The sequence below is a fragment of the Panthera onca genome, chromosome E1 (genome assembly GCF_046562875.1).
Source record: "Panthera onca isolate mPanOnc1 chromosome E1, mPanOnc1 haplotype 2, whole genome shotgun sequence".
Taxonomy (NCBI): domain Eukaryota; kingdom Metazoa; phylum Chordata; class Mammalia; order Carnivora; family Felidae; genus Panthera; species Panthera onca.
In genome coordinates this window covers 59,912,099-60,039,731 of record NC_138352.1, presented here as the reverse complement: position 1 = coordinate 60,039,731, position 127,633 = coordinate 59,912,099, and the positions used below count along the sequence as shown (strand labels likewise).

Below are 127,633 nucleotides of genomic sequence, written 5' to 3'. Positions count from 1 at the left end.
ATCGTGACCTGAGCTGAAACTAAGAGTTGGATGCTTAACCAACCAAGCCACCCAGGTGCCCCGTGAACATTTCTATTGGAAAGCTCCAGCCTTGTCTGCGCTGAACCAGCGGAGGAGGGAACTGTGGGCACCCAGGGGGATGGGGAGGAACAGAGGGTCCAGACACTCTGGCAGACAGTACCAGTTCTCAGGAGCTCAGATCTGATGACCCCCCATCCTTGGCTCCAGAACCATGCATGAATACCTCCCATATTCAATCCATACCCCTTGATCCGGCATTCAAGGCCTTTCCTCATACGGTTTCAGACTTTGCTACTCTCTGTGCTTATCTCTAGGTTTTTGCTCACATTGTTCCCTCTGCCCAGAATATTCTTTCCTCCCCATCCCCCCAGATCTACCGTTCAAACTGCAGTCATCCTTCAAGGCCCAGCCCAGATGCTTCCTCCTCCATGAAGCCTTCCCTGATCCCCTTAACTGGAAATGACATCTCCCTCTTCTGAACTCCCACAGTCTTTGGTTCATACCTTTCTGAGGGCGCGTTTCATTGTCCCACCAGCAGTAGGCACTGACCCTTACTCCACCCAGCTTTCATTGCCCTTCTGATTGTAATAGCCCAATCTTCCCCCACCTTCGGTCATGTGATCCAGAAGAAGCTGACTGCACCCCAGGATCCAGAGAGGGATCTGGTCGAAGCATCACATCTTCTCTTCGGCTACTCCCACCCCCACCCCCACCCCCATCTCCAACCACTACAGAGATTCATTCAGGGTTGGGCCTGTGACCCAGAGTCAGTTAAATCAGGGCTTTCCTGGTATGACCAGGAGATGGGCCCATTCTTTGGGGTGAGACTGATAAGCACAGAATATATAGTCCCAGGAGTACGAGCTTCAAGAGCAAAGCTAAAACAAAGAAAAGCAAAGCCAGGCAGATGGCATACAAGGATTGGGATTCAGCCAAGCCTGAAGCTGGAATTTTTTCAGACGTGGGGACGAAATATTCCTTTTTTGAGATTGGTTCACTGTGGATAAGTCAAGCATCGACTTAAAGTAGCAGTTAACTTCGGGGACCAACAAAAGGAGAAAAGAAAAGCTCTCAGCCTTGATAAACGTCCTTAGAATTTTGCAGTCAGAAAATCTAAAGAGTCACTGTTAATTTTGGTATACACACATCGACACATCGTTTCAGAGAATAACGTTTTGAATCTGAGTTACTTTCGGAGGTGAGACACAACTTTTTCTCTCTAGACGTCCAGCTGCTTGTAACCGAGAATCCCTGACGGATATACTCCCCTGTGTTGTGTTTTTCTGTAGCTAATGTCCTACTTGAGCCTACAGAATGGAAGCTCTTAGAAAGCAGGGACCACAACCTCTTGCCTTTGTGCTCCCCCACCACCACGCACGCACAGGGCCAGCCTGTGTGTCTGGATCCGAGAACTGTGAACGCTCTCGCTGTCCTGGCCCAGGCAGGGGCCAGCCCAGGGTCCTGAGACTCTCACCTTCTCCCCAGGCCTGACCTGGCTATATATAGCCCTACCCTGGGCTTCCTGCTGGCCACACCCAGCCAGTGGCTCCAGAATCAGCAGAGGCCAGAAAGCTCTGATTTGCCCAGATTGCAAAAGCTCTGTGTCCACATGGATACATCTAAGACACAACGTGTGGCTCAGAGAGACTTCCAGGCACCCTGGCCAGCATCTGGACAGCAGCCAGTGGCATCGGGACCTCAGCTTCTGGAAGCCGTGTTGGGGGTGGAGACTGAGGGGCTGTGTCAAAAAACAAACGGCTTGGGAAACCAGCAACAGGGGGTGCCTGATCTCGGGAGAAGGAGGCACCAGAATAAGAGGCCGGACTCAGGGGGTCCCTACTGCGCAGGGGCTCAGGGAGACCTTCAGTATCCTCCCATCTGTTTCTGGCAACTTGGCTCGGGACAGTCGCCACAGTCCCATTCTTAGTCTGGGATTCTTGAAACAAAGTGTCCGAGGGACTCTATGTTGTCCATAGCCAACCGGGTGCAACAGGGATGCATTTGGTGTCCTGTTCTCGTGTTATCAGTCAAGAGAGGCCCTAGTAAGCTGCAGTAACAAATCAGCCTCCAAATCTCAGGGCTGTAACACAACAGAGGTGTGGGTCTCACTCACACAAAGCTCCTGCAGGTTGGACAGCTCCCCAGGTCAGCTGTCCTCTGCACAGTAGCCGGCTGATCCAGACGGCTTCCTTCTGGTGGCTCCTCCCTTTCCAGCCATGGCCTCTGTAGTCACCACTAATGGGAAAGAGCAAACCGGAAGGTCGGGTACCAGCACTTAAATGCTTTGGTCCAGAGATGACCTGTGTTCCTTCCATTCACAGCCCACCGATCAGAGTTAGTCACTCGGCCCCAACCCGACTGCAAGGAAGGCTGGGAAGTGTGGAGAAGCACATGGCTATCCAGTGAGTGTCGAGTGCCTCTGTCGCACCGGGTGTCCCAGGGAATAGGGACACAGAGGCACAGAGGGATTAGCAACTTTGAAGTTGGCTATCCCGGTTCGAACACAACCTCCTCCAATCATTGGCCATGTGACCTTGGGAATGTTCATTTCTCTGAGCCCTGCTTTTCTCATCTGCAAAACAGGGATAAAATGAAAGTCCCTACCTCATTAGGTGGTTGAGAAGATTAATCGGATAGTGCTCATAAAAAGTACTTAGCAATGCCTGACACATGGTAAGTGCTAACAAACGCACACTATTTAATGAGTCTCACTTTGCTTAGGAAAAGTCGAAGAGGCCGAACCTATGATCGAAAAATCTAGCCGAGACAGCGAGAATGCAAGAGACACCAGGCCCGCGGCTGGCCATGCCCTCTCAGCTGAGGCCAGAGAGCCCTGGTCTCCTTCCCTCCCCTCTAGAAGGGTCTGTAAGGACCCGCGGTGTGTGAGAATGCTGCCTGTCTCCCAAGGCACATGTATCCGACGCCTTGGTGTTAGTTGTGGGGAGAAAGCCTTGGTCCTCAGTTGAGAGAGTTCCAAACATTGTGAGCAGATGGGAAAAGGGGGATCTGCCCCCCAAACATTGCTCCTGCTCCTGTTTATGGCAAACAGGACACCCAGACAACGGAAGACCTCAGTGTGGGTATTAAGATCCCCGAAAAGCTTCTTGGAAGAGGCCAGATTTAAGCAAGTGTCTAGAAGGAGGGGGAACTGGGGAGGGAGCGGTGGCTGAGTGAGGTGGAAAGCAACTTCAGAGACAGAGGAAAACCAGGAGACGCCCAGGGTGGGGATGGGGTCTATCACCTCCAAACAGCCCTCTACAGTTTACAGGGCAAGCTCACAGGACTGGTTAAAATTCAGCAGGGCTCAGTGGCAGGGACGGCGAAATCCAAACCCTTCTTTCTAGTTAGTGTCACTTGTCGTTGGGAACCAGCTGCTGAGCCAGGGGGCACATTTTCCAGGCTCCCTGGCATCTAACTGTGGCCCCCTGACAGGTCCTTGCCAATGGAACACGAGCAAAGGTAAAGCACGTCGCCTCTGTACCAAGGCCTTTGCCGAGAGGTTATGCTTCCCACGGGGTTTCTTTCCCCTCCCACCGGATGAGCACGAGGATGATAGACCAATGGATGATAGATCTTCAAAATGCAAAAGGCCTGATCTCTAAATCACTGCATTGGACGGGAAAGCCGCCTGCAATCCAGGATCAGCTGCCGTGAACCGGTATGCAAGTGAGAAAGAAACACAACGCATCTGTGGGATTTATTGTTATAGCAACTAGCGTCGTCTTTTTTTTTTTTTAAGAACTTTTTTGAAGTTTGTTTATTTTGAGAGAGAGAGAGAAAGCATGCGTGGGGGGCAGGGCAGAGAGAGAGGGAGAGAGAGAATCCCAAGCAGGCTCCGCACTGTCAGCACAGAGCCCGACTCGAGGCTCGAACTCACAAAACTGTGAGATCATGACCCGAGCTGAAGTCACAAGCTTAACCAAGTGAGCCACTCAGGTGCCTGTAGTTAGCATTGTCCTCAAGCACGGTAGGTAGGTACACCTTTCCTTGAAGGGGCGTGGGGGGCATCGTGGGGAGTACAGAGGGGTGACGGCCCCCCTTTGCGTGCCCACTGCCCCCCACATTCCTTCTGCCTAGCAACGGGGCAGCCCCTGTGCCTTCCCCCCTCCCTCCCCTCGCACACCCTTCCTGATGGAATATGGACAGAATCCAGGATGGGTGGAGTCTTGGTTTGTCCTTTCCTGCTTCTTGAGAATCTTTCCTTAGAGCATGATGTGGAGGTTTTGGCCCTTGCAAGAGGCGTGGGCAGTTGGTTCCCTGGGTGGGGTGATGTGAAGGAATGGGGCCAGGGAACCCCCGGGGGGGGGGTGACAGTAGGTGGGGGGCGAGCTGAAGGCCAGCCCAGGAGCGTGGCTGTGATCTTCTGAACCGAGTAATCCCAGGTGTTTCTGCCTCCCTCTCCTCCCTGCAGGCTGGGTAAGGACCAGAGGCCATGGTGGCTTCTCATAGAGAGGGCAGAATGTGCTACTGAGGCCGGCTTATCTGTCCACAGGGGGCCGCGCTCCTCCCAGGCCAGGGTGATAGCCACCCCCCCACCCCTCTGCAGAGCTGGGTGGATAAGGCAGCTTAGCAGCTCGGAAGGTTGGGGAGGGAGGCACAGGAGCCCTTTCCTGAGGCCCCAGTTTTGGCACTGGCCTGCCCTTCCTCTCCTAGGAGGGCTGTTGAGGAAGGACTTCCCTTCTTAGGAACAGGACAGAGAAAGGAAGCCAGTCTTCCGCGCCGTGTTGTGTATCCGACCCACTCCCACACGCGCCTCGAGTTTCCCACCCTCTCAGATCCTCCGCAGTTGCCTGCAAACAAGTGACACCTCCCCCGGTCACTTCCCCACACCTAGGGCCTCCTGAAGGTCTGTCCCTCCCGTCGCTGTTCTGGCTTTCGGCTCTGTTGCCGACGCTAGAAAATGAAATTTGAAAAACTTTCCTTTACAACAGCATTAAACACACACACACACACACGCACACACACGAAATACTTTGGAGTAAGTTCCACAAAAGATGCCTAAGGCCTGTGCGCCGAGGACTACAAAATATTGCTGAAAGAAATTCGAAATTCAAGAAGACCTAGAGAAATGGAGACATCCGTTCATGGTTCATGGATTGGCAAGGGCTCACTGTTGAGTATCAATATTGGGATGTCTGTTCTCTTCAAAATGATCTTTAGAGGCAACCCAATTTCAAGCACAATTCCAGCAGATTCTTTTGTAGAGGTTGACATGTTGACCCGAAAACTTTTTCAAAAGTTTTTTAAATTTTTCAATTTTTTTTTTTTTTTTGAAAGAGAGAGCACAAGCAGAGGAGGGACAGAGAGACACAGAATCTGAAACAGGCTCCAGACTCTGAGCTGTCAGCACAGAACCCAATGCGGGGCCTGAACCCATGAACTGTGAAATCATGACCTGAGCCAAAGTCAGGCACTCAACTGACTGAGCCACCCAGGTGCCCCAGACCTGAAATTTTTTATGGAAACGCAAAGGACCTGTAATATTCAAAGCTTCTTGAAAAATAACGAAATGAAAGAGTTTACCTTACCTGACTTCCTGATTTAGTATAAGACTAGAGAAACTGAGGCATTGCAGCACGATCACGGTGACAAACAAATAGATCCATGGAATAGAAGATAGAACCCGGAAACAGGCCAACGCTTAAACAGTCATTTGATTTTGTTATACAATCACCAAAGCATTTCAATGGAAAGGGGAAGGTTTTTCTTTTCTCTCTCTCTTTTTTAAAATTTTTTAATGTTTGTTCATTTTTTAGAGAGACAGAGTGTGAGTGGAAGAGGGGCAGAGAGAGGGGGAGACACAGAATCCGAGGCAGGGTCCAGGCTCTGAGCTGTCAGCACGGACCCCAACGCAGGGCTGGAACTCATGAACTGCAAGATTATGACCTGAGCTGAAGTCGGCCACTTAACCAACTGAGCCACCCGGGCGCCCCGAAAGTTTTTTCAACAAATGATGCTAGAACTGGCTATCCACATGGAAAAAAAAAAGAAATTTCAACTCCTCCTTCACACCATTCACAAAAACTGATTTTAAATGAATGATCGACCTCAATCAGAAGCAGCTGAAATCATAAAACTTCTAGAAGAAAATGTAGGAGAATATCTTTGAGACTTAGCGGTAGACAAAGGCATCTTAAAATGGAACACAGAAAACTATTTTTAAAAGATTGAGAAATTATACTTCATCAAAATAAAAAATACACCATTAAGAAAATGACAGCAAGCCTCAGACTAGAAGAAAATATTTGCAAAATATATCTGACAGAGGACATGTACACAGAATATATAAGAACCCCTGCCACTCCCTGATAAAAAGATAGAGAACACAATTTTTAAAATAGACAAAAGATTTGAATAAAAACTTCACAAAGGGAACTATTCAGATGGCCAAGAAGCATAGGAAAAAATGCTTAACATCATTAGTCATTAGGAATATGCAGAATAAAACCACAACGGGACGCCGGCTATACACCTACCAGAATAGCTAAAATTAAAGACTGATAGCATCAAACGCTGGCAAGGATGTGGAACAATCAGAACTCTCGCACATCGCTAGAAGGAATGTAAAATCGCATAACTTCAGCCCTGGGGATAAAAATCTGGTAGTTTCTTAAAACAAAACCTATCCCAGCAATTCTACGTCTAGGTATTCACTTTTAAGAGAAAGGAAAACATATGTCCACACACACACAAAATATGCCCACAAGAATGTTCAGAGCTGGTTTCTTCTTCTTCTTCTTTTTTTTTTTTAAACGTTTATTCATTATTGAGAGGCAGAGAAGGAGCATGAGCAGGGGAGGGGCAGAGAGAGGGGAAGACACAGAATCTGAAGCAGGCTCCAGGCTCTGAGCTGTCCGCACAGAGCCCGACGCGGGGCTCGAACCCACGAACCGCGAGATCATGACCTGAGCTGAAGTTGGATGCTTAACCAACCGAGCCACCCAGGCGCCCCAGAGCTGCTTTATTCTTAATGGCTACAAACTAGAAACAAGTCTGATGGCTATAACAGAAGAATAAATAATTCTTCTGGTATAATCATATAATGGGATTTACTTAGCAATGAAAATAATTAACTACCTACACATATAGCACCGTGAACGATTCTCGCGTTGTGCTGAGAGACGGAAGCTAAACATACAAAAATACATATAATACAATTTGACTCATATGAAATCCTAGAATAGGTAAAGCTAATCTCTGGTGAAAATATTAGAATGATGGTTACCTGGGTAGGGGTAAGAAGAGACTAGGAGGAAACACGGGGAATTTTCTGGGATGATGATGATGTACTATATTTTGATAAGGGTTTGACTTCTATAAGTACAGGCATTTGTCAAAATTCACTCATACTTGCGATTCAGGTATAATTAAGATCTGTACAATTCTTGTATATAAATTTTACCTTAGGGGCCCCTGGGTGGCTCAGTCGGTTAAGCGTCTGACTTCAGCTCAGGTCATGGTCTCACGGTCTGTGAGTTCGAGCCCTGCGTCGGGCTCTGTGCTGACAGCGCAAAGCCTGGAACCTGCTTTGGATTCTGTGTCTCTGTCTCTCTCTCTTTCTGTGCCCCTCCCCTACTCTCTCTATCTCTCTCTCTGTCTCAAAAATAAATATACATAAAAAAATATTTTTAATAAATTTTATTTACCTAAAAAAGATAAACATATATTGAAGTCTACTTAATTGTATATATCCTGATTAAGTGTTTAGGGGTAAAATATACTGGTGTCTACAACTTTCTTTGAAATGATTCAAAACAATAAAAAGATGGAAAATTGGTGGATGAGTGGGTGGGTGGGTAGATGGATGGAGAGAGATGTATGGATACATGATTAAACCAATAGAGCAAAATGCTAACTGTAGAATCTAGTTGGCATATGAGTGCTCACATAAAATTCTTTCAAATTTTCTGTATGTTTGACATGTTTCTTAATAAAATGTTTTCTGAAGAAAGGCAAAACAAACAACTTGTTGATTGCTATAACTTCAGCACCTTGAACAGTGTCATAGTGTGCATTAGGTGCTCAATGAATGCTTGTAGGAAGGAAGGAAGGAAGGAAGGAAGGAAGGAAGGAAGGAAGGAAGGGAAGGAAGGAAGAGAAGGAAGGAAGGAAGGAAGGAAGGAAGGAAGGAAGGAAGAAAGGAAGGAAGAAAGAGGAAGGAAGGAAGGAAGGAAGGAAGGAAGGAAGGAACGAAGGAACGAAGGAACGAAGGAAGGAAGAGGGAGCGAGGAAGGGAGGGAGAAAGGAAGAGGGAGGGAGGAAGGGAGGGAGAAAGAAGGCAAGGAGACAACTGCAATTAGAAAATAGAAGCAATCTGGGGTGCCTGGTGGCTTAGTCAGTTAAGCATCCGACTCTTGATTTTGGCTCAGGTCATGATCTCACATTTTATGATATCAAGCCCCGCGTCGAGCTCTGTGCTGACAGTGGAGAACCTGCTTAGGATTCTCTCTCTCTCTGCCCCTCTCCCTCTTGCACGTGTTCTCTCTCTCTCTCTTTCTCTCTCTCTCTCAAAATAAACAAAAATAAACTTTAAAAAGAAATAGAAGCAATTCCTCAGGAGGACCCTCCCCTTCCCACCTCCCCACCTGTACCATGTTCTTTCTCCTTACCACAGTTGGAACAGTGTCCCTGCTCCTCTCCAAGACCATTTGTCCCACATGAGGCAGATGCCATCTCCTCTCGCCTTCTCAAGAACTGGGCTCCCAAGAAGTTCTGGCACCGGCAATTCCTCCTCTGAATCATTTCTTTTTTTAAATTTTTTAAAAAATGTTTTTATTTATTTTTGAGACAGAGAGAGACAGAGCACGAGCAGGGGAGGGGCAGAGAGAGAGGGAGACAGAGAATCCCAAGCAGGCTCCAGGCTCTAAGCTGTCAGCACAGAGCCCGATGCGGGGCTCGAACTCACGGACTGTGAGATCATGACCTGAGCTGAAGTCGGACACTTAACCGACTGAGCCACCCAGGCGCCCCCGAATCGGATCATTTCATTTGTCTCTACTATCTTCCATTTTTTCAATCTCCTCCTTGACCCCACACGCACGTCCAACTACTGGGCCATTTCTTTGTTCCAGTGGTTCTGCCGTTATGCTGTATTACATTTACTGATGTAACATATGTTAAACCATCGTCGCATGTCTAGGATAAATCCCACTTGATCATGATGTGTAATCCTTTGGATATGTTGCTGGGTTTAGTTTGCTAGTATTTTGTTGAGGATTTTTACACCTACAGTCATTATTTTTATTGGTCTCCAGTTTTCTCTGCGTGTACGGAATTTTGCTTGGTTTTGCTATCAGGGTAACGCTGGCCTCATAGAATGAATTGGGAAGTGTGTAGTTTCTTTCTGACTAGTCTTTTGCTCGAGCTTATCTCTGGATCTTTACAACACTCTGAGAAAAAACCAAGGCCGGGGAAGGTTTATCTGGGGTTCTCGGCCTAAGCATGCATCACAATTAGCTGGGAACTTGTTCAAAGCAGATTCCTGGGTCATGGCTCCAGAGATTCTGACTCAGAAAGTCTGCAGCAGGGCCGGGGATTCTCTATTTCCAACAAGCACCCCCAAGAGATTTTGGGACGAGTGCCCTCTCATTTCACTTTAAGGAACACTGACACAGCTGAGTAGCCCCAGGGGATGGGCTAGAAAAGTCATGTTTTTTCATACAGGAATCTCAGAGCCTTCTGGGTGTTCAACGTCTGAGGGGGAATCTAGAGCACGCGCTGTTTGCCAAACTTATTTGTCCACAAAAGCTTTTCGTTTCGGAGGAACACCGCATCGGATCGCTGTTCCTCAGAGCACTCTTTGGGAAACACTGCCCCCAGAATCGTTCAAATGTTTCTCTGAGCTCTCATGGGGGTTTGTGCTGAGCACTCTCCCCTCTGGCCTGCAGCTGGTCTGTCGGGGCCTCGATGAGGGTTAGATGAGTTGGGCATCTGCCTCAACAGCAATATCTCAGGAGGTACCAACAAACTCAGGAATCAAGATGTGTTATTATCTGGCAGCTAGGTCAACCAGCTAGCCCGTCAGGCAGCCAGTGGGATATGGGGTGGGAGGCGAGTAATAGCACAGCAGAGGTATAGTGACCACTGTGAGTGGGGCCAAGAGCCAGGGTCTGCCCAGGTGGGGTCCAGCCCTAGGGCAGCAGGATAGTCAAGCCAGACCTGTGGTCTGTCTCCCCCCTCCGTGGACTGTGAACCCCTCCAGAGTAGGGGCAGATCTTCCTCACCTCTGAATCCACAGTGCCTGGAACACAGAATTGTTCAACTCCTTCAAAGGAGAACACACGGATAATGCCAAGTTTACTTACCTCCCAGCCCCCACTTGCACGTCTAACCAGTATCAGGCACGAGGGGACTAAGCCAACACACATCTTGACATGATTGCGTGGATTTCACCTAGAAAGTTTCTCTAGGATCTGAGCAGTCTTCTGGCGATGCCTTGCTTTGGACGTGCTCCCAAAGCCGAATTGGGGGAAGGGAGCTGGGTGCCAGAGATTTTCTGGAAAAAGTCTGTCCTTTCCCGAATACCCTTCCTCTCCATTTGCAACAGAGCTTGACCTCAAATGTGCAAGTGCTACTATTCAAAAAAAGTTGGGCTCGGGCCTGATGGGGCTGGCACTAGATGTTTGTGATTTGTGTAATCATCGCGGCCTGATGGGGCTCTGTAGCTGGGAGGCTCTGAGCTTGGAAAAAAAAAAAAAAGTCTGAAAGCCAAAAGCAGTTGCCCGGGGACACTTCCCGGGCCCGCCCTTCAGGCTGGTTCCAGGACATTCCCCTACCTCAACCCTCCTCATTCCTGTGTCTAATTAGAAGGACTTTCTATGTCTCCTGTGTCTTCCTGAGAATTTCCATTTCTTTCTCCTAAGAACTATAAAATCTCGTCCATTCGTTGGCGACCACAGGAACAGGAACAGGATTCCATTAAAAAAAAAAATAGTGTAAAAATGTTATTACAGGGGCGCCTGGGTGACTCAGTCGGTTAAGCCACCAAATTTGGCTCAGGTCATGATCTTGCCGTCTGTGAGTTTGAGCCCCGCGTCGGGCTCTGGGCTGACAGCTCGGAGCCTGGAGCCTGCTTCAGATGCTGTGTCTCCCTCCCCTCAGCTCCTCCCCTGCCCACACTCTGTCTCTCTCAAAAAAATAAACGAAGATTAAAAAACAATTTTTTTAAAAGTTATTACAATAGCTCCACATCGATCTGCTAAGAGAGGAAACATTTGCACTCTTAGGCAACATCCAACTGAAGATAAGCCTCCAGCTGATTATAGAAGATTTTCTTCTATGCGATAAAAAGCTGATTCCCCCATGACCTCTGCTTGTCAACACCTCCCAAGCTACCTTAGAGTTGCTTCATAACCTCAAAATTACAGTGATGTCTTCTGGGAATTAGGCTTTATAATAACGCGATTGTGCTAAACAAATAAACTTCAGAAAGCAGGGCAAGCGAGGGGCCAGGGAATCTGCATGCAGGCTTCAGGATTGCGGGAAGGCTGGTTCTTAGGGACGGTGGAATTGGTCCTAGCTTTAGGATGTGGGCTCTCAAACAAATGTCATTTCACGGAGCGGGGAACTGAGATGTCAGGTGGGAGAGACAGCTGATTTGTCCATATTTACACAGTGGCAAAGCTTAGGACATAGGTCTCCAGACACCGGATCCTGTCTCCCTTTTCCTTCCCAATCCCAGGACCCAGCTCCTCTGCTCTCCTCCCCTCCCTGCCAGGAAGGCAGAGAAAAATCTGAGCCTGTGTAGGAAAGACATTCGGCCATTTCCTCTCCTCAATCAGTCATCTGCATTTTTTTTTATATGAAATTTATTGTCAGACTGGTTTCCATACAACGCCCGGTGCTCATCCCAACAGGTGCCTAGTCATCAGCATTTTGAAACCATTTATCTTTATTGTGCTGTGAAAGCCCCTGTGCCAGATGAATTTCAGGCCGGTGGGAAGGGAGCATCAGGAAGGCAGAGGACCCTAAAGTCATACCTGGGGCCAGGCCACAGTTCTCACCCTTGTCTACACAGTAGAATGACCTGGGGTCCTTTTAAAAGTCCTGAGGTCCAAAAATAAATAAATAAATAAATAAAAGTCCTGAGGTCCAGGCCACACCCCGGATCAATTACACTAGACTCTCCAAGACTGAATTCAGGCCTGGTGATTTTTTATTTTTATTTTTATTCCTATTAAACTCCCCTTTGAGTCCGACATACGGCCAAGTTTGGGAACCAAAGCGGTAAAACGATTGCAGATCAGATGATGCCAACGGAGGGGCAGAACAGCTGTGGTGCGATGATGGATGCCCACCCTCAATGGAGACAAGGCCGTGTGATCTGGTACAGGAGGTCCTGGGCCCTCACCTTTGCCCATCCCTGTCACCAGAGGGAATCGTCATCACAGCGGCCTGCGTTGGCCAAGGCGAGCTCTGCCCGGCCAGGCGTTCCACTGGGTGCTCTCTGTGCGTGGCCTCATTTCCCCCCGGCTGCCCAACAGGCCAGGTGCAATTCTTGTCTGCACTTTGAAGATGACAAAGCTGAGACTTGCTTAGATAGCACGGGAACGCGGGTCTGTGCGGCTCCTAAGCCTATCTTCCAGGAAGTATTTTTGAAGTCATTGTTGTATGGATTAATACTGTATGCTTAACTGTAACGATGGCTTTGACCGGTATCTCCTGGGTGCCTCTTGTGGGCTGGGGGTGGAGTGGGGAGTGAGGGTGAGGCCTGGCCCTCCAGGAGCTTACAACCTAGTGGGCCAGATGGACTCTATTTGAAGACTCTATTCTAACACTCGTGCATGGAAACGGGTCGTTTCCAGAGGCCGAGGCTGTGAAGGAGGCCAACAGGTGGCCCGAGTTGGGAGCAGGGGAGGGGCTGCTTTCACTGGGGGCCCAAGTGGCCGGAAGTGAGAAAGTGGGTCCTGAGAAAGATCCAGGCTGTTTCCAGCAGGCCGGGGGCAGGGGCCTCCCCCCTCTCCTGGGAGAGCCAGAGAAGGTCCCTGAGAGTTTCAGGGCAGAACAGTGACAGGACCGGCTTTGGGTCATTAAGAGACAACCCCCCGGTCAGTGGACTCACTCTGGGTCTCAGCACCTACCAGCTGGATGACCTGTCCTCTCCCATCCCCCCCCCCCCACCCCGCAAAGGAGGGGTGAGAACAGCAGGATCTCAGGCCACCAGCCCACAGAGCCCGTGGGTCACGGGCCGAGGAGCCCATTTGTTAGCCAGCCCCGGCTCCGATTCTCAGGAAATACCGAAATGCCGAGTGACCGGAGTGACCTAACTCAGCCAGAGAAGCTGGGAGGTTTTAATCAGAAACATAAGAGAAATGAAAACCTCACCCCAAACAATCTCTGCCAGCTGGAAATTCAGGCTCTCCTTCAAGGTCTTTAAAAATGAGTTCTCTGTACACAACACACTGGTCAGTTTTTGTACTTAACCAATATTCATGGCTGGGACTCCAGCCTGGGCCTAAATCTTCTTTACTGAAATCAAACATGAATACCAGCTGATTATCACCATTCTTCTGTTGGTGGTGTTATGTATATTTAAAGATAGTTGGGGCGCCTGGGTGGCTCAGTCGGTTAAGCGTCCGACTTCAGCGCAGGTCATAGTCTCACGGTTCGTGAGTTCGAACCCTGCATCGGTCTCTGTGCTGACAGCTCACAGCCTAGAGCCTGCTTCGGATTCTGTCTCCCTCTCTCTCTGCCCCTCCCCTGCTCACGCTCTGTCTCTCTCTCTCTCTCTGCCTCTCAAAAACAAATAAGCATTAAAAAAATGTTAAAGACAGTAAATTGTTTTCCAACAAAAAGTTAAAAATTAAAGATGACCCTGAGCTCTTATATAAAATAGCAGGTGTTCCCTTAAGCCACATCTGTCCCGGGTTCTGCACCCAGTAGGTGCCTTATCTATATTGCCAGTAAGGAAAACAGCGGGGTTCCTTTAGGGCAGGCCCTGGGCCAGACACTTCTCACAAGATTATCTCATAAGAGCATCCAGAGGCAGATGCTCTCATTCTCCCATTCTACAGAAGAGGAAACTGAGGTTCTGTTTCCAGGCTGAGCCAAGCATTCCCATCTGATCTCTAATCCCTGTGCTTTGAGGCCATAGGGTGGGGTGGCGGGGGGGTGGGGGTTGGGGGGGTGGGGTGGGGAATTGGTTTCTCCGGGACAGGAAAGTGCTAGGAGTTTCCCCCACAGGGCTGACCTAACCATTAGGTACAGGGCCCATGATACTTTTAGGGGCCCAGGAAAATGTTTCCATTTTAATTTCTTTTAAAACCACAAGATAGGCGTGCCTGGGTGGCTCAGGTGGTTAAGCATCCGACTTCCGGTTTTGGCTCGGGTCACGATCTCACAGTTCGTGGGTTCGAACCCCATATCGGGCTCTGCACTGACAGCATGGAGCCTGCTTGGGATTCTCTCTCTTTCCTTCTCTCTCTGTTCCACTCCCATCTCTCTCAAAACTAAATACACATTTAAAAAAATAATAAAACCAAACCACAAGATAAAATGAATAATCATGAAAACATAACCATGAATCCAGCCTGAATTACATTCTCTACACTAATACAGCCGTATAATATACTTTTTAATACTTTTTATAGAAGAAGGGCCCCATGAAGGCAAAAGTCATATGTGACCCTGGTGCCCCATAATTCTGTCCCCACAGGACAGAGGAAGGCCGAGAGCTCCTTCTCCTGGCCCCCCACCTCTCCACGTCCTCTTGGCCCCTGGGTAGCTCAGCAAGGCCCAGCCTGAGCCCAGCCTAGGCCACCCTGGCTTGGCCTGCAGAGCCCCTACCCCACACCCTGTCCTGTGACCTGCCCCCCCCAGACTCCCCCACTGTCCTCGCAGCCCAGGGCTGAGGAAGGGCGTGTTCTGATTCCTGGCAGAGCCCAGCTTCCTGTTTTTCTCCAAGTGGACGAGGTCAAGCTGCTGCTGGACAGGGACACGGAGACTAGTTATGGGCCAACAGATCCCAACCGCACTGATAGATTCAGAGGCTGAGGGAGGCAGGGGACAGCAAGGCAGGTCACACTGGGCTCCCGGACGTCCTCCTCCTCTTCCCAGAGGGCCCCCCTCTTCCTGACACCCCTGCAGACCCCCAGAGACCTCCACAAGGCTTCCTTGTCCTCTCTGACCTCCCTGGCTTCAATGTGCTCATCTGTGAAGCAGAGGAAGGTTCTGCAGAGCCTGCCCACCCACTGAGAGGATCCGAGTCAGGCTGACATGGGAGCAGATGGAGCTTTGTCAACTGCAAAGACCTCATCAGCCGTCAGCGAAGCAGGGCTGGTGAGGAGGGGCCGCAGTAACGGCATCCCTCCCTGCCCCGTGCGGGGGTCCGCCCCTAAGCAATTTCATCTTCGCCTTGACCCTGAGGATAGACCTGCGTTCCTATTTTGCGACTGAGGAAAGTGAAGCTAAATGCCTCGCCTCTGGTCCCGGGGGGAGGGAATGACCCATGGCAAGCTGTGCCCATACCACAGCCCCTCCGCGGCTGGTGTGGGCCGTGCCACCCCAGAGCCGGTGAATCCAGGTTCCCTCTGGCTGGTGGATTGCAGGGCCCTGACCAGGGTGAGGAGTTACTGGGTGGGGAAGACGAGAGGCTCTACTAGCCGGTGCCAGCAGATGCCAGACCCAGTCCCCGGGGGTTTATGTAAAGAGCCAGCCCCCAGCCTCCCGGCCTAACGTCCCTGCACCACCAACCGTTCAACACTATTCATTGCGCGCTGCCTACATGCCAAATGCATGCCTTCCTCAGGATGCCCTTTGGGGGCTTTTGCACCCTTCCCCACCCAAGGGGTGGAGCCACCTCTACCACCTCTGTCGTAGGCTTTGGGTGAGTTTCATAACCCGTCTTTGCCTCAGTCCCTTCCCCTGGAAAACAAGAATGGTAACAGTACCGACCTCGCAGGGTTACTGTTCAAATTAAGACATTGTGGGGTTCCTGGGTGGCTTAGTCGGTTGAGCGTCCGACTTCAGGTCAGGTCACGATCTCACAGTCTGTGAGTTCGAGCCCCGCGTCGGGCTCTGTGCTGACAGCTCAGAGCCTGGAGCCTGCTTCGGATTCTGTGTCTCCCTCTCTCTCTGCCCCTCCTCTGCTCATGCTCTGTCTCTGTCTCAAAAATAAATAAAAACATTTAAAAATTTTTTTAAAAAAGACATTAATGTGTCGGGGCGCCTGGGTGGCGCAGTCGGTTAAGCGTCCGACTTCAGCCAGGTCACGATCTCGCGGTCCGTGAGTTCGAGCCCCGCGTCAGGCTCTGGGCTGATGGCTCGGAGCCTGGAGCCTGTTTCCGATTCTGTGTCTCCCTCTCTCTCTGCCCCTCCCCCGTTCATGCTCTGTCTCTCTCTGTCCCAAAAATAAATAAAAAACGTTGAAAAAAAAAAAATTTAAAAAAGACATTAATGTGTCAATTCATGTTAAATGTCATCATCAGCGTTCTCTCACACTTTTGTCTTTTCAACCCCTCTCGCCTCACTAGGTCTCACTTGTTTCATCCACTTGCCCTGCCCCCTGTCCTCTCTGGTTTACCCCTTTACTTCATCCCTTCCAGGTCCTTTCCCGACATCGAGAGAGACACAGGAGACAGAGGCCAGGAGTACACAAGGCCTTGGCCAACATAGGGTCAATGTGGAGAACACAGCCACATGAGACAGCAGGGTTCCAAGCTGCCAAGGACCCTCTCTCCCGCTGAGCCCTCTTGGGTCCAAGAGGAAGGGTCCACGGGGTCCTTCATGAAGCTCATTGTCCGCCACCAGCTGAAGGTCCAAAATGCAGGACAAGAGGTAGCTGGGCCACGACGGAAGCTGGCTTTCCATCTGGGTGACTTTGAGCACGAACGAGAAATGGCAGAAGACACAGCCTGTCATCAAGGCAAAAGCAAGCCCAGGGTAGCCTGTCCATTTGCCGAAATACTTATGGGATGCAGAATAAAACAAGAGTTTGGGGCCTGATACATGGGTAGGAGCTCAAGAAATATTTGTGGAATGGATCAATGACTCCAAGTGGGAGTGGGGAACGGTGTGCTGGAGACAGGAGTCGAAGGGAGATGAGGCCCAGAAGGGGCACCAACAGCCACATGTACCGTGCTGAATGCAGACCAAGATGGCAGCTGACGGGGAAATACCAATGGCTAACCCCAAAGGAGCACTTTGCGTGCGCCCCAATAGTTCTGTTATCATTACCACTGTTTTACAGGGAAAGAAACTGAAGCATAGAGAAACGGAGAAGCTGGCCTGAGGTTACGTAAACTCAGGCACTCTGGCCTCAGAGGCCATGATGCTAACCACCGTGTCTCCTGTCTCTCAATTTATTCAGAAAAGGGAATATCCTCAACGTTCAGGTCATACGCTGATTTTTTTCAGATCATATGTCATGTTTTGGGCTTCCCTCAGGTTTTTTAAGTTCACGTGCTCTGCCTGAGGCTCCTTCAGTGGTCTGATTTTTCTCTTCACGTTGTCACCCGTCCTTCAGCAACATCTCGTTGTCAGCCGTCTTGGTTCAAAATCAAAACCATGTCCGCAGCTAGGAGAGAGGTGGTGGTTCGCACTAGGGCAGAGGTGGTGAAGGTGGAAAGGAACGGTCTGGGGCTCCGTTTGGAGGTAATGATGAGAGAACTTCCTGATAGTTTGGATGTGGGGGTGAGAGTAATAATTACCCTCACCTCACCGCAAATTAAATGATATGATGCACGTGCCGTGAGTGACGCAATGCATGTGAAATGATCTGATGCACGTAAGAGCCACCAGCTGTCCTCTAAAGCCGAGGAAACAGGCGACGGAAAGGAGGAGAGCGAGCGATGAAGAGCTTGCAGACTGAACAAGCCCTGAGCTTAATGCCACCCTGCATTGACACAAGGTTCCAGCTGAAACCCCCGACAGGTGCTCCTGCTGTGGGCGCCTCGTTTCTGGCTATTGCCTAGGCATCGTTGTCATCCGTGCCTCCGTGGCAGACGCTGTGAGGCACCATCCAAATCCCCAGTTATTGGGAAAGCCGCCAGAAGATGCCTTCAGCTGTCAGCCCTCCTTGGGGTCAGCCTCACCCAAGGTCACACCTCCTTCCAGAGGCAGCCAGTATGACTGATCAACACGACGGTGCACAAGGCAGGCCACCCACCCCAATTGGAGCTGCTGCTGAAGGGCCATCCCAGCTCTGAGCGCCCTGTGGGGTTGGCTGAAGCCTTCACTGAGACTGTGTCACATCTCGATTTCTTCTCCCTCTGCTCAGTCTTGCTTCCGTCCCTTCCCTTCCATAGGCATTGACCCCAAAGCACTTCTTTTTCTTTTATATAACAAATTTTTTAAGTTTTTTTCTTTTTCTTTATTTATTTTGAGAGAAAGAGAGAGAGAGAGAGAGAGAGAGCACGTGCACGCGCAAGTGGGGGAAGGGGGAGAGAGAGGGAGGGAGAGAGAGAGAGAATCCCAAGCAGGCTCCATGCAACAGAGCCTGACGCAGGGCTTGAACCCACAAACTGTGAGATCACAATCTGAGCCGAAACCAAGAGTTGGAAGCTCAACCGACTGAGCCACCCAGGCATCCCGACCCCAAAAGCACTTCCGATAAACTTTCTGCACTCGAATCCCCATCTCAGAATCTGCCTCCCGAAGAGTTCAACCTGCAACAATCACTTTTACTCTCAACAGTGTTCCAGCCGGGATATTAAATTATACAGTCACTCCAGCTCTATGAGACCTACCAGGTCCCAGCGCTTGTCACAGCTCATTGTAATTACTTATGTAGTGACGCTGGGCAGGCTTCCAGAGGCAGGCAATGTGTGGAACTCATTCATTCCCAATCATGCAGCCCTGGGCTTGTCACAGCAGGTGCTCAGTAAATATTTGTTGGATGGACGAATGAACCACATTATCTGAGCATTTAGAGACCAAGGCAGGTAGTGGGGGCTCCGGGGAGGAAGCTTCTCTGAATCTCCGAAAGAAAAGTAGCGGCAGGACGGGCGTACCCCACCCCACCCCCTATCCCAATCAACCGCCTTTGCTCTTAGCTCCTCCTCCCAATGACGTTCCACCCTGACTGTGGGTTTTCACGTTTGCGGCTTCATTCATTCATTAATTCATTCACTCCCTCCTTCATTCATTCGTGTGATACCTGCTGAGCCATCCCTACGTGTCTGGCTCAGTGCAGGATACTGGGGTCAGTACAAGCCAGCCCTCTATCCTCTAGAAGCTCACAAGTGAGAGGGAGGAACAGATGTGTGAATGACGATTCTGATACAGAATGCAATCGTACGCCCAGGCTACCCTTGATTTTTATTTTAGCAAGATTTCACTTGCACCAATGTTGGGTGGAGGAAGGAAGTGAATCCTTGGGTTTGTCTGCAACCTCAGGGATAGCTCTGATTCCAATTATACCTTTTCCTAAGAAGCCACACCCATACCCGGCCCTCACTGCTCCTCCCACGCCCTCCTCCTCCCCCTCCGACTGAAATCCATCAGTCCTGCCGCCCAGGCCAGGCTCACAGTGCCCTTCAAGATGACAAACGCCGACTCATAAAAATGGCCGTGGGGTCAGTTGTTCCTGCCTGGATAAGGGTTAGGGTTTGCTTTTTTAAAAAAATATCTTTATTTATTTTTGAGACAGAGCATGGGCAGGGGAGGGGCAGAGAGAGAGGGAGACAGAGAATCAGAATCCCAAGCAGGCTCCAGGTGGTCAGGGCTCGAACTCACCAGCCGTGAGATCATGAGCTGAGCTGAAGTCAGACGCTTAACCGACTGAGCCACCCAGGTGCCCCCACTTTCTGGAAGAAAGCAAGCCTTCTAGAGAGAACAGCCTGTTTGGTTGCCTGCTCCAGACCAGGCAGGCAGAGAGCTTGTCCTGGGTAGAAAGAGAACCCAGCCCATAGACTTGCCCGGGCCTCTTGCACCTTCATGGGTGAGGTTCTCAGGAGACCCAGCTTGGCTCCCAGAGGAATCCTGGAGCCAGTCTGTGGAGCTGACAGTTCCCCTGGAGAGCTGTCAGGCCAAGCTACGTCCCCACCCATCCTCTTGCTTCCCATTCAAATCTGCTTTTAGTCAGAGGGGCCGGGGCTGCCTCGGGAAGCTCACACACAAAGCAGAATTCCAGGAACACCGGGCTAGGCAGACTCCTGGCTGTTCTCTCAGTTCCTTTTTACTTCTTAAAGGTCTCTGGTGCCAGAGCTCAGCCCCATGACCTTCCAGGCAGAATCCTGGTTGATTGTCTCTGCGCTGCCCGCCCCCTCCCCCACAATCGCACTTCTCCTCGGTGGCTTCTGAGAATCCTAGAAGGTCACTGCTGGAAAGGACCGTTATAGATATCGAAAGAGGAAGCTGATGGGCTCCAGCCCGGAGAGATGGCCTCCTGCACCTGCCAGGCTGCATTTCTTCAGGGTCCCCAGCCTCTGGAAATGCAGCCATGAATCAGGAGCCAGCGGTGTAGGGCGCTGGAACAAGAGAAGTTCACTCTTGCGTGCCTGACCCTTTCCAGAGGTGACGAAATAAAAAAGATTTAACTGTTCTAGGAAAGGGGGTTGTGTGTGCCTGTACAGATAACATACAAAACCCAGACTCTGAAGGGAAAAGGCAGAAAGCTCCCCATCCCACCCCCAGCAGCACGGGGGGCGGGGGGGGGGAGGGGGGGTTGATGCTGAATTTTCTAGAAGGATGAAGACTCCTAAACTGAGTGTCAAGTGATGGGAAGATTGAGAAGTGACTCCAGGCAGAAGTGGGTGATCGGAACTGCTTTGGAGAATTCAGGAGGCGATTTTTCTTAGCCCGTGATCTGGCCTGTGATTATGAAGATGCCAGAAGCTTGGGTATATAAGTGCACTACAGCCCCCTTCCTTCCTTCCCTCTCTCCCTGGCGCCACAGAGCAGAACTCTGGGTAGGATGGACTGTAGCCTGCCTTCGTGCAAAGTGTCTATGCACTTACTTATTCATTTCGTTCTTCAGCAAAGGTTTTCAAGCACCCGTTTCAAACCCCAAGGAGACAAGCTGGGCGTGGGGTCTGCCCTCATGGAGCATACAGTCCAATGGGGACAACTGAACCATGCCACAATCAGGGCACCCGGCTGGCCCAGTTGGAAGACCATGCGACTCTTGATCTCGGGGTTGTGAGTTCGAGCCCCACATTGGGTGTAGAGATTACTAGAAACAATAAATAAACTTCAAAAATAAATAAACACACAATCATCGTGTGGGATAAAGTGCTGTGTGGGCAGGAAAAAAGAATGCTGAGGAAGCACAGATGAGGGACCTGGGGGTACGACCTGAGAGTGAGAGAAGGTGAAGTCTAACCCAACGTCAGGGATGATGATGGGTTGTGGGTGTTAGACAATACCTCAGGCCCAGAGAGGCTCATTTTCCCAAAGATCACACCTCCAGTAAGTGACAATCACCAACACAATCCCATCCCTAGAAACTGACTTGTCTTGAATCCTGACTTTGCCTCTTTCTCACTCAGTGCCCTCCAGTCAGTTACTTTACTTCTCTGTGCCTCAGTTTCTCGATCTGTAAAATCAAGCTAATGAGAAACCTGCCTCATTGGGCTGCTTGGAAAAATGAAACGCCTGAGGACATCAATTCTCAAAGTGTGGTCCAGGGACGCCTGGAAGGCCCCAGGACTCTTTCTGGGGGGTCCAACAGGCCAAAACTAGTTTCAGAGCAATGGTGAGACTTATTTCCCTTTATGGCTCTGCAATGTTTCCCAGAGACCACACGATGTGTGACATCATAATGGATTAAATGCAGATGTATGGGGGCGCCTGGGTGGCGCAGTCGGTTAAGCGTCCGACTTCAGCCAGGTCACGATCTCGCGGTCCGTGAGTTCGAGCCCCGCGTCAGGCTCTGGGCTGATGGCTCGGAGCCTGGAGCCTGTTTCCGATTCTGTGTCTCCCTTTCTCTCTGCCCCTCCCCCGTTCATGCTCTGTCTCTCTCTGTCCCAAAAATAAATAAAAAACATTGAAAAAAAAAATTTAAATGCAGATGTATGAACTCAGCTATCTTTGATTAAACTAGACATTTTTAAAAATATTTTTTAGGGGAGCCTGGGTAGCTCAGTCGGTTGAGCATCCAACTTCAGCTCGGGTCATGATCTCACAGTCCATGAGTTTGAGTCCCGCGTCAGGCTCTGTGATGACAGCTTAGAGCCTGGAGCCCGCTTCAGATTCTGTGTTTCCCCCTTTCTCTGCCCCTCCCCTGCTCATGCTCTCTCTCTCTCTCTCTCTCTCTGTCTGAAAAATAAATTAAAAAATTTTTTAAAAATTAAAAAAATAAATAAAATGGTAAATATCATTTAAAAAATATTTTTTAAATGTCCATTCATTTATTTATTTAGAGAGGCAGAGAGAGAGGGAGAGAGAATCCCAAACAGTCTCTGTGCTGTCAGTACAGAGCCTGACATGGGGCTCGAACTCACAAACCATGAGATCATGACCTGAGCTGAAATCAAGAGTCACGCTTAACCGACTGAGCCATCCAGGCACCCCTGATTAAACTAGACCTTAAAGGGAATGGCAAAAATATAAAAAAGCAAGGCCACTGTTCTCAAAAAGGATTTTTTTATTTGGGGAAAATAACCGTTTTTGCACGAAGAATGTTATCTGTATTGACATGTAATGGGTTTGTTATTAGTATTTTTAACAAATGCATATTTTGAAATTTCCTCAGTTTTCACTTCGAACACCTTAAATATTGATAAATGTTCCAGCAGTGTGCCAAAGTCAGCTTGCTTGGCTTGAGAGAGCGCCTCTGCAAATGTTTTCCCATTTGACGTTCAGTGATGGTAGGCTGGGGTCTTGAAACTGGCCACAGCAGAAGTCTTTTCACCATGGGAATCGGCGAATGCGACAAATCAGGAGTTTTCCCCCTGTAGAAGCAAGCTGTTAAACATCACATCACCAGATATAATCCACAGAAACAAAAGCTCTTTGCGGAGGGGTGGGGGGGGAGGGGTCCTAAAAAATTTTTAAGAGTGTGCCCAAAAGTTTGAGAACCACTGAGCTAGCACTTATAAAATGTGTGAATCAGGCGTGCTATGTGGCTCAGTCAGTTAAGCATCTGACTTCGGCTCAGGTCATGATCTCATGGCTCATGAGTTCGAGCCCCACACCGGGCTCTGTGCTGACAGCTCAGAGCCTGGAGCCTGCTTCCGATTCTGTCTCCCTCTCTCTCTGCCCCTCCTCCGCCCACGCTCTGTCTCTCTCCCAAAAATAAATAAACATGAAAAAAGAAATTTTTCTTAACCTGTAAATCAGTGCCTCCTACCTGGTACATCCTTAGTAAATAATTGTCAGCAGTCAGTCTCCCCCAGATTTCAAAGCTCAAGGATTTAACCATTAATAGATGACCTCACTTTTCGTTTCTCAGTTTCCAGGATCCTAGATGCCCCTTCATTGCCTACAGCTCTGCTTGGCCCCATCACCCCCCCCCCCCGCCCCCACCTCACCTCTCCATTAGCTCTGGTCCCTCTTATCTCCCAGCACAGAGATTGTCTGCCACAGGGCCTCGAGGCATCTCCCATCCTCTGACCACAGCTGACAACCGCTGGCAGAAACTTACTACCACCTACTCGGCATAAAGGGCACATTTGTGAAATGCACTCTTGTTCACACCTGCAATCACCGAGCGAATTGTGTCTTGAGCTAACAAGCTTGTGGGTGGTTACAGACCCATCGGTGGTTGTGGAATTGTTCAGAAGCTTCTGGCTTTGAAATCTCCTCAAAGGCCTCCTTTGGGTTTGGTTGCTGTATCTTGGTATATTTTAAGAGAATTGTGGAGCAAGCCTCAGCCAGATGATGAATATCGGACTAAGCGTAGTGCGTGAACACCCCGGCAGAGGCATCTCCAAATAGCTCCAGCGCCAGCAATGACAAAGAGGCCCCAGGCATCTGGGGAATTCGAATGAAAGAGATTTTCCGAGAGCTCGAAAATTGCTACCGGTTCATTACAGCACCACGCGTGTGTGTGCGTGCACATACACACCCTGTTACGACCAGACCAGAAACTCTGTGAAATCTAAGCAAATAATACATGATAAATAAATAAACTTGCCTAGGAAGAAACATGGAGGCAGGACCATTTCAACACCAAAGATGAGTAAGGATACAAAAATAAACATCAACAAACATTACATCTTTACAGCGTAAAGAGCCTCGTCTTGTCCCTTTGTTTCGTTTACATCAGGGATTTCCTCACCTCCGTCATTTGAATATCACCTTCGTGGGATTTCTTCCCACCTCTGAATTCCACCCATGTTATTATTTACTTAACATTCTTCTCTAAACTGACTCATCTTTCTTTTTAAACTTAGATTATTTTGAAAGGAGCCTTCGTATTTTGACGATAGATGGAAAAATCAGTACCATTTGCTATGCAAAATAAATCCAATAAAAACCAAACATGATTGGGCCGCCTGGGTGGCTCGGTTGGTTAAGCGTCCGATTCTTGATTTCGGCTCAGGTCAAAATCTCGAAGTTCATGAGTTCAAGCCCCCACATGGGGCTCTGTGCTGCCAGCGTGAAGCCTGCTTGGGATTCTCTCTCTCCTCTCTCTCTCTGCTCCTCCCCTGCTGGCGTGTGCCCTCTCAAAACAAATAAATAAACATTAAAAGAAAAAAAAAACCACAAAACATGGTTGTTAAACTCCAGCTAGGCTCTGTGGTCTGACAAAAACTCTGATCCTTAGACCAATACTCAGTCTTTTTTTTTTTTTTTTTTTTTTATTATTTTTTTATTTATTTTTTTTTTTTTAATTTTTTTTTTCAACGTTTTTTATTTATTTTTGGGACAGAGAGAGACAGAGCATGAACGGGGGAGGGGCAGAGAGAGAGGGAGACACAGAATCGGAAACAGGCTCCAGGCTCCGAGCCATCAGCCCAGAGCCTGACGCGGGGCTCGAACTCACAGACCGCGAGATCGTGACCTGGCTGAAGTCAGACGCTTAACCGACTGCGCCACCCAGGCGCCCCCCAATACTCAGTCTTAAAAAGATCAGCAAGTGTTAGAAAAAGGTATTAAAGACACACTGGCACCAAAGTGAGACTTTCTTCTTGACTTAATTAGAAGGATTGGCAGAAAGTGGGACCCCTTCCTAGGGATTTAATCCTATGTCTATTCTCCACGACAGCATGGCAGCTCTATGATGCAAGGATCCAGGGTCTTTGCGTTCAGTGCTCTTTTCCTGGTGTGTAGAGCTGGCCGGGCGTATGCTATGTGGTCAATAAATGCTCACTTAATGCATGGATTAATTAACATGCAAAATGAAATAAGTACAAGGCAACAATTCTTGTAATAGGAAATGGTTGGAAATGGGTAAGTCCATCAATGGGGACCAAGTAAATTACATACCAGCCACACAATGGGATAGGATGCAGTCTTTACTACATGGAACTCACTGATATGTACAGTGAAATAAGCAAGGTACACACACAGCAGTCGTGTAGCGCATGCCTCCATTAATTTTTTTAAAAGAAAGCTATATGACTGTGTGTTTTTGTAGATGCATGACACATGTCTGGAAAAATATACAAGAAACTGGTAAGAATGGTTGTTTCAAAAAAAGGAAAACTTCTGGCCGGAGATGGGTCCAGCATACTCTTGAAATTTGTACAGGGGCGCCTGGGTGGCTCAGTCGGTTGAGCATCCGACTTCAGCTCAGGTCATGATCGCATGGTTCGTGGGTTTGAGCCCCACGTCAGGCTCTGCGCTGACAGCTCAGAGCCTGGAGCCTGCTTCGGATTCTGTGTCTCCCTCCTTCTCTCTGCCCCTCCCCTGCTCGCGCTCTGTCTCTGTCTCTCAAAAATAAATAAACATTAACCCAGTGCTTTAAAAAAATAATTTGTACCAAGTGCACACATCTCACATCGACTCTTCAAGGAATAGACAAATCAAAACAAGACTTGGGACGAGAACAGCTTTCTCAGCATGACATCAATGCTACTTAGGGCTCTGGCCCACCACACACAGTCTGGTGCACCACCGGGGGACCAAGTGCCCCCCTTTGGGAAGCCGTGGTTTATAGGAGAGCTCCGTGAGAACGGCACAGATTTGTGAAAGCACTCTCCTCTCTGCCATGTGCTCTAATCTCTGAATCTTAACGCCTGGGTTTTCCCTCTACCTCATCTGAGCATCTTTTATCTTAATTGAGTGAAACACATCTTGGTCCTGATTGGCCTATCAGCAGCAGAATCACATAGGCCTTCACTGAAATTTCTGGCATTCTCTCCAGCCCATTCAGTCACTTATCTCCTTCCATGGCTTTTGCCCAAGAGAGGTTCCCTTTCTCAGAAAGTAGGAGTGGCACTCGAACTGACCTGGGTCACAGACCCGCCTGTCTCTACTGTTTCCACATGTTACACAATCCCTCAGAAGCACAAGCTTATCACACAGAAAGGCTTTTGACAGAGTGGGATTTCATTCCCGGGCCATTTCTCCCTATCGAGAACTCTCAAGATGGATAAATTGTTACAAATCTCCACGAACAAGTCGGTATTGCGTGTAGCAGAAACTCAGCTGGAGTGGCTTCACCATGTAGCAGGAGCTGGAGGACAGAGGTCCCTAGCGGGTGGGCAGTCCCTGGTTGTACCACGGTTCCAACGAGGCCATCAGGGACTTAGCCCATCTCACTTTCTCCTCTGCCGTCAGAGAGTGAGGTTCTCATTCTTAGGTTCCAACACCGGCTGCTACATCTCCCGGCAGTGGGTCCACATCCCAGACGGAAGAGGGTCATAAGGCAAAGGACAAAAGGCTTTTGGGCATGTGCCAGCTGGACTGGCCCTTTTTAGCAAATTTTCCCAGAAGCCCCATCCAGAGTTCTGCATGTACACCTCACCGGCCAGAACTGTGTCACATGGCCACCCGCAAGGGAGACTTTAAAACCGAGCAGGTCGCCACTACGAGCAAAATGAGAATTCCAATCTTAAGAAAGAATAGGCAGGATAACCCATGAGCAAAAGACATTATTTTAAACTATTATTATACTAGCTATTAAAGTATGGATAGCTTATCCACCCTTGTAGATACAGGGAAGGCAGAGAGGATGTATTTTATCCTTTCTGTTTTTTCCGCACTTTTAGCATGGAGTTGAAATTGATTGTGGGACACATCTTGGGGAACGGCGGTGGGGGTGGGGGAGTGAGGTTAGATACATAAAATGGAACCTGGGAAGCCACTAGAAACGGGCTCCTGAAGTGGTTGACAATAAGGAGCCACAGATCGAGGTTCTTGATCTGAGGAATGGTTTTGAGCCAATTCAGTTCAACACACATTTACTGAATACCAACTCACCAGTTGACATTATAGGCTGTCTTCAAGGCACTTACTGTCTGTTAAGGAGATGAGGCAGGCAATCACCTACGAAGTGTGATCTTAGAGAGGAAGCATTTCATCAGGGCCTTGGGGGATGGGTGTGATTTGGCAGGCGGAACCAGCGGGGTGCATTTCAGTCTGCAGGACCGCGCCCCCCCTCTACATGCACCACACACGGGGTGGGTTGGGCAATGGTTGGTAGTACAGAAGGGTGTCCGCAAGGAAGTTGTAAAAAGTAACAGCAAATACTAAGGTGGGGCTGGGCTGTGAGGACCTTGAGAGCCAGATAATAAGCTTGTACTTTATCAGTAGGCAATGGGGAGCCACTGAGAGTTTTGAGCAAGGCAGTGACAGGACAGAGTAGGAAGGATTGGAATGACGATGATAGGAAGCAAGAGGGGTGGTGAGACGTCACCAGGGCACTGGCAGAAAGGGGGGACAAAGGGAGGCCACAGACACAGTGGGCATTATGGAGACAGAGTCAACACGGCTTGGGGGGGAGCTGGCAAGAGGAGGTGATGGAGGTTCCTGGGGCGGAAGGTGATGTCATTAACAGGGAGAGATGGGTGAGGAACAAGTTTGGGGCACTGTGTAGACAGAGCTGGAGATGTCAGGTGGCTAGAAGTGGAAATGTTTGACAGGCCCCTGGAAATTCCAGTTGGAAACTCAAGATTGAGGTCAGAGAGAAAGGTATTAATTTGGAAAACAACAACCAAGAAGGACAACTGAGGGAGCCAGAAGCACCTCGGATACATTCTGTCCCAAGCTGACACACCTGTTCCTCCCAGAACCTCCCTCCTACCTACCTTTGCACGTTATTCCTTCGGCCAGAATGCTCTTCCCGCCTCATTCACCTGGCTTGCTGCTAGTGTACCTGGCAGCAATCTGTTCAAGCATCACCTCCTCCAGGAAGCCTTCTTTGATCTCTTCTATGTGTTCTTATCTTACCCAGGGCTTCCTTCTACCCTCCACACTGTATGGCATCCCTCACTTAGTAATAAGCATTTAAGTTTCCTGCATGTCTTCTCGTGGCTTGCTAGCTCATTTCTTTTTAGTGCTGAATAATATTTCATTGTCTGGATATATCACGATGTATTTATTTATTACTATGGAGACAGTACAAAGATCAGTGGTTGCCAGGGTTGAGACAGAAGAAAGGAATGAAGAGACAGAACTCAGTGGATTTTTAGGGCAGTGAAAATACTCTGTATGATGCCATCATGATAGATATTTGTCATTATACATTTTCCAAACCCATAGAATATACAGCCGCAAGAATGAACCCTAATATGAGCTATGGACTTTGGGTGATTAGGGGGTCAGTGTAGGTTCATTGGTTGGTTGGTTGTTAAATTATTTAAAAAACACCACTCTGCGGGGGTGGGTGCCTGGATGGCTCTGTCAGTTAAGTATCTAACCCTTGGTTTCGCCTCCGGTCATGATCGCACAGTTTCATGAGTTCAAACCCTACATCGGGCTCTGCACCGGCAGCATGGGGCCTACTTGGGATTCTCTCTCCCTCTCTCTCTGCCCCTCCCCTACTTGTACTGTCTCTGTCTCTCTCAAAATAAATAAGAAACTTAAAATAATTTTTTTTTAATTAAAATAAAAAACACCACTCTGGTGGGGGGTGTTGAGACTGTGGGAGGCTGTGCATGGGTGGGAATGGGGATACATATGGGAAATCTGCACCTTCTGCTCAATCTTGCTATAAACCTAAAACAGCTCTTAAAAATCTTAAGTCTTTTGGGGTGCCTGGGTGGATCAGTCGGTTGAGTGTCCGACTCTTGATTTTGGCTCAGGTCGTGATCCCAGGGTCATGAGATCAAGCCCCACAACAGACTCAGCACTGAGCACGGAGCCTGCTTGGGATTCTCTGTCTCTCTCTCTCTCTCTCTCCCTCTGCCCCTCTCCCCTGCTCATGCTCACTTGCTCTCTCTAAAAAAAAAAAAAAAAAAAAAAAAAAGTTATGCCTTTTTTAAAAAAATGCCCGTGATGGCTGGTAATATTTTCCCTCTCTCTCCTCTTCACCTTTCAGGTCTCAGCTTAGTTTCAGGTCTCAGCTTAGCTCTGCACTGGTGAATGATCCCTGCAGTCTCCCAGGCTGATGAGAGGCTCTGGCAGAAGACCAGAGAGTGGAAGATAGAAGGAAAGGAGACTCTTCATCCCTCTTGGTCTGGAGTAATGTCTACAGAAGGAGTTGTGTCTCTTCTCTGGTTCCCACTTGTTCCAAGAGACCCTGGCCCCCAGCCCCTGATTGCACTGCTTCCCCCCTCAAGAACCTCCAGCCCAGGAGTAGCAGTGGATTCCTGAATATCTGGCCATCTCCTCCTGGGCTTCTCAGCAATTCCATCCTTTACGTAACCAATTCCTTGCATGTTTAAAAACTCAGAGTGAGTGCTGCCTGCCTACTTGGGCCCTGCCTGATACAATCTATTCTATGCTCCCTTTTGTTGCCTTCATCACCTGGAATGACTTAGTCACTTGGTCAAGGTCTGCCCACCCACTAGACTGGAAGCTCCTTAAGGGCAGGAAGAGGTCTAGAGGTTCTGCATTCCCTAGGACCTGGCCCGGCAGGTGCACGGAGCACCGCATTTGTGGTGGCTGTAGATGAAAGCTGAGATGAGGTCATCGGACAAGGGGGCAATTAGGGTATCCATGGAGAGAGGGGGTGGTGGGCAGAAACCAGACTACAGGGGAACCTACAAGTGGGAGATGAAACGGATATCCAGAGTACCAAGAAGTTTGGGAGTTGGGAGGGGAAAGAAGGTTTGGCCAACAGTGTAGGGGAAAGCCAGGATGGGAGAAGGGGTTTTTATTATTATTGGTCTGTTTTTAGGCTGGGGAGACTTGATCACGTTTGGAGAGAGGAAGAAGATAAAGGGGAGGAGTTCAAGGGCAGGAGAAGCTGGGACATGGAGTTGGAACACGTAACCACAATGGTCCCTTAGGAGGACTGAAGCCACCAGGAGGGTTGAGGCTGGTAAGGGAGGGGACTGGAGGCAGGGAGGTGAGTTAGGAGGGGATAACCAGTCAGGAAGGAAGAAGAATTTGAGTCAAGCCTTAACCCAGGGCTCCCTACGAGGGCTCCCAAGTTGGGAAGGGTATTAGAAAGGACGTCCAGGACCTGCTCTTGATAAGGTCATTTTTGCTCAGTGCCCCACAGAGACTCCCGGCCAGTCAGCTCCATCCTTTGCAGAGATGGCACCTCTTCTCCTTACCCATGTCACCGTGCCTCCTCCTCTTCTCCAATAGGTCTATGGTTCGCCATGCCCCCGTCCATCTCCTCTGTGGTGGGAATTGGCAGAAGATGATCAGGGTCCAGGATCTGCATGCAATAGTGTACTGATAAGTGTTTAACGACCCGCTCGGGGGTAGGTAGCCCTGGCTTATCCCGTTTGCCAATTTCCACAGTGTAAACGCTCTCATCTTCTCCAATATTAAGCTACCAACATGAGGTCACTGAAGGAGGAGTAACAAACCACCGCCTGCCTCCATTCCCTCTCCTGCCTCCCCAGCCCCCCCACAAACCATCAGACTGGGTGGCAGCAATGACAGGTCCAAGCCAGGGAGGGCGGTGACAGCACCATGGCTGTGGCCCCCGTCAGGCTCCGATGGGGAAAGTTAAACTGCCTCTTCTCTGGGAACGTTCACCCCCAGCCCCTAGTCATCTCTGATCTCAGCCTCCCATCTGAGTTCTTCGCAAGTATAACTTCAGGATCTCACAGGAATTTGGGGCCTGAGATCCACAGACACTCAGATGATTCACTAGCCACTTTCTCACTAGACATGACTGGACACCGTGAACTGTGCTGACTAAGGAAATAGAAACCGGAACATAATTTCCTTCATTCCAAAGCAAACAGAAGAGGCAAAATGATCAAAGGAGCTTCGAGCAGTGTCTCACCGATGCACACGAGTCACTTACTCTTCTACAGAACTGATGGGCAAATCGCTCCTTGAAGCCCAAAGGCTTTTTGCAGAGTCCTGCATGCAGGAGGACAGGGGCCTTGGGGCCGCACCTGGTTTGAATCCCAGCTCTTCTGTTATAGCAAAGTGACCTTGGGCAAGTCACTTCTCTCTGAGCCTCAGTTTGCTCATCGGTAAAAGAGGGTTGATGATAATAGTACCTACTCTATGGGGTTAGACTGTAAGTGTCTTCAACTGGAGGGGGGCGGTGCAATTCTGCTTCCTTGGGGACACGTGGCAATGTCCGGAGACATTTTTTGTTGTCACAACTGGATGTAGGGGGGTGGTGAACAGAGGTGAACAGAGGTGCTCATTAACATCCTACGACGCGCATGAGAGCCCTCCACGACAAAAAAGTGATCCAACGCAACCCCAAACGTCAATAGCACCAGGTTGAGAAAGCCCACGCCAGAGTGACTATTCAGGGAGGTCACCCCACGAGGCACTTAGAAGCGTCTGGTGCCGTTTTTGCAAGGTCTTAAAAAAACAGAAGTCGCTAGTCTTTTTGGAAGAGCACAGTTTACCCCTTTTCCAGACCCGAACCATTGGGGTAGGATGTGGAAATCCTTGAGTGCTGAGAACCTGGCTCCCTGCTCCAGGTGTGAGTCACCCTGTAAATGTCTATTTCTTTTACTGAAAGCAGAGCTGGGGCTGCCCAAGTGACTCAAGGCTAGAAGGCTTTCCAGGTTGTTGTGACTTAACTGGCTGGGCTGGGAGGAAATAATTTTACCCTGAAGCTCTCCTTCCAAGACATGTAGGCATCTCAAGACTCAGAGATTCCAAGGCGCTCACTTGGAGTGGGTATTGTGTTGTTCCTCACTTCACAGCCCCCCCGGACACAGCGGGGCTTGGAAAGGCCTGAGAAAGGTGGCCGAAACCACGAAGCCCTGCTTGTCCCAAATGCCCTCCTCACTGGTCTGTAGCAGTTTGTTCCTCGCTGCAACCTGATGTGAATTTCCTTTATGGGAGTTGCAACTTGGGGTCAAGCCGTCACTGTCTCCCACTAACGCACACTAGGGTTAGTGGATAGATTCTAAGACAGATCATCTTGACGGGGTGGGTAGGTACATGCAGGGGACCCCAGACCAAAGAAGTGTCAAGGCGAGCTGGGCAAAGTATGTGGGCATTGGGTGTCTTATAGCAACGATGGCAAGCCAGGGAGCGTCTGCAGACTCTGGGCCCGTGCCCACGTCTTTCCTGAGAAGTGGTGTGCCCAGAGGCAAATAGGTGGTGGGAGAGGCAAGATACCAAGGTGTAAACCACCATCTGGCCAAGCTCTGCCTCTCCCAGAGTGACTGAAATGAAAAACCCTGGGGTTGGAAGGAATTTTAGGGGCCCCCAGCTTCTCTCTTGCCCGCCATCTCCCAAGCTGGCCAGTGGCAGAACCAATTATACAGCAGACGGCGTCCAGCTCCAAAGCATGGGCATTACTGAGGACCACAACTTCAAATGCTTCAGGGGCGACAAGGATGACTGACATAAGCTAAGTGGCTGGGTGTAAGACAACACAGGCAGAGGCTGTGAGGAACTGCTCTAAGGCATTTAAATTTAAAAAAACAAAACAAAACAAAGCATTCCGCCAGCCAAACAAAACATATCTGTGGCCTGAGTGAGTGGGTGAGGCCCTTAGGTTGCGAGTTTTTGACCCCTGGCTTCGGGTAACCCCCAACAACACGGACCTCCAAAAATAGGCTTTGAGCTACCACAGACCGCCTGAAAACGACAGCTCCTGGGGTCTTTGTTCTAACACTTTCAGAGATGGCATGATCCTTGCTTCCCAAGACATCTCAGATTGGGCCTTCCTAATCCCACCACTGGATCCAGTTACCAGACCTGCCTGCTGTGGACCACCGAAGGAGGTGGGGTGCCCGGATAGGGGTGTATCTTTTATTTTGCAAACTTTTTTTTTAAGTTTGTAATTTTTTATTACAAATAAAATACAAGCTCACGGTGGAAACACTGGAAAACACAGATAGGCAAAGGTTAGAAAAGAAAAAAATACCCCTACCTCCCTAACCACTCCCCACTCCCCATTCAGAAAGAAGCACTGTTGACACCTTGGAGCATGTTCAGATTCCAGGTCCTTTTCTTGCACAGGTAACGTTCCAGTCTTCTCTCTGGCTCTGTAACCTGTAAACCCAGCGAGGAGATGCCTCGCGCAGCGCTCTCACCACGCTGCTCCCTGGCCGTAGAAAGGGGTTGCACCACTCCATCAGCAAGCTCTCCTCAGGCCTGGATTTCAACACGTCCTGGATCCAGATCCAGGCCTGGATCTGACCCATGAAGGGCCTAGGCTCCCCAGTCTTCTCAAGGTAAGGCATCAGAACCTGTCTTACTCGTCCTCAGGGAGTCTACAGCGCGGGGCACACAGTAAGTGCTCAATAAAAGTGTTTCTACTCCTCCCCGCTCCCCCCTCCCCCCCCAACCACCACACCGAGGCTAATTGCAAAGAGGAAGCAGGACCAGATCCAGGAGCAAGAGCGCCTCCTCGTCTCCAAGGTAACCTTAGTCCGAGGCCTAGGGGGCCCACGCATGCGCACACTCGCCCTTCCTTCCCGTAATGTCCAGAAGCACGCAACCCATAAAAAGACTGCCAGAAGCCCAGCGCGCATGTGCGGTTGTACCAACACCCCGGCCGCCTCCGCCTTCTGTCAATCTGTCCGCCTGGCAATCTCTGCTCTATAAACACTGTCCGGAAATAGTGCCCATTTCTGGAAACAAGGCCTTGTTAGCCAATCGTTGCTAGGGGGGCCGTATGACGGGGCGAGACGTCTCATTGGTTAGACTGGAGGAATGGGCGGGGCCAAAGGCGGAGGTGCGGCCAAAGCAAGGAGGCGCGAAGCAGGACAAATCTGCAGCCGCCGGGGGAGGCGTGGCCCCGGGGGCGGCCTGGAAGGCGGTGGAGGGGGGGAGGGGCCCGAGGCGGTGGCGGGGGGCGGGGCCCGAGGCCGGGGCGGGGCGACCGTGGTCCCGGAGCACAGCGGTCGGCGGCCGACGGCGGGAGACCGCGGGCGAGGGGAGCGCGACACTCGCTGGTTGGGGAGATCGGCGCTCAGCCGGTAAGTGACTGAACGGGATCCCGGGACTCCGAGCGGGGCGCCGAGGGAACGGCGGGGAAGAATCGCCCCACAGCCCGGGGTCGGGCCGCGACCTGGCCCGCCGCCCGGAATGGTGGGGGTCCGCGGCGCGGACGGTCGGATCCACTCGCGCGCGAGCCCCCGGCGCCCGGCCGCCGGCGCTCGCTTCGCACCACGCTGCCAGGGCCAAGGTCGCACGCTGCTCTCGTCTCGCACCCCCGCAGGCCGCACGCTCGCCGAGAGCGCGCATAGGGGCGCCCTGCTTCCCCTTCCCCAACGCAACGCCCCCATTGACCCCGCGCTCAGCCTCCCCTGCCGCCGAGCCCGCCCCTCCTACTCTTCTCCCTGGGTGCCCGCAGGGTGGGGGTTCGCCTCGGCTCGGGACGGAAGGTGGCGGATGCACAAGCGCCCCGGATCTGTGCGTCCTCTCACCTGCTGTGGCCGTGAAACCCTCGGCCTTCCCTTGGGAAGTTCTCGGGTCACACTCCGAAGCGGGGAGAAGGAGCGTAGCTTGCCCTTGGCACCCGGTGGGGCAATGCTGGCCACTCTCGGCATCCTTTCTCACCCTGACCCTTCTGTGATTCTTATGTCCGCTACGCTCAGGACTTTATCCGGGTCCGGTATAATGTTCCCATCTTGGAAGCCCACCAGGCACCAGGTAGAAAGAGGCCGCTTGTAGAGTGCAGTCTCACCTGCCCCAGAAGCCTCCTTGGTGCTGGGCAACTTCAGAAGTGCTTCCCTCCTAAATAGAGTTAAAACTGTTGCTTTCGGTCTTGAACGGTGTGCTGGGGAGGTAGTGTGGGGAGCAGAGGATAAGCAGAGAAAAGGTACAGAAATCAGTGGTAGAAGTGGCAGGATTATTTTTAACTGGAGGCGGTGAACACCAGTGGCTTGATTAAGGCGTCTAAGCCGACGAAGTTAAACGGTGAGAAATGGGGCCCGCTACAGAAGAGCAGTCTGAAGTTCATTCCAGGAAAAATGTTGAAAACCGCTTGACTAGAAACATAGTCTCTGAGAGATTAGAGGGAGATAGTATCTTAACATTAGTGATGTGTTTTTTACTTAGTGTCTTCATACCTGTAACCTCCATTTTCCTTCAGACATCTGCAGGAAGACATAGACGGTATTGTCCTGTTTCATAGGTGAGGCACCTGGGGCGGGTGGGGGTGGGTGGGTAGTATACATTTTGCCTAATGCGTTCTAGCCAGGACTCAGGGTGAGAGGCCTGGGCCACTGGAGTCTTACCAGGGTTCTTTCCCCTGGACCAGGACCACGTTATGGGACTTGGTTGCAGGAAGAAGGGAGAGGTCTGGCGTGGTATTTATGCTCTTGCCGTGAGAGGACAGGTGCTTGGCTTGCTTACGATGTATTCGGATTTACTGTTGGTGTTTTTTAAGTGATGTCAAAGTCAGTTCCTTGGGTGTGGTGATGCCAGACCTCTCTCTGACACCTTTAAGACATCCTCATTTATTTTGAAGGGTGTGGTGAACTTCTCAGAAGGTCTCAAAATAAAAGTAACTTTAGAAATACGTACCCAGGTGTATGTTCCAACACTGTTGTAAAATCAGACAGCAACAAGCTGCCAACCTTCAGATCATCTTCTGACTGTTTTCAGATTATAAGGAGCCGTTCTGAAGGGGGTTTTTTGCCCCTGGTATTGTCTGGTAGGGTTTGTGGGAGCGGCACCACAGACAGAGACCCTGCCAAATGAGCCTTCATCTATTAAACAAAAATGTCTGGTTGGCCGTTTCGCCTCAACAGATGGAGGTTTGGTTCCTCATTTTGGTTCTCCTGTTGAACACTGACTCCTTTGTGATCTGCTTGGAGTGTTTATATATCATTTAATGTTGAGAAGCAGGCTGGGCCCTGATTGGTTGTCCAACTCCGGGCAACTGTTGTGATCCTTTTGGTTCATGGTAACAGTTCATCCCGGCCAAGGTCTGGTGAGAGATCTGTAGAGATGGGAAAGACAAAGCTTCGTCCAGCATTGTTTTCTTCATCGTTGGCACCCCCTTAAGAGAGCTCTATCACTTTGGCCCGTGAAGTCACTTTTCATTTCCTATTTTTTTTCCTGTCTCCGTGGACAGCACACGAGCTTTTCGAACAGGTCTGCCTGCCTTGATGAAGAGCTGACAGATTCATACCAGTTGGCTTGACAGATGTTCTTTCCGGGAGGATAGTTAAGAAATCGTGGAAGCAGAATCAGTCCTACGTGAAAAGTATAAGTCAGCTTGATACTCTCACAGGCAGCTTGTTTGTACCAAAGGCTTCCATCATCTCAAAGCTGTTTTTTTTTTTTCCTGGCAAAAGGTTAAAATGCAACTAAAATTCTGCTTTCGTGATTAATAAGTCACTACCGCAGTTGTGTCTGATGCTTCCTGTTTGCCCCATTTTAGTATTTCAGTTAAACTGGAAACATCTGAGCACAACGGGCACTTTTGATGGCACCGGTGTGAAATTGGCGGGAAGGGAGACCCTTCCATGGCAGCGGATTTGGGGAACTCGAAGGATAGGCCGGGCCCTCTGGCCTGTGCACACCACACTGCGACTCCACTCGGAGGGCAAGGAGTGGAGGCTGGGCCCTCTCAAGGGGGTGGAGCGAGCGTTAGCAGTGATGCACGTGTGAAGGCTTATGCATTTACTTGGTGGTGCTGACTGAAATGTTGAAAGCAGTAGATCAGAAATAGAAGGCTAAACATAGGGCAGCCTGGGTAGTAGAACATTGCAGTCGAGCGGAGTGAGACATCGACGTACGTCGGGCGGACGGTCGTTAGTTCGGGGCTTGTCTTCCACACCTGAGTGGCACTGCAGAGAAAAGCCATTTTCCCTTTGGTGGCCCGTGTGTCCTTCTTTGTGTTCTAGTTGAACGGAGCCTCCTCCCGGCTTGCTGTCTTAGGGCTTTTAATCGCTTGCTGTCTTAGGGCTTTTAAATCCCTTAAAATTATATGGCATGAAGAGTAATGGCACGTTGTAGCCATTTTTTTTTGTACTTTTTTTATACTTCTACTTTGTCAAGAAAGGCAGGGCCGAAGATCAGGAAAGGGAAGCCTCCTAAGGAGAAATAGGGCACACAAGATTCTTCAGGAGAGCACTGTCATGCCCAGAAGCTAAACACACGTTTCTTAACATCTGTTTCACTGCTTTTTCTACTAACTTACTCATGAAAGGATAAGTTTCATGAGTAACTTTTTTTTCCCCCCCGAACATGCCAATTTTGAATGTGACTACACCGGGGTAGCCGCTGTGTTTCTCTGTTTATGCTAAAATAGTAATGAGTGTCGTTGACAGCGATCGAGTGGCATTGGTTGTTCACAATTGCTCGTTACTAAAAGGCTGACCGAGGACTAGCACGTTCTCTGGATGAGTCTACTTGTCTTCATTTTGCAGATGGCAGAAATTAGGGCCGAGTGGTCAGGTGATTTGGCCTGAGCAGTAGAGCAAGTCTGGTGGTGTCTCCGGGGTCAAATGTGGGGGTTGGGGCTGTCATGTCAGACAGACCTGGGTCAGGTCCAGCTCTGCCACGGTCTGCCCGTGTGACTCAGGCAAATCACTTCGCTTCTCCAAGCACTGGGTGCCTCATCTATACATGGGATCAGAAATACTTCACGGGGTTGTTTTGAGTAGAAAATGAGAGCACCTGTGCAAAGTGCTGAGCTCCGTGCCTGGCACATAATAAGCCGCAGGACACAGTGGCTTAGCAGTAGTGGTAGCTGCCTTTTCTTCTGGAAGATGCTGTCAAGAAGGGTCAGACTGCCTGACAGGGCAGAGTCATTTTCTCAGTAGGACCTCCGGGGGATGTTTCTTCTGGGCAGAGGTTTTAGCTGTCACGTTCTCCCCATCTTATACTAGATACTGTCCTCACCACCCTCCAAAGGAGCCTACAGAGGCCCAGGCTCTGCCCGATCAGAGTGGGGGATCCTAGACCTAGGCCAGCCTCGGCCCTCCCAGGACTCTGAGCCAGAAGCAGGGCTGGGCCTTTCTTTCCAGGCCTCCCTTGTGTCCCCCATGTGGTGTAGCGGGTCCCCGCCTTAACTATGGAGATGAAAAGTAGGAAAATGCCGTATAGAACATAAGTCAACAAGGACTTGTTCTTTGTTTGAGGGACTCAAAGGGAAATTTTGGTTCTGAAGAAAGAGGGCGCCTGGGTTGGGTCAGTCGGTTAAGCGTCCAACTCTTGGTTTCGGCTCATGATCCCACGGTTGGTGAGATCGAGCCCCGTGTCCGGCTCTGCACTGACATCTCGGAGCCTGCTTGGGATCTCTCTCTCTCTCCCTCTCTGTCTCTGTCCCTCCCCGGTTCATGCTCTCTCTCCCTCTCGAAATAAATAAATATTTAAAGAATGAGAAGTCACCCAAGGGGGAAAAAAGTTTCACGTTACATTTTAAGTTCTTTTTTCCTCTTCTTGATACAAAACAAAAATATAGGCTCCCACCAGGCTGACGTTCCCTTTAAATAACATTTTGTTTTCTCTTGGGGAAGCTGCCTTCATGGCCAGAGTCATTTCTAAAGTGAACCTAGTTTTTAGAAAAAATAGATCACCGGATGTCAAGCCTCATGTGGAGCTCAGTTCAGATGAAAATGAAACCAGCAGGCCCGGAGTGGTAGCCCCACACTTGACTTCAGGCCGGAGGTGAGAGGCAGCATGTCTGGACCCGGCTCACTAACTGGTCGGCCCCACAGAGTGCATTTGATAGGTGCCTTAGTCATTTTCCAGGCAGCTTTGCTTAGGTGAGCAGAGCACTTTCTCCAGAAGGTGAGTCACCCGTGCAGGGGTGTAGGTGACAGGCGACTTATTCCCCGGCACAGTCGCAGAGGAAGTCTTGAGCAGACCTTGTCAGAGAAGCTCTCTGCCACGGGGCACCTGGCCGGCTCCGTCGGAAGAGCGTGCGACTCTCGATCTTGGGGTCATGAGTTTGAGCCCCTCGTTGGGTGTAGAGATTACTAAAAAAAAAAGTATATATATGTATATGTATATGTGTATATATATATATATATATATATATATATATATATACTTTATAAAAGAAGAAGAGACAGCTCTCTGTCAGAAATCACTTTCATTTCAGCAGAAGGGCTTTGGAGGCAGGGGTTGGAGCCAAGGCTTGCCAACCGACAGATAGATGGATCCCCTGGCTGGGGCGGGGTGGGGGGGAAGGGTTGGGGGGGGTCATGTGAACAAGGCACAGAGCCCAGATCAGCAGTGTCACTGCACTCCTGAGTCCAGCCACCTTGAGGGTGGAAAATGGCCCACTTCCAGTGACAGTCAGCAAAGAAGCTGGAGGGGAGCTTTGGCTCCAGGGAGCTGGGAAACCCCTTGGCAAAGAGCAGAGAGATGCAAACCATACTTTGGTGTGAAAGACCTTTTGGGGAACCCTTTTCTACCTGCCTCTCTTTTTGCCACCTGAGTTGGAAGGCTCTAAAGAGCTGCGGTGATCAAGAAGGCTAGATTCAACCCTGGACTTCAGAACACTGTCATTCCAAGCCCACCGCCACCTCAGTTGTCGACACTTCCGGGACCAGCGTTTGGGCCCAGAAAGAAGGAGCAGAGGAAAGTCCTGAGACACCCCTGCCAGCCAGTGTCTGGTTCCTGTGGCTTCTGTTCACCCTCTCAGCACTAAGGCCACGACCAGGGGTCCATCAAGACAAGGTTTGTTCAGACTCTGTTCTAGACCAGTGTGGTTAGTGTTCAGCCTGACTGCTGATCAGGGACATCTGTAGGCAATGTCCACGGTTAGCCTCAAAGTGGCCTTGACTTTATTGAAGCCTTTGGGGGAAACGCTAGCATTACCTTGCAAGTGGTCGCAGACTCCACCTCAGCCCCATATGCACACCCCATCCATCCGAACTAGCCAGCCCTCACTTCAAGCAGGCATGGCTAAGTGACCTTTAGGCCTCAACCACTGTGTCAAGAAAGAGCTATTAGAATTACAGCCTAGAAATGATCGTTATCATTTACATTCTCCCCTATTTTTCTTTATTTAAAAAAAAATGATTTTTATTTTTATTTATTCATTTGGAGAAAGAGAGAGCAAGCAACCGGGGGCGGGGGGGGGGGGGGGGGTGGGGCGCGCAGAGAGAGAACTCCAAGCAGGCTTCTCGCTGTCAGCACGGAGCCTGATGCGGGGCTCCAACCCGTGAACCGTGAGATCATGAGCTGAGCTGAAACCGAGAGTCAGATGCGTAACCGACAGAGCCATCCAGGCACCCCTCCCCTATTTTTCTTAAAGTTTATTTATTTATTTTTGACAGAGAGAAAGCACGCAAGCAGGGGAGGGGCGGAGAGAGAGAATCCCAAGCAGGCTCTGTACTGTCAGCTTAGAGCCCGATTCAGGGCTCCAGCTCACGAACTGGGAGATCATGACCTGATCCAAAACCAAGAGTCGGACACTTAACCGACTGAGCCACCCAGGCGCCCTACATTCTCCCCCGTTTTACAAAAGAGAAAACTGTGGCCCAAGGAAGCAGAGTTGCCTAAGGCCACGCGGCCAGTTAATGGCAGTATCTGAACTAAAGCCCAGGCTCTTTTCACTATGCGGTGCTGCGACCACAGAACAGAGGAACTGCTCCCCGGGTAGGAATTGTACTTTTTCACTAGTTCCTCCTTTATTCCCCCACCTTGGCCCCATGCCTCTCAGCCTTTCTGCAAGCTCTGCCAGACCTGGGAGGGGTGGAGCCAGAACGGCAGCTGCTGTGGGTCTAAGAAAAAGTCAACAGAAAGCTATTCATTTGATACTCTCTTATACCACGAAGTTTGTGTAACCAAAAGGAGGTCAAGGTTGATAAGAAAATACAAGTCTGGGCAGGGTTACCCAGAAGTCTCAAAGGTTGCTTGCACCTTTCAGGTACCTTCCTACCTCCCCAAGCAGTATCTTACCCAAAGTGGGTGTTCAGTTACTATTAATGACTGATTGCGAGGGGACAAAGCCATGGGGCACCAAGAAGCCCTTCTGTATCTTTCCGCCGTGAAGAAGAGACATGTCGCCCGTGGCATGCAGGTGGCCTGGAAAGCCAGAGCAGTCGGATGTCATTCCAGCTGGATGCCTCCAGCAACTCTGAGCAAAGAAGCTCTTCCTCATGGGCAGAGCATGATGTCGGATCGGGATGGTGGCCCCTGTAAGTGCAAAGAGCCGTTGTGTCTGCGATTAACCACCCACCTGATGCTCTCATTGATGTGTCCTTTTACTGGGCCAGAATTTGCCAGTACTCCTAGGTCTGCTGGTCAATACCAGGGATGACCTGGGGTGGGAGGGGTAGGAGGAAAGGGGGCCTTAGCCAGCCTCAGATGAGGATGTCATTACCCATTAAGATTAGAAATGGACTTCTTTGGCCCCAGAAGTGAGTTGGATGAACCAGGCTTCTTGAGCCCATGCTCAATAGTCCCAGCTGGTAGGTGCTGTACTTTGAGAGACAGGAATAGCTTTACAGAGATAAATGTAAAAGGCGGAGATTTGTGTATGTACTACCTCCTAGCGAGCATATGTGCACACATCGGAGCCCAGATGGATGTTGTCTAGTTCAGAAGGGTCACCGTCTCAAAGACTTGGAAATCATTGGGTCTTCAAGGTCAGCATTTAGGAAAGGGGACAAGGGCGGCTCAGGACCCAGCTTGCATGACACCTCCTTGTACCCCCGTATAGTCAGAATACAGGCACCGTGCTGGGGCACCTGCGTGGCTCAGTCAGTTAAGCGTCCGACTTCAGCTCAGGTCACGATCTCACAGTTCATGGCTTCGAGCCCCTGCATCGGGCTCTGTGCTGACAGCTCGGAGCCTGGAGCCTGCTTCGGATTCTGTGTCTCCCTCTCTCTCTGCCCCTCCCTGCTCGCACTCTGTCTCTCTCTCTGTCAAAAATAAATAAACATTAAAAACTTTTAAAGAAAAAAAGAAAGAATATAAGCACCGTGCTGTGACCCCTGGTATAGGGAGCTGTCTCTGCCCCTTCCGGCTCACCGAATGAATGGCCGGTCTGGACACTCAGACACTAGGCTGGCCAGACTCTTGGAGCCGAGGCACCAGGTTATTCTTCAGGAGCACATCAGTCACCCTTTCGGTGAGTGCTTGCCAAGAATGTCACGGTTGTAGGCTCTGGCAGGTGCTAGAATATAGAAACGAGGATAACTGACTGAGGTGCTGCCCTCGAGGAGCTCACTGTGGTGGGGATGGGGCGGGAGGAGACAGACCTTGCAGGTGCTAAATAATGAACCGTGACTGAGGAGGCTGGAGAGGAGCCAGGAAGACGTGGTGGCCCGGGGACCCTCCTTGTCCTGCGGGGCCCGGTACGGTCACACACACAGCTCCTCCGAGGCAAGGAGCGCCACCTCCCATCCTGCAGGTGTCCGGATGGGAACACCCTCAGCATTTCTCATCTTGGGCTCTTGTACCACTTGTCAGCCTGGAAAAGGAGCTTGAGAACAATCTGGAAACCTCAGCACTCTGGGAGAAAGGAGCATAGTTGCAGAGGCGTATGGCAGTCAGGAGAAATGTGTGCTTGCACATGCCTCAGAGCAGAAGCAGACCACAGGGAGCCAGCCATTAAAGACGTGGCTGACTTACCCCAGCCTTCCAGGCTGGAATAGAGAAGGCGGTGACACAGTGACCAAGCCCATGTGCTTGGTGCCACTCCGACACAGGCTCGTAGGCAGATGATTCAAAGCCTGACCCATGACAGTGCTTCTTAATAACCAAGTTCAGCATTCCAGAAGAGCCTTTCCAGGGTTACGACGGTGAAAGCCTCATGAGGGCAAGGACCTTGTCTGTCTTGGTCACCATGGCATCTTTTGGCCAGCACGGCACCTGGAGAATGGGAACCACTGGCTAAGTATTTGTGGTCAAGTGAAAGTACAAGAATAGCATCCATATTCCTCCTTCTAGGCCCTGACGGCCTGAGAGAGCCACAGGCTATTCACGGTTTCCCCTCCTTTACCAAGGATTACTCTGAGAGCCTCTGGAATATTCCCCGTTATCCCACAGGTCCCAAGCCTTTCTTCTCTTCCCAGAGGAGGGCAAGAATGCGACTGTATTATAAAGGACTGTATTATACAGGGACGTGTCAAAGTCACCTTTGCTGCTCACGTCCTCAAGTCGTCACTCAGGCCAGTCGGCCAAAGGGTATGGTATGGCAGCATCTGAAATGAAGCCATGGGCAGGGTTCCACTGCCACGGTGCTTCCTTCCATTAACCCCCGCACGTTGGAAGTCTTCTGTGGAAAGCCGAGTTGTTTGGGTTTCTTGTTTATTCTAAGGTTCCTCAAACTAGTTCCTCAATTTCAAAACCAGTCACCAGTGACTACAACGAACTTGGAGCCTCCTCCCTTACAGGGAGGCTGAGCCTGTCTTTCTCCATCTGCTCTGAATTACAGGTAGACCCTGCTCGAAGCCAGTGCCACTTGGGAAGACCAGAGACAAACCCAGAGAGGAGGGGAATAAGTGGTTGTATTTCAGTGGGATTAACCGTAGCCCAGGGAACTGCTCCCTTGCTCAGAATCCAATTCAAAAGGTTAAACAAGGAGAGCTGTTTTTCACAACCAAATGTTGCTTGTAATGATGACGTCAAGGCTTGGCAAGATCCAGAAGTGCATTTTGACTCATCAAAAGAAAGCTGATTGTGTTTGGCATGATTCTGGTGTCGGGGGCAGTTTATGGCACTGTAATCTTTGGAAATTGATCATTACCGAATGGTATCCCCTGCAGGCCCCCTTAATCAAAATGTTTAAATACACAAAATACCCCCCACAGAACACACTTGAAATTTTTTTTACACAACATACATTAAAAATTCCTTGCCAGTTTAGTGTAGAAAATGAGGCATGCGTGTGGTTGGGGTTTTTTTTTTTTTTTTCCCCTTCAATACTACTCCCCTCCCCCAACGTTCTCCTGCATACCAATTCCATAATTGTCTGTGTGGGTCAGTGAGGCCCCAGTGACCTCTTCAATCCGCCATTGGCTCTCCTCCTGCAAAGGATTCAAAAGTTGAATTGAAAATGCCATTGTAACACTTCTTTTGAAGTGTCTACAATGTTCTTTATCAGGGGCCCGGAGGACAAGGTACTGGCCATGTTTATGAAGACGGTAGCTGTTAAAAAAAAAAAACAACCTAGGGGCGCCTGGGTGGCTCATTGGGTTAAGTGATCCACTCTTGATTTTTTGGCTCAGGTCAGGGCCCCTCCCTGGGGTTGGCTTGAGGTTCTCTTTCCTGCTCCCTCTGTCCCCGACCCCCCTTCAACAACAACCACAAAAATAACCAAACAACCAAACCAATAACAACAACCAAAGCAAAATAGCCTGGAGCCAGGTTTTCTCAAATGAATGGCTGGAGCACCTGGGTGGCTCAGTCGCTTGATTTTGGCTCAGGTCACGATCTCACGGTTCGTGGGTTCGAGCCCCGCGTCTGGCTCTGTGCTGAGCGCAGAGCCTGCTTGAGATTCTCTCCCTCTCTCTGTCTCTCTCTTTCTCTCTCTTTGTCTCTCTCTCAATAAATAAACATTTAAAAACATAAAGTGGATAGCAGATTTGAACTTTGTCATAGAATGGGTCCTTGTGACGGGCCCAGGTATGTATTAGCTGATACCTGCGCTGGGCGTGGGTGGGCTAGGGAACGAACACAAGCCTGCCACATGTCTTGCTCCCCCATCACCGTTTCAAGTGTCTTCTTTCCAGAACGTCAGCCAACTGCGTTTATGCTCCCTAATTGAGATGCTTCCTCCTGGGTCAGTCCCTGGGTTTCTCACTAACAGACCTTTGGCTTGTGGCTGCTTCTGTGTGTGGGGGGGGGGCGGGGGAGGGGGGGGGGGTCTCAATTCTTTTTTTTTTTTTTTAATGTTTATTTATTTTTGAGATAGAGAGAGACAGAGCATGAACAGGGGAGGGTCAGAGAGAGAGGGAGACACAGAATCTGAAGCAGGCTCCAGGCTCTGAGCTGTTAGCACAGAGCCCGACACGAGGCTCGAACTCACGGACCATGAGATCGTGACCTGAGCCGAAGTCGGCCGCTTAACCGACTGAGCCACCCAGGCGCCCCCCAATTCTTAAAGCTTAGATCATTTGAAAATAGGGCATCATGGTTAAGAGTATGTACTTTTTGACATAAGAGTCCTGTGTACAAATCCCGCTTCTGCCACTTCCTTGCAGAGTAGCCTTACACTGATCTCTTGACCCCCTGAGCCTCAGTGTCTTCCCCCACATAAAGGGGACAATATTAGCGCCTTGTTCACAGCGTTACTGTGAGGGCCCAAGAAATAGTACGTGCGTTACCTGATAGGTAGCATGTAATAATAGCTGCCGTTATTATTTTTATTATTATTGACAACCGGCGTGTAATTAATGTGTATACACATAGCAGCAGCTTGTTGAAAACACTTGAAGATGTCCACAGGACGGCTAATTTCAGCGTGAGCTGCCCAGGAATTCTGGGTCCCGGGTTCATCACGCACCGCCCACAGCTCGTTCCTTAGTGCATCCAGAGCTGAGGCACGGCCAGCAGAGAAAAAAGCTGGAAGGCACGTTTCGAATGCACTTCAAAGAACTTCCCCCTGGTAGGTTGGCCTTTCCTGGCTGACTGCTTCTGCCGTGTGGTCTCAGGATTCTCCCCTCCTATTCTGACAGCATCTGTTCCAGACCTTCCTCCTGATACTAAGGCTGCTGGCTAGAGGCTTTGCAAGGTAGATTTCAGCGCTGCAGAGGCAAGGACTTTCAGACAACTGGTACTTCCAGGCCCAGAGGGGCCTGCTCATCTTGGGACAGCTTCCTTCTGACTGGAGGCTTTGCTCACGTTTATAGAGCACCCGCTTATTCCAGACACAGTATTGGGCATTTAGAGATTGCTTCTTGCGTTTAATTGGCCTGTAAAATCCTGTTGTTTTAGTTTGAGCATCCCTGTTCTACAGATGAGACATCCGAGTCTCAGAGTAAGTGATCTGCACCTGGTCACACACCAGAGTGGTAGAGGCTCCAGTTCAAACTCGGATCTTTTGACTCCAAGGCCATCCTGTGAATGTAGCTGAAATGGCCGTCCTCAGGATTATTAAGTGATACCTTGGAATAAATGACCTCCAAAGGCCCTCTGATCCCAAGATCGTTGTGTGATTGCTTTATCATTTATTTATCCAGCCATCCATTCTCACCAACTAGATTATAAGCACCTTGAAGGCAAGGATAGCATCTTTCTAGTAAATAGCTGATATAACGTTTGGGAACCCACCTGTCCCGGACTGACCGATGCTGCCTACTTTTCTGACACGTAGAAATGAGAAAAGAGCAAGCCCACGATGAAAAGGGTCACCCAGAAATTCCAGCCCCAGATATTTACCACCCAGAATTAACCTATACAAGTGCACAAAGAAGTAAATAAACGGTTGCAGGGGGAGTGGTTTTGTTTTTCGGTTTTTGGGTTTTTTGCGGTATTACTTACAAGAGTGAAAAGTTGGGAACGATGTGCAAGTCCATCCATAGAAGAATAGATGAAGAAATGGTGGTATATTTATACCATAGAATCTTATGGAGCCGTTAAAAAAAATGAGAGAGGGGCGCCTGGGTGGCTCAGTCGGTTGAGCGTCCGACTTCAGCTCAGGTCATGATCTCACAGCTCGTGAGTTCGAGCCCCACGTCGGGCTCTGTGCTGACAGCTCAGAAGCCTGGAGTCTGCTTCAGATTCTGTGCCTCCCTCTCTCTCTGCCCCAACCTACTTGCATTCTGTCTCTGTCTCTCTCAAAAGTAAACATCAAAAAAATTTTTTTAAAAAATGAGAGATCTAACATACACTGAAATGTAACCGTATCCATAATCTATCTATTGTTAAGTGAAAGATGTGACTTGTACAATATTATGTATGTAGGGGCGCCTGGGTGGCTCAGTCAGTCAAGCATCCGACTTTGGCTCAGGTCATAATCTCACAGTTGTGGGTTCGAGCCCCACATCAGGCTCTGTGCTGACAGCTCAGAGCCTGGACCCTGGTTTGGATTCTTCCCTCTCTCTCTTCCCCTCCCCCAGCTCACGCTCTGTCTCTCAAAAATTAATAAACGTTAAAAAAATTAGAATATTGTGTATGTATAAGCCTGTGTTTCTTTTAAAACCAGTCCCAAACTCTATGTTTGTACATGAATGCTAATGGACCTAGAAGGATTTATACCAAATTTAAGGGTTTCTTACATTGTAGGGAGGAGGGAATGGGGCAAAACTTGCTTTCTTGCTTTCTTGCTTTCTTCCTTTCTTTCTCTATATACTTTGTATGGTTGAAATTTTCACAGTGAACAAGTATTACTTTTGTATTTGAAAACAAAATATAGATGAAAAAGAAAAAGAAAAAGAAACCGGGTCAGATATTACATCAGGAAGGTAGGAGAGATTAGCCAGAACAACTTGCCTTCTTTGGGTTTCCCAGACTGAGACCACCCCTCAGGTCCCACCCTTGACGTAAGCAGGGAAGGAGGGGCTGGTGGCTTTCTGTCTGGTCCAGGGCCGCTGTCTGTCCCATTGTCTGTGGGGCCACTTGTGGGCACAAGTGTTTCTTCCATCCAGCACTAACACAGCCTCAGCTACTGCAACGCTTGTCTCCCATGACTATAAATAAAAGCAGGGAAGCAGGGGTCATCAGAGCTGAGGACGTCTGACAGGGCCACCTTCTACTGCTTGAGTCATAACTGATAAAACCCACAGTCCCCAGCGGGAAACAAGAAAGAGAGAATGAAAACCAAAACCAGAAGGACGGGCTTGCCCGTCTCCAGCCTTCTGTGTTAGTAGCCGTGCTCCCAGAACTCACTGACCGACCACCGAGATTCTGGTGAGGTTTCCACTGGGGGCAGGAGGCAGCCATCACGTATTTATGAAGTCCCCCTCACAAACATGGGCCAGAATGCCTCTTAAATTCTTATCCCATACCAAGAGACCCTTTTCTAGTCATAGCTTGTTTTTGTTATACAAAGTAATACTCCCCAGAGGACATCTCTGGTGGGACAGACAAGAAACCACTAACTGGGATCCCCTCAGAGGGATGGGGGAAGGGTGAGAAGGACTTACACTTTTCACTGTATATCTTTCCTTTTTTTTTTTTTTTTTTTTTTTTAATGACTTGGAAACATCTGTTAAGAAATGAAAACAGAGGGGCGACTGCTGGCTCCGTCGGTTAAGCGTCCAACTCTTGGTTTCAGCTCAGGTCATGGTCTCACAGTTTGTGAGTTCAATCCCCTGCTTGGGGTCTCTCTCTCTCTCTCTCTCTCTGTCCCTCCCCCACTCACTCTCTCTGTCTCTCTTGAAAGAAATAAATCAACTTAAAATTTTTTTTTAATTAAAAAAAATGAAAACAGAAAAGTAATACATGATGGTTGAAAAAAAGTGGAAAAATTAAAAAAGTTTAAAAAAAATCAAAACACCACTAAACCCCAAGAGAGAGCTGTTGCCGCGTGTCTACGCTAAGTGTCTGCATTTTCATAAAGGTTGATGTAATACGCGGACGGACACATGCTAGGCGGGGTCATACTTTAGATATAATTCTGAATCCTTTCTCTGTTACTTCTGTGTTCCATTGGCATTTTTCCATATAGTTAAAAACTATTTGTAAACGTTATTAATGGCTGTGCCATCATTTATTTAATAATTATCCTCCCCCTGTCATTAGACCCTTTTGTTCCAGTTTTATCATAAAACACCCTGAGTGTCTCTGATTTTCCATATTTCTGTTTGCTCCATACCTAGACACAATTCTCTGAGTTGTGTGCACGAGAAATGGCTGTCTTCTCTTGGTGTAAGGGTTTCTCATTTCCAGAGTGTTTCATCTGCATTATTTCATTTGATGAGTAAAGAGTGTGAGAGTGTGGGACGCCTGCCTGGGTGGCTCCGTGGGTTAATCATCCAACTCCTGATTTCTGCCCAGGTCATGATCTCACAGTTTCGTGGGTTCGAGCCCCGCATCAGGCCCACGCCAAGCCTGCTTGGGATTTTCCCTCTCTCCCTCTCTCTCTGCCCCTGCCCTGCTTGCACTGTCTCTGTCTCTCTCAAAATAAATAAACTTAAAAAAAAAAAAAAGAAGAAGAAGGTGAGGGTGTGATTAAGGGCCAGGGAGATGGTGAGGAGAGCCGGTGCCATAAGCAGTCGGAAATGGAGATGGTTAGTGCGATAAAACCGTTGGGAGGGACTTCCTGGAGGCGTACGTCGCGAGCTTGGTCCGTGAAGGAAAAGCAGGATGTCCACGGTGACCCACACAAGGACATAATACACACAGGGACCTGTCGATTTGAGTCCCATGCAAGTGGGGTGTGGAGAGACCAGACTGGCCAGAGCCAAACCCTGTGTTTTTAGGGAGATAGTGGTCGGACAGATTATGGACCACAGAATTGATACTGGGCCCAGAAGCAGTGCCCAGCCAACGGATATCTCTGAACCTGAGGTTACGTTAAGGATGTGATGTTTTGAGATTAGCTTGGGATGGGAGGAGGTCTGGGAGAAGGTGGAAGTGAACAGACACGAGGTGGTTGCCTCGACCACCTGAAGGGGCCTACGGACCACAGTGTTTCTGCACGTGCGGGGCCAGCCGGCGTCGGCGGCCGTGTAGTGGCAGTCGGGGGACAGTCGGAAATTTCATTCCATACATTGTGTTTACCCCGGCAGTTTGACCCGTGGCCTTGGCGAGACCGAGGTTTTGCGGGCATGTCAGGTTTTTATTTTACGATTGATCGGTGAGATTTTAATGATTGATGTGCGTTCACATTTCCTGTCCTCCTTAATGGGAGACGCTTAGGCGGAAACTGCCCTCCTGGGAAGCAGGCCTCAAGCTGGCGCGTGAGGCCGGTTTGGAGACTCCGGCTGAGTCTCAACTCAGAGTGCTCCTTCCTCCTTCCTCAGATGTGTCTCTAGGTCCCAGAGCTGGCTCAGCCTCTCCGCCTGAGGGAGGGAGTTAAGCCAGCCTCCCCCAGGCCTGCGGCTTTAAATGCTGTCAGCCCTGGCGGGAGATAGGGTGCTGGGAGGTGGGGTGGGGGTTCTGTCCTGAGCGCGCAGTTCACATTTAAACGCCCACGTCCACCCCCCTCCCCACCCCCACCCCCATCTGCCCCTACCCTTACCCTGTGGGTTCTTCCATCTTCTAGAACTCTGCCTCTGAATTCTACCCCTCTGGCTAAGAATTAGCCCCTGCAGTTGCATCGGGACCAAACACGTTTCCGTGATCTGGTACCCAGACCCCATCTGCAAACTCCTCTCTTGGGGCTCCCGGGCCTCAGCTTTGCCCACCAGCAACTTTGAGCTGTTTGCGGCTCCTTCTAGACTCACCTCAACTTTTGCCATTCCCTCCACCTGCAATACCTTCTCCTTTTCCTTGGGCAACTATTGCTCGCCCCTTGAGATGTAGCCCGAGGGCTTTAGGGAGCCCCTCCTGACACACACCAGGCTGGGCCAGGTGCCCCTCCGCGTGTCCCCATTACATCTGCTGTGTGTCTGTGTGGCTCATTGCGTGACCATGTTGTATTGGAATTTTCTTTCTTTCTTTTTTTAATTTTTTAAAATGTTTTTATTTATTTTTGAGAGAGAAAGAGAATAAGAGTGCGAGCAGGTGAGGAGCAGAGGGAGAGGGAGACACAGACTCCGAAGCAGGCTCCAAGCTCCGAGCCGTCAGCACAGACCCCGACGTGGGGCTCGAACCCCTGAACCGTGAGATCATGACCTGTGCCACTGACTGAGCCACCCAGGCGCCCCTAAACATTTTTTTTTTTAATTCCATTGTTAATTTAATTGAGCCACGTGTCATACGGATTCCTGCATCTTCCATTGTTTCTTGTATCTCATTTCTCTGGCTTACGTTTCTGCTTGCCAAAGCACATCCCTCGGGGACTATTTCAGTGAAGGTAGCGCCGTCTTTCCTGGAATTCTTGTTTCCATGTGTATGTATTTATGTGGGGGTTTTGTTGTGGTTGTTTTAAGAAAATGAAATGGCCTGTTACAACTAATCCGGTTGAAAGTCCTGACATCCCGGTGGTGTAACTCGACTAGAACTCTGTCCAGCGTATTGCTGATTCCGCCTTTACCGGAGATCCCTCATTTTTGGCTCTTGTGCTTCCTGCCTACCCAGGCTAAGAAATTATTGTGAACAGTGGGCCAACCCTGTGAGTAAAATAGAAGCAGTAATAGACACATGGGTAAAATCCTGCTCAGTTCCTTGATATTCCAGGTACTTCTGCCAACAAGATTTTTTTTTTTTTATGTTTATTTATTTTTGAGAGAGAGAGAGCAGAGGCGGGGTAGAGAGAGGGGGAAAGAGAGAATCCCAAGCAGGCTCCTTGATGTCAGCATGGAGCTGGACACGGGGCTCGATCTCAAGAACCGTGAGAGGGGTGCCTGGGTGGCTCAGTTGGTTAAGCGTCCGACTTCGGCTCAGGTCATGATCTCACGGTCTGTAAGTTCGAGCCCCGTGTCGGGCTCTGTGCTGACGGCTCGGAGCCTGGAGCCTGCTTCGGATTCTGTGTTTCCCTCTCTCTCTGCCCCTCCCCTACTCTCTCTCTCTCTCTCTCTCTCTCAAAAATAAATAAACATTTAAAAAAAAAAATTTTTTTAAGAACCGTGAGATGGTGACCTGGGCTGAAATCAGGAGTCAGATGCTTAAACAACTGAGCCACCCAGGCAGTGGCTCAGCTTTTGTGCTAGAATGGAACTGGGAATACTTAGGTCCTAGGGGAAGGGGGCAGAAAGCTTGAGCCCTAACCCCATGGTAGATACTCTAGTTGTGTAAATTGGGCCTCATTTGTTTCCACAGGCAGCTTATCTCTTAGAGCCTTAACTTCTTCGTCTATAAAATGGGAATAATGTCACCAACGTTGCAAGGTTCCTGTGAGGTTCCTCAGTAAAGGAGACAAAGCACATAGTACAGGCCCTGGCATTTAGGGGACACTCACTGAACGCTTGTGGGGTGAATGCAGGTGCTTCATTGAGGGGATCGGTTATAAAGGATGGGTGAGGGCCAGACGGATAGTAATAAAGGAAGAAGGTATTGTCTACTAGAGCAAAGGTATTGTCAGAGTGAGCAAAGGAAAAGAAGCAGAGGCTTACCCGTTGCTGCTGCGCTCGGGCAAGTGAAAGAGACAGATTGGCTGGGACAGAGGCTGGGGGTAGGGGAGGTTAGGGAGAGCGGGCAGGGTAGAAAGGGGAGCCGGGGCTGAGTGTACATGGGGATCTCTGGATCTGCCAGGCCAGATGGCTGTTTTTGCCAGGCCTGCTCACGCTGCCTTGCACTTGACCTTGGTTCCCCTTCCTGCACAGCCCCTCATTCTTGATAGGCAGAGGCCAGCCCAGTGCGGCCTAGTGGCCAGGCAAGCTGAAGGCTCAAAAGAGGAAGCATCAGAATAAGATTGGTTTTCAACTAATATCTTATGAAGGAAGTTGAGTCATTCTGCTTCTGCTATGTGTCCCCTCTGGGCATTCAGAAGAGGATAAGTTTGTACTTCCAGATGAAATAGTCATGACAGGGATTTGCCCCGGTCTGCCCTGGTCCCGCAGTGGACATTTCCAAGATGACCCTACGAAACGGAGATTTTTATTTCCCTTTTATATACAGAGAACCGAGACTCAGTGCGTTGAAGGCCTCAGCTACGGCTGGAAACGTTGACTCTATGATGCCAACACGGAGAAATCCCATTGTCTCAGTGATGGCATCTGTGAGCCAGGCGCAGGGCAAGAAAACGAACTTTGATCCAACATCTTCTGTGGGCTGGGCAGACCGCCTGGCGTGTCCTGTATGCTACCTCACCTGGTTCTCAAAACAAGTCGGGAGCAGCTAACAGAAGAATCTGGGTGGTCTGCTCAGGGTTGAACATGCAGGCTTGGAGACAGCCACGTGGGTCCAGCCCCACCTCTGCAGCTTGTAGCCGTGCGGCTGTTCTGGCAGGCCACTGACCTTCTCCAAGCCTCGGTCTTCACATCTGAAAATGAGGTCGATAATGGTAGGTGCTTAGTGAATACCGACAGTGTTGATTCCGAATCGGTCATCCTGCCCTCCGATGATCCTGACGAATCCGTTGCATCTGGTTGGGGAACAAATCTGGTTGGGGAACTAGAAGGAACCTTGGAAGATTTCCTAGGTCACTGGCTTTCAAGCTTTCTTCCTCAGAAGAGAGGACCTCGGCTTCCACGGAAATCCTGGGTGGATGAGAGAAAGCTGACCACGTGGGGCTCCCGCCCGCCTTCTTTAGCGAGCACCTCTTTCTTCATGTGACCCACGTTATCGTCTGCGTGCTTTTATATATTGGGCATTTTATATATTTTGGGCATTGAGCTTTTATATATTGGGCATTGAGCTAGGATTTCATTTGACAAAAATGGTCTCACTGCCTTTTTTTTTTTTTTTTTTTTTTAAGTTGCCAAAGCTAGAACTCCTATCCTCTAGTTCCTAGTCTGGTGTTTTTACTGTACTCCCTCAAAGAGGGAACTGAAATATGATACATTTTAGAAAGGTTATCATCACTGAAGATCAAATTAAAGCATATTTTCGGACCTTCCAGTTAATCGGCAATTCATTTAGTCTAAACTCCTGTCCCAGGATCCCAGGAACAGAAATTTTGCTGTTGGAGAAAACATTACTATCCCAGCCTTAAATAAGAGCTGTCTGTTAGGACTTTTCTGCAGCGATGGCGATGTTCTGTATCTGCACTGTCCAATATGATAACTAGTGTGACTGAGGAACTGAGTTTAAATGTGATTGAATTTCAGTTGATTTAAATGTAGAGAGCCGCATGTGGCTGCCATTTTGGACGGCACAGCCTTACAGTATAGAGCAGGGGTCAGATGGCAGTCTCTGGCCCCTTGGCATCAGAATCACCCAGAGAACTTGTCACAAGTACAGATTCTGGGCTTAACGCCCAGCAACTGATTCAGTATGTCTGGGGCGAGTGCATTTTAAAACTCATCAGGCCATTCTAACTTGCAGTCGGGTAGGAAACTGCTGTGTTTTTGAGCTCTTCCTTGACACGAAGAGCAATGCCAAAATCAGGCATTAACCCTGGTCTTGATCTTCTGGAGAGACTATGGTAACCTTCTGGGGAACGGCAGACCCTTAAAAATTATGATGGAAGCTCTGGACCTCTTCTCTGGAAAAATACAAACTGAACGTAGTTTCTGCGGTTCACAGACCATCCTGAAGCTGTCCTTGAAGCCACATTAAGAATTCCCCAACTCGGCTGGGGCGCCTGGGTGGCTCGGTCGGTTAAGCAGCCAACTTCAGCTCAGGTCATAATCTCACAGGTCGTGGGTTTGAGCCCCACGTCGGATCTGATACTGAATAAATTCCACGCCTTTCTTTCCCCTTTTGTTCGTGGCCTTGTCAGTGAGCTGAGTGGGTGTGGCTGTTGCCGGGGCCCACGTCTTCAGCCCTGCGAGAGAGCAGAGGGGCAGAATGCATTTGAGACCTGAGTGGAGCTGGGGAGGGCGTCCAGACTGAGTAATGGATCAGGATTTTGACACGCCTTCAAAGGCAGAGGCGCAGCTGGCCCCCACTCAGTCTTCACCCCACAAGCTGCGGGAGAGAGAAGGGGCAAGGCCGTAGGGCAGTGGTCCGGGGCAACAAGCCCAGGGCTGGAAATGCCACCCGGCCAGCAGTCCCAGGCTTCGTGAGAACCCCGGTTTTTTGTAGGCCAGGCCCCTTACAGAAGTGGGGAAGGAGGCGGGGGGAGGGGGGGCAGCAAGCGTGTGTGAATGTGTAGGAGACCTGCCGTCAGGCCAGAGTATCCTGAGAATAGCTTCTTGAACTTGGAGGCTGTCAGCGAGGGTCTGAGTCACGGTCACATGGCACAGGAGAAGCCGCACAGCTCCCAGGCCGTGATTTTGTGGCCCTGGGAGGCGAGGGTCAGCCTGTTTTCCCGTGCCCTTCACAGGTTCAGCTGCCAGCTGCTGGGTTAGTTTCTCAACGGCCTGCTTGTTCCTCTCTCTGCCTGCCAGGCTGTGGGATGAGTCATCAGGGAACTGCAGAGGAGGCCCTTAGCCCGGCTGCCTCAGCCTCAGCTTCTCTGGGCCTGGGGAGCCCAGCATGCTCATGGAGGGGGATCAGAGCCCCTGGCCAGCGGCCCAGCTAACCCCCAAGGTGAAAGGACGGCTCCTGGGGGAGAGGGGCCGCCCCCCAGCCTCTCTGGAGGGCTCTAGCTCACGATGAGCCATGTCATGAGACAGAGACAGCCCCGTGAGCCCAACGCAGCCAGTTCTCCAATAGCTGGGTGCCCCTGCAGCAACCACTGACAGCTTGGCCTCGTTTGTCTCACTCCTCAGATGGAACTTTCTCTTTATCCCTGGTGCCCGGGATCATCCTGTCTCTGTAGGTCATCCTCCGATTCCCCCATTCAGCCAACATCGATCGTCTCGTCTATGCCCCGCCGTGCTATACTCTGAGGGCACCATTCCTGCCCTCAGGAGCCTTCTGACCAGGCAGGGCCGTGAGTTTCCCCCTTGAGTTTGCCTGTAGCGCAGGAGACTTGGGGAGGGGGCAGTACAGCCTGGAGCTGGAGGTTCCAGGCTGTGGTCCTGCAGTGCCACACGAGGCTGGGTGACCTTGGGCGAGTCTCCACCTGGTTTGCATCAGTTTCTTCAAGTGAGAATGAGATTACAGCACTGCTGAGGTCCCTGCAGGCACACGTCTAGTGGTGTTAGGTCCGGAGGGCTTGGGGTTCGTTTTTTGTTTGTTCGTTTGAATGTTTGTTTGTTTGTTTGTTCTTGAGAGACAGAGCATGAGCAAGGGAGGGGCAGAGAGGGAGGGAGACACAGCATCTGAAGCAGGTTCCAGGTTCCGAGCTGTCAGCACAGAGCCCGATGCGGGGCTCGAACTCACAAACTGGGAGATCGTGACCTGAGCCGAAGACAGACGCTTAACCGACTGAGCCACCCAAGTGCCGCGGGGTTTGTTTCTGAGACCCCATTTTCCCTGGTAAAGAGGCTGAGATAGGTAGGCACTTGGAAGTCAGAACACCCCTTAGACTTCTTAAGGTCATCGCGTAACAACGAGACCTCCCATGCAGCCTCCTCAGCATCCGAATTCGGGGTCACACCCAAGCATCTGTGCTGAAAGCTGGAGCTGCTCTGACTTCAAAGCCAGCAGACCCTTGAAGGCAGAGATGAAAGGATCAAGTTAGTAGTGACCAACAAGCCCATCCCACCCTCACCCTCCCGCTCAGTGGAGCTGGTTCAGTGCTTTGTGGCCATTGCAGGGAGGCAGACTCCATAGGAAGAGGACTTCGGCCTTGAGATGCCCAGCCTCCCACCGTCCCATGTCAGCTTCTAGCCACCCAGGGCAAAGGGCCAGCGGTGTAGAGGTTTGCCTTCACACGGCCTGCCTTTCCGCCCCACGAGCAAATGGAGGCGTGTTCCGGAATGAGTGCACTTACAGCAGGGAACACTCCCATCTGTTAGCAACAGCTTTAGACCAACCTGCCAGCAGAGAGCACTTAATTAAAAACCTGTCTGAATGTGATGCCTTCTCAGGCTTGGTCTAAAGCAAGTCATGACCCAGGAGGAACCTACGCTTTGGGAGTCCACAGTCCTAGTCTTTAAAAAGGCTCCCAGATGGGAGCAATCCCAGATCGGTGCAGATCTCTTTCCTGACAGTTCTAGTCCACATGCTGTTTGCACAGATTGCCTCAGCACTGGGCTCCCACCCCCTTGGGGCTTCCAGGGAACACACAGGGCCGCTGGAGAGAGAGCCCAGAGAGTTGAAGCCCTGTGCTTTGTCTTCAGATTTCTAGAGGTACAGGTTGGCGTTGGGGGCTCTAATACAAATTCCACTACTAATGTTGCCTGGAAGAATGAGGATACGTAGGTTGTCGGCAAATGAGTATTACAGATGGAAGCATGGCAGTTCCTTCTGGAAGGCCACAGACAGATGTGTCCTGGGAAAGGAGTCGAGTGCAGGCGCTGTCATTTGCATGCTGATTTTTAGACTTTGTAACATTTTGTGTGTGTGTGTGTGTGTGTGTGTGTGTGAGAGAGAGAGAGATGTATATATGCACACATAAATCTGTATACACACACGCACATACATTTATCTACCTCCTGCAAGAGAACAAAAACTTGATTCTCCCCATTTGGAAAAGAGCCATTGTGGCCAGTGTAGACATGTCTTCTAAGAAGGCAAGTCAGTGGGGTGACTGGCAGTTTTGGAGTATGGAATGTACCACCGTGTTCTGAGGGAGCAAAATTCACCATAAAGTGAGCCACAGAAAACGATTCAGCCAGTATTTGTAAAAGCAAGAATGAACCAATCCCAGATGTTGGTGCCGTGGTGGTTCTGGAGGAAGTGGGCTGGAATCCTCCTTGTGGGCCGAGTGGGGGAGTCTGTTTGTGGTGGTGTGCTGACAGGACCAGGGGCGGGGGCCGGTGCCACAAGGAACAAGAAAGGTTGACTCCTTCGTCACTTGGGCTGTTTGGAAGGTAAATGTATGAGGCAGAGAGCCTTCCCCCCGCTTTTCTCCTCCCACCCAGCCTGGCCCGGGGCCCCGTGGGATCCGAGAGTGACCTGCTCTGCGTCTGGTCCCTCAGGGCGAGCGTGAGCCTGGGAGATGGCAGTGATGGAAATGGCCTGCCCAGGCGCCCCTGGTTCGGCGGCCGGGCAGAAGGAGCTCGCCAAGGCCAAGGAGAAGACACAGGCGATGGGGAAGAAGCAAAACCCCGCCAACAAGCTCGAGGCCGTAGAGAAGAGCCCTGTGTTCTGCGGGAAGTGGGACATCCTGAACGACGTGATCACCAAAGGCACAGCCAAGGAAGGCTCCGAGGGAGGACTGGCCGCCATCTCCATCATCGCGCAGGCCGAATGTAAGGGCCCGGGCTGGGGACAGAGAGGGCAGGTGGGCGGGCCTACAGGTGGGCACGGTCCCTGCGCCAGGGTGGCACGGCGCAGGGGCGGGAGGTCAGGGCAGCGGCTCTCTGAGATTTTCACAAGACACAGCTTGGGGGGTAGGCCAAGAATGAGTCGAAGCAGGAGCCGTAACGGTGCCAGGGAACAGAGCACAGAAGGGAGGAGTGGCGCAGGGAGGCTTTTGCCCGTCACGACCGGAGCAGGGGAAGAGAGCTGGGAGGCTTCACAGGTCCTAGGGCTCTTGGCAGGATCGTCAGGCAGGCCATTAGCCTTGTGCTGTGACCTTGGGCAGCCTGAGCATCTCTGGAGAGGCCCCAGACAGGAAAGGCCAGGTCTCCTGGAAAGCCCCTCTGAGGCCTGTAGGCCCTTCACCACCTTCCATGCTGAGGTGGCCCCACCCTAGAGAATGAACACCTGCTCTTGGGCCTGCTGAGCCAGTTGAGGGGACATAGGCCACTCCAGGGCGGGGCCTGGTCTGGTCCTTTCTGCTTCCACCCAAGATACTTCAAAATGACTCTGCCTGGTCACTGCCACCAGAGCCTGAGAAACCCCCAGGTGCCTGGGTGAGGCCAGAAGTCCTCCTCTCTCTCTCCCCCCTGCCCTCCAAGAGGCTCCCCCCTCTCGGGGGAGAGCCTGACAGCTCGTGGTGGCATTTTCCCACCTATACACATCTTGCCCTGAGTTCCGCTTCCTTCTGGCTGGTTTTTGAGAAGCGATGAGAGAATACAAATTAAAATGGAGTGAGCGAGATGCCCGTGGTCATAATACACACATTTACACACATACAGACGTCCACAAGAGCTGATACTTACTGAACTGTTACTACGTGCCGGGCACTCCGTTGGGTGTGTTATGTGTTATATAGATCATCTCAGTTAAGGGCCACGGTGAAGTGAGGTGGGCACCCTTATCACGCCCTATTATCAGCATGCCCTTTGCTCTTGTTGGCAGGGGGGGGTGGGCCGGCAGGCAGGTGGTGAGGCCGAGGCACGGCAGCCCAAGAAGATATCTGTAAAATGTCTGTCTCCTCAGTGCCGAGTCCCTCTTCTTCCTCTCCTCCTTTCTGCCTGTCCAACCTCTCTTTTCCTTGACTCACAAGGTGAGAACAGCCAAGAGTTCAGCCCTACCTTTTCAGAGCGGATTTTCATCGCCGGGTCCAAACAGTACAGGTAAGGAGGCCAGCTTGCATGGGGCCCAGGGAACTGAAACCGCGTCATCCCTCCCCCCCAGCTGCTCGCTCAGGCCGCTCCCAAGTGACCCCTGGCTCCCTCCTCCAGCACCTGTGGTTCAGCTCTTGGAGCCCGCCCAGGTTTTCCTGGCTGAACCGCTCTGTCAGCCAAAGAAGCTTTTCAAAAGCTTTTCATGGCGTGTGGATGACTGCCTCTGGGTCCCATCAGCTTGACGTTTTATTTTTATTCTCCTCGGAGTCCTTGCTGCTCCTCCTCGTTTCCCATCAATAGGGAGTGTGCTGGAAACAGGAGTCTTTTTCCCACTGGTGCGTGACCATGAGTGCAGGCACCGAGGGGCCGCTCGAACTATGAGAGAAACCCGCTGGTGTCTTTTCCCCTTCGAGACACACCCAAGGAGGGATGAGGGCTTGGGATCAGAAAGGGACCGACGGATTCACAGCTGGGGGGCCCCGTGGAAAGGAGGCTAGAAGGGGGCTCAGTCTGCTCCCCGGGCTCCCCATCCCCAAGATGGTTTTTGGCCAACTGCAGGTTGAACCTGGAAAACAGTTCCCTCCTCTACCAACAGACGGACTTTTTTATCATGGGGATTTGGAAAGCGTTCGTGATGAAAAGGTTGTGGGGAAGGCTGCTGCTTTTGCACCAAGAAATGTTCAGTGTTTGATCGGATTCCTTATACTGCCCCAGAGGCCTTTCGGCCCAGAGTAGGGGGTTTCTGATGGGCCCATTTCTTTCAGGTGCCTGGGAGAAGCCCATAGGCCTCTAGCAGTCCCTCCCCACCCCACCCCCCACCCAAGACTGGTGTGAGTCTGCCTCCTTTGCAGGGGGCAGAAGATGAGGCCGTTTGGGGGCGGGGGGCAGCTAAGGCTGCGGCTTTTTCAGACACTATTCTGTGGCCAATGCCTTAATGCCTGGCAGGGGGAAAGCCAGCTTGGATCCATGGTGGTAGTGAGCCTGTAGGCTGTCGGAGGAGGGGAGGCTCCCCTGATACCGGGCATCAGCCCAGCCACGGTGTCTGTTTATACAGCAGCTTACATTCCCAGAAACCAGGTATCTCCAGGAACCAGTGGGGGGGGGGGGGGGGGGGGGGGTTGGTGCCCAAACTCAACCGTCCCTCCGTCCAGAGGCAACAGAAACAGACTGTTGTCAGAGCTGAGAATGCCCGCTGGGGAGTGTGGCCCTCCTAGCCACACGCCCCCCGACCCCGGGACCTCTCCAGGGGCAGCCCACCCTGGAGAGCGGTGAGAGAACCTCGCGTCCTCCCATTCCCCGCCCCCCCCCCCCCATAGAGCCTTGTGTACCCCATCACGGTAGTAATAGCTGCCGTCTATGGGAAGCTTGCCTTGGGATCAGGTGCCGAGGTAAGCTTTCTAAATGAGCGGTTTCCTTTAAACCTCATCTTCCTCTGCATGGCAGGAAATCCTACACCCATTTTATAAATGAGAAAATGGAGGCTCCTTGGGGCTTAGGAACTCACCCACGTTCACACAAGGACTCCCTGGGCTGGGATCTGAGCTCAGGTCTCCACGACTCTAACTGCAGTTACCCGAGCTGTTCCGCCTTCCTGCCTCCTCACGCTCCACGTGCGTATCCATCCCTTTTGACAGCCAGTCCGAGAGTCTCGATCAGATCCCCAACAATGTGGCCCACGCAACCGAGGGCAAAATGGCCCGTGTGTGTTGGAAGGGGAAGCGTCGCAGCAAAGCCCAGAAGAAACGCAAGAAGAAGAGCTCCAAGTCCCTGGCTCAGGCGGGAGCGGCCTTGGCCAAACCCCTCCCCAGAACCCCGGAGCAGGAGAGCTGCACTGTCCCCGTGCAGGTGAGCCCCGCCAGCGCCCCCCAGACCCCGGGCTCGTGGGGCCTTCGGGACGGTGCCCGTGCCTCAGCCTGGCCCTGTGTATGTACTACCACCTGTGTTTTCCCCCACAGGAGGATGAGTCCCCACTGGGCCCCCCATATGTGAGGAACGCCCTCCAGTTCACCAAGCCTCTGAAGGAGCCGGGCCTCGGCCAACTCTGTTTCAAGAAGCTCGAGGAGGGCCTGCGGCCGGCACTGCCTCGATCAGAACTCCACAAACTGATCAGCCCCTTGCAATGTCTAAATCACGTGTGGAAACTCCACCACCCCCAGGATCTAGGCCCCCTGCCCCAGCCCGCTCACCCCTTCCCCTACAGCAGACTGCCCCATCCCTTCCCGTTCCACCCTCTCCAGCCCTGGAAACCTCACCCCTTAGAGTCCTTCTTCCTAGACAAACTGGCCTGTATAGACAGCCAGCAGCCCCTGTCCGGCCCCCACCTGGGCAAACTGGCCTGTGTGGACGGTCAGAAGCCTGTGCCCGGCCCACACCTGGAGCCCGGCTGCCCTTCCCGGGGCCCGTATGACAAGTTTTCTGTGGAGGAGTACATGGTACACGCCCTACAAGGCAGTGTGAGCTCAGGCCAGGCCCACAGCCTGGCCAGCCTGGCCAAGACCTGGTCGGCAGGAGGTTTCAAGCCCCAGAAGCCCAGCCCTGAAACGATGGACAGCGAGGGGGTCCTGCTTACAGAGGTAAGCCATCCCCCAAACACAGGTACATGTACCACCCGCTCTGGGGCCCAGAGCAGCAGCTGGCCGTCAGGCGGGACCTGTTCTGGGGGGCAAAGCATCACTGGAAACCTGCCAGACCCTTTTTACTTCCCACCTTTGCGGGGAGTCGGGGGGGGGGGGGGGCGGGGCGTAGTCTTCACTCTGTATCGAAGTATCTGTATCGTCATCAGATAGTCAGAAAGTGCTCATTCCTGGCGAGAGGCAGTATCCCCTGCTCCACCTCCAGATCATTCTTCAGGCTTTTTAGATATTTCTGCTTGGAGTTCAGTTATTGCCGAACTTATTAAGTTATTGCTGAAGAGTGTGTGTGTGTGTGTGTGTGTGTGTGTTGAATGATACACATACTGAGAAAGAGGAATAAGCAAGCATCAACTGCACATGTTCCCTCCTGACCCCTGCTATGAAAGACGAGGCTCCTGACCATCTGCATATTCCCCTGGCCTTCCTCTTTCCCTCCAGTGCTCTGCTGGAGAGCTTTATAACTCTAAGATGATTTTACCAGACTTCAATTTCTGGGGGTTATTCCATCCATCTTTGACATGATCCCTTGTCCCCCACCCCTCTTCATGGTCTCTTCCCTTTTTTCTACCTTATAGCTTCGGAGCTATACTTTTGGTCAAGGTTGTTGATAGTTCCATTTTTTTTAAAGTTTGATTTATTTATTTTGAGAGAGAGGTTGGGGGCCGGGGGTGGGGCAGAGAGAGAGGAGAGAGAATCCCATGCAGGCTCCGCCCTATCAGTGCAGAGCCCTGTGCGGGGCTCAAACCCATGACCTGAGCCAAAGTCAAGAGTCAGACGCTTAACCGGCTGAGCCTCCCAGGCGCCCCGACAATTCCATTTGTGTCCCACAACCACAAGTCTGGGGAGAAGGATCTTTCACCACAAGGGTCGGCTTAGCTTGGGCAGCCGGCGAGGCTGTCCACTGCCTTCACTTTATGCCTGTAACTCCCTCCGGTCCTGCCCCTGCAGAGCCCTGCCTCAGACCCGGGGGTGTCTCTGGTGGTGAAGGCGCTGCCCCAGCAGCCTGGCAAGGACGACCAGCCAGAGAGCCTTCCTCACTGTAACCCTTCGTCCCGCCCGCTGCCCTGCCCTGGTCACTGAAACTGGCTTCTGTCTCCTGCCAACCCCAGAAACTCAAGCCGGTGGATTATGAGTACCGAGAGGAGGTCCACTGGGCCACGCGCCAGCCCTGCCTGGGCAGAGGCTCCTTCGGAGAGGTGCACAGGATGCAGGACAAGCAGACTGGCTTCCAGTGTGCGGTCAAAAAGGTAGGCCCGAAAGAAAAAGGTGCGCCTGGGCTCCGGGGGCTGCAGAGGGAAGCCAGGCAGGTGGCCTGTCGTGTTCCTTCTGCTTTCTTTCAAGGGCAATCACAGGGCAGCCATGGCTCTGGCTTGTTAACAGAGCCTGGCTGTCGCTGGGCACCCTGGGGTCAGCTGGAGCCGGAAGGGAGCAGTCTCGGTCACATGTCCCGGCCTGGGAGCTGCACTTGGTGTGCGTGTGTCAGATGGAGTATGCAAGTGTGCACGCGTCCTGGGCCACTCCTGATGCCGGGGCCCTTAGGGGCAAGTCCAAACCTGGAAGGTGTTGGCTCGTCGTGCAATTCGTGTTGAGCTGAAACCCCTAAACCACATAGTGGGGCCACTCACGCCTGGCCCAGAAGGTAAAAACCACCACAACAATAACCTGCCCCTAACAGGTGCCTCTTGGACGAGGCCGTGCGCTTGGGACGTCAGATCTGATTTTGGTTTGGGCTCTGCCTCCTGCTGGCGGGAATAATAGGTCCTGGGAGGTGGACCTTATGAGGAAATGAGACTTAGCAAGAGACCCAGGCTTGGCTAGCTCCAGAGTCTGGCTACGATCCGCTCTGTAGGAAGTGGGCAGGGGAAGAGACTCATGGTCCCGGGAATCGATGCGAGCAGGGGCGTGAATCGCCTCCCCTGCTCCCTCGTTTCACCAGGGTAGAACCGGGGACCGGAGAAGGTAGCGTGCCTTGCCTAGAACCGTAGAGCTGGGCCTGGAACTGAGGCCTCCTTGTGCCGCAGCAGAACACAGACGTTGGTGCTGGCCCTGCTCCCCTTCAGGTGTCTTTTCTCCTACCCCCACCCTCAGTTCACCTTGACTGGAAGCCACCTTGTCCTCGGCCCAAACTCAGCCTCAGAGCTAGCGCCCAGGACCGCAAGAGGCTGAAATGAGAAACGTTTCCAGGGGCCGTTTACTTGGCCCGTGACAAAAGGAAATAAGCTAGACCTTGTTTTCGAGCAGGTCTTGTCAGGGACCCTCTGCTCCCCCCAAAGGGAAGAGGACCAAAGGCACGCTCAGGCCCCGGGCTGAGGCCGCGGCTGCAGCTGCTTGTGGCTTTCAGCGGTGAGGACGCAAATTGTGATGTGAATACCCTGGCTTCCTTGGCTTGTAAGTGGGCCGGGATGTTACAGTTGTAGAGCTTGGGCCCCCGGGTGATGGGCTGAGAGGGGGACTATCCGTAGGTATTACCCCAAACTTCAGACACACTGTGTCAACGGAGCGGGCCCCACCCCCGCCTCCCCCCGCCGGCCCGGGCACGTGCTGAGTGCCCGCCAGCGTGGGCCGGCATTTCCCACTGGGTGCCAAGGCCATGTGCCCTCCCCGGGCCATCGGAGAAGGCTCAGCTGTCCCTCCTGAAGGCTGGGTGGGAGGAGAGCGAGAGTATGAAGTGTCCTGGAGTCCAGTGCCCAGCACTAGGGGAGCTTAGTCACTGGGCTTCTCAGCTGTCGCCCTGCTGAGGTTCTCCGGGGTCCCAGGCAACAAGGAAAACAACCCTGATATAGTAGAAGACAGATACTCCCATTCTCACCTCCCCGAGGCAGGCGGAAAAGCTCCAAGCACAACACGTAGGCTCCCCAGGGCCAGAACTGGCCGCTTCCAGAATCTGCCTCCCCGTCCCTAGAGCTCAGTGGGGTGGCTTTGGGGCCGCCCACACAGCTGCCATCGGGTGGGCAGACAGCCCCTCCTTTCTCTCCTTTTTCTGGGGGGGGGGGGGCAGGATGTAGAGCAGGCACTGGGGGAGGGGGCAGGGATCAGAGGTCAGAGCGGGTGTGTGCACTCTCCAGTGTTCCCTGAGGAAGATCCAGCATGTGGAACAACAGCACTTCCTTGGTCCTCCTTCTAGAACATCCATGGCCTCGGGTCAGATGCTGACTGGTCACAAGTCCAGGGTTTAACGCACGGGGGTCTGTTCACTTTGTTAAGGCCTTGTTTGATCTTTTCATGGCAAATAAACACAGGCTCATTATAGACGATTTCAAAGGATACCCCAAAACACAAAAGTCCTTGTTCCCCAATCCCGTTCGCAGAGGCAGCTGCCCTTTGACATCTTTTTCGACTTTTTATGCATACCTAAACATGTAGTTGCTTTTATTAAAACGAGACTACTCTAGAGGCTGTCCTGTGCCATATTTTCCATGTGATCGCATATCGTGGACAGAGTTCCTTATTGGTACCTACATGTCTCTCTAGTGCTTTTTATCAGCCGACGTAGAAGTCCGTATCCTCGCCGGTGGATGAATTTATAAACGTGTGAACTCCTGGAACTTTGTTCAATGGTGTATCTGTGTGTGGCACACACATTTTGGATGGGGAAGCGTCCGTTCTCATGTATCAGGTGTTAGAGACGTCTGTGGCCCAAAGAGGGCCAAGAACCATTCATTTCAGAACATCTGGCTCCTGCATGGAGTTCTGGGAGCCTCCTTTTGACTCTGCCTCCGATTGGGTTAGTGTGGCCTTGGCCAAACCCAGCCGTTACCAAGCGCCTGGTCTGTGCCAGATACGGCGCCAGGGGCTAGAGGCAAAGCTGCGGAATCCACACCCCCGGAAAGGCTTGGCAACGTTGTAATGGGGGATGGACATTTACGTGGCATAAAGGTGATAGAAAGCAGCCGTCAACAAGGTACACCAGTGAGGGCAGCCTGGACGAGCGCTGAGAAGGGGATCTAGGACTGAGGGGAGAGTATCTCCATGGCGATACCATGGAGGAAATGGGGGGACCCCTCTGTTTACTCGACTACTGTGCGCCCAGTACTGTGAGTTACTTTTCACGTATCTTATGTTCCCGGGATCTTTAAAAGAATTTACAGAATTGCTATTTTCCGCGTTTTTACTGATGAAATAAAATGGATACAAATACTGAACAAGAGGGAGAGTTTTAAGAAAGAAAAGTCAATCCCCAGTGTCAGCATGCAGGCAGCTAAGCGGGGGAAGTGGCTTGTGGACTTGGCAGTCAGGGGATTGCTGACCGCGCTCCCACCTACACGCTCCCGAATGTACGTGAGAACGTCCTGGATGTAAGAGCTGATACTCCTGGGAAGGCCTTCGGTGAGGCGGGGCAGCTGGCACCCCAGAGTCAGGCTTCCCCAACCAAAACCCCACCTCTGAGACTTCCTACCAGTGACCTTGGGCAAGTTATTTGTCCAGACTCTAGCTTCCTCGTCTGTAAATTGGAGATAATGAGAATAGCACCCCATAGGCTATTGTAAGATGTAAATAACGAATGCTCATAAAGTGCTTAGAATGGTGCCTCGCATGTGTTCAGTGGGCAGTGAATATTAGTTTTCGTGAACACCCTCACCATAGTCCAGCCCCTTGCTTTAACAGATGAGGACCCTGAGGTCCAGGGAGGAGAGGGGGGCCAGCTGGGCGGCCGTGTGCTTTCTCTCCAGCTGCCCCGCTCGGGACTGCCCTTTCTGCTTGCTCTCCCTGGGGCTGGCACAGACTTCTAAATCACCTTGTGTTTTGGAGTGTCCCCTCTGACCCGCCCCCACCCGGGTCTGGGTGAGAATTGAAAAAAAATTTTTTTTTTAAGATTTTCATTTTCATTTTTATTTTTCTTTTTTGAATGTTTATTTTTGAGAGAGAGAGACACAGACATAGTGTGAGCAGGGAAGGGGCAGAGAGAGAGAGAGAGGGAGACTTGGAATCTGTAGCGGACTCCAGGCTCTGAGCTGTCAGCACAGAGCCCAAGGCAGGCTCACAGACCATGAGATCATGACCCGAGCCAAAGTCAGACACTTAACCGACTGAGCGACCCAGGCGCCCCCGAAAGATTTTTATTTTTAAGTAATTTCTACACCTAGCGTGGCTTGAACTTACAACTCTGAGATCAAGAGTCATGGGCTCTACTGACTGAGCCAGCCAGGTGCCCCTGGGTGAGAATGTTCTCAACATTACTGGAATACTCCAGAGGGCTTATGGATTTCTTAAAAGTTAGGGCAGAGGTTCCCAGCCTTTCTTGGTTTATTTACAGCCCTCAGTGTCAGTGATTTTCATGACACCCCAGGCCAAAACAAATACCTAAAAGTTCCGTTTATTAAAGTAATTAGGTCAAATAATAGTGTTTTTCCTAACAACTTAGTAGTCATTTGAATAACAATACACATGAGTTGAAAGGAAATTTCCTTCTGTTCTTAATCATAACTACTAACGTGATGTATGCCTCGTTGGGCACTGCACAACTTCGCAAAATTTTGAAATCAGATCAGACATCCTCAGCTTCATACCCTGCTTCCTATCCCCCCCCACCAAAGTACTTGTATCCCCGCAAGCTCCAAAAACCTAGCTTCGTAAAGATACATGGAAAGAATGGAGCACAAGATACATGGAAAGAATGGAGCGCAAGCTAATGTTGAAACTGAACTATCTTGAGGGAGTAATTTACACGGTGTCCCACAGATAGCCATCATCCCTGCTCCCCTCAAAAGTAAAACATCTTGGGGGCGCCTGGGTGGCCCAGTCGGTGAAGTGTCCGACTCTTGGTTTCGGCTCAGGTCATGAGCTCACGGTTTCGTGAGTTCAAGCCCCGTCTGGCTCTGCGCTGGCAGCGTGGAGCCTGCTTCGGAGGATTCTCTGCCCCTCTCTCCCTCGTGCTCTCTCTGTCTCTCTCAAAATAAATAAACTAGAAAGAAAGAGAAAGAAAAAGAAAGAAAGACAGAAAGAGAAAGAGGAAAGAAAGGAAAAGAAAGAAAGAAAGAAAGAAAGAAAGAAAGAAAGAAAGAAAGAAAAACATCCTGCAGCACCTGCCAAGTCCTCTGGGGTGCCCCAAACTGCTTCAGCTCCGTTTGGGAGCCCGAGAGTTAAAGACCTTTGCTAGTACGAGTCCTGATGGTGAATTCATTCCAACTCAGGTTCAGAGCTGGAAACGCTGACAAAGAGTCAAAATTTCTGCAAGTTGATTAACCAGACCAGATACTCTGTAACCAGAAGAGAGACATTTTCCACTGATAGGCAAAAGTCCAAAAGCCCCACATCGTCAGGGCTCCTGCCAAGTCAGCATGTCTCCAAGCCAGACTGCCAGGTCCTGAGTGATTTCTTCCAGGCTGGTTTTGTTGCCACCGGTGCCCCCTGGTGGTACCTGTTTAGACTAACAGGAGAACCAGCGGCAACCAGAAAGGAGAGGACAAGTGTCTGTTAGGACTTCTAAGTGTTTAATTAGTTGCTCTTATAGGAGCTGGAGGGAGGAAGGGGGCAGCTAACATTTCCTGAGCACCCGCTGGTTGCGAGGCCTAGTGCTGGGTTATCATCCCTCCAAATCCTCACTCTACGCGGGAGCAGATGCCACTGTCATCACCGTTTGCACATGGAAACACAGCTTAAGGGACACACTCTACCTTTGGAAATGGCCAAGCCAGAGTCTCAGTCTAGGATGATTGTATCCTAGGCCTGTCTCTTCCCGCCTTGCTGTGCTCATCCCTACACAAAGGAGCGGGTGGTCCCTATGGGAGGGACCTTGGCCAAACCCCTCCCGTTAGAAGCCTCCTTTTGCCCAGATCCCGGGGCAACAGCTGCAAACAGAATAAACAGGCACTGCTCCGTCTACATGGGCACTTTAGCCTTCAGGGGAAAGACAAATAGTTACGAGCTGAGAAAAGTGCTGAGGATCCAGAGGCACTGACAGAGCCAGGATCCTTGGCTGCCCTCGGCTCTGGCTACAGATAAGATGGAAACCCAGCCTCTGAAGAGTAGACGTGGATGTTGATAAACAAAAGGTCTCATGTCCTCAAAATGGCCCAGACATTTGGGCTGGGGCAAAAAAAAAAGTTCTGTGTTTGGCAGATTTGAGGGTGGGCAGCGTGCCAGGAGCCTGGATAAGGGCTGTAGGCTTTGTGATTCCGTGTATTTCCACACACATCAGCAGTGCAGAATTTTAACCAAGTACTGGATGTTGAACCTGACCCCCCAGGGTATACAGTTTAGTCTCTGTGGCTCCAGTAGGCCCACCAGGGCCCTGCCTGGCCTCAGAATCGTCACTGGGAACATCAGCAGTCTCTGTTCAGGGGCACTGGGGAACCAGCCCTTGTCCCTCACCCTGACTCACAGCTACCTCTGCGCCCTGCCAGGTGCGCATCGAAGTGTTTCGGGCAGAGGAGTTGATGGCATGTGCAGGACTGACCTCACCCAGAATTGTCCCTCTGTATGGAGCTGTGAAGGAAGGTCCTTGGGTCAACATCTTCATGGAACTCTTAGAAGGTAAGGAGCCAGGTTCAGAGCCAAGGGTTGACCTTGGTCCCCAGTTATTCCATTTTTAATCTCTTGACCCTGCGACATCAGCCGGAAAGGCCTACTTTCCACCACCTGCCCTTTGAAGGCCTTTGCCCGTGGCCCGCTTGCAGGCCTGGAAATGCACCATGTAAAGACTGGCCGTTGGTCTCCTAGGTGGCTCGCTGGGCCAGCTCATAAAGCAGAAGGGCTGTCTGCCGGAGGACCGGGCCCTTTACTACCTAAGCCAGGCTCTGGAGGGGCTGGAGTACCTTCACACCCGAAGGATTCTGCACGGAGATATCAAAGGTGAGGCTTGTGCCCCCACCGCCCTGGTCCCCAGCGGCCTCCTCCTTCCTTACCTCAACCTGCCTGACTTCCTCCCACATCTTCTGGGCCTGCCTGACCGTCCCCAGTGGCAGGTCCCACGTCAGGCTGGCAGGGCTGTGCTGGCAGGAGGGGGAAGTGTGTTCCCCAGGCCCTTAGCCCGGCACCCTCGTTGCCAGTGGGCAGTGCCTGCAGAGAACTGCGGATGGAGTTCCTAAGCACTGGTGGCCACTGGGGGAGGGTGGGGGCAGCAGAGCTGAGTGGCAGTGTCCCAGGAGTAAACTGTCCCCAGACCTCAGAGATCCGCCTGCTCCCTGCCTCTAGCCCGAACTGATAAACCTCCTCCCTTCCTTATGACTAATAAAACTAATCAGAAGCAGGCAGCTGTCATGTAGGGTCAGCCAGAAACTGCCTCCCTGGAGGTCCAGATGGGGCTGGGGCCTGGAGTGACTCACCTGTTCCTCTTCTTCTCTGGGGTGGCCTGGCAGCTGACAATGTGCTCCTGTCCAGCGATGGGAGCCGTGCAGCCCTCTGTGACTTCGGCCATGCTGTGTGCCTTCAACCCGATGGCCTGGGGAAGTCCTTGCTCACGGGTAAGCCCCGCCTCCTGCCTCCCTCCCCCACGATGACAGTCACCACTAGCCTTCACGAAGCATTAGCCTTCTCCTGTGCTTTCTGTAATAGCAGTCAGAGGTGTGAACCCTTTTTCTCCACCACAGTATTTCAACCCATCAACAACCCTAGGTTAGCAGAAAGTTTTGTTACGCTTAAATGCAAGAATGAGTATCAGGTCCTCGTTTCTGATATTCCTGCTACACAGAGAAGGGAACGGAAAGGCTGGCTGCCTCTCATCCAGCCTTTTCTGGGTGGCTCGGCTCCCAGCCTGTGGCCTCAGCCGTCCTGGGCCTCTGAGCACAGTTTCTGGAAGCACAACACGAGGGCTGACCAAGAGGCCTGGGCTCTGTAGCTGGAGAAGCATCTGTTTTTAACTTAAATCTTCTGATTAGTAAAGTAATCCACATCCATTGTGACATATTTAGCAACTACAGAGTGAAGTGGTGTAGAAGAGGAGGGAAAAAGGAGCTACCCTGTTCCTCTTGCCCAGAGACATAATCACAAACATTGTAGATCACTCCTTCCATCTCCTTTTTTTCTTCCTGTACCTCGTTAAGGCCATTATAACACAATTCTGCTCTTTTTTCATTTATAGCGTTCAGCATAAGGTTATTTCCTCTTGAGCAAAGGAAAATCAACCTCTTATTTATTTATTTATTGAGAGAGAGAGAGAGAGAGAGAGAGAGAGCAGGGAAAGGGCAGAGGGAAGAGAATCCCAAGCAGGCTCCACAGTGTCAGCACAGAGCCCCGTGTGGGGCTCGAACCCACGAACTGCAAGACCATGACCTGAGCCGAAACCGTGAGTCAGACGCCCAACGGAGCCACCCGGGCACCCTAGGCAAAAACCTTTTAGAAGTGATTCTCTGACAGGGCACCTGGGTGGCTCAGTCAGTTAAGTGCCAGACTTCGGCTCAGGTCATGATCTCATGGTTTGTGGGTGCCAGCCCCGTGTCAGGCTGTGTGCTGACAGCTCAGCGCCTGGGGCCTGCTTCAGATTCTGTGTCTCCCTCTCTCTCTCTGCCCCTCCTCTGCTCACCCTCTCTCTCTCAAAAATAAAAAGCATTAAAAATTTTTTTAAGTGATTCTCTATCATTAGAGGACTGTCTTGGTCATTCTGAAGATGTAAATTGAACACAGACACCTGCCTGTATTATGAAAATAATTTCTTTTCTAAAATCTTTTGCAGAAAGTAGAACTAAGCAAAAATAAAAAACACAGATCACCAGAGTGGGGGAAACAACTTCCTATCTGGTATCGATCCTTCTAGTCTGCCTAGAAGTTCGTTTGGTTGTTTGGTTGTTTTTGTGTTTTTCACTTGCTAACATTGCGGGAACATCATACCATGAGTTAGTCTCCTGCCACATAATTTCGAATGCCCAGGCCCCTCCCCATTGTTAAAAAAGCACTCTAAGAGTTTGGGCCAATGGGTAGAGCCCATATTTTGGGTGATGCCTTCTTCGTGCCAGTCTCCAGGGGAGCCCCTGCCTTAGCTCATCCCCGGCAGATTTGGGGTGGAGGCTTTCTCTCTACTCGAGGCCCGTTAACAGAGACAAATTCAAGGTATCTCAGGAATTGACTGGTGGGGTCACTGCCAAGGCTCTTGCCCCCCAGAGTTCACGGTTGGCTTTTCCGCCTCGCCTCACCCCCTCAGGGGACTACATCCCTGGCACAGAGACCCACATGGCTCCAGAGGTGGTGATGGGCAAGCCCTGTGATGCCAAGGTGGACGTATGGAGCAGCTGCTGTATGATGCTTCACATGCTCAACGGCTGCCACCCTTGGACCCAGTACTTCAGAGGGCCACTGTGCCTCAAGGTCAGTGACAGCATGCGGGAGGGCCAGGAGGCCCACGGGCCTGGGGCTGCAGACTTAGGGCGGTCCCCATTTTGGCTGCTCTTCCGTGGCCGATGGGAACAGGAAGAGGCCTCATCGTAAACGTAGGAGCCTCACTAAAACACTTGCCACCCAGATCGGTGGGCCCAAGGGGACATCCCAGGTGAGGGATCTCCTTAGGTTCGTGGCAGGTCAGGGCTGTCTTCCACTCGTACGCTGGGTGCTGGGAAGTGAGTGGGGGGGGGGGGGGCAGGCCACACACGTTGCCTTCTGACCCACAGATTGCCAGCGAGCCGCCGCCTGTGAGGGAGATCCCACCGTCCTGTGCCCCTCTCACGGCCCAGGCCATCCAGGAGGGGCTAAGGAAAGAGCCTGGGCACCGCGCGTCTGCAGTGGAGCTGTGGAGGAAGGTCAGCCTGGCCCTGCAGCATGGTAAGAACCCCACACCGGCTGCAGGGGTGAGAGAGTCAACACGGCCCATACCGACCCAGCACCAAAGAGATTCTCGCCGGGACATGCCGGAGGGCCCGCACTGCAGGGTCGTTTGCAGGAGAGGAGTAGGCTCAGTGGCGGGTCCCTTGCTGGGAGACTGGAAAGGCCAGAGGCAAGGGTGGTGGGCAGGGTGGGCCCCGTGGAGCACCACGCAGCAGTTAAAGCAACCCAGTGGAGCAGAGCAACCTGGCTGGATTTTGAAACCGTGGTGTGCTGGGCAAAAAGGAGACGGACAGAGCGAGGCCTAGAACACGATACCTTTTCTGTAAACGAGATATTGAAAAATAAAAACAACACACAGTTTGCAAGAACACGATCGAACCCAAAGTGACACAGCAAATATAATAGAAGGTCACGGGGGGGGGGGGGGGGGGAGGGGGGGGGCGGTGCAGGGGAGAGGCAGTGGTTATGGGAATGAAAGGGGAATAAATAAAACAGGAGAGAGATCCTGAATGCCCCCCCCCCCACAAAACATAGATGAACTGCCCCCCCCCCCCGCCCCACTCCAGAGAAAGCGTGGAGTGTGGGGAAGAAGGGGTAAGAGAGATGGGGGCGGGGCGGGGCGGGTGGTCAAGGAGGCCAGTGTAGATGGGAACTCAAAGTTGGTGTTACCTCGGAGCTGTCTTTAAATCTTTACCATTTACAAAGTCCTTCTCTGGAGCCAATTCTGGCATTTTTAAATTTGTGATGGTTACCTAGAAGGAAAATAGAATAAAAGACAGAAATACCATCCTGTTCCCACTGTGGGAGGCCGTCTTACGGAAGAGGCCGCCTCCGAGACCGCAGCGTCCCCTAGTGGGGCAAGAGCCCTCTGTCACTGCTTGCCTCCAGCCCTCTGCTCGGGAAGGGCCACCTGGCCGGGCCTGTTTGCACCTCACCGCCTGTGCTCTGTTTTGTAGTGGGAGGTCTGAGGAGCCCTTGGAGGGGAGAGTATAAAGAGCCAAGACATCCGCCGCCACACCAAGCCCATCCGCCGCCCAGCCAAGGCCACTCTCCCCGGACGCCACAGGCCCAGCCGAGGGAGCTCTCACCTGGGGCTCCGGGGCCCCAGCCAACCGAGGACACGACAGGCGGGGCCCCTAAGCTCCAGCCTCCTCTACCCCCAGAACCCCCAGAGCGGAACAAGTCTCCAAGCCTGAACTGGGGCAAGGAGGAGTCTGGAACATGGGAACCATTACCTCTGTCCTCCCTGGACCCGACCCCTGCGAAAAACCCCAGCTCGGCGGAGCGGAAGGCGACCTTCCCAGAGCAGGAGCTGCAACAACTGGAAATAGGTATGGGCGGCCACGGCTGCGACCTCTGGGTCCCCGCGCACAGACCTGGGCCTCCCCCAAGGCCCGGGCTTCATCCCCTGCGCAGCCAGCGTGGGCTCTCTTCTAGGCCCTTCCCTCAGAGGTCAGCTCCTGCGGTCCGTGCAGCCCCACACACAGCCGGGCCGGGCCACTCTCGGTCTTCCACAGCCATCCTCTGCCTTCCTCTGCAGAACTATTTCTGAACAGCCTGTCCCAGCCGTTTTCACTGGAGGAGCAGGAGCAGATTCTCTCGTGCCTCAGCGTCGACAGCCTCTCTCTGTCAGACGACAGCGAGAAGGTAAGCCAGCCGGGGACCCAGGGCTGGGGCACGGAGCTTTGTGTCCAGCTGGTGAAGGGGCTGTGTTCAAGTAGCGGCGAAGGGAGGCTGGTGGGGGATCACCCCTTCCTTTTGGAAGGGCTCCCCACCGGGGCAGGGTGTCGCGCTTTCTCAGGATGAGCCAATCCGTCTCCAACGCACCTGGGGAACCGTTTGGCTACTCGCGATCGTGGGGATGGAGATTTGGGCTTGGGGCCCCCTAGAAGTACTCTTCACCCCCCCCCCTCCAGACCCCAGCTTAGCCCCAAAAGTGCCCAGTGGGGCCACGCTCCAGCCTGGGACACGAGCGGTTCCTCGCCCCCGAGCCCTTCCGCCCCAAGCCCCATCAAGGCCAGAGATGGTTCCCCAAGCCCAGGGGCCTGAGTTGCGCCCCCTCTTGTTTCAGAACCCGTCAAAGGCCTCTCAGAGCTCGCGGGACACCCTGAGTTCCGGTGTGCACTCATGGAGCAGCCAGGCAGAGGCTCGCAGCTCCAGCTGGAACATGGTGCTGGCACGGGGGCGGCCCACCGACACTCCAAGCTACTTCAATGGTACACCCCAATACTTGCCCGCCCAGCTGCCCCCACAGCACCTGATCGGCCTGCGACGAGGGAGTCCGAGGCAGTTTATGTCCCCCTTCTCCTGGCGCAGCGGGGGAAGGGAGAGGAAGGCACCGGGCGCCCGGACTGGAGGAGCCTGGCCACGAAGTCGGTCTAGAGCAAAGGCCCTGATTGCCCCAGAGCCTTCCCTGGTGGGGCAGTCAGTGAAGGACCTGGCCCCTCATGGGTTGCCGATGGAGTTCTAGAAGGCCCCTACTGTGGGGCACGGAGCGGTCTCTCCTGGCCTAGCGTCAAGAAGTAAATAATGCCTTCCAAGGGGAACAGGAGGAACGAGGCCTTATGAGCATTTAAAAAAAAAATTTTTTTTTAATGTTTATTTATAATTTTTGAGAGAGAGAGAGCACAGGTGGCAGGGGGGCAGAGAGAGAGAGAGGGAGACACAGAATCCAAAGTAGGCTTCAGGCTCTGGGCTGTCGGCAGAGAGCCCGACGTGGGGCTCACAAACTGGGAGATCATGACCTGAGCCGAAGTCGGCCGCTTAACCGACTAAGCCACCCAGGTGCCCCGACCTCGTGAGCATTTTGATCGAGGACTCTGCAACAAGTTTGCTGGGATCCTCCTCTGGGATTTAAAGTCATTAAGACGAGAAAGAAAACATACATGGACTTGTTTTCAAGGGTGGCTGCGTAGGCTATGTCGTGATTTTGATAGAACGAGGGTTTCATCAGCTCCCACTCTTACCAGGGCCGGTGTGACACATGGCATCAAGCCCCCGTGGCCTGGCCGACGGCTGTCCCAACTGAGGGGACATTACAGCCTAAGTTGCCCGCAATCTAATTTAAGAGTCTCTGTTTCCACTTCCTTTTTGCTTTGTGTGCAGGTTGGAATACTAGTTCCCCATAAGAGCCAACCTTAGCTCTTTGCATTGTGCAGGCCAAATTCTAGACGTTGACAGAAAATTACCAGGAAGAGCTAGCAGGCGTAGAACATTAGGGCCACTCCAGCCTAAATGTCACATCGGCTTCCTCACAGCCATCCTGCGTCCCTCTCCGTGGGGCTCCTTACAGAGAGCCAGCAGCCACTCTCCTGATGGTCACCTTGCCTGCCTTCTAGGTGTGAAAATCCAAATACAGTCTCTCAACGGCGAACACCTGCACATCCGGGAGTTTCACCGGGTCAAGGTGGGGGACATCGCAACTGGCATCAGCAGCCAGGTAAGGGGACAGGTGCACACTTAAGAGGCAGAGTCCCAGAAGTCAGTGTACCTGGCCCAGCCCTCCAGGGGGAAGGCTTTTGAATAAGTAGAAATGGCACTGTAGGGAATAGTTGACTTCGGTTATCCCCCAAGGGCTCAGGGCAAGCCCCGCGGTGGTGACTGAGGGGTCCCCAGGACGTACCCTTGGGCTGGTTGAGATTCTCCAGAAAGAAAGGCAAGAGTATGCCTTCGGGACAACCCACCTGGCTGGAGAGAGACCTCCGCTTTGCACTTCTGGGCAGCCCCCAAACCCCATGCTGCGGTCTCAGGCCTGCTGGTTTGCTCTGCCCCCAGATCCCAGCCGCAGCCTTCAGCTTGGTGACCAAGGACGGGCGGCCCGTGCGCTATGACATGGAGGTGCCAGACTCGGGCATCGACCTGCAGTGCACCCTGGCCCCTGATGGCAGCTTTGCCTGGAGCTGGAGGGTCAAGCATGGCCACCTGGAGAACAGGCCCTAACCCAGCCTTCCACCACTGGCTCCGCTCCACCGGAAGCGGCCTGCCTTCTTGGTGTCAGTGCCGCCCCCGACACACGGGCTCAGCCTGCTCCCGGGGACCCGCCACCCTGTGGCTCATTGGTGGGACTAGGGGTGAGCAGAATGCCTCCCAGGATCTGCTGTGTCCTGCCTGACCCTGCCAAGAGAACGCCCGGTGCCCACGTGAGGAGGAGGAGGGAGGCAGGAGGCCGCTCCCCATGGGGAGCCAAAAGGGTCTTCTCTGCTCTGGTCCAAACAAGCTGGCCTGACCTGCTTAGATCAGTGACCACTTGCTGGCAATCAGGATAGAGCAGCTTCCGGCCTGGGTCAGGGAGAGGTGGGCGAGCCCCTCGGCCTCCAAGCAGGTGTCAGGGTGTCGAGTGTCCCAGGACCCACACCCAGGTCCAATGCAGGAGCGGGACGGCAGGCGTACCCACCCCCGGATTAACGGGGAGCCCTCTGACCCCCTTGCCTGGCCATCGAACCCCCTTTTAGACCTAGCAACTTTTCTGCCAGAGTCAGGGAGGGAGGGAGGCCGGACACTGGAAGTCTCCCAGGGAGAACATGCTCATCATGTTGTTGCAGCACAGGTCCTGAGCCGAACTGCGCTTCAGCCAAGGACCAGAGGTGTCTTAAGTGAAATGGTTCTCAGTCCCCAAGCACATGTCCCTTTGCTGCCGGCCACCAGTCTTCCCCAGAGCCGCAGGCTCTGAGCCCCAGCACTGCTCCCGACTGGCTGGCACTCAGCCCCCTCATCTGTCAAAGTGAAGGGCAACGGGAGCCCTACCCGGCAGGAGCCGTCTGGAGCTGGGGTGTGGCAGATGTGTGAGAAAGCAGCAGCCGCAGGCACCCCCCCCCCCATCCACCCCACCCCCACCCCCCGTTCCTCCCGGCCACGGCTTGGAACATCATGCACACCAGCTTCCTGAGACACAGCCCCGGCATCACACTCACACCAGCCCCGCCCTGCCCCTCATCCAGGGACAACTGCCAACTGCACTTTGCACTCTGATGACCTCAAAGCACTTTCACGGCTGCCCTCCAGGAGGGCAGGTCAGTGGCTCTGCACGCGCAAAAGCAGGCCAGGAGATGGGGTGAAGGGATTCAAGTCTTGACCTGTCTTTACGCGCACGACCCCTCAAACCTCCGTTTTTCTTTAAGATGAGCCCCACCCCCCACCCCGTTGCCCCAGCCCTGTCTTTTCTTCAGTGGGGGTGCTGATCAGGACTCATGTAGCATTAATCAACTGTGAATCATTGTGTGGGGGCCTGCCAGCCTCTGCTTCCGGGGGTGAGGGGTGGCCCCTGAGATCCCTCCTTGGGAGAAGCTCGTCCCCGTGTCTTGCCAAGGTGGCGTCTGTCCAGCTATCCACATCGAGCCATTCTCCTCCCCATGGAGGGACCCCCAGCCCCCAGGACGTGAAGATCTCCAGCCTTGTTACTGCAGAGTTCAGGTTGTAGAGAACTCTTTGTAAGCAATAAAGTTTGGGGTGACGACAAACGTGTTAGGCCGTGGCTGTCCCCACTCTCACCTGCCTACTTACAGATCCTAACAGCTGCCTCCCTTTGCCTTCTTGGTGGGATCTTCCCAGGTCTGCCCTTTATTGTGGGCAAGGACTGTTTTCAACCCTTGAGCGAGGTCACTCTTCCCCCTTCCCCCTCCCAGTGGGAGCTTCCAGGCCTCCTTTTGGCCTATCTATTCAGACCAGTTAGGCAAGATGCCCCACCTGGTGGCAGTAGGGAAGCCCCTGGCCTGGGGGTGGGGGGACCAGGAGCCCAGAACAAAGACTGCCCCACCCACTCCTGTCCCTGAGGCCTGGCTTCCAGGGAACAGAACCGGGAGCCAGCGTAGACTCCCAGCCCTGAGTGACCAGAGTTGACTTGCCAGGAGTGGGCTCCTGTCTGAGGATGAATTCCACCCACCCTCCCCCCACACCCCAGGCCGCCCTGAGCACATGGTGCCTTGTCAAATCTGGCTGCACACCCCCGGAATCCTTGCTCAAGTATGTGCGCGTGCCCCAGGCAGGTGCAAAGGCCATCCAAGCTTACCGGTCGCGGCCCTCTCTGGGACTGCTGGGAAGAGCCAAGCAGTCTTGCGTCTTTGGAGAGGGCTGGGGCTGCGGGGGTGGGACAGCCTTCTCCGGAGGACACCTCCCAAGGGCCGCCCCGCCCGTGAGCCGGGAATCCTGAGCGCTGTTCCCTGTCCGCGGGAGGGTCGCGGCAGGGACGTCACAGAGGCGGCGACATCACAGGCGCCGGCGCCCCCCCCTCCAACTCCCAACCAAAGAGCTCACTGGAGGCGGAGGGGCAGCAACCAGCAGCCCCCTCCCCGCCTCCCCGACAGAGCCTCGGTCAGCATGGGGGTGACAGGTGGGAGTGGGCTGGCGCGCGGCTGGGCCGGGCGCCGTGGGATTTTTCCAGGCGGGCGGGGCGGGGAAAGGGGTAGGGGCGGGGCGCGGAGCAGAGGCGGGGATTCGGCCCGGGGCCCCTCCCCACTGCCCCCAAAGCCCCGGACCGCCTAGAAGGAAGGTCGACCCCAGCCGCCAGTCCTCCGCCCTCTGACTACCACGCCCGGCCTGGGCCTTGCGAGGTGCACAAGCTTGTGCCCCAGGGCTCACATGCGCACCTGGGAGTACAGGCCACATTCAGCAGAATCTTGAAGGGGTTCTGGGCACACGCCAAGAGTGGCCTTGGGCCCAGGAAACAACTCACGAATTATCCCAAACTGCTGATGACCCTAAAATCCCTTTCAGTCGTTCCTGATGATTGGAGCCTTTGCAGGGAGAAGCACTGGGCTTCAACAGATACTGAGCGCCTCCTTTGTCCTTTGCACTCTTCTCTGTACGAACGGGCAAAGCGGTTTCCACTAAAATGGGGGCCTTCTTGGGACCTTCTCTCCCAGGAGGACACGGGCTAGCATTAAAAATGTGCCAAGAGCCAACAACCAGAGAGCTTTTCCCCTTTCCAAACTTGTGGAGTAACAAATTGATGCAGACACCTTAAATCACTCCTGTGACATTTACGGCACCCCCTTCAGCCTTTGTGTTAGGCCCTGAGTCTGATGAGTTCACTAAAAATTAAAATGTGGGTTAGACAGCTAGGTGTGTCACAGAGAAGAGGACTCAGGAGAGGTGAGTTGGCCTGTCAGGAGTGAGTAGGATTTTTCCAGAAGAGAGACTTTCTTGGTATCTGAAGTAGCCTGTGCAAAGGCACTCAGGCACAAAAGGGCCTGCTTGCTGTGCTCTGGGGGAGCGGGCTTTGGGGCTGGATACCAGGAGATGCCAAAAGAGAGCAGAGGTCAGACGACACAGGATCTTTGAAGCCACCCTGCAGTCTGGATGGGACCGAAGGCAGGTGTGGCGCTGCGGGCTCGCTCTGGGGTCTTTAAGAAGCCCGAGCTGGAGGGAAATGTGGCTGCAGTGCTCCAACTAGAAGCCTAAAGAGATGGCAAAAAACACCGTGGTGGGCCTCATGGGCTTTGGAGCCAGTCAGACCCAGGGTCAGGTCATGGTGCTGCTCTTAACAGCTGTGTGGCTTGTGCAGTTTCCTCATCTGTGAAAGGAGAGTCATGGCCACTTGAGCCTAGAGTGGCTATGAGGATAGAACATACGGGAAGCACTCAACATGGAGTGTCAGTGGGTAGTAATTGCTAGGTTTGTGTTGACTTTGGTGTTGGGAGCTGAGGAGAGGCAGTGGGGGTGGAGAAAGGGACCTGCACAAGGTCAACGTCAGAAGTAGGGAGGTCAGAAACTGGGGGAGGGAGGGGGGAGGGGGTCACAAATAACCCAGGTTTCTAATTTGGGCGAAAGTTTGAAGGATTATCGGGGAGAGGGGCTTATCAGGAGTTGAGTGATTGGGAAAGAAGACGGGTCAGGCGTGCAGAACTGTGTCGGCCACACTAGAGTCGGGACACGCAGGGTGTCACCTTGTGAACAAATGGAGGACAGGCCACGTGGTTTGGCAGGGCGAGAGGGATGAGGAATGCATTTCTTCGCGCAGACTTCTGCCGACCATCCACCTTGCAGACTCTGTGTGCGGGGGCATCAAAGAATCAAAGTGGGCCGCCCACACACTCTGCCCATCTCTAATGAAGGGTCAGCAAGAGGTCCTGCGCTCAGAGGTCTGCAGGGGCAGGGCAAGCGAGACTGGAAGAGAGGCCGCGGGGTGGAGTCCTGAAGGTCTCCAGGAAGCAGTAAGCCCCGAGCGTCATCTCAACAGAAAACAAGGGACATTTCAGAGACAGGAGATATCTAAGGCTCTGACAAGGGAGAGGTCCCCTTAGGGAGAAATGTGCGATAGGTAACTGGAATTTGAGTTGAGAGCTCAGGAGAAGAGGGAATAAGAAATAGAGATTGGAGGGTTTCCTGTGGTCTAAGCCACGGACTTGAAAGCTCCAGAAGGCAGAGACTGGATGTTCATCACTGTATCCCCTAGAACACTGCGTGGCCCTTAGCACGTGCATAATATTAAATAGTACTGAAGAGCTTATTCAGTGATGAAAAGCAAGTATTCCCTATAGCACACCCCCGGTCTCATGAAGCACCCACAGTTGTTTCATTTGAACTGTTTTTCTGCCTAATTGCCTTCTTATCTTTCTACAAACTTCCAGACTCTTTCTTGATCAGTGCTAGACATTATCACCTTCCTGCTCTAATGGATCCACCTGCCCCCATCCTCCCAACATTATTTTTAGATCTGCTGATGCCTTTGTAAGTTTAATATACTCCTATATTTATTTTTTATCACTGTAGACAGTATCTTTTGATATCACACATAGTAAGATGTTCTTAGTGCCCCTGCCTTTCCCTTCAGCTTTCCTCCCTGCCTTTCACCTCCCAGTGTCTCTAACCTGTATTTTTACTTTTTCAATATCAAGGTTGGTAGCATTTACACTGCCCTATAGCCACAAATATGTTTTCCAAATTTTATTTATATGTTGCTTCTGAGGGTTGAAAATTAGTAAACAGGACTTACGTTATTGTGACTACGTAACTACTGTTTACTGCAGAACCAGGAAAGGTGCTACAATGACCTTTTCTTTCTCATACAATTTTTTGTTTTTCTTGGAGTTTCTAGTTGCCTTTGCTTATATTCTTTGGTGTATCATAGTCTTAGTTTTTACCAACCTCTACATCTAGTCAACTATTCTAGAAGATTTTCTTGATTTCAGAAATCTACTGCCCCAAACCCTTCATCTTCTTGCCTCTGTACAGTTAACATTCCTAGGACTTAGCTGCTTTCCTTGGGTGGACACACTATTTCCTTCCTAGGTCTCTTGTTTTACACCTGTATTTTGTTTTAGCACATTCTCAAATAACTTCCTAAAAAAAGAGGAAGCAAATTTCCTGAGTCCTTCCATGTCTGAAATGATAAGTTGGCTGGATATAAAACTATAGATTAGGGGCACTTGGAGTGGCTCAGTTAATCGACTCTTGAATTTGACTCCAGGTCATGATTTCATGGTTCGTGGGTTTGAGCCCCGCATCAGGCTCTGCGCTTGGAGCCTACTCAGGATTCTCTTCGTCTCTCCCTCTCTCTCTCAAAATAAATTAAATTTTTAAAAAACTGTAGGTTAAAAAACATTTTCCTCAGAATTTTAAAGGCAACCATTGTTGTTAACTCTGCCGCCTATATAATCAGTTCCCCTCCCCTTGTAGGTGACTGGTTTTTCCACTTTAGAAGCATTTAAGAATTCCTTGTTCCCAGTGCAATGAACTTTCACAGCAAGGATCTTTTGATATGTCTAGTGCTGGGCATTCACTGAACCCTTTTAAGCCAATGACATCACTCAGTTCAGAGAAATTTTGATTTTTCTTTTCTATATTCTCTATTCTTTCTGGATCTCCTTTTTATTATGACTCAGAATTGGACTGTCTCTTGGTCCTTTTCTCTCACTTGATATTTTGGTTCCACTTTCTGGGATATTTTGGTTCTACTTTCTGTGAAGATTTTGTTTTATTTTCTGATTCTTTTTGCCAAAAGCTCTTTTCCTAATTCTTTTTTAATAGCATCCTATTCTTGCTTTTTGGTTGCAACGTATATTGTTGAATATGTACATCTCAGAATCTCTTAAGATTTTAGAATACTTTTAAAGCTCCTTTCTGTCTCCCAAATAACCTCTGGTCTTCTAGAATCACCTTTTCTCTTTCTCTGTCAATTGCATATGGGTAGCTTCATCAAATGTCTGATGATGCTTGACTGTTCATGTTTAAGAGTGAAATCACGAAAAGCTGATTGGGAACCTGTGACTGCAGGAGTGATTGCCAGGCAGATATCAATTTAGGATGATCAGGCAGGAACCAGATATATCTCTGTCCAGTTCAAGAAGATCAACAAAACTGATAAATCTCTAGCCAAACTGAACAGGACAAAAAGAAAGAAGACAAAAGTTACCAATATGAGAAATGAAAAAGGTGACATCACTACAGAATCTACAGATACGAAAAGGACAATAAAGAATATTATGAACACCTCATGCCAATAAATTTGCCAACTTAGATGAAACGGACAAGGAAACTCCAGGCCCACATTCACAAGCTTCACCTGTGAATTCTACCAAATGCAAGAAAGAAAGAATACGAATTTTATACAGACTCTTCCAGAAAATTGAATACAGAATACTTCCCAACTCATTCTATGAGGCCAACATTATTCTTTTTTTTTTTTCAACGTTTTTTTTTTTTTTTTTTTTTTTTTTTATTTATTTTTGGGACAGAGAGAGACAGAGCATGAACGGGGGAGGGGCAGAGAGAGAGGGAAACACAGAATCGGAAACAGGCTCCAGGCTCCGAGCCATCAGCCCAGAGCCTGACGCGGGGCTCGAACTCACGCACCGCGAGATCATGACCTGGCTGAAGTCGGACGCTTAACCGACTGCGCCACCCAGGCGCCCCATGGGCCAACATTATTCTAATACCAAAACCTGACAATATAAGAAAATTATATACCAATATATTTCATGAACCTCATGAGAAATTTCTTTTAAAAAGTTAGCAAAGCAGGGGAGCCTGGCTGGCTCAGTCAAAACATGCAACACTTGATCTCAACGTCATGAGTCTGAGCCCTGCATGGGGTGTAGAGATTACTTAAATAAATAAATTTAAGTAAGCAAATCAAATTCAACAATGTATAAAATGATAATACACTGTGACCAAATGAGATTTATCTCAGGAATGCAAGGTTGATTTTAACATTAAAAAATTAATTTATTTCACCATAAACAGAATATAAAAGAATTATTAACAGAATAAAATATAACATTGTTCATATGCTATAACATGTTATATATAACGAATAATATACTAACAGACTATGAAAGAAAAACAGGAGCGCCTGGCTGGCCCAGTCAGAAAAGCATGCAACTCTTGATCTTGGGGTCATGAGTTCAAGCCCCCCATTGGGTGCAGAGATTACTAGAAAGAAAGAAAGAAAGAAAGAAAGAAGAAAAGGAAAGAAGGAAGGAAGGAACAGAAAGAAAGAAAAGAAAAGAAAGATATACAAAAGAGAAACCATATAATGATCTCAATAAATGCAGAAAAACCATCAGGCAAAATCTGACCTCTCTTCCTAATTAAAAACTAAGTGAACTAGAAATAGACGGGAGCTTCCTCAACCTGATAAAGAGCATCTATGAGAAAAGCTACAGCTAACGTTACACTTAAGTATAACAGTATACTTAAATACTGAAGGCTTTCTCCCCAAGGTCAGGAACAAAGCAAGGGTGTCCACTCTCAATTTTATTCAGCATTGTACAGAACATTGTTCTCAGTACAGTAAAGCAGAAAAAGGAAATAAGACACATCCAATTTGGGAAGGAAGAAGTAAAACCGTCTTGTGTCACACACATTGAAAGTAATCTCTATGCCCATCATGGGGCTTAAACCAAGGACCCAAGATCAAGAGTCACATGCTCTACCAACCGAGCCAGCCAGGTGGTTACAAGGTATACATTTCTATATACTAGCAACCAGCAGTTGGAAATTGAAATTATTTCACATACTACAGAATGTCACCTGAATCCCTAATAGAACATTCCCAAGTTGGGCACAGAGGTCCCAAGTTGAGCCAACCTCAGAATTTTGTTTCCAACCCCCAGAGCTGCTGTGAGGTTCACACCATAACACTTTCGCTTCCTAGCCACACCCCAGTTGTTGTTCGTGGAACGGTTTAGGCTGCGGCTGTTGATTAGATTGTCCAGGGAAATTTTGTAGGGCGAGCAAAGGTTCTGAGGTGAGAGGCCTGGAGAACAGCAGCACTGGGGTCAGGTGGAGTTGGAAACGGAGACGTGGGGAGGAAGCTAAGGGAACGTGGCCGTTGAATTGGTGCAAGATGTGGAAGAGACCACTGAGCTGGCTCTTGGGAGCCCCTCTGTGGCAGTACACTCCTAGCCCGGCCACGCAGGTGATCCAAAGCGATGCCCAGGCCCAGAAGGAACATGGATGCGCCCAAATCCCAGTCACAGAACCAACCTCTACATCTCTTAGGAAGAAGCCATGCACATTCTGATCCTTTGGATATAATCTTGGGAGCAATTCTTCTTGGCCAGAGCCAAGGTCATCATTTCCTGCCACACTCCAGGCTCGGGGGGGGGGGGGGGGGGGGGGACCCAGCTTTCCCGCTGCCATGACAACTCCACCATCAACCCCCATCTACTACCCGGGGGAGCAGAGAATGGGACAGCCTGGTGCCCCTACCCCCCAGAGGATGAAAAACAAGCTTCCTCCATAAAAGATGCGAGCCTCCAGGGAAATGACTGGGGTGGGGGAACCTTCCCCAAAGCGTTGCTCAGCCTCTTCTGTAGGAGGTGATCGGAACCCAGAAACCAAATAGCTGTCAGCATCACTTCAGATCAAATCCCTAGGGTGAGAACCTCGGCCTGCAGTGGGGGGGTGGGTGACCCCAGAATGTGATGGAGTGAGGAGCCTGGAGGAGAGAAAGGGCTTCAGGGTAGGAGAGGCCGGGATTAGGGTGAGCGCCAGATCTGAAGCCTGGCCAGAGAGAGTGGAGAAAAGGGGGCAGAGGAGCAGGAATGGAGGGAGACGAGGAAGGTTCTCGGGGGGGTCCCACGCAGTTACAGGCTCCTGGGTAGGAAAGTATGCAGGACAGAGGAGTTGAGAGTTTCTGGAGTCAAATCTGCATCCAGTTCCTGACATCAGCAACTATCAGCTGAGGGACCCTGGGCCAATGAACCTCTTCTCATTTTTTGTTGAATCAATTGAGATAAAGCAGAGAATGTGCCCCCACACAATGCCCGGGCAGCCTCGTGGAGGACGGTGATGGATCAGGGAGAGCTGCAGGAAAGGCAGATTCGGGTGTGGAGGGGAGCAAATGTGGGGCGCGGGGCTGGTGACCTTGGTAGGGAGAGCAGGGAGCCGAGGGGCAGGACGGGAGATGGGAGAGTGAATGGGCTGAGATGGGGGACAGGGAGGGAGGCAGACACCTGCCAGGACTCCAGACTGCCCCCCACCCCCTGCCCTGGGACTGTCCCCGCTTGCAGCTCCCCTGCCCTCACTTCCTTCTCCCTGCCAGGTGCCAATGGATTTCCCTGCTGTGGCAAGGAGTCAGTGGACATTGTGGAGACGCAGTGAGAGCCAGTCCCCCACCCTCCGGGACCACCAACCCTTACCCCTGCCACCACCGCCAAGTCTTCGTATACTACGCCCCCCCAAGCCGGGATCTCCCTCCATCTGGCTTCTTTCCAAAATCTCCCCAGGGGCAGTATCCAGGCCAAAAGGTCGTGGGGGGAGTCCTACCACCCCCGCTTCTTCTTCTGCCTCCAGCCCCTGACATTAGTGAAGGACTGAGGGGTGGCGGGGCACACGGGGGGACATGGAGGGACTGATGCCTTCTCACTGCCTTGCTCTGAGGACAGAGCTACCTGAGGTGAGGGTGGGCAGATGCCCGAAGAAGGAGAAGGAGTCCCTGTGGTTGAGCACTGAGGGCAGGGGCCCAGATGGCAGCAAACTTCCAACAAGAACTGAGGGGATCCTACACACGCGCGCACACACACACACACACACACACCCCTCTGCCTTTCAGATCTGCCAGGAGGAGGGCATTATCCTTGAGCTTCTCCTTCTATAGGGAGCCAGCCTCTGGGCACTGGCCACACTGACTCACTGGAACACTTGGTTAAAATGAAGCCTCCTGGGCCTCACCTCCAACTGACTGGGGTCCCTCTTTGGGGCAGGGGGCAACCTGACAAGCTCTCCAGGCACTTCCTAAACCCACTAATGTCTGAAAATAGCTCTCCGGTGGATGCAGGGACAGTGAGGGGAGTGGATGTGCCGGAGGCATCTTGCCAGAGGGCGAGGCCGGGGGCCTTGAGGCCCCCAGAGACCTCCATCCTCCTAAAGCATCCCACCCACCCCACGGAGGCCTGTCATCCACTCTGTCTCCTTCCATCGTAGGGGCACCATAACCCAACACCAGTTCCAGCTGGCACAAGAAAAAGAGGAGACTGAGGTAACAGTGGGCCTGGGGCACCTCTTATGGGGAGGCGGTAGGTAAGGGGCAGGATTCTTTAAGGCCCGTCTTCCCCAAATCCCCGACAAGTCTGGGACCCTGGACAGGGCACGCTCACGCACAGCCACCCTCCTGCCTCCCCGCCCCAGGGAGGTCTCTGCAAAGTGGCACGTGTAGGGGGGGGAAGCAAGCAGGGAGGGGGTAGGGCAGTGTAGGGAGGAAGGCAGGAGAGGGGGGCAGGGAATTGGCGCCAGGGAGGACCTCAGGGCCAGGGGCCTCCCCGGCTTCATTTGAAATGTTTCAGCCGGAGAAAGATTTGCTAGAACTGAAGCCCGTGCAGAAAGAGGACCTGTACCTTAAGCCAAAAGTGGAGCTGGAGCCCGAGCCAAAGCCCAAGGACCCTGAGCAGCAGGAGTATAGGACAGAGTTCCTCCAGCCCTTCCCGCAGCAGGACATCAGCCAGTGGAGCGTGAGGTCCAATTCCAGCTACCTGAGTGCTGCCGAGGAGGGCAGGGCGTCCGCCAACCATCGCTCCATCTGCGTGCAGACCTCCAAGCACCTCTTCTGGGCAGACAAACTCATCCAGGCTTCCGAACACAGCCTGCAGCAGGCGGTCGGCAGGCAGCTGGACAAGAAGAGTACAGGTAAGGCCACCAGCCATCAGGACCAGCAGTCCAACCTCAAGGACGCCACGTGCTCCAAGCAGCAGCTCCAGAGCCCCCACGCCCAGCCAGCTCCTCCGGCCGCAGACGCCCAGCAGCCACCGGATCCCCACCCGGCCTCCCCCAGTCCCTCACCAGCCATTGGCCTGGCAGAGCTGATCAACTTTGCATCTTCCTTGGCCGTGGCCTCCTCCAGCAATATGGACTTGCCCAAATTGGAGCATATGATCAAAGCTCCACCACAGCAGGCCGAGGCGCCTTCTACAGATCCTGCTGTGCCACCGGCCGTGGACCAGCCGGAGAAGGAAGAGCTCGCTAAGGAATGGCTAGAGAAACCACTTGAAGCAGGGGAGCCACAGAAAGCTTGGAAGCAGGAAGACAAGAGCTTCCCCCACTCTTACCTTGACTTCAACAAGCCGGGGGTCAAGAGGGCCACCATCGAGGGGGAAGTGAAGCTTCTCCAGGCACCGACCATATCCCCTCCGCCTCAAGGAGCCGTGGAAGAGTAAGCGAGGCTGGCCCACAGCTCCCCAAAAGAGCAGGGTGTGGGCTAGGACGTGTGGGTGGGCCCACTCTTCACACAGCTGGGAAAGTGGAATGAGGGGCCGGGGGAGGGGATGGGGTGGCCTGTGATGTCGCAATCTCAGTGGCCTCATAAAGGCTGCTGGAAACAGGGTTCCGGTGGACTGAGGCGAAGTGCCAAGGCCAGGGCTGGAGGAGGCCTGGGGATCATGGAGGGTGAGCACTCCTGGGCTCGGGCAAGGACCCGGGCTCGAAATGGGAAGGCCCATTCTAGCATTAGGAAGTTTGGTCACCCTCGTCAGAAATGCTCAGGCTAGCATCTGCCCTGCTGAGAACCTGATGGCCCTGGGCCCGGGACACACCGTGGACTGGAATGTGAGGGAACAGGGTTCTCCAGCACCCCTTTCTTCCCGGTGACAAACAGACACAACAGAAGGTCAGCTGCCCATCAGCGCGCAGCAGGAAGAGGCCCTCTTACCCCCAGGGCCCTCCTCGCAGAGGCCTCTGGGATCACCCCTCTCCCGGACCTTCCCACTGGGCCCCAAGTGACATTTTCTCTTTTACGTTGCAGCTCACTGCCAGGAACCAGGAAAGGGAGTCCATTATTGCTGAAAATCCATTTTAAGGTGTCGTCCCCCTCTTCCCCAGAGAAATGACTAGACAAAACCAGTAAAGCCTCCAGTGCTGCCCCCGGCTCAGACTTTTTGTGCAAACACTCCCGGACTAGTGAGCTCACCCAGCCGCAGCGTCCCGGTCTCGATTTTTTAGGGATGCCACCCTCCCCCTTTTTTTAGCTACCCTAGCCCCACCTGCCCAACCCACCCCCAAGGGCTCTGCCAGCCCTATTTGGCCCCTACTCACTCCCCACGGGTTGTTTCACCTCACTCACACCTGTCCAGAGCTCTCAGCTGGTCAGCAGAGACTCATGACCAGTCTCAGGGAGGCCTCGGTGCCCTCTCTGAGGCTTCGGGCTTCTTAGGTCATGATGTGGGGCTTCCTCTTGGCCTAGAGGCGGGGGCATGATGGGATCATCTTAGGAGAGAGCCTCCTGGAGGTGGGCTGGGCAGGTGAGGAGGTGAGTCTGAAAGGAGTTCTTCCTGCTCGGGGAAGGGATGGTGTCCAGGGGCTCAAAGGAAGGGAAGAGAGCAGCCAAAGGACTGGCCGTCCAGGGCCACAGCCTTGAGCTGGAGGTGTCTCAAAATGTAGGGGAGAGCCCGTACGTAATGGCGCACCTCCCCATGCGGTCCAGACACACATGCACACACGCACCCCCATCTGCTGACCCCTAACATCACACAGGCACGCACATCCGTACATCCGCCCACGGACAGTCCCACGCATGCCGTGTGCACAAGCACACGTACACGCACAGGCCTGTGAGCCAGACACACGCAATAAACGCGCACACAAATGCACAAGCCTCCCCACGTTGGGGAGGACAGGCAGTGTGGGGAAGCGTCTGGAAGAGGCGAGATGGCAGCAAAGGAGGGAAGGGAATTCAGAATGTGGGGAAGGACATGGGCGTGAAAAGGGCAGTCAGGGAGAAAGGGAAGGGAGAGGCGGAGCCATAGCTGGGGCCCTGGTCAGACTCCAGACCTGCTGATGCCAAGGCTCCTGTCAGGTGAAAGCCCAGGCTTGCAGGCCCTCAAGAGCCTGCCCTGCCTTGAGGGGGGGCCAAGTAGGGGAGTGCCCAGGGCCTAGGAGGGTGCGATTAGGAAGGAGTGAACAGTTGGGAATGGGCCAGGGCCAGAGGAGGGGAGGGGTGCGGGCAGAAGACTGGAAAGAGGAAGAAAGAGAAGATGCAGAGGTATCTGGGGAGGGGCTGGGCCGAAGTGTCACGTGACCGTTGGGCTGCATCTTCCTGGAGTATCTGTAAACTGTGGTTTGTAAACTTGCATAGTTTGGAGGAGGAGATCCCTCCCTCCGGGGAACCTGGGTTAAGGTGGGCCACGGCCCCACCTTGGACTATCCTCCTCCTTCCCATGCCCTGACTTTGGGACTCTGAGGCCTGCTTCTCCCTGGGCCTCTGCCAGCCTGTGTTAGCTTCTGGAGTGGAGTCGCAAACTCAGATGCCTTAATCTGGGCAGAGACGCAAAAGAGTAAAGCAGCAGGTTCCCCAGCAAAGAGAAGCTGGTTTGTGGTGAGGGAGAGAGCGCACGCCTGTCTAAAGATGTTAAAGTTCACCCCAAAGCCAGCTTGGGGGCGGCGGGCCTGGGGCGCTGGACCAGCCTCAGACCCTGTGACTCTGCCTTTCAGGCAGCAGAAGGCAGAAGACCAAAAGAGCCCCGTCGTCGGCACAGAGAACGTACAGGTGACCAAGGCTGGCGAAGGGTCTGCTAGTACAAGCTATGCCCCCAGAATCCTCTAGATAGGGGACCGTGGGAGCAGGCTGGTGTGCGGGTCCTGGAAAGAGGTAGAGCTGAGCACCCGCAGGCCTGGTCCCAGGGCCCCTGGCGCCAGAGCACTCGGGTGGGTGGGCAGGGCCCTCAGCCCTGTCTTCTCCCTGCCTCCAAGGCCTCCACAGAAGCCTCGAAGACTGCCCCCACCAGACCCAGGAGAGGAGCAGCCCTGCAGGACGCAGAAGGGGAGGCCGCAGCAGCCTACTGCCCCGCTGACCCAGGTGGAGCCAGCATCCATCAGGGCCACAGGGGCTAAGCAGGCTTCCCCGAGGGCCAGGGAGTGCAAGCGCCTTGCAGCTACCCGTTTGGTGCAGTCTGGCTCAGGTTCTGGGTCTCAGAGGTAAGGGCAGGGACTGGAGACCAGGCCTGGGGTGCTGGGTCTGGGGCAAGGCCTGCTTGGCCCTGGCATCTCTCTGCAGCAGGTGTAAAGGCCTTTCCAACCTCTTCCACCCGAAGCAGAAGCAGCTGTGCAGACGAGAACCTGCTACCCATGACACCCCGGCAGCTGGCAGGTGAGGGCCCCAGAGCTAGGAGCGGGAGGTGGGGCGGGGGAGGGGGGTGGGTGGTGGAAAATTAGGGAATGCTTGGAGCCTAACTGCAAGGGATTGCCTCCTCCAGAGGCTGGGGTCACTGTGAGAAGTTAGTGACCATATTGTAACTGTCCTTCAATGCCAGTCTAATTGGCTAATCTTTACAATTCCAGGGCTCACTGGTGTGTGTGTGTGTGTGTGTGGGAATGGATTGGTGGATAAAAAGGTATTTGGATGGTGGATGGATGGATGGATGGATGGACAAGATGGAAAGAGGAAGGGAGGAAGGAGATTGGGAGAAAGGAAGGGAAAAAAATTAACCTGAGTTCCCCACCCCCCTGGGGTCTGGGGCAGTGGGGTTAGGGGTAGAAGAAACCACTTCTACATTTGGGGACCCCAACGCCCCCTCTAAGGTCATGCCCTAATAGTGGCAGGATCCCTCAAAGCAGAATCATTTTACTCACCATCAATAATTTTCAGTGCCCGCTGCATGCCAGGTCCCAGAAGGGCCCCTGGAGCCCCAGAGCGTCCCAGCTCCAGAGCCAGACTGCCAGGGTCCAAAGCCCAGGCTTGCCCCTACTGCTGGTGTGACCTTTGACATAAGTTTTGAATGTTTTTTCACACAGGCATATCCGAACATGAGTTTGGGACATGAGAATTGAATGGGGACTTTACACACAGCAGCCACTGCTGTTCTTTAAATGCTATAATGCCCCAGGGGTTGGAGTGACCCGAGCCTGGAGTGATTCAGTCCCATTCTGAGCTTGGAGTGGGTGGATCTCTGGGCCCCCGTGTGCGGTTCACCTTGCTGCCGGCCTCCCTCCCTGCCCCCAGCGTTCCAGGAGATCTTCAAACTGTTCAGCCCCAGCCCGACAGACACTGTGGACATGCGCAGCATGAGAGCTGCCCTGCGCCACGTGGGTATCCAGCTGAGCCCTCAGGAGATGTGTGAGGCTCTGCGGCAGGCAGACCTGGACGGTGGGTGCCCCCATCCCTGGCCGCTTGTCCTCCCCCTCCCCCGCTTCTAGCCCTGGAGGCTGCCTCCTCTGCCCACAGAATCCCTGGCCTGGTCCTATTTTAAATCCCCTCTTCCAGGAAGCCTGCTCTGATCAACACATGTATCTCATAGCCCCTACACACTTCTGCTGTGTTAATACTCATCCTGACTTGGGGCTCCCCGCAGGGCAAGGACTATTTTTCTCCCCTATTAAGCTGGGGTTGATGTTTGGCTAGAAGTGGGACTGGAGTCTCTGATGTCCACAAAGAACTGCAGGCAAGCCCCTAAAGCATATGTGGTGTAGGCCTTCTGCAGGGGAGGCGCCCCCAGGACCCCCTCCTCTCTCTCTTCCCAGGTGATGGAACTGTAAGCTTTAAAGACTTCCTGGGTGTCCTTACCGACAGCTACCGCCTGGCTCAGTGCTTGGGTAAGGAGCAAGGGCAGTGGGTGGGAATGGCCTGGCCTGGGGGAAGCTTCCTCCTCACCCTCCCCCATGATCTCTGCTCCCAGGCCAGGCGAGGAACAGCCGGTTCTATGACCCCCAGGGCCTACAGACCCTGTTCTTAGAGATTCTGTTCAAGCTGATGAGCCAGGGCTTTGTCCCCCACAAGTCGGTGCAGGAAGTGATGAGGTAGGCACAGAGTCCCCAACTTCAGGGCCCAGGATTGGGGAGGGGCAGACTCTGCCCCATGCAGGGGTCCCCTGAAGTTCCTGCCACAGAGACGGGAGCCCTGAATTCTGAGTCAGTTTCCTGGGTCCCAACTTGCCCCAGGCCAGAGACAAGTGGCTTCCTGTCCTGCTTTGGTTTCCCCACCTAGGAGATGGAGAGGACTGGGGGAGGCGGTGTCCAAGAAGGCTGCCCCACTCTCTCCTTCAAGCTACTACACCAAGAAGCAGCGGGCTCTGCGGCCGAACCCAGGCTGGAAGGACAGGTGGCGTGACCACAGCGGCTCCACGGGCGCTCCCGGGGGCCTCACCTTCTTCTGCCAGGCGGCGCGCCTCAGCGGCCTCTCCAGCAACGAGCTGGAGCTCTCGCTGCACAGACTAAACAAAGCAGGTGAGCCCCGGGCCGGGCAGGAACCCGCTGGAGGCGGGGGGGGGGGGGGGGGGGGGGGGGGGGGAGGTGAGGGGGACCCTCACTCAGGACCTGCTGTCAGGACTAATCTCTCCTTTTCCTCCTACCGGTTTGCCCGGTCCAGGTGCGCGCAGCCCCTACTCTCAGATCCCTAACTTGGCGAGGCAGACACCGCCAGAAAACAGGAGGCAGAAACGAGCCCCGCTCCCTAACGTCCGACTTCTCAAGTCCTGCCAGCCCAGCAGCCACAAGCTTGGGCCCAACCAAGGGTCTCTCAGCGCCGGTGAGAGCAGATAAAGGGGGCGGGGCGAAGAGGGGCGGGGCTGTGGATAGGGGCGGGGCAGGCGGAGTGGAGGCGGTGCCGACACGGGGAGGACAGGAGTAGAGTGGAAGCTGGACTCCCAAGAAACCGGGACCAGGCAGACGGAGAAGTAATCCGGGATCACTCGGGGGCGTGACCAAGGGTAGGGCGGAGCCTACGAAAAAGGGGCGGGGTGCCCAGGTAGGAGGCAGGACTGGCAGAAATGGGACTGAGCGGGTAGAAAGGCTAATCCAGTCTCTAAGGGGAGCTGCCGGCTTGACCCTCCGCATGCCCCCTCCGCCCTCCCACAGAGTTCGTGGGCCAGCCAGCAGACCACGTGCGCCCCTTGAAGTTGGCTCCCTCGCCCCCAACTCTAGTGCAGAAGCAGCCCTCCTCCCCCTCGCCAGCCTGTTTGCAGAAATCTGCTATGAAAAACGTGTACAAGTAAAGCGTTTGCGGAGAAAAACAGGCCGCGTGTGATGGGGCAGGCACAGAGCGGACAAGGATCTTTTGCAAATATCTTTATTAATCTTGTATAAAAATAAGGTCCATGGAGAGTTCCTGGAGCTGGGGGTGGGGCGCGAGGTTGCACTTTATAAGTTACAGGCCAGGCTCCCGCTGAGGCTAAGTATGGCTATTAGGGGAAGAGGGGTGCCGCAAGCAGCATTTGGGGGAGGGACCGGCGATGCTGCCCCCCCCCCCCCCCCGCCCCACGCCCCCGCGCGCCCGACCACTTGAGGTGGGCCCAACGCAGCCGCAGAGGGGGCTGCCCGGCCCAGCCGAGCTGAGGACCACCTTCCTCGAGCCCCAGCTTGCCCCCCTCATCCCCCACTGAGTCCATCTGCTGAAGTAGCAGCTACAGTGAGAGGTCCGAGGTGACCTGCAGGGGCGGTCCCGGGGGGCGCCGGCGAGCACTTCTACGGCCTGTGTCTGTGCGGATGTAGGGCTGGTTCCGCAGATCTGGCAGCCAAGAGGAGAGACATTTATCTTTCAGAAGTCTGCATGGGGCTAAGACCACAGCTCCAGGGCAGAGGCCTCACCCTTCTAGGGACCCAGGTTGTGTGCATGTAGGAAGGGACCTGTTTATGTTTACCAGACCCCACTCAAACCTATCCCAGCCATGCATGGCCCAAGGGGAGGACGGCATGACCCAGTCCCCCAAGGCCCCCCAGAGTTGTGGGCAGCCTCTGGGATCAGAGGCCAGGCTACCCAGGTACCTGGGGACTAGAGAGGAATCTCTTCTCCCAGGCTGGCCTCACAGAGGAGCCTGGATGTCCGCTTGCCGGTGCGGGCCGTGAAAGGCACCGTCTTGAGCACTGAAGGTTGGGAGGCAGGAGGGAGGAGAGAAAGGAAAAAAGAAAAAAGACAGAAAAAGTAGCAAGAGGCAGTAAGGCAGCCAGACCCCTAGGGTGGGGTAGAGGGGGTGGAGGACAGCATTAGATGGACAGAGGACAGGACAGGCCCAGCCAAACCCTCACCTGTGATGATATCTTCAATGGCCCCATCGCGGTCACTCTCATAGATAAGTGGCTCCTTCTGCTGCTTCCGCTTCAGCTCAGAGATGAGGTCCATCTGCTGCCGCCGGGCCTTGGGTGGCGACTGTGGGGGGGACAGGGGGCGTAATGGAAGGTGTATAGCTCCAGCTCCAGAATCCCCTCTCCCCAGGCCACGAAATGCTAGAACACGTGTCTTCCTGGTCCTTCCGCAGCACCAACAACCGGTTCGAGCGGAAGGAACCCATTCCCACCCACCCCAGGCTACTGGGGCACCGTGCTCACCTCGGGCAGGGTCTGTTCCCAGAAATGAGAGCATAGAAGAGGGCCAGATCTCTGGGGTGAGGATCGCTGCAAGCAAGTGCCAAGCTCAGGCACAGCTACCTACCTTGGATGCTGGGACTTCCCCTCTGCCTGGGGCGTCAGCGCCTGCCTCCTGGGCTGCCGCTTCTTTCTTCCACTGTTCCACCTCCTGCTCAGCTTTCTGAGGGGCCAAAGTGGGTGTCCATTAAGGGGGGGGTCCTCGCCCACCCCCAGACAGAAGCATCCCCTCCCCTTCCCACCGCCCATGTGGAGGAGCCCCCACAATGCCCTGCAGGGGTCCCAGCCTGCCCGCCAGACACACATACCTTGTAGGCCTTGATGAAGCGGCTGAAGAGGGAAAAGAACATGGAGGGGGATGTGGTCTTGGGGTTCTCTCCGAAGTACTCCACCACAGACTCGTAGGCCTCCTGTGGGCACAGCCTGTCAGGCCCACCAGCACGGACCCCTACAGGCTCTGTGCCCCTTTAAGACACCAGCCACTTCATCTCTGCCCCTCCAGGCAGGTGGGCCTTCCTGCCCCATCCCCCACTGCTGTGGCCATGCCCCTCCAGACCTTTCTTCCACAACCCCACAGCCTCCCCACCTCCAGGCCAGCGCTGGCCCACCTGAGCAGTCTTGCTGTCTGCCAGCAGCTTATCCATGATGGGGGAGTTAGTCTTCAGGAACTCCTTGAGCACCGTGCAGTTGTCCTGCCGCACAAACTCTCTCTGGGTCAACTCTAGGCCTCGCTGTAGGGAGCGCACGTCCCCTAGGACACTGTCCAGGGACACTGAGTGGGGGAGGGGGAGCAGTACAGAAGCAGGGAATCAGGCAGCATTCCCATCTAACTACACCCTGTGGTCCCCTTTCTCTCAACCCGTATCAGTTCCCAGGGCTGAGCCCCTGCCCCCACCCAAGGAGGACAGGGCACCTGCACCCATACCTGAGCCTGCCTTGTCCAGGAAGTGCAGGTCGCTGTGGAAGCCTGTGAGCTGCGGGTACTTCTCAGCAATGACCTTCACCAGGTAGTGCAGCAGCGTCTGCTTGCGGTCAGTCGACTTCATCTCCAGCAGCTGCATGAAGACCTATTGTAAGCCACAGGCCACCAGCTGTCCCCCATCCCCCATGCCTGGGAACCCCTCCTTGTGCCCCTCACCACATCCAGACTCTGGAGCCGGAAGCCATAGGCTGCTCCACGCTTGCTGCTGTTCAGGTAGTTACCAAAGGCGAGGACAATCTGGGAGAGGCAGGGGGGAGAGTTCAGGAGGTTGCCGGGGCTGAGGAAACCCTCCCGAGTATAAGTTGCACAAGAAAATGTGGCAAAAAGCAAGCCCCACACACTCAGCCCCCACTACTCTCCTGCATGGCCCCTTCAGGTCTAGGACACGTACATGCTTGTATATATGTCTGACATATGCATATGGCTAACACAATGCATGGCGTACCCTGTTTTTTTTTTAAGATTTTTTTTTTTTAATTTATTGAGAGAGGGGGAGAGTAAGCCGGGGAGGGGCAGAGAGAGAGAGGGAGAGACAAATCCCAAGCAGACTCCGCATTGTCAGCGAAGAGCCCGAGGCGGGGCTGGAACTCATGAACCATGAGATCATGACCTGAGCGAAAACTAAAAGTCAGACACTTAACCACCTGAGCCACCCAGGTGCCCCTTAAAGACTTTATTTTGAAGTAATCTCTACATCCAATGTGAGGTTTGAACCCACAACTCCCAGAACAAGAGTCACATGCTCAGGGCACCTGACAGGCTCAGTCAGAGAAGCATGTGACTCTTGATCTCAGAGTTGTGAGTTTGAGCCCCATGTTCAGTGTTGAGATTTCTTAAATAATAAACTTAAAAATAAATAAATAAATAAAGAGCTGCATGCTCAATGGACTGAGCCAGCCAGGTGCCCCTTGGCATACCCAATTTTGTCCTCTGCCATTCCTACCCAAAATGGTGCTGCTGACATCGCCTAGGCTGTAGTATCATGGTCTTTCTACTGGTTCCCTGAGACTCCACTAAGCAGGCGTGGGTACTCTGCTAATCGTGACCTCCACCCCTGCCTTAGTTTTGTCTTTCCGTGTCTGCGAGCGCTAAGAACATAACTGTTGCATCCCAAGGGTACAGACAGAGCAAGGCCCGGATCTCCCTCTCACACGACCCAGAACGGGCAAGGAGCCATAGGTGGGCCCCGCTTCCCAGACCCTTGCCCTGGGCTCTCACCTCCAGGATCTGCCGGAGTTTGTCAGAGGACTTGATGGACATTGAGGCTGCAATTATGGCATTCAGTTGCTGGGAGGGGCGGATTGGGGAGGTAAGGTAAGTTGGGGCAGGGTGGGAGGCAAGCCCATGGGAGGCTCAAGTACCCCTAAATGCCCTCCTGGAGGCTAGTAGCTGCCCCCCTCCGCAACCCCAACCCAGAACACAGTGCCCCCCGCTTGCCCTGCCTGCCCCGCCCCGCCCCGCCCCGCCCACACCGCTCTGCCAGTCCCGCCCCGCCCCGCCCACACCGCTCTGCCTGCCCCGCCCACACCGGCATGAGCAGCTGCACAGTATCCGGAAAGTTGCCCAGGAAGGTGAGCGTGGCCATGCGCTCCGGCAGGCGCGGGATGCGGCTGAAGCGCAGCATGAAGCGATCCTCCTCCGACAGCTCCTCCATGGGTCGCTGCTCCCGCTCGAAGCGGGCAATGAGGCTACGCTCATACTCCGTGGGCAGGAAGCGGGTCAGCAACTCCAGGAAGTCCAGGCCAAGGGCTTGTAGGTCGTACCTGGTGAAAGGTGGGGTAGTTATCACTCTATACCCACCAGTTCTTGAGGCAGGACTACATCCCCCCGTCCATTTCCTTGACTGAATAAGTGAACTTCAGTGTTCACTATTTGCCAACAGCTTCAGGGACCAAGAGGCAGGTGTCAAGGGAAGTTGGGAGCTGGGAAGCCTGAGGTCCCTATCATAGGTCAGTGGCAGATGCACAGCTGTAAATGCCAGAGCCTGAGTTCCCATAGCTGGGCAAGGAGGCAGGGAGGAAATGGGAACATCTCAGTCTGGGCGTGGACTCACAGCATAGGCTATTTTCTCGGCCTGAAAATGGGAACAAGGTTCCCAGGCTTACTCCCTGACCAGGGTTAGCATGAAGTTTGATGGGCTCTGTCCCATAGTTGGGACTCTTTTACTAGGTACTTGATGACCCTGGTTTAGTAGAGGGGCTGGGCTACCTACAATCCCAGGGCAAAAGTACTCACGTCTCGATGGCCTGGCAGATGCGATCAGCCCCCAGGTTGCCCTTGCGCAAGGTGATGGCCAGGTTCTTGGCCCGGTTGGCCTCGATGAGGGTGGCCTTGCTGGGGGCCTTCTGGGCTGCCTTACCCTTGAGAGCACTGAGGTCTAGGCTGGGACCTTGGGACTTAGTCTTGAACTGCTCCTCAAAGTCACTCATGTCTAGTTCCTGAGGGCACAAGGAGAAGAGCTGGGGCTAGGTGGGCTGGGGTCTGATATATTCCTGGCTGAACCATCTAACCAGCCCTGACCACACAACACAACCCACAGAGAAAAAAACCCAGTAACCCAGCTTGACCACAGGCCCTGATGGGGGACACAGGGGAAGTACAGACAGCACTGAGGAGGAAGAGCTGCACCCAATCCAGGGCACCCACACTCCAAGCCATTACAGCCAAAGGAAGAGCTGAATTGGCCAGGGATTAAAAAAAAAAAAAAAAGGTGGGGTGGGGGGAGACAGGGAAGGGCATTCCAGGCAGAAGGAACAGCATGAGCAATGGCCTGGAGGCAAGAGAACACATCACTTTTGGAAAACTAAAAGTAGAATTAGAAGGCCTGAAGCCCTGGTTGTCTGTGGGAGTGGTGGGAGAGAAGCTTAAGAGGAGAGTGGACACAAGGGGGCGCCCGAGTAGCTCAGTCAGTTAAGAATCCGACTTCCACTCAGGTCATGATCTCACTGTTCATGAATTCAAGCCCCACATTGGGCTCTCTGCTGTCAGCGCAGAGCCAGCTTCGGATTTTCTGTCTTCCTCTCTCTCGGCCCCTCCCCCACTCACCCTCTTCTTCCCTCTCAAAAATAAACAAAAATCAAAAGAAAAGAGAAAGAGAGAGAGACCAGACCTGGGGGAAGGGATGTGCCCTCTGCAGGGAGGAAGGGGAAAGCCTCCAGGGGAGTCAGGATACACTGCCTATCCAATATACTAAACCAGTTTAGCTTAACGCCCATCCCTGGGCCTCCATGCCCTCATCTGTACAATGGGGTGAAGGAGATGATCCAGCATGATCCACACAAGCCCCCTCCTCCTCTGGTGCCCACACTGGGAGCAAAGAAGGGCCACACTCACCTGCAGCACCTTCTCATCATTGAGCTCAGTGAAGACGGTGCCTGTGATCTGGCTGGGTTTCAGGGCCACCCAATTTAAGAGTGGCATTCTGAACTTGGTCTGTATGGGTTTCTTGGCCTTTACTCCTGGGACAGGGAGGGAGTGGTGAGCATAGGGAGGTGAGGGTGGGGTGGTTGGCAGGACCCAGGGCCCAAAGTGGCCAGACGGGACAGGCAGAAGGCAACAGGAGGCCCCCAGACAGAGCATCCTGGAGGACACAAGTCTAGGCACGGCACCTCTCTCCATATCACCCCCAGCCCTGGGTGGTCCACTCACCTGGGCCCATCTCTGGGGCATCAGAGTGACCTCCAGGAGGCGGTGGGGGCGGCGGAGGTACCGGCCCATCTGTGCCAGAAGGCAGCGGTGGCGGTGGGGGTGGGGGCGGCAAGTCTCCCGGCAGCGGCGGGGGTGGGGGTGGGGGAGGGGGCGGGGGATCTGAGCTGCCAGGGAGGGGTGAGGCCAGAGGGGGCGCCAAAGGCGTGGCTTCCTGCTGGAAGGGGAGGCCGGGCAGTGGGGGCGGTGGCGGTGGGGGTGCTGCTCCGGCAACCGGCTCCGGTTCTGCCGCAGGTGGGAGATCTGAGCCTAAAGAGAACAGAGAACCAAAGATGGAGGGGAAGGGGTGTCAAGTTCTGGGCCTGGGTGGTCTCGCCACCGCCTCCCTCCCTACGCATGCGCACTGGGCCCACGTCTACCATCTGGCGTCCACCTGAGCCACGCCCACAACCCAAACCTACCTCTTGCAACTGTCCCGGCCCGAGACGTCCCCAGGCCCCCCTTCCAGGCACTGGTTCCCCCATGCCCACCCACCCGGCTTACAGCTCCTGCGCACCTGGGCTGAGTGAGCCGGTGGGCACTCCCGGAGTGGGAGTCGGAGTCGGAGCGTCACTACCGCTTGGAGTTGCCACAGCGACCGGGAGGATCTCGATGGAGACAGCATCCCCGGGCCCCCGCAGGATACGGATTAACCCCTTCTCTTCCAGCTCCTCCACCTTCAGCTCTAGGGCCGAAGGCCGTGCAGGGACGGGGGTAGGCACTTTCTCAGGCTCGGAAGGACGCCTAGAGGCACCCATGGGGGTCGACTCGCTGAAGCGCTCCTGTGAATCCCGGGAGAAGGGTCAGTGCCCAGCAGCAGGCCTGGCACATAGCCCCCACCCTCTTATTGGGGTAGAGGGAAGTGTCAAGCCTAGAAGCCCCAACGGGTCAGTTCGCGGGAGCCTGGCCTGCCCCCGGCCCGGCCCCCTCTGCCGCCAGCCTCACCCGCAGGGTCTCCAACTCCTTTCGAGCCTGGCTTAGCTGCTTTTCCAGCTCGGCAATCTTGGCCATGGATTCGTTCTCCGCGTCCCGAAGCCTTTCTGTCAGCTGTGGCACAGCACATGGTGAGCTCCCACCCGCCGCTGGGCACTGGTACCGCCGGTGAGGGGGCGGCAGCAGGCATGCCTGCCTGAAGGGCTGGGGGAGGCTTCCGGATGTGCTGGCGGGTGGGCTGAGCCTGGCACTTGAACCCAAGTAGGTGAGGCACTGAGGGCACTAAAGTTCTCTCAGGAGGAGAAACCAGGGCACCACCGAGGACGGAGGTGAGTGGAGAGGCGATTGGGCTAGGAGGGGCCCCAGGCACCTAGTTCCGCCCAAGCCAGGATGTGGGCTCTGAGCACAGGGAGAGGAGGGGCCTGCCTCCTGCAGAGGTCCCACAGCGCAGGAACCCAGCGAACAAGACACCCAAGATGTGGATTTAGGTCAAAGTCTGGAACCAGGCAGACAGCCACCCCCTGTTTGGGTTTGAGGCCCAGGTCCTGATGCGATCGAGAAGCCCTGGGGGCCTACGATGTGCTGGGCCAAGTTCAGGAGCACCTCCCACCTGGGCCACCTGCTCCTGCAGCTCCTCCATGTGCTCCAGCACAGCATTCTTGGTCTCCGTGTCCTCCAGCAGCGCACCCACATCAAAAACATTGTCCAGGTATGCTTGGATCTGTACCTGCAGCTTGTCACTCTCGGTGAGCCGAAGCCTCTGTCCCCCAGACAGAAGGAACAGGGTGAGGCCCAATGTGAGGGGTCTCTCAGAACCGCCCATCACCGCTAGAGCCCAGGGGAAGGGGCTTGAGCCCCAGCCTGCTTTTTCTTTTTATTGAGATATAATTCGCATACCATAAAATTCATCACTTTAATGCGTATAATTCAATAGCTTCTAGTATAGTCACAGGGTTGTGCAACCATCACCGATGTCTAATTCCAGAACATTTCTATCACCCCCAAAAGAACCCCTGTACCTGTTAGCAGTCAGTCCCTATTCTCTCCTCTCCCAATCCCAATTGGCAACCGCCAATCTATCTTCTGCCTGTGTGGACTTACCTATTCCAGACAGTCATGTAAAGGAATCGTACAGTATTTGGGCTTTGGTGACTTGGCGTCTTTCGCTTAGCGTAATGCTTTCAAGGTTCATCCACGTGGTAGCATGTATCAGTAATTTATTCCTTTTTATGGCTGAATAATATTCCATTGCATGGATATATCACCCCAGCCTGCTCTGCACCTTTTGTTAATCCTGGCTTTTTAAAAATCCAATCCCAGGGGATTGGCTCCCAGGGGAGCCTGGGTGGCTCAGTTGGTTAAGTGTCCAACCCTTCATTTCAGCTCAGGTTATGATCTCATGATCATCGTCAGCCCGTCGTCAGGCTCTGAGGTGACAGCACGGGATTATCTCTCTCCCTCTCTGGCTCTTGCCCTCACGTGTGCGTGTATGCACGCTCTCTCTCTCTCTGTCTTTCAAAATAAATAACAAAAAATGATAAAAATCCAATCCCAAAGTCCCCACTTCTCCAAGCAGCCTCTGAAAGGAATCAGGAAAAGCCGCGGCTTCTCTGCACAGGCTGGACCCGGAAGCACCAAGCCCCTCCGCCTAACCTTTCCCGGGGCAAGGAACTCCTCCTTGACCTGGACCCATCCAGCATGAGCCAGATCCCAATACGGCCCAGTATCTCTGTGCTCTCCATTATGTGCCTGTCTGAGGCTGATCCTCCCAGAGCCAGACCCAGGGCCACCTAGAACCCTTCCAGTGCCTGGCAGAAAACATTCTGCCTCATTCTATTTAGAGTCATTATCATCTTTCTAACTCTCCTGTTTTACAGATGGCAAAGCTGAGACTCAGAGAGAAGAGACTTATCCAAAGTCACATGGGCTTGGAAGTGACAGAGTCAGGATTTGAACCCGGATCTGCCTGACCTCAACACCCATGCTGCTAACCACAGAGCCATACTCTGCAGTTGGCAAGTGGTTGAGTCCCAGAGGGGCGGGAGGATGTAGGGCTCACCTCCAAGTACAAGTCCAAGCCCAGGTGGGTGAACTCATATTGCAGGAAGACACGGAAGTTCATGTTCTCCACAGAGTGTACCACGATGTTGATGAATTGCATGCAGGCCACCTGGGGAGTAGGGAACAGGAGCACGTCGGTCTGTGATCCTCTGGGTGGGGGAGCTCAGTGCCTTCCACCACCACCCCCCATTTATTCCCAAGTCTCTCTCCTTTTCCCCATTTCTCACTCTGCTAACCCAGCTTTGTCCCTCCCCGTATTTTCCCCCTACACGCCGCATCCCCTCCCTCCAGCTTCCCCTCCCCACCAACCTCTCAATCCTCATACTTTGCAGGAGCAGAGCCCAGATCCCAGATGCCCAGGGCCCCTGACTGCCCCTCACACTGAGGGTGGTTGGGCCCAGCCTGGAGTCCCGAGCTCACCATGAAGTCGATATTGCTGTCCTCTTTCTGGAAATATTCCATTAGCTTCTCAAAGCGGTGCTGCTCCCCACACACCTGGGTGGGGAGAATGGCTGTCATTAGGGCCCCAGCGACACACCTCCTAAGCCTTTTTCCAGCTGCCACCCTTGTGCTTCTACAGGTTCCTCCCACGTTAAATCCAAGTCAGGCCATGTCACTCTTCTGCTCAAAAACCTCTCCCCCCGTCTCCATTTCCCCCAGCCCTCTCTGTGCTTACTCTACTCTGGCCACACTGGGGTCCTGGCACATTCCCACCTCAGGGCCTTTGCACCTGCTCTCCCATCTGCCCGGTTGCTCTTACTCGAGGCCGCCACCACACCAAGTCTCTCACTTCCCTCACAGCTTTGCTCAAACTTCACCATCTCGATGAAGCTCCCCTGACCACCCTGCAACCCATTCCTCCTGTCCCTCCAGCATCCCTGACTTTTTCCTCAGAGCATTTATCATTTTCTAACACATTAGGTAATTTGCTCATTTATTATACTGTTTATGATGTCTTCCCCTGCCTTCTTTGTTTCTTTTGTTCACTGATGGGCCCCAAGAGCCCACTCAAGAAATATTCATTAAAGGAATGAATGACCATATCCCATCTTATGCATCATATTGTCCTGCACCTACTTCGCCAGAATCAGAGAGGTGTATGTATGCAACTCTGAGGTGTGTGGATCAAACCCAGTTTGGACCTGGCAAGGCTGAGGGTCCGAGGTTCAGCAGATCCCCTGTTCAGCTGTCCCTGTTGCCCTAGGCAGCACCCCAACATGACCTGGCCTTTCCCTTCCCTTTAAAGCCTCCCCATCCCAGATCGTCCCCACCCTGTGTTCCCCGAATGCCCACCCAGCACTCCCAGCTGCCCCCAGCAGAGGCCACGGCTGCCAGCAACAGTCAGTGCTAGAGAACAAAGACATTGGCGGGAGGGGGTGGGGGGCGGGTGGTTCATACCTCCTTGAAATTGTCAAAGGCTGCAAGGATGATGTCGTGTCCTCCTCGCACCAGGCACACAGCCGCCAGCAGCTCCAGCACCAGAGCCTTGGTTCTGGGGAGAGAAGGGGCAGTCTATCCCTTGAAGGCAGGCCCCACAGCAAGGGTGGATGTGGACCTGGCTGGGGGAGGGCAGGGGAGCTGATAGGTGAGTAGGAGTGGAAGGAGCCTGGACGGGAGTCCTGAGAACTGAGGAACAGCGCAGGCAAGGGGCTGGTGGCAGGAGAATCCAGATGTGGAGAAATGTTAGGGGCCTGGACCTCACCTGGGGTTCTTGTTGTTGAGGCTCAGAGCAATCTCATTGACACAGGCTGGGTGGGTCATGACAAGGCTGAAGCCAGACTAGGGAGAGAGAAAACGTTAGCTCCTCCAGGCAGACCCCCAGGACTGACAGCACTGTCCTGTCCAGCACCTCAAGCACTGTCGGTGCCATTGAATTCTGGTTTCTAACTGCCCTCAAGCTTAGGAAGTTTTTGATATCTAACCATATCCTGTTCTGTGCTGCCAAAGCCTGGCTCCTCTTTTTAAACGACTCTGTCTGTGCAAAAGCCAGTGTTAGGACTCAGCACCGTGGACACAGAGAGCCCTCAAAGGCGTGCTAAGCAAAGGAGGACTGGCCTCACCGGCCACTCCTCCAAACAAAGTAATCCTGAGCTGCTCTCCCCGAGGGCCCTGTGTCCAGCCTTCCTTGGTGGGTGTGCCTGGGTCCCCACATGAGACATATCCATGCCTCCAGTCATGTCCAGATTACTCTAGAGGACCTCACTAGGAGGGGGCAGACATCTGGGCTTCCTCTCAAGACCTGATCAGCCTCAAGACCCCCAACAGCCCCCATCCACAGGGTTCTCCAGTGGGCAACAGGGTCGGGGGACCATTGGTCCCTGCACCCCAGCAGCTCAGGCAGCCCCCGGTGAGGACAGGCCCAGCTTCCTGGGTCCCCCAGTGCCCTCGTGCTCACTGACCAACCTGGTAGTTCATGATGGCACGCAAGCACATGATACAGACATGGACGTCATCCTTCTGGCTAACAATGCGAGAATTCCGCAGGGCCTTCCTGCTGTGGGCTGGGGTCAGCCTGGTGGGGTAGGGAAGAGGCAGCAGGGGTCAGCGTCCTACACCCAGCCTCCCACCCCCACCACCCACCACCACTCAGAAGGCACGTCTGGAACATTAGGCCACTGATTCCCATCCACCCAACCAAAGAGGTCAGCTGAGGGCAGGAAGGCTTCCTTGGCCCCTAGGCTGGGGCCTGGCATGCTGCAAGGGGATAAGGAGGGGGTCAGGAAAGCAAAGACCCTTAACAGCAACTTGGCATCAGAAAGGATTGCTGTGTTGTGCGGGTGGACAGCCCAAAGAGGGAAGACAGCCAAAGCTTGGAAATCCACAAGGTGGCGCTCACAGCCTCATGGGCTCATCTTCCATCTTGAAAGGTCAACCCTGAATTCACACACACCGTCTTGGTCCAAATCCCAGCTCACCACTTACGAGACTAGTTAATCACCCTGTGCCTCAGTTTCCTCATTTGTAAAATACGAATGGTAATAATAGTACCTTCCTGATAGGGTTTTGGGGACTATGAAATGAGCTCAGAACAGTGCTTGATACAGAGTTAAGTGCTGTACCAGTGTCCTTCATAATTCTCTGCTTAAAAGTATGTGATTTTTTTTTCATTGCTGCAGATCCGCCAATCATGACTTCCACATCAGTTCCTCTTGACAATTCTATCACATTTCCAACAACACTGGGAAGCCCCACCTCCTCCCTCCATCTGCTACCTTGCCCTTCTCCCATCACTGCTCTAATATGTCTGAGTCTTTGCTCATGCTGTTCCTTCCACCTGGAATGCCCCTCCCTGTCCCCACCACTGCCTGTAAAGCCCGAATCCATCTGTGAGACATAGTTCCAGTGGTATCATTCTAGGAAACCTTCCTGATGCTCCAGGAAGTAGCCACCTCCCTTCTCAGAGCTCCCAGCCACACCTTCATGATAGCCTGTCATACACTGTCGCCTTCTAGACCAAGGGCTCCCAAGAGCAGGGTGATCTGTCTCCTGAGTACCTGCCACCATAGGACATGCTAAAAATATATTTGTTGAATGAATGAATGAATGAATGAATGAATGAGCAAACAAAAAAACATATTGTGAGAGTTTGAAAGGCTTAATATGAAGTCGGTCCCCTAGACCAAAGTGGGAAGGATGGAAGCTGGGAGTCCACATGAGGCTCCAGGGCTGACTCCTTCCCTCTCCCTGCCTCTCAGCTGGATGTCCGATGTTAGGTGGGGTGGCCTATCCACAGCAGATGAACTCAGGGGTGTCAGCTGAACACCCCACCCCACCCCACCCAGGGAGCCAACCAGGCATGCACCTGCCCCCAGGTGGCTACGTACCGGGGAGAAGGGGGGCACCTGGAGGCCGCACAGGAAAGAAGACGGGGTTAGATGGATACAAGGGAGGGTCTCACTGACCCAGAAACACCCTACTTATCCCAGACCACCCAGACTCCAGTTTCTAAGTGCCCATCCCTAGAAGGCTTCTTAACACACCCATCTCCCAAACCCTGTTTGAGGCCCTTACTGTGATCCCCAATGCCAGGCTGTCCCTCCCACCACCCCCAAGGGCCAGGGGCAGGGCTGGCTGGGTACAGAAGTCCAGGGGTGAATTCTCTATTCTCCCTGCCACCCTGCAATGGGACGCACATACTTGATGGTCAGGTGGCGACTCTTGGGCTGAGGAGGCAAGGCCGAGGGTGGACCCTTGCTGAGATCTTCCACCGACTGCTCCAGGGGCTTGCTTTTCTCTGAGCTGGGGACCCCGTTGTCTGTGCTCTCCATGTCATACCTGCAGGGATTAGAGTGGAGCTGGAGGCCAACACTGCAGAAGCACTTAAGAGAGGGGTGGGGGAAACTGAGGGGACAGACGAATGTGCAGGAGAGATTAGAGGCTGGGAGGTAGAGGCTGTGTTCTCAGCACTGTTCTGGGCAGACTAGGGGACAAGGGAATGGCGGAACAGAAGAGGAAGCCACCCAAGTCCCAGCTGGCCACCCCAGGCCACGTCCCTCCATATCCATGCAGGCCCTTAGGAAGGGGTACCGCCCACCGTGCAGGGTGTGGTTTGTGTGAACCCAAGGTGGACTCAGGCTGCTTAGACGTGGCCCAAGCAGTGGATGAGGTGCAGGAAAGCAGGGATCAGGGCTCGGAGGAACAGCATGAGGACTGGAGCAGGGGGCTTACGTGACGGAGCACTGGGCAAAGGCCAGGTACTCGAGGAGCACATCCAGGCCGCGGTTCTCCTCGTTGAGGAATTCTTCCACCCACCTGCAGGGCACAGGGCTCCCTGAGTTCCAGCCAGGAGGGAGGTCCTGCCCAGAGTGGGCACAGAACAGGCACAGCCAGGGCTCCAGTGCGGCTTCCCCCGTCCCCAGGAAGACACCAACCAGCCCAACCTCAGAAGACCCAGTGATGCTAGGAGATGCTAGGGGGCTCAGGTAGGACCCATGGCCCAGCCATGCCTCGAGGGGTGAGCCGAGAGGAGGCCGGGAAGCTGTCCTGGACACCCAACCCAGAAGTGGCCTACAGGCACAGCCTACACAGGGGTGGGGGGACAAGGGGGACAGGGGAATAGCAAGGGGAAGCCCCAGGAGCTGTCTGGAGGCAGAGCTCTCCCTGGCCCCCAAGCAGGAAATCTGAGCCCTCGCTCACCCAATGTGGTTTGTCCTCAGGGAGATCTCCAGCTCCCGCAGCACCTGCGTGGACTCCTGAACTCGCCTCTTAAACTGGGGGCCAAGGACAGGAAAGTCTGGTGGGTGACGTCTGGGCTTCCCACAGGCCCACTGAGCCCCAAGGCAGCAAGTCAGCAGCCCACGCCCTCCCCCTACCACTGGCCTTTCATGTTCAGCCTCCCCCACCACCCCCACATACCTGCCCAGCAGAATAAGCATTCTCAGGCTACTCCCAGCCCCATACACAGGCCCGCAGGGTGCACGCTCATTCCTCCACACACAGACATGCGGCATGCTTGCGCACGTGCGCACGCGCGCACACACACACACACATAGCCATAGGGTACACACACATTCAAATATGGATACCCTGGCTGTACACACACACATACTCATCCACATACAAGCACCCTGGGTACACAGATATAAGACACCCATACATCCGCATACAGGCACATGGGGCGCACACACACACACACACACACACACTGCACAAATACGCACAAGTGGACCCACAAGTGGATGTAAACATATGCAGAATATGCAGAGGAACGTGGAAAAAGTACATGCCCGCAGCCCTCCCAGTCCCCTAAAAATATGCACACGCATTCATACGCGTGCCCACACAAGCCCACCAAAACGTTTACACACACAGTTATTCTAGCTGCCCAGAGCTTGGAAGGTGCAGGGGGAAAGGGACAGAGAAAAAGGGGGAGACATATACCCCCAGGTTAGACATCCAGTCCGCTGCTACCTTTCGGCCGACCCCACCGGTTTCCAGGTAGCTCTTCAGCTTCTGGATATAGGCTGTGGGAGGGTTCTTGACTTGAAACCGCTCCTGGGGAGACAGAACAGGGTGTACAGGGAAGCAGCCAGAGCCACCCCGGGGCAAATGACCAGCCCTTGCCCCAGAATCCCATTCTCAGCTCTGACCCCAGGTCCCAGGCTATCTTAGGACCCCTCTGAAATACCAAAGATATCACCAAACAACCCACCAGGTCATTAAAAGACCCCGGTCCCAGACCTAGCCTTCACTCCTCACTATGGCCTCACAAGCCACAACCCTAGCACAGCGCACCCCTGCCCACTCCACCCCCACCGGTGGAGTTTGGAGGGGTCATTTCTGCCGCACAACCCACCACGCTGGGGGTGGGGAGGAGGACTCAGACCTGCCAGTAGGTGGGACCTTCCCAGGCCCTGCCCTCCCTGGGAGTCCAGGGAGGAAGAACGCTCTGAGGGCCCCTTCCCCACGGCTCCTCCCCAGCTGTCCCATTTACCTGTGCTGGTAGGTGTCTGTGTGTGCTTATCTCCAGTGCTCAACAAAGCAACTCCTAACTCCCCTGCCCCACCCAGGGCTCCAACAGCCACTCACACAAAGAAGCAGGGGCCACATCAGAGGCCCCCTACCCAGAGGAGCTCCCATCCTTCCCAGCCCAGATCCTTTAGGATTCCTGCTTTTCCCAGGCCCTTGAGCCCCCAGCCTGAGATACCAGGCCAAGTGGCAGAGACCTCCACAGCAGCCTGAGAGCCTCTAGAAGCAGCTCCCCATCCTCCCCACACGGCCCAGCCTTTACCCCCCAGACTCCCGCACAGCCTGCTCATCCCATTCCGGTCCATTAGCAGGAGCCAAAGGCCCAGCCCTGGCTCCCAGGGGAGGCTCCCTGCTCCCCAACTCCCCACCCCCAGCCTCCTTCCCTCACTGAATCACTGCAGCAGCCAGGCCCCACCCTGGCTTAGCAGTGGGAGAGGGGTCTTCCCTGCTACCCCGGAGAGCGGCCCTGGAAGCTGGAGAGGCAGGGGCAGCCAGTGAGCCATGAAGATGGCAACCCCAGGTGCCTGGCTGAGCACCAGAAGCCAGGAGTTCTATTTCTCGCTCGGCCACTTGGGAACTGGTTACCTTTGGGTTGTTGCTTGGTTGACTGCAGCTCCTCCGGGCCCAAGGGAAAGAAGGACAGGGATCCTGCCCCTTCCTCCCCACCTCCCATGGGGTCAAAGATGCCCAACCCTGGGGCTGCCCCCCTATCTTCCACAGCCCAGAGCTGGAGGGTCAACAGATGCTGCTCCGGGAAGCTCAGCAAGGAGGTGGGTGACAGCAAGGAGGTGATGAGCCCCTGCCAGCTCTTCATAGGGCAGACCCAGCCCAGCTAAGGACTCATAAGGTCCCTGGGGAGGCCCATGTTCAAGGGAGGGTGGTTGTAGAGTCTTGAAGACACCCCCAGCACCCTCTGCAGATGCGACACAGGCCTCTGGGCAGAGTCTTGGCCCGATGGGCAGCATGACAGTGCCCCCTCTCCTGCCAGCAGCCCCTTCCCTCCCCCACCCCGACAGCCAGGGCAGGGCATCCTGAGGCCAGAAGGGGCCTGGTACCCACCTGGTCACAAATGAGCTCCCACTTCTTCTCATTGTCATATTGGCTCAGCAGCTGCACCTTGTCCGGGGGCAAGTTCATGCAGTTCTGGAGAGGGGAAGGACAAGATAATGACCCTGAGCCTGGGGTCCCGATGCAAGGGGCCAAGGGAGCACAGGCATTTTCAGGGAAACCACCAGGGGGCAGCTCCCTAGCAGATCTGTCATACACATGAATCCTGTCACCCCAGGAGATAAGTAGCGTTAGCCGATGAAAAGATGAGAAAACCGAGGCCCAAAGATACAGCACCTTGCCCTAGACCCCAAAGCTAGAAAGTGACACTGGGATTTGACTGAGTCGGCCTGGCTCCAGGGCCTGGGCTCCGTCTTCCACACACCCCCTCCCTAGCATGTCTCCCCTGGCGGTGAGAGCGTGGGTTCTCAGCCTGACTTCCTGGGACCTTGGGCATTTTTTGACTCACTGCCCCACGTGCAATAAGGGGGAAAGTCAACTCTTCTTCCATTTGAGTGGGAAGCTAACAGGGGACCCAGTTCCAGCCGGGCCCAAATGTGGCCAGTCTTGGACTCTGCCCCACCCCTGTGTGCCAGCCGACACTATCCGGACTGTATGCAGTCCTGGCCCAGGGCACCAGTGTCTCACAAACAGCAGAAAACCTCTCACAAGGATGGCAACAGCGGTCTCCTCCTTAGCCCTGTCCAGGCCCCTCCCTCCTCATCACTTCTGGAAGGAGGACATGGGGACGGGCCAAGGGAGCTACGGTCAGACAGGCAGGGAATTCCTAGCAGGTGCATCATGGCTACAGGGCACAGGGGGATTCCTGGGGAAGGTCACCCAGACATAGGAACTAGAGACAGCCGCCAGCATGCTGGGTCTGTGGTGCCGGTGGCCCAGGCTGGGACTCCCCTCAGGAGCTAAGAAAGGTCAGCATTGCTCTGCCCGATCCTCCAGTCACAGACGTGCCTGTCAAGCTCCTCCCTCACAGGGCAAGTATAGGGTCTTGCCTGGTGCTGCCTGCACTAGGGGTTCCCTGGCCCCCCCCTGAACTTGGCATGTCTTCCTAACAGACCCAGAAGATAATGCCAGTTTACCCCAATTCACTGAATCCCAGGTTTAAAGAGGGTCTATTATGTATCAGGCCCCAAAAGATAGTTCTTGCCCTCAAGGAGCCCCATCTCTGCTGGGGAGGTGGGAGTCTCCAGGAATCCCCAGCCCAGAGTCAAAAGGCCCCCGTCACCAGCTCTGGTGGCTCAGACTACACGTCCTCAGTCACATGGCCCTGAGAGGAGGCCACAGCTGGAGCAGAGAGAGGGCCACACCCACCCGGGGCTCCTCAGCCAGCTTCCTCTCTGGGGTGCTGGGCTTCATTCTGGGGCTCTGGCCAGAACTCACCCCCCTAAAAAAAATCACTGCCTTAGGTCAGCCCCAGACAACAGGAAACTGGGTGCTCTCAGCCCCCATTGCTCAAGCTTTCCGGCTGAGGCCCCACTTGAGAGGTGAAGCTGCCTATCCCCCAGGCCCCCCAGGCCGGCTGGGGATGGGGATATGTCATTCTTCTCCCCATTGCAAAAGCGAGCCCCTGGATTGAGGAAACCACTGCTGTCTCATCTGCTGCCTTTCCCCAACCCACCAACAGCCAGAACAGCCCCCGCCACTACAGGAGACACTGCTTAGGAAGGGCCCCTGGAGCTGAGGCAAGGGCCCCTGGGACCGTTCTCTCTCTCTCTGCCTTTCTTTCTCCTTGGTCTCTCCCCATCCTGATCACAGAGATCCAGGGTGGGGCAGGGCAGAGGGGGCCAAGGCTGAGGGGGAAGGAGGGAGCAGGAAGGCAGGCAACGCAGAGAAACTGGAACAGTGGCCAACCCAGAGAAGGGAGGTAGTGGCAGGGAAGGGAAGGGACGAGGAGGAATGAGGGGACGGCTGAGCCCCAGCACCTGAGCCTTACAGGGGACAGCTGCTTCCCAACACGGGTCTTTCCAGGCCCTCGCCCACTCCAGGGACCTGTTTGGTTCCTGGAATGGCCCCAGTGACACTTCTAGAGGCAGCGACCAGTCATAGTCAAAATAGCGACCCCAACAAATGTGGGCGCCAGCTTTGCCCAGATGCTCACCCTGCCCGGCACCGCTCTGAGCCCTCCACGAGGGTGACATCCTCACCACCACACACCCTCATCCCCATCTCACAGGTGCAAGTACAGATTAGTTTAGTGACCTGCCCAAGGTTACAAAACCAGAGAGTGGGGAGCGGGGCTGGCTTTGAGCCCAGAGCTGACTCTGAAGCAGCACCCTGGCCCACTCCCCGCGGGGGGCAGCCCCATGGTTATTACTGGGGAGGAAAAGGCCTCTGCTGTGGGGTACACCTGTCCCGGCAGTGGTGGAGGGCAGAGCACCCCTTGTCCCCTTCCCCACCTGGGCGTGCTCAAGCCCCCGAGGCTACGTGCCAGCCTGCCAGACGGGCTAAATTTAGGCTCGGAAATCAGAAATAGCTCTGACAGCGCTGAGCACTAATTAGCAGCTGTTCCTCGGCTGTGCCCACCGAGGAGACGGTACCCTAAGGAGCAAGAGAGGAACCAAAGGGTGCCACTGACTCAGGGTGGAGGGAAGGCGTCCTGGAACACGGCAACAGACCCCAGACCCGGGGCCCTCAGCAAGGAGGCAGCACCATGGGAGAGAAGTAGATGAGGCTGGCTGACACCGCTCGAAAGGGACAGGCAAGGACACGGAGGTGCAGGGGTGGGGAGGAGGGACACTTGCCTCCCGTAAGGGGACACGGGGAGAGGAAGCTGTGAGGCAGAAGAACCCACACTGGATCCTGGAGAGCCAGGCCCTGGGCTCACCTAGCCCAACAACTTCTCCGTCTCCTTGAGCCTCAGCTTCCTTCTCCATAAAATGGGCGCACTTCCCTTCTGCCTCCCAGCTCCCAGAGCTCCCAGGAATACCCAGTGAGAAGCTGGGTTTTGATGTAATAATACTCTGCAGTGACGCACGCTGTTAAGAGGCGTTTCACAGACTGGGGCCTGGGGGAGGAGTCCATTGAAGACCCCAAGGAGAGGGATGGTGTGGTGAGCAGAAGTTTGTGAAAACATCCAGATAAAACAGACCTGTCTCCAGTGCTTGGCCAACAATGAACTGACCCTTCAGCTCCCCTCTCCTTGCTGCCCTTAATGCTTTGGCTCCAGGAAGAGACAGGTAAGATCCATCTTTGAAGGTGTGGCCAAGAAAAGGAGCTGATTCCCCAGTCTTTCCACTAGAATGTGTAGACATCATTCTCCCTCCCTGCCGCGACCTCTCCAGGTGCCAGAGGGGCCCTCAGCCTCGCTCACCCAAGACCAGCCCCTTGCAAGCTTCTGCCGTACTCCTTCAACAACGCCCCTCCCCCCTCCCGCCACCGCTGACATCTGGAGAGGTGTCCCTGGTGACTGAAGGGGTTCTGTCTGCGTCTGGACACAACCACACCCTCCCGTTTCACTTTCAGTTTGAACTGAGACTGTCCCAACCCACCTGCCCACCCTCTCCTCATGACGTGTGGCCCTTTGAGTCCCAGAATGCCCTTGAACTTGGGTACCAAGCCCAGTCTCAGACCAGCCCCACAGAGGCTCCACAGCCTGATGGGCCCAGAAGCCAGGAAGTGTCTCCATCCGCCACCTCTACATGGTCTTGGCCTTTGTCTTAGAGCTCTTAGCACCTCTCCAAAGGCAATCAATCCACGTTTCAAAGTTCCAGTAAGTAGATTTTCTGGGGCTATTAGAGACAATCCCTGACTTAGAGGAGGGCTCTAGGTGACTAGTCCCAGGATTAGGTGCTGAGAGTCCCAAAAAGCTCATGGCTTCTCCCGTCAGGGTTGAAGGGTCCCCGTGGCAGGGACAAGGGCAAGCCAGGTGGGAGCCAGGACAGCAGGCACTGCCCATACAATCCAGGCTAGTAGGAGAATTACAGCAACAATAATAATGATAAATATTCCCCAAACATCCCATTCCGTGCTAAGTGCCATTCTAGGTGCTTTATATCTACTGACTCATTTAAACCTCAAAAAAGAAGCTGACACAGTAAATGCTATTGTGATCCCCATTTCACAAATGGGAAACTGAGGCATGGAGCGATGAAGTCATTTGTCTGAGGTGACCTAGCTGGCAAGCTGGTAAGAAGACTGTGTTTCCTTGGAAGAAAGAGCACTGAAGGCAGTGAGAAATGTGGGTCCCGGACCCCCAGGGGTCTTCTGCAGACAGACTGGCCCCAGTCCCCCTGTCTGAGGAACGAGGAACAGCCAGCCCCATTTCCTGCCACCCAGCACCCTACGCTTCCTGTTGTTGCCCACACTGAGCTCTTACTCACTGGGGAACCCCCCCCTCCCAGTACACCGTCTCTCAGAGGGAAGTGGAGGCCTCCCCACCCCCTCCCCATGTGCACACAGCTACCGTTAGCACCGCCACTGCCCCACCCTCCAGGAGAGGTGGGCCCTCCCTCTCGTGGTTTCCGGCCACCAGGCAAGTTTTCGGTCTAGGCCCCGCTGTGGCGGCCCTGCATGATGGCAGCCAAGGGCAGCCTGGCCTGTGATGGCTAAAGTTGGCAACCTTGGTTGGTCTTGGTAATGGAGGTGGGTAGAGGGGAAAGGCACAGGCTGGAAGGGCCTAGGAGGCCTCCAATATGAAGAGGCCTCTATCCACTCCAATGTCGCTCCCTTCCTCACAGCGGGGGAGAGTTTCTGGAGCACTCGCCCTGTGTCAGGCACACTCTCGGTAATCCTTCAACGACCCTAGGAGGCCAGCATATACTACTGGTATTCTCTTTCTACACATGGGGAAAACTGAAGTTCAGAGAGGTTAAGTAACTTGCTCAAGGTCATCCAGGTAGGAAGCGGCAAAGACAAAACCCACCCCCTGACTTAATGACCCCGAAGCTCAGGAAGCTATTCTGCCCTTCCCTTGAGTAACCCCGGCCCCTCCCAGAGGCAGGGAGGACGGAGCCACCTTCCAGGGTTCCATGTCCTCAGGAAAAATGCAGAGGTAGCCCCCAGGGCAGCCCCATCTGCTCCTGCCCATCTCACCCAGCTCTTTGCCAACTGGCCCCAGATGTCCCTGTGAATCATGCCTACCACATCCCTGGGTTTCCAGGGTCGACATGTGCCAGCCCCGCCTGCTAAGAATGTCGCCCCACAGCCCCTATCTGGCCCGATATCTGCCCACATGGCCACAGCCCCATTCTCTTCTCCTCAGGGAAGGGGTCCAGCTGAAAGCAGGATTCCCAGGGTCCACATGCTGCTGGAGGCTGTCCTGACCTCCCCACACAGCCTTGCCAAATGTCCACATCCCTAGGCACTTGCTAAGGGCAGCCCAGGGTGCTAGGCCCCATCAGGCAAACTCCTCTCCAAACGGTTCAGTCTCCGTATGGATCAGCATCACTCTCGGCCTCAAGCACAACATCCCGGGCACCTTCCCTTGGTCCCTTGGCCCCAAGGTTACAGGCTCCTCTCTGACCAGACAGATCAGCAGTATCCAATGCCTGGCCATAAGCACAGAACTTCTGGACGGCCTGGAAAGAGTGCCTTGCCAACCCAAACCCTGATCCTTACAGGGGAAGGTCTGCAAGGAAGACATGAGCTTTGGGCATGGCCTAAGAGAGGCAAGAGCTTGATGTCTGGCCAGCTGGTTTTCCCACCATTCCAGCAGGCCCATGTCGCTGGGCAGCCATCGCTCCTCCACTGTTGCTAAGGCAGCAGCAGGAAACCCTGGCCAACCTGCTCTTTCTCCCCACCCCCATTTTAAGCAGGGGCACCTCTCGCTCACAGCCTTCTTAGAAAAGTAGCCCCCCAACACCCTTGCATGGGAGAAAGGCCACTGTGGGGAAAGGGAGAGCAAGCTTCATCTCCTATCTGGCCATAAGCCTTGGTGGAGGCGCCCTTCACCCACACATGGGTCCCGCATCCAAGAGCCAAGGAGTGGTTTGGGGCTGCAGGATCCTACCCTCCACCAGGGACCAAAGGGTTTTGTTTAAGTGAAAGGAAGAGGTTCCCTGGGGCTATGTGACTATATCCGAAGGGGAGGGTGATGCTTTTCCCATCAAGACTCTGGGATCCCTGGGGGTGATGGGTTCATCACTCTCAGCAGTCTGAGCCTTTTTCTCCTCTTACACATTCACTAAGGACCAGACTCAGCCCCGGCCATGGAGGCAGTGCTCTGATGGAGGCGCACCCTGCATGACCCGTTGCCAGGCCTGTGGGTTTAGCCAAATACTTGGCCCAGGCAGCTGCAGGCAGCGGCCAAGGCTATCACCCCAGGGCGGGGCTCATGCCCTTGTTGGTGGGGAGTGAGGGGAGCCAGGTTCTTAGTCAAGTGACCTTGGGTTGGGTGAGTTCTGCCCACAGAAGACAAGGGACAGGCTGCTCCTTCCCCAGAAAGAAGGCCAAATATAAACACACTGGGGTTCCTGGGAGCCAGGATGGGAAGTTGAGCCCCATTGGGTGCTGCTGCCCTAGATTTCTACCCAGCTACCACTGCCTTCTCCATGAAGACACCCTCTAAGAGCCATCCCTGGGCCTCCGCCCTCCACACCCTGGTACTCAGGGACTCCCAATGGCATTTAGCATCAGGCTCAGCCAATCAGAGAGAAGGCCAAAACACAAGCAGGGCACTCAGGAACTACACATGCATCAGAGCCTCACCATTTGACTTTTGGATTTCCCAGTGGTCTGAATTATTCACACAGCTCCTCCCCATTAGCGTGTGTATGATAGAGACCGCACCTCACCCTGACAGCCTGTCCCACCCCTGTACACAGACACACACTTGGGGGGAAAGAGAGACCCATATCCCCCCACCCTCACAAGGCTGGCAGGGGTCCAGGGATCCACCACCAACTCAGGCTCCCCAGATGGTCCCCCAGAGACTGTCTCTCTTCATTCTGCCCCCTCCCCCATCTGCTCAGCTCAGCTGAGCTTTGCGCAGGCCATGGGTTTGAGGAAGGGAGAGCAGGTGGAGAGATGGGGGAAACAGGGCCTAGCCTGGTGTGAGGTGTCCCTCAGAGTCCCTCCCTCTCCCCTAATCAAGCAAGGTGTCTTTGCAAGGATAGACCAGACCCCGCCCCACCCCATAGCTCCCCCAGACCCCTCTTAGCCTTCCTGCTGGGAGGGGGCAGCCAAGATTTCCAGGAACTATCATGAAGGGCCATACAGAGAATCTGGTAAGTACAGCCTAATAACAGGCCAAGGGAGGGGAAATGATGTCAAAGAGCTGGAGGGGACAAAGAATTGAGTGCTGCCACAAGCCAGCATTGCTCTATTGCCCGCACCTCCCTTGCTGCTCCCCCCCCCCCAGACCTGCAGTGCCAGCCTGCTTAGACTGAGAAGTGCCCCCTGGGAAAAAGCACAGCGTGGCCTCATTCGCCTGTCACCCAGAGTCCAGCAAGGGAGCTGACAGCAGACGGGCCACCAGGCAATTAGTTAGAGAAAGGAGCCTGGGACAGGGCTGAGACAGGGAGAGGGAAGTGAGAATGAGTGGCCCTTCCCCCTCCCTACTTCTGCCTTGCACCAGGTCTTAGGGAGCCCTGATTTTGCTCCGGAGCCCCTCCCCAAACACATCCTGACTGTCTCCAGGCTCAGCCAGAGCTGATGGCTTCCTCCCCAGTGACCTAGTCTCCGAGCCCCCCAATTCCTCCAGCAGGTGATAGTGGGGAAGGTGGGGAGGGGGGGGGGATGCTTCCAGACTTTTTGTCCCACCCCAAGCCAGAGTGACCGACCCATCCTGACCCCGCCCGCCCTTCCTACCCTTAATCCCCTCAGTGGGCTGGAGGAAATGCCCACGATAAGGACCCACAGGCAATCTCTCCTGGACATGCAGGGGATGAGAGATACAGACACCTCCTCTGCGTGATCTGAGGACTCAGCTCCCAGCAGCCCAGGCACCAACAAATCAGGACCAAACACCTGAACTCGGTCTCCAGCCCCCAGCACATTAAAATGTCACCCTTCCATCTTTGGCCCTAAGAAAAAGCAGATGTTCCACGACCCTCGCCTGGTGGCCGGGCCTGCGTGCAGAGCGGAAGGGGACGCCCCAGGACCCCCCTTGCGTGCTAGGCTCCCAACTTCCTCGCAGGACATTTCTGTTTAGACCTTTAGACCCAGGAGCGCTGGGGAAGGGGGTGTCCTGGGGAGGCAGACTGGGCGACTGCAGAAGAAAGTTTTGGGGGGAGAGTGCTAAGTCACTCTGAAAGAAGCCACTGTCACTCCCACCCCCTGTAGGGGCCAGCCACTGGGCCGGGGATCTCCAAGCGGTACCTGAGCCCCCGGGGGCGGGGACGCGTGCCGAACCCCAGCCGCCCCCCGCCCGCGCCCAGAGCGCGACAGATCACACTCACCAGAACCCTGTTAAACCTCTCCTCCAGCTCCCGGGCCGCGGGCATCGGCTGCTTGGGCGCCGCGGGCTGCTTGGGGGACGGCGCGGCGGGGCCCGCGGGCTGCTCCGCGCTGCCTGCCGCGTTGCCCATGGTGGTCCCCACCCAGTCGGCCAGGCGCCTCCAGCCTCGGAAATCCAGCTTTCCGGGGGACCGAGGACGAGGCTCCCGGCCTGGGGGGCGAGCAGGGCAGAGGCTGGCGGCGGCGGCGCGGCTCGGCTCCGCGGCGCTCGGCTCAGCTGCGCGCAAGGGCCGGGGCGCGGCGTCCCATCGGGGCGGCCCCGTCCGAGGAGCCGGGCGGCGAGCTGCGGGGTGGGGGGAGGAAGTCAGGCTGCAGGCCGCGGGGGACAGAGGGCTGGGCCGGGGGCAGGAAGCTGCGGCGCGGGCTCCCCCCTCGGCGATTTTCTAACTTCTGCTGTCGCTCCCCGAGCGCGCAAACCGCATTTCGCCGCCGCCGCTACGCACCCTGCCCCCGGGGGGCGGGCTGGAGGGAGGGGGCGGGCGCCGGGAGCCGGCCGGGGGTCCGCCGCAGCCATGGCGCTGCGCGGAGGGGGCCGGCGACCCGCTTCACCTGCCGCAGAGGGGGCGGCGGGCGCCGTTTCACCTGCCGGAGCGGGAGGCGGCCGAGGCGAGGCAGAGGCGGCGGCGCGCGCGGCGGCGCCTCCGGGTCCTAGAACCGCATGCTCCCGCTCGCTCGGAGCCGGGGATCGGCGGGGTCTGGGTGAGGGGGGTCACGGCCTGGGAGTCGGAGGGGGCAAACCTCCGGGAGTCGGAGGGGGCAAACCTCCTTGCCGAGGATGCCAGCAACTGCGTGCTCGGCTTGGAGACCCATGACGGTGCGGCGTTGGGGCGCAAGGGCTGGGTCTCCCTCTCGGATTCTGGACTGAGAAGGTGGGAACCCCCTTCCAGGCCCCCTACCCCTTGTTTCTCCCCTCATCTGTTTGGTCCAGAGAGGAGCTGAGGATCAGAGGGAACCATCTGCAAACGAGAGCCCCAAAGCATGGCGAGGAGCGCAGATCCAGGCCAACCGAGACCCCCGGACCTGTCCCACCCTGGACCAACTCTGCGCCCATACCGACATCCCTAGGGTTTTATGACGGGGGCGCCTATGGGAAAAGGCAAGGTACGGGAATCTGGGGACCACCAAGGCGGTCTCAAGGAGAAGCGCAGGGGTTGGGGAACAGAGGATCAAAGCCAGCATCCAGGCTGAGAAAGGAGCAGGCTCCGCAGAGGAGAAAAAAAATATCTCCTTGACGCTGTCCCTCCAGGGACGTAGGGTGGCCTCTCACCTTGGTGAATAACAATCCCTGAAGTCTAGCAATTACAGAAATGCTTCCAGAGGTCTTCTTTCATTCATCCGTACAGTGACTGGGGAAGGTAGGTATTGCCATCTTCATTTAGAGATGGGAAAACAGACTCAGTGGTTAGTTGACTTGCCCAAGGGCACACAACTAATAAAGGTCAGAAACAGCCCTACTCTCTACCCACCTTCAAAATCCACACTGCCTTGGAGCTGCTGCCCTAGCCCCCACTGCCCCTCTCATCCAGGGTGGGCCAGAAAGGTGAGTGAGTATTGGGAGGACTATAGAACCTCAGCTCTGAGACACAATCTCCAACCTATATTTGAGGCCCTTCTCCCTCAGTTGCTCTTATTGTTCCCCATCGAATCTGTGGAGATCCCCAGCTGCCCCTCCCTGCACTTCCAAAACATTGAGGATGGAGGGCCCACTACAGGAGGCCTGGATTTTCTCTAGGCCAGGCCAGAGGCCATAAGTGTCCCTTCCCCTTATACTTCCTCTTCCTTCTACCTTCCCTTTCACATGCAGAACCACTGACAAAAGTTCAGCAGGAGCTGGGAAATTTACCTAATTTTAAGGAAGGCCCTGGGATGAGACAGCCCCTTCCCCCAGACCGACCTGATTTAAGTGCTTCTTCTGCCAAGGTCACCAGCACGTCTGGTGGGTGAGAGATGTTACTTATTTCATGTCCCAGCCAGGGATGCACAGGTAAAACAAAGCAGGATTTTCCTTGAACCTGCTACCAAGGTGATCCATTCTGTGCCCACTACCCTTATCCTCAGCTGACCTGGGGTTCTTGCCCTTGACATTAGCTAGGACATCTTTTTTTATTTCTTTTTAAAGAATTTCGTCCCTGATCCCCTCAATGCTTGTCCCTTTCCTTTTACCAACAAACCTTTCATTTACACTAGCTGTGTGCCCAGCACTGTGCTCACTCCTGTTGATTCAGTGGCAGATGAAGAGTCCCCATTATTAGACTGCTCACAGCCTAGCAAGGGACAGACTCCAAACACATCTGGGAGAGTAACTACCATCAGGCAGACTGGTAGCAGGTATTCATGCTTCCTCTTGCCCAGAACTACTTCTTCCGGTAGGTAAGAGAAGGATGGGAGTTGTGCGCTGCAACTGAAAATCCGAGCAGGGTGGGGAGCCTCTAATGAAGTAGTTGCCAGCCTAAGCCCTCCATTCCTGGGGATGCTCTGGCCATTGCCAACCACTGCCACCCAAGCCCTGGTGGAAACAAGGCTAAGCTAAATAGAACCTCTTACGTGGAAAATTATGAACTCAGCAAGCCTACATTCTGTCTCGCGCGCGCTGATCAGAAATGTGAGGCACAAAAAAAGGGAGAGCATTGAATCAATGATTACCTAATAAATTTGGTTGGCTTGGCAGGAAGTATCTTTCCAATCGTGGTCCACAGAGGAGGAAATCCTAGAAGGGAGGCTTGGTGAAGTTTGGAACCTATGCTTTGGTGGATCTGTGCTTCCACCTGCTGGACGCAGGAGGTATGACAGCCAAGACGGGGCGAGGCCTCCAGAAGTGATGGAGATGGAGTCACAGCGTGGGTGACATTTCTGGACTGTTGTGGCCTTGTCATCTCCGATGGAGAAATTGTGCTGTCACTGGGGACACTCAGAGCTTAGATGACTGAGCAGGTCTCCCCAGGAATCTTCCTCCCTCTGCCTGATGACCATTACTCATCGAGCGCCTCTTCAAATTTAAAAAAAAAAAAATTTTTAGGGGTGCCTGGGTGGCTCAGTGGGTTGAGCGACCGGCTTCGGCTCAGGTCATGATCTCACGGTTTGTGAGTTCGAGCCCCGCATCGGGCTCTGTGTTGACAGCTCAGAGCCAGGAACCTGCTTCTGATTCTGTGTCTCCCTCTCTCTCTGCTCCTCCCCCACTCATGCTCTGTCTCTCTCTGTCTCAGAAATAAATAAACATTTTTTAAAAAATTGTTTTTAATTTTTTTAAGATAATACATACATGTGCTCAGTTTACAAGAAAAGCAGTTTTAATGCATCTTTCCAGAAAAGTTTAGGGCATATATAAGCAGAGTGTGTGTGTGTGTGTGTGTGTTTGATACACAGTCTACAATTTGGCACCTTGATATTTTCACGAAATCGACACAGTCCTCCATCATATGGGTGTGTCACAATCTATTTCACTAGTCCCCTCCTAGTGGGTAGTTCGGTTATGTCAGTCAAACAATGGTGCCTGCAGGAAATATCTCGGTACATATATTTGTCTGCACTTGTGTGTGTAGCCGTAAGACAAGTTTATCAATATGACAATGCTGAGTCAAAGGTTCTGCACTTTTTAAAAGTTTATCTATTTATTTTGAAAGAGAAAGAGAGAGAATGTGTGCCCGGATGCGGGGCTCGATCCCACAAACCATGAGATCGTGACCTGAGCTGAAATCAAGAGTCAGATGCTCAACTGACTGAGCCACCCGGGCACCCCAAAGGTTATGCACTTTTAAATTTGGGGTTGATTTTTGGGAATTTGGATAGATTTGGAATTGCCTTCCAAAAAGTTTGCACCAATTTGCAACCCCCAACAATGGAGGACAGTGCCCATTTTCCCACATCCTCACTCTATTATATTATAGGTATTATAAGGCCTTTTGATGTTTGGTGAGGCCTATTTGAAAGTCTTTGTCATAGGCAGGTAATGATCTGTCTTTTTCTCCAAGGCAGAGACTGTATATTTTCTATCCCTATACCTACAGTGTAAGATCTAAACCATGAATGAAAGGAAACAGGATTGCATTTTGGTGGGGATGAAGGGAAGGGGTAGAAAGTTAGAGCTAAGCAGGAAGTCTGTTTTTTTTAATGTTTATTTATTAATTTTGAGAGGGGAGGGAGGGGGAGAGAGAGAGAGAGAGAGAGAGAGAGAGAATCCCAAGCAGACTCCACGCTGTCTGTGCAGATGTGGGACTGGATCCCATGAACCATGAGATCATGACCTGAGCTGAAATCAAGAGTTGGACATTCAAATGACTGAGCCACCCAGGCAGCCCTAGGAAGCCTGTCCTTAAGGGTCACTCTCATTTCCAGGCCTCAGTCAAGCCTCTGCCCCAAACCCAACAGCCCTCCTCTGGCAGGAGCCTCCCAGATTTTGAGATCTGAGATGGAAGGCCCAAATTCCTGAAACAGCTCTCATTTAGCTCTCCTGCATCCCAGGGATGGTCATCATCATCTCTGAGACCCCTAAAGACTAGAAATAAGGGGTGCCTAGATGGCTCAGTTGATTAAGCATCTGATTCTTGATTTCAACTCAGGTCATGAACTCACAATTTGTGAGTTCAAGCCCCACATAGGGCTCTGTGCTGACAGCACGGAGCCTGCTTGGGATTCTGTCTTTCCTCTCTCTCTCTCTGCCCTTTGCCCCACTCTCAAAAATAAATAAATAAACTTTAAAAAAAAAAAAAAAAAAGCTGGAGGGGCGCCTGGGTGGCTCAGTCAGTTGAGTGGCCGACTTCGGCTCAGGTCATGATCTCGCGGTCCGGGAGTTCAAGCCCCGCGTCGGGCTCTGTGCTGACAGCTCGGAGCCTTGAACCTGTTTCGGATTCTGTGTCTCCCTCTCTCTGACCCTCCCCCGTTCATGCTCTGTCTCTCTCTGTCTCAAAAATAAATAAACGTAAAAAAAAAAATTAAAAAAAAAAAAAAAGCTGGAAATAAGTCAGGTGTTCAGCTATAGGGGTCAGTGAAACCAGCAATCCAATAGACCTTTCTGCAATGATGAAAATGTCTCATTCTATTGGTGCTGTCCAGTATGACAGCCACTGGCCATATGTAGCTATACTGAGCTCTTGAAATGTGGCTAGTGCAACTGAGGGAATGAATTTCAAATTTGACTTAATTGTAATTAAGTTCAGTGTAAATAGCCACATGTAGCTACTATACTGGACAGTGAAGGGTTAAATAAACATAGTATATCTCCACAATGGGACAATATGCAGCTGTAGAAGAAGGAAAGGAAGGAGAAGGAGAAGGAGAAGGAGAAGGAGAAGGAGAAGGAGAAGGAGAAGGAGAAGGAAGAGAGGAGCAGGAGGCGGCTGTCAGATATTGATATGGAAAGATCTCCAGGATATTTTGAAGCAAAAAGACAGTGCAAAACAGCATATATGCCGTGCTGTCTTTTGTGTAAGAAAGGGAGGTGGAGATAAGAATAAATGTTTGTATTTGCTTGAATTTACATGAGCAGGTAACAAAAGTAGTAACCTATAAGGTGCTGAGAAACAGGGTGGACCAGGCAGATGTGGGAGCAAGACTTCCCAATACATTTTTCTAAACTGTTTTGGTTTTTGAACCATATGCATTTATTCTCTATTCAAAAGTTTAAGTAGGGGCACCTGGGTGGCTTAGTCACTTAAGCGTCCGACTCTTGGTTTGGGCTCGGGTCATGATCTCACGGTTTAGGAGTTTGAGCCCCACAACCGGGCTCTGTGCTGATGGTACAGAGCCTGGCTGGGATTCTCTCTCTCTCTCCTTTCTCTGTCTAATCCCTCCCTTGCCTGTGCGCTCTCTCTCTCTCTCTCTCTCTCTCAAAATAAATAAATAACTTTAAAATTTTCCCTAAAAAAGTTAAGGGAAAATAAAAGCAAGTTGCTTATTGGCAACTTGTGTTAGATGAGGGAAATAATCCCACTGTCCTGTCTATGTGACCTTCCAGAGGACAGCCCAGGGGAAAGGGATGGGCAACACTTCATGAGCCATGCCCTAGGTGACACAAGTGCCCAAACCTGGTAAAGCATCAGAATCGGAATCTCAGCAGATGTGCCTTTTATGGTCCACCAGTAACTCTCCAGCAGACACTGAACTATCCTTGTCAACACCTCCCAGTGAAGAGAGGACAAGTCCTTAGTACCAGGCGCATGTCCCTTCCCTGGAGACAGCAATGCCTAAAGACTGGAAATAAGCCAGGTGTTCACAGATTCAATGGTCACAGATGTCTTCTGAGCATCAGCACCATGGTAGGGGCTGTCCACATGTCATTCAAAGCTGAACAGCAGCCCTGCAAGGCAGGCCTACTGCTCTGCTCTCTGAGCTCAGTGTCCTCTTAAAGGACTGAATTGTCCAAGGTCACACAGCTGGTAAATGTGAACCACAGGGCCAGGATCTGAACCCAGTCATACAACCCCTGAGCCTCAGCTTTCTCATTATGAAAAAATGACAATAGGACCTCATAGAATTGTTTTAAATATTAAATAAAATTTCAACTTAAGAACCAACAGAGACTTTTATTTCCAACAATATGGTGGACTATATGTCCAGAGAAACCCTTCTAGTACAAAGCAACTAGAAATGTTAGATAAAAGATTAAAAGCTGTGTGTGTGAGTGTGTGCATGTATGATATTTTCAATGCAAGGCCAAGCTTGCAAGAAAAGAAAATCCTCAAAGGCACAAATCCAAAATGGAGGACAAAACCTGGGGCCTCATAAGGTAGGAGGTTGGAGCAGACATAATCCACTCCTCTCAAAAGTCAAGGGTGCCCAGAAGGTAAAATCTTTGGGTAAATGTGAGAAGCAAAAAAAAAACAAAAACAAAAACAAAAACAAAAAAGCAAAAAAACCTACCCTGCTGAGAGAGATAGTAGGATTCTTGCCTGCCTTAATTTATCAAGAATATATAACCATTCTACAATTATATGCACCTAATAACATATCTTCAAAATCATAAAGCAGAAATAGTGGGAAAAATAGACAAGTCCACCAATATAAAGAAAGATTTAAATGACCTCCCTCTGGAATTAGTAGTTTAAGCAGACAAAAAAGATCAGCAAGTACATAGCAGATTTGAACTGACAGGCTTACTTTAAGTGAATACTTTGAATTCTCCAGTCAACAATTATTGGCAAACACACTTTTGCTTTCAGCCACACATTTACAAAAGTGACCACATAGTAGATCACAAGGCAAGTTCTGACCAATTCCAAACAATCATACAGACCTCACTATCTGACAGCAATTAAATTAAAAATCAATAATCAAAAGACAGCATAGAAGACAAACCCATGTATTTGCAAATGTCAAAATGCACTTCTAAATAATTCATGGATTGAAGAACTCCTATCAGAAATTGGAAAATATTTGGAATAGAAGATCAAAAATATTACGTATAAAGCCCTTAACACATAGGGCCCTAAAAATGGCAGTGAGGATGATGATGTTAAAGATGCAACAACAGTTTACAGAGTGAGAGGTGTCTGCAAGACAAACTTGGCTTTGTCTGTAAGACAAACTTGGCAGTGGTTAATTCGGAGTTCAAAGGAGGGGTAAAGACTGAAGATCTGCGTTTGGAGGTAACCACTGAGTCTGAGAAGAAGGGTCCCAGAGGATGAGTTACAAACAACCTGTGAGTGGGATTATTCTGGTCCCATTTTCCTAATGAGGCCACCGAGGCTGCCAGTGGTGAGGCAACTCAAGTCATCCGGTTAGAAAGTGGCACACCCAGGATTCAAATCCAAGTTGGCTGTCTTACTTTCATGCTGCCCCTGAAGGAGGGAGGTGGGGACAAGCTTTTTGGTTAACACCAGTCTGCCAAGAAGGTATTTGGTCCCCTCTCGAGCTTTAGGGTGTCTGGTGGAGTGAGCTGAGAGGCCACAAACCACAACTGTCGCCTTCATTGGTTGGTTGGTCGATCTGTCTCTCTGTCTCAGCCAGCTCTGCTTGCTCACCCAAAAGTGAAAATGTGTGCTTTCATGTTTGAAACCCACACAAACTAGGGCAGATGAGGCCCTATCCAACCAGCGGCCAAAGGCCAAAGGGAATGGGGCGCACAGGTACCCAGAGACGCTGAGCAGAAAGAGAGGGTGGGCTGAGGGAGCCACTTGCAGCACCCAGGCCCACCAGGGCTAGGGGGCATCTACAATGGGGAACAGAGCCTGTACCTGGCACACAGTAAGTGTTGAATGAATGCTGACTAAAGGAGCACTTATGGAAGACCTGCTGAATACCAATCATCGTACCTGGTATCCTTTACTTTGATCCCCATGGTATCACACTGCGGTTGGTGTTACTAGCCCCATTTAAAATATATATATATATTTTAAAATATGTATATATATTTTTGAGAGTGAGAGCATGAGCCAGAGAGGAGGGTGGACAGAGGATCTGAAGCGGGCTCTGCGCTGACAGCAGCAAGCCCAATGCGGGGCTCGAACAGATGAACCATGAGATCATGACCTGAGCCCAAGTCAGATGCTTAGCCAACTGAGTCGCCCAGGTGCCCCACCCCATTTTTTGCAGATAGGGAGACTGGGACTCAGAGGGTGACTTGTCCAAGGTCCAGGAAATAGCTGAGCAGAGACAAGAACCCTGGTCTGGGGGCCTAGCTCCCCTGCTGTTTTGCCTATAGCAAGGACAGCCAGTTTTTGAAGATCCCTCTCTCAGCCAGCCAGCTGACCCAGGGGCCACTGTGATAAAAGCCA

At 53.0% G+C, this 127,633-nt stretch overlaps 3 protein-coding genes and 1 long non-coding RNA gene across 11 annotated transcripts; 3 read left to right on the top strand and 1 right to left on the bottom strand.

Moving 5' to 3' along the window:
- The first annotated feature begins 34,197 nt into the window (after positions 1–34,197).
- MAP3K14 (mitogen-activated protein kinase kinase kinase 14) lies at positions 34,198–78,075 on the top strand. The gene is made up of 16 exons (XM_060645844.3): positions 34,198–34,316; positions 57,819–58,091; positions 59,234–59,303; positions 60,929–61,139; positions 61,250–61,867; positions 63,037–63,174; positions 69,271–69,400; positions 69,587–69,718; positions 70,225–70,329; positions 72,003–72,166; positions 72,466–72,616; positions 73,576–73,950; positions 74,160–74,266; positions 74,691–74,835; positions 75,958–76,058; positions 76,394–78,075. Exons 2-16 carry the CDS (start codon positions 57,839–57,841, stop codon positions 76,556–76,558), a joined length of 2,865 nt encoding a protein of 954 aa, XP_060501827.2. The 5' UTR covers positions 34,198–34,316; positions 57,819–57,838; the 3' UTR covers positions 76,559–78,075.
- A 91-nt stretch (positions 78,076–78,166) lies between these two features.
- Positions 78,167–93,990, top strand: SPATA32 (spermatogenesis associated 32). Of its 3 annotated transcripts, none has more exons than XM_078437059.2 (15): positions 78,167–78,944; positions 86,103–86,157; positions 86,984–87,038; positions 87,343–88,205; positions 88,794–88,848; positions 89,232–89,289; positions 90,479–90,533; positions 90,737–90,961; positions 91,081–91,133; positions 91,986–92,129; positions 92,504–92,575; positions 92,659–92,779; positions 93,027–93,205; positions 93,348–93,506; positions 93,836–93,990. In XM_078437059.2, exons 1-15 carry the CDS (start codon positions 78,530–78,532, stop codon positions 93,970–93,972), a joined length of 2,646 nt encoding a protein of 881 aa, XP_078293185.2. In that variant the 5' UTR covers positions 78,167–78,529; the 3' UTR covers positions 93,973–93,990. The 3 variants fall into 3 exon arrangements, with proteins under 3 accessions (XP_078293185.2, XP_078293184.2, XP_078293186.2); XM_078437058.2 differs by having other exon boundaries at positions 91,078–91,133; XM_078437060.2 differs by lacking the exons at positions 88,794–88,848; positions 89,232–89,289; positions 90,479–90,533 and having other exon boundaries at positions 91,078–91,133.
- Positions 93,991–94,032: 42 nt separating this feature from the next.
- Positions 94,033–119,199, bottom strand: FMNL1 (formin like 1). Of its 5 annotated transcripts, XM_060645839.3 has the most exons (28): positions 118,868–119,199; positions 110,526–110,609; positions 108,879–108,992; positions 108,135–108,208; positions 107,667–107,750; positions 107,136–107,273; positions 106,823–106,840; positions 105,402–105,510; positions 104,701–104,777; positions 104,397–104,490; positions 103,419–103,493; positions 102,997–103,107; positions 101,548–101,697; positions 100,950–101,051; positions 100,522–100,786; positions 99,969–100,274; positions 99,654–99,778; positions 98,556–98,758; positions 97,849–98,083; positions 97,539–97,607; positions 96,477–96,557; positions 96,264–96,393; positions 95,947–96,110; positions 95,647–95,748; positions 95,406–95,501; positions 95,003–95,123; positions 94,742–94,840; positions 94,381–94,484 (listed from the first exon to the last, which is right to left on the bottom strand). In XM_060645839.3, exons 1-27 carry the CDS (start codon positions 118,994–118,996, stop codon positions 94,749–94,751), a joined length of 3,348 nt encoding a protein of 1,115 aa, XP_060501822.2. In that variant the 5' UTR covers positions 118,997–119,199; the 3' UTR covers positions 94,381–94,484; positions 94,742–94,748. The 5 variants fall into 5 exon arrangements, with proteins under 5 accessions (XP_060501821.2, XP_060501825.2, XP_060501823.2 ...); XM_060645838.3 differs by lacking the exon at positions 94,742–94,840 and having other exon boundaries at positions 94,033–94,484; XM_060645842.3 differs by lacking the exon at positions 94,742–94,840 and having other exon boundaries at positions 94,033–94,484; positions 108,909–108,992.
- LOC132687516 (uncharacterized) lies at positions 117,413–122,139 on the top strand. 2 transcript variants are annotated; one of them, XR_009614166.3, is made up of 2 exons: positions 117,413–117,694; positions 119,854–122,139. It is a non-coding gene; the product is annotated as an uncharacterized LOC132687516 (long non-coding RNA). The 2 variants fall into 2 exon arrangements; XR_009614167.3 differs by lacking the exon at positions 117,413–117,694 and adding an exon at positions 119,519–119,624.
- The last annotated feature ends 5,494 nt before the right edge of the window (positions 122,140–127,633 follow it).

Bases quoted from the DNA above. Each gene is read 5' to 3' on its own strand.
- MAP3K14 (XM_060645844.3), top strand. From the start codon at position 57,839: ATGGCAGTGATGGAAATGGCCTGCCCAGGCGCCCCTGGTTCGGCGGCC. The intron at 61,868-63,036 runs GTAAGCCATCCC...TGCCAACCCCAG, and splicing joins AGGGGGTCCTGCTTACAGAG to AAACTCAAGCCGGTGGATTA. The intron at 76,059-76,393 runs GTAAGGGGACAG...CTCTGCCCCCAG, and splicing joins CAACTGGCATCAGCAGCCAG to ATCCCAGCCGCAGCCTTCAG.
- SPATA32 (XM_078437058.2), top strand. From the start codon at position 78,530: ATGGTGCCTTGTCAAATCTGGCTGCACACCCCCGGAATCCTTGCTCAA. The intron at 78,945-86,102 runs GTGGGAGTGGGC...TCTCCCTGCCAG, and splicing joins GGTCAGCATGGGGGTGACAG to GTGCCAATGGATTTCCCTGC. The intron at 91,134-91,985 runs GTGAGGGCCCCA...CCCTGCCCCCAG, and splicing joins GACACCCCGGCAGCTGGCAG to CGTTCCAGGAGATCTTCAAA.
- FMNL1 (XM_060645838.3), bottom strand. From the start codon at position 118,996: ATGGGCAACGCGGCAGGCAGCGCGGAGCAGCCCGCGGGCCCCGCCGCG. The intron at 103,494-104,396 runs GTATGAACCACC...CTCCCCACCCAG, and splicing joins CCTTTGACAATTTCAAGGAG to GTGTGTGGGGAGCAGCACCG. The intron at 99,779-99,968 runs GTGAGTGGACCA...TCCCTGTCCCAG, and splicing joins TGCCCCAGAGATGGGCCCAG to GAGTAAAGGCCAAGAAACCC.